The sequence below is a fragment of the Phyllobates terribilis genome, unplaced genomic scaffold (assembly GCF_046119375.1).
Source record: "Phyllobates terribilis strain yellow unplaced genomic scaffold, ASM4611937v1 Scaffold_15__1_contigs__length_34870131, whole genome shotgun sequence".
NCBI lineage: Eukaryota > Metazoa > Chordata > Amphibia > Anura > Dendrobatidae > Phyllobates > Phyllobates terribilis.
This window is the reverse complement of record NW_027362775.1, coordinates 4,559,017-4,703,195: the sequence shown is the minus strand read 5'-3', so window position 1 is coordinate 4,703,195 and position 144,179 is coordinate 4,559,017.

The window sequence follows — 144,179 nt, the reverse complement described above, 5'->3', positions numbered from 1 at the left end:
GAATGACATTCTGATTTATTCGCCTGATCTGGAGTCTCATTGGCGGAGCGTACGTGAGGTATTACAGTTATTAATGGACAATTCGCTTTTTGCTAAGCTGGAGAAATGTGAGTTCGCTGTACAGAGAATTAGTTTTTTGGGCTACATTATCTCCAGTGAAGGTTTTGAGATGGACCCAGTTAAAGTTCAAGCTGTGCAGGAATGGCCTAGGCCTATTGGTTTGAAATCGATACAGAGGTTTTTGGGTTTCGCCAATTATTACAGAAAATTCATAAAAAAAAATTCTATTATTGTCAAACCGCTGACCGATCTCACCAGGAAAGGTGCTAATGCGGTTCTGTGGACTTCTGAGGCCATTGAAGCTTTTGTGTTTCTAAAGGAGAGGTTCACCTCTGCTCCCATCCTTATGCAGCCTGATGTGACTAAGCCGTTTTTGGTTGAGGTTGATGCTTCTTCGGTGGCGGTCGGTGCGGTGTTGTCTCAGGAAAACAAGGATGGAGTACATCCCTGTGCCTTTTTTTCAAAAAAATTTTCTGAGACTGAACTTAATTACGATATTGGTAATCGGGAATTGCTGGCGATTAAACTCGCATTTGAACACTGGCGTCACCTCTTGGAAGGTGCTGAATTTCCCATTCAGGTTTTCACTGATCATAAAAATCTGATCTATCTTGATGCTGCCAAGCGCTTGAATGCCCGTCAGGCTAGGTGGGCACTTTTTTTCTCGCGGTTTAATTTTTCCGTTACTTACATCCCGGGTACCAAGAATGTTAAAGCGGATGCTTTGTCTCGCAGCTTTTCTCCCATGGTCGGTGTTGAGGAGGAAGAGGAGAGCATTTTACAAGAAGGTGTTGTGATTGCTGCTTTGGACTCCGTTTTGGAGGATGAGATTCTTAAAGCTCAGGAGAATGCCCCATCTAACACTCCCCATGGGAGGTTGTTTGTGCCTAGGACCTTTAGGAGAGATTTGTTTGTTGAGTGTCATGAGTCTCGGTTGGCAGGTCATCCAGGAATTTCTGAGACCAAGAGACTTGTGGATCGCAGTTTTTGGTGGCCTGGATGGCAGAAGGAAGTCATTAAGTGGGTGCGCCAATGTACTGTGTGTGCTAGATCCAAGTCTTCGCATGCTCCTGCTGCGGGGTTGCTTTGCCCTCTGGAGGTTCCTAGTGCACCTTGGACACATCTGGCTATGGACTTTATTACTGACCTTCCCCCCTCTGAAGGTTTCACGGTCATCTGGGTGGTCGTGGACCGTTTTAGCAAGATGTGTCACTTGGTTCCCTTCATCAAACTGCCTTGCGCTAAGACACTCGCTAAGGCCTTTGTCAAGGAAATTGTCAGACTACATGGTGTTCCCACTGACATTGTTTCTGATAGGGGACCTCAGTTCGTGGCTCGTTTTTGGCGTGCCTTTTGTGACAGGTTGGGAGTTCATTTGTCGTTTTCATCCGGATATCATCCTGAGTCTAATGGCCAGACAGAAAGGAAGAACCAGGATGTTGAGCAGTTCTTGCGTTGTTTTGTGGCAGACAATCAAGAGGGGTGGTCTGAGTTTCTGCCACTTGCTGAATTTGCTCTTAACAACCATACATCCTCTTCTGCTGGGTGTTCGCCTTTTTTTTGTTGTTCTGGGAGACATCCGTCTTTTGGGTCATTCTCCAAATTGGTTTCGGCTGTGCTTGAGGAGGAGAGTTTTTCCGGTGATTTGGAGAGAGTTTGGACGGATGTACGTGGTAATCTTCAGGAGGCTAACAAAAAATCTAAGAGGTACTTTGATAGGAAACGGCAAGAGGTTTTGTTTGCTGTTGGTGACATGGTTTGGTTGTCCTCTAAGAATCTGCGATTGAGGATTCCTTCTAAAAAATTGGGTCCTAAGTTCGTAGGGCCCTTTAAGGTGCTTCAGATAGTTAACCAATCTGCTGTTAGGTTGGAGGTTCCTACGTCTTGGAAGATTAACCCGGTGTTTCATGTTTCTCTGTTGAAAAAAGCTGATGTGTCGGATGGTGACGCCTCTGCCACTGTTCCTCCGGTGGTGGAGGACGGGGAATATGAAATTTCCCGCATCCTAAATTCTAGACGGTATAGAGGGAGTTTGCAGTATCTCGTCGCTTGGAAGGGTTTCGGACCTGAGGATAACTCATGGGTGAGGGCGGATGATGTTTCTGCTTCCAGACTTGTCAGAGCGTTTCACAGGAGGTTTCCTGGTAAGCCTGGGCCTAGGGGATCCGGAGGATCCTCTTAGAAGAGGGGGTACTGTTAGAACTCTCCTGTTAGGTTTTTTCTATCTTGCTGGTCTCATGCCTTTTTTTGCCTATTTAATCCGGCTCCGCTCTCCTGGCCTTGCTGGACTTCATTGTATTTACTACTCTTGAGCTAGCTTGGTGCTCTGTTGCCGTTCTCTGTTAGTTTTGCTAGGTCTTCTGACCTCTATGCTTTTTGTTGTGTGTTTGTCTTTGACTGCTACTATTTCTGCTAGGAGGTGTCCAACTTATCCCAGTCCCTAGTTCTTGTAGGGATCCCTCCCTCACATCTATAGGTCTTCGTACAGACTAGCCGAGGACTTTAGCGGGTCTGATCGCAGGATCAGGTTCCCCGTTACATCGTAGGGATCTAGTTTAGTTCTATTGTAGGGACAGATCTCCTGTCTTTCCTTAGTCCCTGTAGCAGATCATAACATAGGGGCTCTGTATATGGAATCTGCAAACTGTTGTAGGAAAATCTGCGCTCCAGGAGGCAAAAAGCTCTCTGTCCCTCTGGAGCCTCACCGTATAGCTAAGCAGTACTGCACAGCCACAGCAGAAATTGGAGAAAAAATTTTGGTGCCATTTTTACCCATTTCCCAGTATGAAAATGTAAAATCTGGGGCTAAAACTAAATTTTGGTGGTAAAAATGTAATTATTTTTTCTTCACTGCCCAATGGTATAAAAGTATAAAATTCTGTGACACACCCGTGGTGTCAATATGATCACCATGTCGCGCCCAGGGGATGGGGACGACTCAGTACCCGGGCCTTTGCCTGGTTTGGGGGTGTCGCGGTGGTCGGCTCCCGGGCCCGTACCCTGGGGTCACTCTTGAAAAAGGGGATTGGAACTTGGATAAAATAAACAGTTCGTGACGCCACCTGTGGTACCTGGTAATGATTACCAGCGCTGCTTCAGACCTCCGGGGGTGTTGGGACGGCAGCCAAGGTGTTTCTGCTCCCCACAGGCGGAGTGGTCCCCGGGGCAGGGTGGTGTGAAGGGATGCAGGAGAGAGGGGACCCAGCCGGTTCAGAGGAAGAACAGACACACACACCGGGGCTAGTTTCAGTACCTTTACTGTAGATGGTAGGCAGGTATGATCCGGGGTACTTGTAGGTGGTGTGCACTTCTAGACTTGCCCCTCAGTGAGCGGGTGTAAGGCCTCCTTTCTGTATCTTCCTGTCTCCCTCCCTGGAGCTTCTGACCTGCCTGGGACAGGGTCTATCTCCCTTGATGTTTCTCTCACCCGTCTTGCTTGGTGGCGAGGGCTTTCCCACTGGTTACCACGATCCCTGGACGCTGGGACCTTTGTGGTACCTAGTCCTCTGAATGTGCGGTATTCACGGGTGGACTGAGGGATCTGAAATCCTCCTCAGTATGCCGGATTCCCTACTGGGCATAGAGGTCCCAATAGGCTCGGGCCCGGTGCCCGGCTGGCATCAGGGGACAAACCCTCTGTGCTTCCTCTGTCCCTCATGGCTCTTCTCTTCTCCTTGCCTTCTAGCCCACTCTAGGCTCTCACTGGCCAGACTTGCCCGCAGCTTGGGCCTAGCCTGGCTTTCAGCCACACAGACTTCAGCTTGGCTGGTGCTGCAGCATCGTGTCACACTCACTGCTTCCCACTGACTGACTTCCTGAACTCCACCCCCAAGTATATATATACCTGACAGGGCTCCATCTAGTGGACTTGGGTGGAGGTGTCTGCATGAATGGAGGCCACTGGGGAGAATCCATCTGTGCAACACCCAGGAGTTCTGTGACAGCCTGCAGCCGCAGGGTGTTACAACTACACCCCTAGATGAATTCATTGAGAGGTGTAGTTTGTAAACTGGGATCACTTATGAAGGATTCGGTTGATCTGGCACCTTAGCCAATGTGACACAGCACCCTCAAAGCAGTCCAGCAAAATCTGAACTCCAATATGGCACTTCTTCCCTTCTGAGCTTTGCATTATGCCTCAAAAGTAGTTTTCGACCACATATGGGGTATCTGCGTACTCAGGATAAATTGCACAACAAATTTTGGTGTCTATTTTCTCCTGTTACCCTTGTGAAAATGCAAAATTTGGGGCTAAAGAACATTCTTACGGGAAAAATTTGATTTTTTTTTTTTTTCATTTTTTTATTTTCACGGCTCAATGTTATAAACGTATGTGAAGCACCTACATATGAGCGCACCACCCATCTAGATAAGTTCCCTGAGGGGTCTAGTTTCCAAAATGGTGTCACTTGTGGAAAAGTTTGGCATCCGCTAATTATTCCAGCAAATTTTACATTCTGGAATGGAGCTCCTTCCCTTTCGACCCCTGCCGTCCGCCTGAACAGTAGTTTTGCCCCATATATGGGTAGTGATTAGGGTTGAGCGAGTATGTTCTGTCCGAGTATGCTCGGGCCGAGCGAGTATTTACAGCTGCTCAGTAATATGGTTGAATCGATCCCGTGTGCATGATTTGCAACTGTTTGACAGTTTTACTACATGTGAGGAATGTGTAAAAAATAGACATTCCTCACTTGTAATAAAACTGTCAAACAGTTGCAAATCATGCACACGGGAGCGATTCAACCATATCACCGAGCAGCTGTAAATACTCGGAGCTTGGCCAGAGCATACTCGGCGAAAGGGTTAATAGAACATACTCGCTCAACACTAGTAGTGATGAGTGAGCATGCTCGTTTAACCCTTTAAAAGAGCACACTCGGTACTCGCATAGTAGTTTCGGCATGCTCGGCATTTCAGTAACAGCCCCCGCGGCTGTATGTGTCACATCTGTTAGACAGCTGTGACACATGCAGGGATAGCCTGTTAACTCATAAAGTGACACTGGTTAGAATTAAAAAACTTGGCCTGGTCAGGAAAGTGAAAACAGGTTTCAGGGTGAAGGGGTTAATGGTTGCATGAGGAATGTTCTGCCATAATGAATGCACTTGGGCACACAAATCATCAAGATCTGCTGACGGCAACTCCTTTTGCAATGCTCGACCAATGAAGTGCTTAATGGGAGTCAAATCCGGAGATGCTTCTGGCCATGGTATCATGTTTAAGTCAAGCATGCTGCTCACAGTAGCACCTGCAACATGTAGCTTAACATTTCCATGTTGAAAAATAGTTACTGAGGCACGTTTAAGAAATGTCCATATCACTGGTTCCACGACCAAATCAATGTAACACTGAGCAGTTAGTATACCTGGAATGAAGACTAGAGGGGTCCTGCTACCATATATTATTCCACAGCACACCATAATCCCGGGAGTACAATCGGTGTGACATTCTTTCTTGAATGCCAGTATTCTAATCTAGTCCAATTCCTCATATATGCCTACACACAGTATGATACCACTTTCATGGCCCCACAGTGGCTATCACACTCAATATGATGCCCCCACAGTCCTATTGCATACAGCATGATGTACAGTATGATGCCCCCTGACAATACATTTCCCCACACAGTACACTGAAAGAAGACACATCCATTGTGTTCTACCTATAACCTAACATGTTGATACAAAGGAAGGCAAAAGACCCATGAGGCAGATGCTAATTGCCCCATATTAACGAAAAAATCCTTCCCAACTCCACTAATGGCAATTAGACTAGTTCCCTGGATGAACGTCCTATCACAGAATCTAGTTCCATTAACCTGTAATATATTTTTCAACAAAAGCATCCGGGCCATACTTGAACTTGTTTAGTAAATCAACAATTACAATATGATGTTCCCGAAAGTCTGAATATTAAAAATGATGAACATTGGACATAATTTAAAAAAACATCACAGTAAAAGATAATGCCTTACCAACACCAGGTCAGATTACCAATGCACTGCAGGATGCAGCAAGCCTCCATGATAAAGGCGGGGGCAGCACATGTGCAAAATACTGATGCAGACAGCCACTCACTAACCTACCAATTCATGGAGGGGGTGGCTGTGTAGTATTATACATGCACACCGATGGAGTCTGCATAGGGCGCCAGTCACACAGATATGTGTGATACACAGTGTCTGGCTTGCAGCCTATTGATGTCTTGCTTGCAGCGTATTGATGACGCCCATAGTATTAGATCAGGCGGGTTGCCCAGAACTATATACATGCACCCCCACAGGACAGACGCCCCAATTCACCCAGCCAACACTAAAGAGGCCTGGCTGCATCCTGCAAAAAGATGTGCAAAAAAGATGAAAAATAGTATATAAGATAAGTACACCACATGACGTATTGGACGATATTTTGGCCAAAATACGCAAGCTCGCAACTCCATCGGTGTGCATGCATAATACTACACAGCCACCCCCTCCAAGAATTGGTAGGTTAGTGAGTGGCTGTCGGCATCAGTATTTTGCACATGTGCTGCCCCCGCCTTTATCATGGAGGCTTGCTGCATCCTGCAGTGCACTGGTAATCTGACCTGGTGTTGGTAAGGCATTATCTTTTACTGTGATGTTTATGTTCCCGAAAGTCCCGTAATTTCACTATTCTTAAAGTAAAGAATCGCCATCTATGATGACTGAGAAACCATCTTTCTTCTAGTAGGAGAGGGTGCCTCCTTGTCATCGTTGAAGGTCTATATGTAAAAAGTTCCTTAATAAGATCTCTATACTGTTTCTTCTTATATTTGTACATTGTAATAAGATCGCCCTTAAACCTTCATTATTCCAAACTGAATAACCCTAACTTTGATAACCTGTCTTGGAATTGCAGTGCACCAATTCCCTTAATAACCTTGGTTGCATTTGTCTGCATACGTCCTAGTTCAACTATGTCCGTCTTATACACCAAAGACCAAAATTATACACAGTATTCTAAATGTGGCTGAATTAGTGACTTGTATACAGACAAAACTATGTTCTTATCATAAGCATCTATGCCTCTTTTAATGCTTCCATGGTTCTATTTGCCTTGGCAGCAGCGGCCTAGCACTGGTTATTAAAGTTGAGTTTGCTGTGCACCCATACACCCAAGTCTTTTCCAGTGATGGTTTTCCCAGTGTTTAGTACATAATTGTACATTGTAATTTGTCCCAAGCAAGAACATTTATCTACATTAAACTTCAATTGCCATTTTTCAGCCCAAACCTCAAGCTTACATAAATCCCTCTGTAATATTACATTATCCTCCTATGTACTGATAACCTTGCAGAGTTTACGATCATCTGAAAATATTGAAATTTTACTCTGTATACCCCCCAAAAGGTCATTAATAAATGTATTAAATAGAAGTCCCAATACTGACTCCTGGGGTACACCACTTTTAAATGTGACCCAGTTAGTGTGTTCCGTTAATAACCATCATCTGTTTCTTATCACTGAGCTTTTTTTTGTTTCTTTCAAAATCATCTATATGGTTCCAGACATATGGACCTTTTTAAGTGCTAATGTTTATGGTATTTACCAAAGAAGCAGTCACCCAATGACACTCTTCCTTCAAAGAATCTTCTGGGCCATGGAAACTGGCATGACTTTGGGGTTTCTTGTAGTTTTGAATGATTCATTTTACTATTCAATGTACTAAAAATGGGGAAAAAAATCCATTTGTGGTGAAATTGGACCAAATACTGATAGTGGGACGGTAGCCTAAATCTCTGTCTCCTTTGAAGCTCAGCATATAGATGAGCTCCAGAGAAGCACCAAGACAGCGGACACAGGACCCTCACTGTCATAGTAACCCATCAGCCCCCCGAGATCATGTCACAGGGCACAGATGGGAGCTGGTAAATGGAAGCAATGGCACGGGTTACATATACGTGCTGCTGTCAGAGATTGACAGCACCATTTAAATGATTAACTTGTCGTAATTAATTGCTGTACTTTTATGTTAGAGGAGCAGAAAAGAAGGAAAAGCCGAGCTGTGGAGTTAGTATCAGAAGAACGTACCAACTCCAACTGCAGGTAGAAAAAAATGTAAATACTTATATATTGTTAATATTGTATATTATAAATTATTTTCATGCATAAATTGCTGAATATTTACTATTATTTGTTGCAGTATATTTGTTATTAGTAATTATTATAGTTGGAAATTTGACTTACTGACACCACAGCCCTTGTTAAAAGGGTTTTCCACAAGTGAATATATTTATATATATATACTAGATGGTGTCCCAATTCTAACGCATTGGGTATTCTAGAATATGTATGCGGCCGACTGGGCGCAATCAGCAGAGCGGTGTTTAAATTTGGCGCCAATCTCACTGATTGGTCGCGGTCGGCTGGCGGCCGCGACCAATCAGCAGAGCGTTGTTTAAATTTGGCGCCAGAGCGTTGTTTAAATTTGGCGCCAAAATCGCTGATTGGTTGCGGGCAGCGGCCGCGACCAATCAGCACAGCAGTGTTTAACTTTTGCGCCAAGATCACTGATTGGTCGCGGCCAGAGACCGCGACCAATCAGCGAATCGTATTGGTGAGGACCGGGGAGCAGAATCGTATTGGTGAGGACCGGGGAGCGCCGCTGCACTGTGCGGCTACTTCCGCTGCGAGAAGCCGGGAGATGAGCGGCTTCTCGCAGCAGAAGTATCCCGACCCGCAGCGCCGCTCCCCGGTCCTCCCTTGACACCCTAGCCGCATGGAGGTCAGCACCCCTGCGTGTGCGGCTACTTCCGCTGCGAGAAGCCGGGAGATGAGCGGCTGCTCGCCGGTCAGGGTCCTTCTGCTGCTAGCGGCCGGGAGATGAGAGCCTCGCGCCGGTCATCTCCCGGCTGCATCGCCGCTGAGCTCCGTCCCGCAGATGAGCCGCTAACGGCCGCCATCTTTTTTCTGAAATCCCACGTCGCTGATTGGCCGCTGCTGGACCAATCAGCGACGCGGGATTTCCCCAACAGACAGACGGGATAAGACTATTATATATAGATATACACGGTGTGCAGAATTATTAGGCAAATTGTATTTTAGAGGATTATTTTTATTGTTGATCAACAACTATGTTCTCAATCAACCCAAAAGACTCATAAATATCCAAGCTTAATATTTTTGGAAGTTGGAGTGTTTTTTTTAAGATTTGGCTATCTTAGGAGGATATTTGTTTGTGCAGGTAACTATTACTGTGCAGAATTATTAGACAACTTAATAAAAACCAAATATAATCCCATCTCACTTGTTTATTTTCACCAGGTAAACCAATATCAATGCACAAAATATAGAAATAAACATTTCTGACATGCAAAGACAAAACCCCAAAAAATTAGTGATCAATATAGCCACCTTTCTTTATGATGACACTCAACAGCCTTCCATCCATAGATTCTGTCAGTTGCTTGATCTGTTTTCGATCAACATTGCGTGCAGCAGCCACCACAGCCTCTCAGACACTGTTCCGAGAGGTGTACTGTTTTCCCTCCCTGTAGATCTCACATTTTATGATGGACCACAGGTTCTCTATGGGGTTCAGATCAGGTGATCAAGGGGCCCATGTCATTGTTTTTTCTTCTTTTAGACCTTTACTGGCCAGCCACGCTGTGGAGTAGTTGGATGCATGTGATGGAGAGTTGTCCTGCATGAAAATCATGTTTTTCTTGAACGATACCAACTTCTTCCTGTACCACTTCTTGAAGAAGTTGTCTTCCAGAAACTGGCAGTAGGTCTGGGAGTTGAGCTTCACTTCATCCTCAACCCGAAAAGGTCCCACAAGTTCATCTTTGATGATACCAGCCCATACCAGTACCCCACTTCCACCTTGCTGGCGTCTGAGTCGGAGTGGAGCTCTCTGCCGTTTACTGATCTAGCCTCTGGCCCATCCATCTGGCCCATCAAGAGTCACTCTCATTTCATCAGTCCATAAAACCTTTGAAAAATCAGTCTTAAGATATTTCTTGGCCCATTCTTGAAGTTTTATCTTATGCTTCTTGTTCACAGGTGGTGGTTTTTCAGCCTTCCTTACCTTGGCCATGTCCCTGAGTATCGCACACCTTGTGCTTTTTGATACTCCAGTAGCATTGCAGCTCTGAAATATGGAAAAACTGGTGGTGAATGGCATCTTGGCAGCTTCACGCTTGATTTTCCTCAATTCATGGGCAGTTATTTTGCGCCTTTTTTGGCCAACACGCTTCTTGCGACCCTGTTGACTATTTGCCATGAAACGCTTGATTGTTCGGTGATCACGCTTTAAAAGTTTGGAAATTTCAAGACTGCTGCATCCCTCTGCAAGACATCTCACAATTTTGCACTTTTCAGAGACCGTGAAATCTCTCTTCTGACCCATTTTGCCAAAGGAAAGGAAGTTGCCTAATAATTAAGCACACCTTATATAGGGTGTTGATGTCATTAGTCAACACCCCTCCTCATTACAGAGATGCACATCACCAGATTTACTTAATTGGTAGTTGGCTCTCAAGACTATGCAGCTTGGAGTAGGACAACATGTATAAAAAGTATCATGTGATCAAAATACTCATTTGCCTAATAATTCTGCACACAGTGTATATATATATATATATATATATATATATATATATATATATATATATATATATATATATATATATATATATCACACTATAATACAGTATGTCTTTTTTATTTGAACAATTGGGATGTGCCTGCTGGGACCCCCAGGATGCCCAGTACTGAATCCAACTGGTTCTTATACATAAAACTTAAGTAGAGCCACATGAAGGTAAAAGGATCAGAGTGGCTGAAAAATGTATGGATCAGAAGGTGTTTTTCCCTGGATTGACTGTCATTCGTAGATGTAACAGAATCACTGGTCTTCTCTTCCACTTTTGGCTGAGGATTAGAGGATTAACATGAAACATGGAAACGATATTCTCTCATCAGACATATATGATGTTTAGTACAGATATGCCATAAATGTCAGTAGTATTTCATTAAATGCAAAGGGACATTAATCAATTTGAAATGATTCTTTTTAGTTTTTTTTTATTAAGAATTACATGGAAGGATGAAGAGATGTTCTTGGAGGGCCTTCTTCTGCAGATGTTACTTGCTGGTCAGAAGGCCACAGGTAGATGGTACAAGTCCTTCCACACAGGTGCATCTTTAATAGTGGACATGCTGTACTAGGCACTAGACATGAAGGGTTTTTCACATTGAGATGTTTGTGTTGCTCCGATGACAGGGAGCAAATATGCAGCTTTGTCTGATGGAGCGAGCAACCCTGGATAATCCACGCCGGCAAGATGATATCAGCCGGCGGAAGGTGGAACCTGTGAGAGGAGACAAAGAGACATAACTAATGTAAGTAATGGGACTACATATTAGAGCAGGGATGTCACACTCAAACACACAGAGGGCCAAAATGAAAAACTTGGACCCCACATAATCCTACATACAGAATAATGGCCCCACGTAGTCCTCCGTACAGTATAATGGGCCCCACATTGTCCTCCATACAGAATAATGGCCCCAAATAGTGGTGGTGGTTCTGTTGTCGCGGGTCAAATATAACCACCCTGCGGGCCTGGTTTGGTCCACGGGCCAGAGTTTGACATGTATGTATTAGAGGATACTACTGTAGTGTCACTGTGACAGGATGATAGAGGAGTCGTATCCATACAGAGGTACGGGGTCATTGTCAGTAATCCTACAGATAATATCTGCTCCACATGACTCCTTCTCACTGACTGACATCATGCAACATGGAGCTTATTGTTACACTTACCTCTTCTACTTCTTCTCTCTTCTACCTTCTCTGTTTTTTGTCGATCTTTCGATGCAGATTTTCTTTTCCCCTGAACTGGTGATTCTGATAAAAAAAGACAAGAAAAAGATGTATATTATAAACTCCTAAAAGATTAGCTTTGTATCTTTATATAGAATTCTGTTATTCTTGTACCCTGTAGTCCCAGTAATTGATTATTGTACCATAATAGAGAGAATATCTCATATATACATAAAACCATCTGAGGGTCTGAGAATTAGATTGCCTTGTGAACTGATTAATATGAAACCTGTAGGTTTTCCGATATGTGGTGTCTAGCCAGGGAACTATGTCCCCTTATTAACATGATAACACTGCAGCATCCTGCAAGTAATATCTGAAAATAAGTTAGCTAAAACCTCAGTGCATTCTTAAGGTGATAAGGATCAGTATAGGCCTATATGGAGCCATGGGTGCAGTATTCAGAATCAGTTTGGCAGAAGACTGAATGGCTTCTTATGCATTAAAAATTATAACCTATAAGGCTATGTGCCCACGTAGCAGATTTGATGCAGAGTGTTTTTGCCTCTCTCTGGCAGAAAAAAACGTATGCAGATTTACATGCAGATTTACATGCGTTTTTTCTGCCAGAGAGAAGCGTTTTTTCAGCATTTTTACATGCGTTTTCGCATGCGTTTTTTCAAGAAGTTTTCCAAGCGATTTTGAGCATCACTTGGAAAAGTGCTTGACAAGTTGGTCACACTATATAAATCCATGCAACCGGCATGGATTTATATAGTGTGACCGAGTAATAGTTAAAAAAAAGAATAAGAATGGTAAAAAATAAAAAAACAGATTATACTCACCTTCCGGTGTCTTCCCGGTGTCATCTCTGCAATGCTCGCGGTGGTGTGAAGGACCTGCGGTGACGTCATTGAGTCATGTGATGGGTCACATGACTCAGTGACGTCATGGCAGGTCCTTCACAACAGCGCGAGCATTGCAGGCGACCGGACGACGTGGACAAAACACTGGGAGGACATCGGAAGGTGAGTATAAGCTTTATTTTTTATTTTAAATTCTTTTCTTTACAGATTCTATGGTACCCAGGTCTGGATGAGAGTCTCCTCTCCTCCAGACTTGGGTACCATCCGCACATTAGAAGGCGCCAATTACGCAAGTACAGATGCAGTCTTGCGGAATTGGCGCGTTGTAATGCAAGTCAATGGCGGCGATTACGCTGCGTGTCCGCAAAATGAATGGACATGCTGCGAATTTTTGAGCGCAGCATAAACGCTGCGGAAAAATACGCAGCATGGGCATTGAAAGTGCGGAATTGCATTGGAGACCATGGGGGAAGGTTTACCAAGCGTTTCCCAAGTGTTTACGCTGTAGAAATTCCGCAGCGTAAACGCTTGAAAAACGCATCGTGGGCACACAGCCTAAGAGTGAGGATTTTTATAAAATGAAATGTTGGGCTGTTTTCACATTACACTTTTTGACACAGGCTGCAATAGAATGACCTATAGAGCTATACATACCTGACAATATGGATGACTGTCTGCCTTCAGCAGTGAAACACTGCTTATCATCATCAGACTTAGAGGGGGGAGAATCTTTCTGCGTCTGGTTGTCATCATCAGACTTAGAGGGGGGAGAATCTTTCTGTTTCTGGTTGTCATCATCAGACTTAGAGGGGGAAGAATCTTTCTGCGTCTGGTTGTCATCCTCAGACTTAGAGGGGGGAGAATCTTTCTGTGTCTGGTTGTCATCATCAGACTTAGAGGGGGGAGAATCTTTCTGTGTCTGGTTGTCATCAGATTTAGAGGGGGGAGAATCTTTCTGCATCTGGTTGTCATCATCAGACTTAGAGGGGGGAGAATCTTTCTGCGTCTGGTTGTCATCAGACATAGAGGGGGGAGAATCTTTCTGCGTCTGGTTGTCATCAGATTTAGAGGGGGGAGAATCTTTCTGCGTCTGGTTGTCATCAGACTTAGAGGGGGGAGAATCTTTCTGCGTCTGGTTGTCATCAGACTTAGAGGGGGGAGAATCTTTCTGCGTCTGGTTGTCATCAGATTTAGAGGGGGGAGAATCTTTCTGCGTCTGGTTGTCATCAGACTTAGAGGGGGGAGAATCTTTCTGCGTCTGGTTGTCATCAGACTTAGAGGGGGGAGAATCTTTCTGTGTCTGGTTGTCATCAGATTTAGAGGGGGGAGAATCTTTCTGCGTCTGGTTGTCATCAGACTTAGAGGGGGGAGAATCTTTCTGCGTCTGGTTGTCATCAGACTTAGAGGGGGGAGAATATTTCTGTCTGTTTGGTAGAAGAAAAACATATAAATTACAAGTGAAAACAATAGATACGGATACAACACCTGTCTGCAAAGCCCATTAGGACATCTGAATAACATGAAGGGGATGCTGTGCTCAAGACCCTCTTCTACCAGCAAGAATGGAGAATCACTAGTAATATTTATTTTCCTGTAATGAACTGGAAATTAAAGCTGGTCATAGTTATCAACTTTCATCACCAGCGTTATCACAAGTCAGAAGCATGGTGATCAGCAATCATGTGGTCATCGATACTGGATTTAGTATCGACTTACACTCGTCTTGAATTTGGTGTTGTGAACACATATCAGAATTGGACCCCATAAAAATACTTTACTCACATGTCTGACTGTTTTGCACTTTCTGGTGAATACCCTGGAGGTGACTTGGGTTCTTCATTGTTCATCATCTTGGTATGGATGGAACAGAGATGTCCGTGTGCCGCATCAGGAGCACACGTACCGGCGTTTGGGAATCAGTGTACAGTTAGCGTTATTCCCAAAAGCCGGGTACTGAACGCTGCGCTCATCATTTTCCCCTGCCGGCACTGCGATCAGCACCAGCAGGAGTTAATAATGAGAGTTGTAGTCTGCTCCCGGTGTCTCCACCTGTAAAAATAAGAATAAAATAAAAAAAAAACCTTATACTCACCTACCTGTCCTAAGTATCTCCTGCTGTAATCCATGCGACTGCTCAGCAGAGGAGCTGGGGAGAATGACTCCTGCAGCGAGTGACGTCAGACCTGCGCTGAGCTCAGTGAGTGACAGGACACCGCTCGCTGAGCTCAGCGCAGCTTCGGGGCCGCTCGCTGCAGGAGTCATTCTCCCCGGCTCCTCTGCTGAGCGGTCTCATGGATTACAGTGGGGGACACTTAGGACAGGTGAGGGTATGTATTTTTTTTTTATTCTTATTTTTACAGGTAGAAATACACTGGGAGAAGACAACCCTCATCATTAACCCCTGCTGGTTATGATCGCAGCACCGGCAGGGGACAATGATGAGGGCAGCATTTAGCACCCGGCGCTAACTTTATCGCTAATTCCCAGGCGCCGACACATGTCACACGGATGGCATCCGTGTGCGGTATGTGTTTACACTGAACCATTGACTTGAATGGGTCTGTGTGATCCATCCTGCTGGCCAAAAACAGACATGTCTACGTGTGGATCACATGGACACACGGTCCGTGGAAACACTGACATGTGCGCACATGTGTCAGTGTCTCCAGTACGTGTGGTAAACTGTCACCTCACATACCAGAAATACTGACGCGTGAAAGAGGCCTAATGTAGAGCGTATAAAGCAGAGTGACCCAATATAAAAAGACAGAGCCGTGCCTCATCTACAAGCCTCTTATTCATTACTCTGTGAAATGCTCATCTATACAAACTGTTAGAATTGAGTCAAATCCTCCTTTTATCCTCAGTGGATATTTTTGCCATTCTCAGTGAGGACATTTACCAGAGACTTTCACAGAGATAATGATCTTGTCTCCCGAGATCTCAATCTGTGCATGCGCCACCTCCGGTGGAGATATTCCCGAGGTCCACCAGATTGAAAACCATGGAAGTGCGGGGACTTCAGTGCAGCATCGCCCCACTCCTGCTGCTGCCATCTTTCCGCTGCCTTTCCCCTAGAAAAGTTACCACAAAATTGGATTATAAGTTGCACCACCATTTTATTAAAAAATTGTTTTTCCTATTTTCCGCTCCAAAATTTCGCCTGCTTCTTATGGTCCGGTGCATCTTATAGTCTTCAAAATAAGGTATTTTTGAACAATTACATGATTGGGGATCTATGACCCTCATTTTGGAGTCGAGAAGACCACACAGGCATGAAGTAGAATTACATGATCCCTCTCCATTACAGGGAATGAAGAGTAAATCTACATATTCTCTGCCATTCTCTATAATATCTGGATATTTGAATGTAAAATATTAGATGATCGGCTTACCTTCAATCAGATCAGTTTTTAGCTCTAACTGACTAATATTAGGGTCAGGCATGTTCACGGTTTGCCCCTCTTCGGAGTCACCTTCGGATGTTTCCTGATGGTTATAATATGTACAATTAGTATAACATTTCACAAATACTAAATTATCATATACAATAGATAGGAAGGACTAAACATGGGATTTACTGGTAATTTCAGTATTGGACGGACTATACACAGCCACTCCCTCCAGTAAATCAACAATAATATATAAGGTACTTGTATATACAACTGATCTCTGTTATCAGAATTGCAGCATTTACAAGAAGGAAGATTGTGATGATCGAGCAAAACAGAGGCAGAAATACAAACTCCCACCGCTGAGTACAGACTGCCATCACAGATGATGGAGCCGCAGGGACAGGCGGTCATGAAATATCCTGTGCCTGCCTGGAGGGGACAAGGACATGTGATATAGAAGATGATGGCTCCTTACCAGGTGCTCCAGTGAGCGGGCCGGACTCTCCAGTATATTCAGGACATTTTGGGCCAGTTGTTTAAAAAAGGCCAATTTTCCACTTTGGGCTTTTTCTTCAGCCTATAAAGATGGAAATAAATACAAAAGGAAAATCATGAGAGAAAATGCAGAATGGAGGAGGCCATTTATGTCACCATTTTACTCCTGTCTATCTGCAGCTACAATTACTACACATTTGGTACATTTTATATATTATATTGGTGTCGATCTAAAGAACAATTTTCTGTAAATAAACTTGTATTCCATTATTATTATTTGATTTGTATTATTATTATTATTTTTTTTTTTATACAGCATAAAAACACTTGTATAATTAGTGGTGGTGAATTATGATGTCATAATAGCAGTGATGTCGTGATGGAATCTTGTGATGGAATCTTAACGGGGCATCTCACTGTAAAAGGAAGTTTCCTAGCAATAGTTAAGGTGGCAAAACCATAGTTTGTGCATCAGTACCAGATGCTTGAATGTAAGAAAGAACTGTGGGTACTTTACATTTCTAATCAGTGAGGCTAGTTCTATGGTCTGAGATAAATTATTAATATTTGTTATACACAATAAAAATCATAATTACATATTTATAAGAAATCCGGATTAAGGTGCTAAATGAAGTGTCTTTATTAAGGGACAAGGACTGGGCTAGGAATGAAATCTAGCCCTGACATTTGAATCACACAGGCTCATGCTGCACTTCTACACCCTCTTCCCAAAGTGGGGATCTCTATTACAAATATGACCCTGCCTGACACTGAAGAAAGTCTAAATTTTATTACTACCAATAATACCACTATACAGTAAGGGAGACCAACTAGACATAATAATAATAATAATAATTTGTGCAGATTGTCTGCTATTTACCTGTTGTACTAATGTCCTGATGTTCTGCTGTAAATGCTGAAGATATTCTGAGGTAATACGACCTTGGTAGTATTTGGTCAAGCAGTCCCGTACAAGCTCCATAACCAGCCGGTAAGTGAAGCTGAGGACGCCATCGGGTAGTGGTAGCACAAAGTTAGGGGAATAGGTAGTAAGAATCCCCTGGAGTAGTGCCAACTCCTGAAGTTTGTCTGGAGAAATTCCAGACATTTCAATGAAATGCGCAATCAGTATATCACTAGATAAGTAGCTAAACACTGACAACAATGACACCGGGGTATCAAAGTGACACTGAAGTGTAAAAGCTTGTATAAGTAGTGGTTGTGAATTATGATGTCATAATAGCAGTGATGTCATGATGGAATCTTGTGATGGAATCTTACAGGTACATCTCACCTTTTATGGAAGTTGCCTAGCAACAGCTAAGATGCCAACTCCATAGACTGAGCATCAGCATCAGATGCTTGAATGTAAGAAAGAGCTATGGGTACTTCACTTTTACTTTGATAGGCAGGTGAGTATAAGGATTTTTTAATTTTATTCTTATTTTTACACTAGGACACAGCGGGAGCAGACTACTACTCTCATCATTGTCCCTTGCTTGTGCTGATCGCAGCGCCAGCAGGGGACAATGATGAGGGCAGCATTCAGCACGCGGTGCTTGGGAACAGCGGTAACTGTACTGCTGATTCCCAGGTGACGGAACGTGCGCTCCTGATGCGGCACACGGTTGCCACAGAGGTGCACATGGACACGGATATCTCCCGTACCGGTTTTTCCGATACTGGAAATATCAGGACATGTGAAACCGGCCTTACTCTGGACTCTGTAAACCGAAAAAACTGACGGCACTTCCAATACGAGAAATAGGTGTGAATAGGTGCTTACTAGGAGAAACTACCTCCATATACAATTAACAAATAAAGCAGCAAACTGCAATGCTAAGTATGTAAACATGAAATATGGAATATGAATAGCATTACTGCTATAGAAAATAGAAATAAATGAGAAATCTTAGCACATAAATTGGCCAATTCATGTGTACCTGTCCCTTAGAGAGGTATTTGTGGCACCCAGCTGCGCTTGGTACCACAGATCCTAGAAGGGTGTATTGATGGAATCCTCCACAAGAAGCCCCCATAAACATTCACACATCTTCACCTTCCACCTCAGACCAGCAGAGGGAGCCCATCAGGGATATAAATAGGGAAGGTGGAGCCAGGCGGACAGTGATTCAGCAGTTCCTGCAGAGTGAGACACAGAGAGAGGTCAATCTGCAGTGGAGCTCAGTCTAGTTTAGAGAACTCAGTTGTAGCTCAGTTAGAGTTCAAGGTGTGCTGGCGCCATAAGATCGGTGAAGCTCGGTAAGCTGCCGTTAGTGTGAGTAGCCTAGTGAAGGCCCGAGCGTGGCCGTAGGCGAGTGGAAAGTGAGTAGCAGTGGGGGCAGAGGAGCTTACCCAGCTCACCCCGAAACATATACCGGACACCGGGTCCGAGCTTAGTTGGATCTCTACGACCCAGTAAGGCATAACCGGAATCCCTGGAGCACTACAGGTCCCAGGTTCACCAGAGAGCTGATACGTAACAGAACCAGGAGACACATAGGCCCCGTAAGCTGGGAGCGTGCACTCCAAGAGAAGGCCCTACCACAACGTCAGCCGGTGCAGGACAGAGATAAAGTTAGGCCTAGTTTCAGGCAGGTCAGAAACTTACTATGCAGAGGCAAGAAACAGGAGGCCCTACACCCGCTCATTGGGGAGGATCCTGATATGCACCCTTCACCCTACAGTGCTCCGGGATGTGCCTGAACTACCATCAGTAAAAGGTACTGAAGTGACTATCGTGTCTGTCCCTGTTCTTGCTCTGACCCGGCTGGGTCTCGCCTGTCCTGCATCCCCCTCTCCGTATGCTGCCCTGAGGCCTAGCTCCACCTGTTGGGAGCTATACCATCGAGCTGCCTTATCACCGGCCTCAGTGGACTGCCGCAGCGCTGGTGATTCTAACCAGAAACCACAGGTGGCGTCACGAACTTTCATAGAGTTAACCAATAATCCCCTTTTAAAAGCTGACCCCAGGGTACGGGCCCGGGAGCCGACCACCGCGACATCCCCAAGGCCAGGCAAAGGCCCGGGTACCGAGTCGTCCCCATCCCCCTGGGCTAGTCATCTTTCCTGGTTCCCCGAACAGGATCGCGTGCCCGCTGCAACGTTGGAGTGTTATGCCCGTTGCCACCGGGTACTGTGCGCCTTTAATTAAAAACTGTGTATGTTAAACTGTGGTGAAGATTGCTGCCATTGTTTGGCCACCGAGCGAGAAGAAGGGCGTAACCGCGGGAAACTAAGGGGCGTACCTGCAAAAGCGCGCGAAGCCCCGGACGTGCCCCACGCCTCGACGTCAAACCAGGAAGCGCCAGGTCCTGGAAGGAGCATCGCTGAACGCTCTGACGTAGGACACAAGCAACGCAAGGTCCTGAAAACGACCGTCACCTGCGGAGCTGCGGCCTACCGGAAAAAAAAAAGAAAAGAAGGTAGACCACGGTTCGCTAAGGGGGCGTCAGAATGTCCGAGGAACAGCACGACGCCGGAATACCGGTTAACGGCCCTGATGTTCAACCCGCGCCCGACGCCGGGCAGGCCGAGGCAGCCGCTCCACCAGCAGCGCCTGTAACTCCTGTCATCCCCATAACTCTACTGTACATTCCTTGAGCAAAGTGGTTCCCCCAGTACAACGGCAAACCAGATACCCTGTCTGGATTCAAATGGAAGATATGCAGTATCTTGGACATGTACTCTATGACAGGCAAGCAGAGGGCCGCTGTTGTATTAGAACAACTGACTGGTGCTGCGGAACGGGAAGTGGAAACATGGTCGGCCCCAGACCAGGAGTCAGTGTCCGCAATCTTTAAAAAGCTACAGACTGTTTTTGAGTATCATACTGAGGCGGACCTCCGGATGAGGTTCTACAACTGTTCCCAACAGCCGAAGGACAATGTTCGGGACTATGCCTGGCGTCTACAAGGGGCCCTGCGGGCTCTGAAACAGGTTAGTCAGACCAGCATCGAAAATGAAAACAAAATGCTGAAGGAACAGTTTGTCCGGGGACTGAGGTCTCCAGAGGAGAGCAGGACTGTGCATTGGTGGTCCTTAGATCATCCAGATGCCACCTTTGACCATCTTAAGGACATGGCTATAAAAGGACTGCAGCCCCTGGAAACAAATGCCATCCAATGTTACCAGGGTGGGGCTACCCCAGTGCCTGTGTAGCTCCCCGAGGGTTCGGTTGCTACAGGGGTATTGCACCTCAACCAGAGATGTGATATTCCACTCCCAGGTAAGGATGGAGTATGGAACAGGGCTCATTAGCTGCATACACACACTCACCCCTTTTCCGGGGGACAGCTCGACGGTGCTCCCATTTATTGCAGGCACAACTGACCATGTCCCTGGCTGGAGTGGGGAGGGGGGAGAGAACCCTGTGATGTAGGAGCAGAAGGGGACGGTTTCTGGAGCATAGGAAGGAGCTCATTGGGTGCAGGTCACCTGAGCTCAGACACAGAGAAGCAGATAAAAGGTGGGGGCCATCTTAGGAGGGGGTTCGTTCAGTACAGTGGAGAGGTGACAGGGAGCAGAGGCTCTGTAGGAGCTCTGCTCAGAAGGCAGGCCTAGAGAAGAGGCCGGGGCTGGAGAGGAGAAGTGAAGGAGGAGAAGGAAGGAAAGAGGAGAGACAGAGGAGTAGAAAGGCTCCAGAAACAAGAAGGCAGAAGGGACCCTAAGAACCCATGAGATATCGGGTGAAGGGTCAGGCAGAATAAGGGTACCGGATTCCCAAGTTGGTGGAGGTAAATCATCCCTCAGCCAAAGACCGGAGGTCGTGATCATCTATTGGTGCGACCCCCGCCAAACCTGCTAGGAAGGCACCATATAGGATAGCGGGAAACGGGGCCCACGTTTGCCCGCATAGATCCGCGGTAGCTGGACAGAAGTTTGGTCACTGGTGGGGCATGAGAGGCCAGAGAAAGGACAGAAGTGGGTCCTGTGCCATACTCCTGAATTGCCTGGGGGTTGACCGAGCCCCTCACCTGGTGGACGCAGCACGGCTTGGGCAGTCATTGCTGACAGAAGTGACATGGATAACAACTGTGAGTAAAAACCCTGGACTGCATCATTGGACTCTGTGTTATTTATGCTGCGCCTGCACCACGACCCCCAGCATCCTCTTACACTGCCCTGAGGCTATACTCTTCCCGTGGGGAGTTGTCCTATCCCTGTGCTGCACCCTAACACCAGCCTCAGCGGTCAGCCTTGCAGCGGCGGTCATCCTTGACCGCAATCCATGGGTGGCGTAGTCGGACATTTCATAGCTCTAAAAATAGACTGCCACAGCATTTGGTCTGACCACCCTGAGCCACGGGATCGGGTTGCCACTACTACCCCCATCATTGCACTGAAGCCCGGTTCCGGGTACCCCACGGCCCAGGGCACGAGTCACCTGCTACACCCACCTTTCCCCCAGTGGCTGCTGAAGCCAAGGTTCCAGCAACGTCCCCTAGAGAGCTGGACAGTCTGCGCTCTGAAGTGCGCCAGTTGAGCAAAACCCTGACCACTGTGCTGAGTGACCTGCAGCTGCGGACGGAGCCCGAGGAATGAGGGAAAATCCTGTTAGCCGATAGCCCTGAGGATGTCCCCTGGATGCGAAGGAGGAGGAGGAAAACACCACCCTCTACGAGGATCAGTGACCAGCGCCGTCCACAGAAGGACCCTACCTGCTACCGCTGCCGCAAGACCGGACACACCGCCCAGAATTGTCCTTTAAAAGAGAAAACCCTGGGGCCGAGGGCCGACACCCAGGAGTAACTCAGCCAGGCCCCTCAGACTGGTATAACAGGTTCGTCGGAAGAAGACCTTTCCTGTCCATTGTGCTGGACGGCATCCCGACGCACGCTCTGCTGGACACAGAATCTCAGGTAACCATAATGCCTGACGTCCTCTAAAAGAGGTGCTGGTCCATGGACGACCTACGTCCGCCAGCTCCAAATCTTTCTGTTTATGCCTTAAATGGACTCCCCCTTAACCTAATCGGGGTTAAGAATGTGACAGTAAAGATGGGGAGAGTGGAGCTGAAGGACCAGGGTCTAATTGTAGTAGAGACTAATCCTGATGATACCAATCCGTATATGGTACTAGGCACTAACATTGTTGGTAACTGTTTGGGAGAAGTTGTGTTCTTGCTCCAACAGATAGCTGACACTTCCAGACCAGGACAGAGGAGGGCGCTGCAGAAGGAGATCCGAGTCCTGATGTACCAACAGCAAGTAAGGTTAACAGATGGTGAAATCGGTAATGTGCGGGTGGCGGACCACATACCCATTGTGATCCCCTCAATGAGTGAAGTGCGAAATGGTGTAGAGCCGCCATAGGTCTTAGAGGACAGAGCTACCAGGCGGTAGTAGAACCCCTTTGCTCTGAGCACAGACCCACGCTCTTAACCGCCAGAGGAGTGGTAGATGTTCGCAATGGGAGGGTGCCCGTCCGTCTTCTCAACTGTGGGGAAGATGAGGTCAGATTGCCACGTTATGCCACTGTTGCCAAGTTACATGCTGTAAATAACAACTACATTTTCAAGGCGGAGTCATTAACCTCACCAGACGAAGAGGAGGATGATGACCCTGCAACCCAGGTGGAGGATTGGTGTCAACAGCTCCATGTTGGGACAGACACCACTCCTGCCCATCACAAACAGGGTGTACACCGGGTGGTTCAAGAATACGCGCAGGTGTTCAGTAAACATCCACTTGACTTCGGGAGGATTAAGGAGGTTCAACACCATATCCCCACAGGTGACCATCCACCCATCAAAGAACGTTACAGGCCTATACCACCAGCACACTACCAGAAGGCTAAGGAAATGTTGCACGACGTGAGAAAGGCAGGGGTAGTAAGGGATAGTTGTAGTCCCTGGGCAGCTCCCCTAGTGCTAGTTAGGAAAAAAGATGGGAGCATGAGAATGTGTGTAGATTACCAACAAGTAAATCGCATTACACATAAAGATGCATACCCTTTACCACGCCTAGAGGAGTCCCTAGCTGCCTTAAAGTCTGCAAATTACTTTTCCACCCTTGACCTCACTAGTGGGTACTGGCAAGTAGCTGTGGCTGAGGAGGATCGGGAGAAGACGGCCTTCACTACCCCGATGGGACTCTGTGAGTTCAACAGTATGCCGTTTGGACTCTGCAATGCCCCTGGAACGTTCCAGAGATTGATGGAGTGCTGCCTGGGACACCGCAACTTCGAGACTGTGTTACTATACCTGGATGACATGATAGTGTACTCCAAAACGTATGAGGACCATTTGAAGCACCTGGCAGAGGTCTTTGAGTCACTGTCCCGGTACGGGATGAAGTTGAAACCCTCAAAGTGCCACCTGCTCAAGAGAAAGGTACAGTACCTGGGGCACATTGTCAGTCCGGAAAGGGTAGCACCAGACCTAGAGACGGTCACTGCCATCCAGAAGTGGCCGGAGCCGAAGAACCTCAAAGAGGTGCGTCAGTTCTTGGGACTAGTAGGATACTACCGGAGGTTTGTAAAAGACTACACCAAGAAAGCAGCTCCTCTGCAAGACCTCCTGGTAGGGCAGTCCCCCAAAGGCAGAAATCCCCCATTCCACTGGGGTAAGGAGCAAGCTGAGTCGTTTCAGGAGATGAAGGAGATCCTGACAGGCGATGAGATCCTAGCCTACCCTGGCTACAACCAACCGTTCCTGATGTATACTGATGCCAGCAACGAAGGACTGGGAGCTGTCCTAAGTCAGAAGCAGAATGGCCAAGAGAAGGAGATCGCATACGCAAGCAGGAAGCTCCGCCCGACCGAGAGGAACCCAGAGAACTATAGCAGCTTTAAGTTGGAGTTCCTGGCCTTGGTCTGGGCCATCACTGAAAGGTTCAAGCACTATCTAGCCTCCAGTAAGTTCACTGCCTTCACTGATAACAACCCCTTGACCCATCTTGAAACAGCTAAGCTAGGGGCACTGGAACAACGATGGATGGCTCGGCTGTCAAATTATCAATTCATAATTAAATACCGGGCGGGCCGCAAGAATGCCAATGCCCTGTACAGGATGCCTCACCAGTCAAACACAGTAGAAGAAGTGGATGACCTGGAAGAGATCGAGCTACCTGCCTTTCACCGGAATGGGATGATCCACGAGCAACGAGCCTCCAGGAGGCAGCGTGGAAAGACGTTAAACCCCCTGCCTCACCACAGCTGGAAAGAGACCCAGGACAGTGACCCGGTTGTCAGCCGCATGAAGGAGCTGATAACCCAAGAAGGTTCCTCCCTGGAAAAAGAAGCATCTCTGCAAGCAAAGCAGCTGTGGAAATAGAGAAGCCGGCTGTTTATCTACCGTGAGAAGCTGTGCCGGAGGTACGTCAATCCAAAAACCCATGAGATGGTATGGCAGATAGTGGTCCCAAAGACAGACATCCAAATAGTGCTGGAGGCCTACCACGATCAGGCGGGGCACTTTGGCTGGAAAAAGCTAGAGACCCTGCTGAAGTCTCGATTCTACTGGGTAGTAATGCGCAGCTCCATTTAGCGGTGGTGCCGAGACTGTGGACCCTGTAGCCTCAGAAGAAAAGACTACAGCAGCCAGAAGGCACCCCTGCAACCCATCAAGACGTCTCGACCTCTGGAGATCGTGGCCCTGGACCATGTCAAGCTGTCACCCAGCAGGTCAGGGTACTCTTATGCTCTGACCATGGTGGATCACTACTCACGCTTCCTGGTGGACACTTTGCCTAATGACTTCCTTATTTATCTAAGAACTTTGTGGCTGAAGACTATGTGCAGCCCAAAAACTATTTTTTTGTATATAATTGCACTCCCTGGAGTGCCCCTTTAAGATGACCTCAGAAGAAAAACCTGTCTGGAGTGGCTCTACTGGAGGTCCAACTCGGGATCTTCATGCCCTGCAGCCACCCCAGGGCCTACGTTGAGGGTTTGGGACAGGTCCCTCAAACCACCAAGTACTCTACCCTGTGAGATGGACATCCTGTCTGGGAACCTCACCATAAGAGACTTGAATTCTGAGGACGCTTTGTACCTGTTTATGTTATTATGCAACGTTTAAGAAATGTGCCTCCCATAAATGGAAGAGTTATTACATTGTTAATGTTTACTATTGTTGTTTTAAAATGTACTTCAGCCCGGGAGTGCTGAGCTTTGCTAGGGGGAATGTGGCACAGATCCTAGAAGGGTGTATTGATAGAATCCTCCACAAGAGGCCCCCATAAACATTCACACATCTTCACCTTCCACCTCAGACCAGCAGAGGGAGCCCATCAGGGATATAAATAGGGAAGGTGGAGCCAGGCAGACAGTGATTCAGCAGTTCCTGCAGAGTGAGACACAGAGAGAGGTCAGTCTGCAGTGGAGCTCAGTCTAGTTTAGAGAACTCAGTTGTAGCTCAGTTAGAGTTCAAGGTGTGCTGGCGCCATAAGATCGGTGAAGCGCGGCAAGCTGCCGTTAGTGTGAGTAGCCTAGTGAAGGCCCGAGCGTGGCCATAGGCGAGTGGAAAGTGAGTAGCAGTGGGGGCAGAGGAGCTTACCCAGATCACCCCGAAACATATACCGGACACCGAGCTTACCGGGATCTCTACGACCAAGTAAGGAATAACCGGAATCCCTGGAGCACTACAGGTCCCAGGTTCACCAGAGAGCTGATGCGTAACAGAGCCAGGAGACACATAGGCCCCGTAAGCTGGGAGCGTGCACTGCAAGAGAAGGCCCTACCACAACGTCAGCCGGTGCAGGACAGAGATAAAGTTAGGCCTAGCTTCAGGCAGGTCAGAAACTTACTACGCAGAGGCAAGAAACAGGTGGCCCTACACCCGCTCATTGGGTAGGATCCTGATATGCACCCTTCACCCTACAGTGCTCCGGGATGTGCCTGAACTACCACCAGTAAAAGGTACTGAAGTGACTATCGTGTCTGTCCCTGTTCTTGCTCTGACCCGGCTGGGTCTCGCCTGTCCTGCATCCCCCTCTCCGTACGCTTCCCTGAGGTCTAGCTCCACCTGTGGGGAGCTATACAATCAAGCTGCCTTATCACCGGCCTCAGTGGACTGCCGCAGCGCTGATGATTCTCACCAGAAACCACAGGTGGCATCACGAACTTTCATAGAGTTAACCAATAATCTCCTTTTAAAAGCTGACCCCAGGGTACGGGCCCGGGAGCTGACCACCGCGACATCCCCAAGGCCAGGCAAAGGCCCGGGTACCGAGTCGTCCCCATCCCCCTGGGCTAGTCATATTCATATTGGTAGGGTCCTGGCACTGAGAAACGCCTTACCGCGGCTTCCAGGTACACATGAATTGGCCAATTTATGTGCTAAGATTTCTCATTTATTTCTATTTTCTACAGCAGTAATGCTATTCATATTCCATATTTCATGTTTACATACTTAGTGTTGCAGTGTGCTACTTTATTTGTTAATTACTCTGGACTCTGTGTGGCCTCTGTTCAGTGGTGTCCTTTTTTTCAGGGGCTCACAAAACTGTGCCCGACGGCACTTTTATTCACGCCTAATAAAAAGACGGACACCGTGGGATCACAGGCCAGACGGTGCCTCCATCTGCCTCATTACAGGGAATCTTATGCCAGAGGTTCCGTCTGGATCACGTATTTCAGAGATTTACATGGAATCCCCGGTGTAAGTGCTGAGCATAGAGCACAGGATAAATGTGGGCAGAGCCATATTGCGAACTCTGGGAGGCTGAATGAACAAATCAACAGCAGGTGAAGAATTGGTTTTATTTATTTTTTTACACCGTTCCTCGTACAGTTTAAGTGATTAGATGACTTTATTCTTCGGGTCGGTGCGATTACGGTGATACCAGATTCATATCAGGTTTTTACATTTGGCAGCTGTCACACACTAAACGTTTTTTTTTGCAAAGACTAGTTTTTGCATCGCCATATTTTGAGAGCTATAATTTTTCCATATTTAGGTCGACAGAGTTATGTGATAGCTTGTATTTTGTGGGACAAGTTGACGTTTTTATTGGTACCATTTTCGGGCATGTGACATTTTTTGATCGCTTTCTATTCTGATTTTTGGGAGGCAGAATAAACAAAAACCAACAATTCAGTAATTGTTTTTTTAGTTTTTTTTTATGCCGTTCTGCGAGTGGTAAAATTGATAAAGCGGCTTTATTCTTCGGGTCAGTACATTTACAGCGATACTGCATTTATGTATTTTTTTATGTTTTGGCGCTTTTACACAATAAAAACTATTTCATAGAAAAAAAATAACTTTTTTTTGCATCGCTTTATTCTAAGAGCTATAACTTTTTTATTTTTTGGCTGATGGAGCTGTATGGTGGCTTGCTTTTTGCGGGACAAGATGATGTTTTCAGTGGTATAATTTTTATTTATATTCGTCTTTTTGATCGCGTTTTATTCCACTTTTTGTTCATCGGAATGATAAAGCACCGTTTTTTGATTCTTTTTTTTTTTTACTGTGTTCACTAAAGGGGTTAACTAGTGTGAAAGTTTTATAGATCAGGTCGTTCCGGATGCGGCGATACTAAATATGTGTACTCTTATCGTTTTTTGTTTTTGTTTTTTTTTTCATAATAATATTTTATTTTTTTTATTATTTTTTTATTTTAAAAAAAATATTTTTACAACTTTTTTTTCACTTTTTTTACTTGGTCCCACTATGGGACTTTCACTTTCCGCATGCTGATCGCAGTTATAAGGTATAGAAGTGTAGGATCACTGCTATACGTTGGAAACTGTCAGTGCTGCAGACACAAGCTAGTTTGATCATGAACTGCGCATGGTCAAACTAACTTGCTGGTGCCTGGTGACACAGATGTCGTCATGACGACATCGTGTCACCATGGCAACGATCAGGACCCCGTGAGGACAGCGCAGGGTCTCCGATCCAAGAGCAGAGGTGCTTCTGTCCCTCCACTTGCTAAATGCTGCGATCGCAGCATTTAGGGGGTTAAAGTGCCGGGTGTCAGCTGTCAAAATCATAAGGCCCAGGGCACAAGGACGTATTATTATGCACAATGTCAGAAAGAGGTTAAAGGTTCCGGCCCAACTTCAGACACCGCTCAATATACAGTGATAGGCAGCTGTAACAACGCCCCGGCACTGAGTGACAGCTCAGCAGTACATCAGTACAGATCCGGCTGTCAGTCTGTACAGGGAGCGGTTACAGGGGCCGCTTAGCCGGCTGTCAGTCAGTGCCAGGGTGCGGTTATAGCTGCCGCTCACTATGTACTGAACAATGACTGAAGCCACGCCGGCCGCGCCTCTATGACTGAAAGCTGGAGGCTGCCATGGGGAATAAAGTGCATTTCCTCCCGGTAGCCGGCCTTTCAGTAAGACGCCCGGCAGCTTTATAAATGTTATGATCTGCTACAGGGACTAAGGAAAGACAGGAGATCTGTCCCTACAATAGAACTAAACTAGATCCCTACGATGTAACGGGGAACCTGATCCTGCGATCAGACCCGCTAAAGTCCTCGGCTAGTCTGTACGAAGACCTATAGAAGTGAGGGAGGGATCCCTACAAGAACTAGGGACTGGGATAAGTTGGACACCTCCTAGCAGAAATAGTGGCAGTCAAAGACAAACACACAACAGAAAGCATAGAGGTCAGAAGACCTAGCAAAACTAACAGAGGACGGCAACAGAGCACCAAGCTAGCTCAAGAGTAGTAAATACAATGAAGTCCAGCAAGGCCAGGAGGGCGGAGCCGGATTAAATAGGCAAAAATGGTCATGTGACCAGCAAACTAAAAAAAAACTAACAGGAGAGTTCTAACAGTACCCCCTCTTCTAAGAGGATCCTCCGGATCCCCTAGGCGCAGGCTTACCAGGAAACCTCCTGTGAAAAGCTCTGACAAGTCTGCAAGCAGAAACATCATCCGCCCTCACCCATGAGTTATCCTCAGGTCCGAAACCCTTCCAAGCGACGAGATACTGCAAACTCCCTCTATACCGTCTAGAATTTAGGATGCGGGAAATTTCATATTCCCCGTCCTCCACCACCGGAGGAACAGTGGCAGAGGCGTCACCATCCGACACATCAGCTTTTTTCAACAGAGAAACATGAAACACCGGGTTAATCTTCCAGGACGTAGGAACCTCCAATCTAACAGCAGATTGGTTAACTATCTGAAGCACCTTAAAGGGCCCTACGAACTTGGGACCCAATTTTTTAGAAGGAATCCTCAATCGCAGATTCTTAGAGGACAACCAAACCATGTCACCAACAGCAAACAAAACCTCTTGCCGTTTCCTATCAAAGTACCTCTTAGATTTTTTGTTAGCCTCCTGAAGATTACCACGCACATCCGTCCAAACTCTCTCCAAATCACCGGAAAAACTCTCCTCCTCAGGCACAGTCGAAACCAATTTGGAGAATGACCCAAAAGACGGATGTCTCCCAGAACAACAAAAAAAAGGCGAACACCCAGCAGAAGAGGATGTATGGTTGTTAAGAGCAAATTCAGCAAGTGGCAGAAACTCAGACCACCCCTCTTGTTTGTCTGCCACAAAACAACGCAAGAACTGCTCAACATCCTGGTTCTTCCTTTCTGTCTGGCCATTAGACTCAGGATGATATCCGGATGAAAACGACAAATGAACTCCCAACCTGTCACAAAAGGCACGCCAAAAACGAGCCACGAACTGAGGTCCCCTATCAGAAACAATGTCAGTAGGAACACCATGTAGTCTGACAATTTCCTTGACAAAGGCCTTAGCGAGTGTCTTAGCGCAAGGCAGTTTGATGAAGGGAACCAAGTGACACATCTTGCTAAAACGGTCCACGACCACCCAGATGACCGTGAAACCTTCAGGGGTTGGAAGGTCAGTAATAAAGTCCATAGCCAGATGTGTCCAAGGTGCACTAGGAACCTCCAGAGGGCAAAGCAACCCCGCAGCAGGAGCATGCGAAGACTTGGATCTAGCACACACAGTACATTGGCGCACCCACTTAATGACTTCCTTCTGCCATCCAGGCCACCAAAAACTGCGACCCACAAGTCTCTTGGTCTCAGAAATTCCTGGATGACCTGCCAACCGAGACTCATGACACTCAACAAACAAATCTCCCCAAAAGGTCCTAGGCACAAACAACCTCCCATGGGGAGTGTTAGATGGGGCATTCTCCTGAGCTTTAAGAATCTCATCCTCCAAAACGGAGTCAAAAAGCAGCAATCACAACACCTTCTTGTAAAATGCTCTCCTCTTCCTCCTCAACCCCGACCATGGGAGAAAAGCTGCGAGACAAAGCATCCGCTTTAACATTCTTGGTACCCGGGATGTAAGTAACGGAAAAATTAAACCGCGAGAAAAAAAGTGCCCACCTAGCCTGACGGGCATTCAAGCGCTTGGCAGCATCAAGATAGATCAGATTTTTATGATCAGTGAAAACCTGAATGGGAAATTCAGCACCTTCCAAGAGGTGACGCCAGTGTTCAAATGCGAGTTTAATCGCCAGCAATTCCCGATTACCAATATCGTAATTAAGTTCAGTCTCAGAAATTTTTTTTTTAAAAAAGGCACAGGGATGTACTCCATCCTTGTTTTCCTGAGACAACACCGCACCGACCCCCACCGAAGAAGCATCAACCTCAACCAAAAACGGCTTAGTCACATCAGGCTGCATAAGGATGGGAGCAGAGGTGAACCTCTCCTTTAGAAACACAAAAGCTTCAATGGCCTCAGAAGTCCACTGAACCGCATTAGCACCTTTCCTGGTGAGATCGGTCAGCGGTTTGACAATAATCGAAATTTTTTTTATGAATTTTCTGTAATAATTGGCGAAACCCAAAAACCTCTGTATCGATTTCAAACCAATAGGCCTAGGCCATTCCTGCACAGCTTGAACTTTAACCGGGTCCATCTCAAAACCTTCACTGGAGATAATGTAGCCCAAAAAACTAATTCTCTGTACAGCGAACTCACATTTCTCCAGCTTAGCAAAAAGCGAATTGTCCATTAATAACTGTAATACCTCACGTACACTCTGCCAATGAGACTCCAGATCAGGCGAATAAATCAGAATGTCATCCAAATACACAACCACATTTTTGCCGATTAAAGGTCTAAGGATGTCATTAATAAGATTCTGAAAAAATGCTGGAGCATTGGTAAGACCAAAAGGCATCACCAGATTCTCAAAATGACCCACAGGAGTGTTAAAAGCAGTCTTCCATTCATCACCCTCCTTCATGCGCAACAAATTGTATGCCCCCCGGAGATCAATTTTAGAGAACCACTTGGCCCCCACTAACTGGTTAAATAAATCAGGAATCAATGGCAGTGGGTAAGGATTGCGTACAGTAATTTTATTAATCTCACGAAAGTCCAGACAAGGACGTAAACCGCCATCTTTTTTTTTTTACAAAAAAAAAATCCAACAGCCACAGGAGACTTGGAAGGCCTAATGTGACCGGTGGCCAAGCTTGTCTGTATGTATTCCTCCAAAGCCTTTCTCTCAGGAATAGTAAGATTAAATAAACGACTTTTAGGAAGAGTCGCTCCAGGGACAAATTCAATGGTACAATCATAGTCTCTATGGGGAGGCAAAATTTGTGGCTCCTCCTCAGAAAAAACTCTCCAAAAATCTTGAATAGGTACAGGTAATTCCCCTTTTTCCACCGCAGCAATACGTCCGTTACAACACTTGTCATAACACTTAGGGCTCCAGGACTTAATTTCATTGGTAGACCAATCCAGTACAGGATTGTGCAATTTTAACCAGGGTAACCCCAATATTACTGGAGAAGGCAAATTATCCAATACCACCAAATCCAAATTCTCTTGATGAATACCATTAATAGTGAGGGGAAATTCACAGACCTTATGAGTAACACTCTTCAAGGGAGAGCCATCAACAGAAACCACAGCAATAGGGGATGACAAAGTTTTAGGTTCTAATCTAAGTTTTTCCAAGAATCCCCCATCAATCACATTCAGAGTAGAACCACAATCCACAAATACCCGAAATTCAATTAATTCATCCTGAGCAGCGGTAGTAGCAGATAGGAATACTCCCTTAGAATTTAAACAGGCAATACGTGCATGACTGACCATTTTTTTTTCTTTCTTCATACGAAGCACACAGTTCTTAATAAAATGACCAGAATTTCCGCAATAGAAGCACAAGCCTTCAGAAAGCCTGCGGTCTTTTTCCTGAGAGCGGGGTGCCATCGCCCCAATCTCCATCGGCTCTCCATTGTCAGCACAGACCCTCTCAGGACTCGGAGCTGACATAGCAGAGGATTTGCTCTCATTAACCCTTGCACGCAGTCTCCTGTCCACCCGTATAGCTAATTGCATTGCCTCCTGCAAGTTTCCAGGTGTGGGATAAGCAATCAGTAAATCCTTAACCCTTTCACCTAGCCCTGCAAGAAACAAGCTTTTCAAAGCTGAATCGTTCCACCCCACCTGGGCAGACCACCGACGGAAGTGAGAACAATATTTTTCCACATTACCTGATCCCTGCCTCAAACGTCTCAATTCAGACTCAGCAGATGAGACACGATCAGGATCATCGTACAACAAACCCAAAGCAGAAAAAAAACTATCCACTGATCTAAAGCATGGATCACTAGGTTGGAGAGAGAAGGCCCATCCCTGAGGATCTTTGCGCAAAAGTGACATTATGAACCCTATGCACTGTGATTCATCACCAGAGGATCCAGGTCTCAAACGAAAATACAATAAACAAGCATTTTTAAAAGAAAAAAAATCTTGTTGTTCACCAAAAAATAAATCAGGCAGACGTACCTTTGGTTCCACAAAATTTGCTCCAGAACAGCTACTCACGTGTTGTTGGAGCTTGGCCACCTCCAGAGAGAGTCCCTGCAAGCGTTGAGCCAAATCTTGAACCGAGACCATGATGGAAAACTGGAGGTTTTTCCTTAGAGAAATTTTTTTTTTTTTTCTTTTAGGGCTGGACTTACTGTTATGATCTGCTACAGGGACTAAGGAAAGACAGGAGATCTGTCCCTACAATAGAACTAAACTAGATCCCTACGATGTAACGGGGAACCTGATCCTGCGATCAGACCCGCTAAAGTCCTCAGCTAGTCTGTATGAAGACCTATAGAAGTGAGGGAGGGATCCCTACAAGAACTAGGGACTGGGATAAGTTGGACACCTCCTAGCAGAAATAGTAGCAGTCAAAGACAAACACACAACAAAAAGCATAGAGGTCAGAAGACCTAGCAAAACTAACAGAGAACGGCAACAGAGCACCAAGCTAGCTCAAGAGTAGTAAATACAATGAAGTCCAGCAAGGCCAGGAGGGCGGAGCCGGATTAAATAGGCAAAAATGGTCATGTGACCAGCAAACTAAAAAAAAACTAACAGGAGAGTTCTAACAATAAACCTGCAAATTAACCCCATATCTGCAGGTTAATAGCGTTTAGGGACATGACAGGTTCCCTTTAAAGTATAGAGTGGAAACCGCCGGTGGCAGAGCTTCACCAATGACAACTCACCGGAGTCTAAATGATGTGCACATACCCTTAGGCTACGTTCTCACAATGAGTTTTGGGTGAGCTTTTTATGCTGTATATTTTAGAAAAATGCAAGTAACCTATTTTACTTAATGGGGCAGAAAATCTGCTATATCTAAAACTCACTAGAAGCTCATCGTGGGGACGTAGCCTTATACCTCGAAAATCAGAGGGTCCGATTCATCATTTTGCTTGTTTTTTTAACAATTGATAGTGTCGTCACTGCTTTCTGGTTCTTCTATCCTCTAGTATACAGGCCCGGAGAGAATAAGACACAAGACAGGTAGTATGCGTCAAAAGACTCCAACTTTATTACAAAGCATAGGGTTTATATACACCCTGGAGGCAGAAACGGATTTACCATATATGGTCCGATCATACAATTTAGCTGTGCAAACAAAAACTGGTTTCTGTTCTCGTGATGCCTATGCTTGTGTTGAAACATTTAATCAGACTCATTCTGATGACTAGCAAGGACACATTAGTTTCTATTGATACAAAGAAGGAACATTTAGTTGTTGTTTTTGACCTAAGGTAACCGTCAGACTTATACAGCATAGATGGGGTCTTTGAACATGAGGGACCTCATCTTCTGCTATAACATTCCGTCCTTTTGTTCCTTCATTTATCAATATGAATCCCTATTATTATTATTATTATTTTTTTCTTTTCCTTTTAGTACAACGCTGAATACACATTACAAAAAGCTTAAAAACCAAATAAACCGCAAGACACATTAGCAAAACCTGAAAAATAGAATTATGGGCCAAAGTATCTGAGCAGTTCACCCAAAAGTTTATCTCTTCCCATGAGACTCGGACAGCGAGAAAGGGTATGCTAGTGGACGTCACAGGGGCATGTGTACATATTCAATAATTAGTAATAGTCTGGTTTTGCTCCTTTAGTCCATCGATTAGAGCAAGATGGTGTTTAATGAATCTATTGTCATCTCCATCTGTGGTGCCTAACGTAGTCCATGCACCTGTGGTCGCAAGGATGCAGGTAAGTATAAACAATGTCTTCATTCTTTGTCCGCTGGGTCTCCTAGTATCTTTTTGCAATGGGACGCGTGGATCCAGGCCTCTTTTCCCTCTAGCTTAACGGCTGTGCTTGTGGTCAGCAGAACTTGAAAGGGTCCGTCAAACCGTGGATCTAGGCTTTTCCTCACGTGTCTTTTTATAACCACCCAGTCTCCAGGTTGCAGCGTATGACTGCTAGAGTCTTGATCTGGATCTGGAAGAGAACTGAAAACATTATCATGTATTTGCTTGATCTTTTTGTGTAAAGCCCTCACGTAGGAACTTAGCACATGGTTGTTCATTTCTAATGCTTGCGGATAGAAACACCCTAGGCTGGGTACATTGCCAAACAATATCTCATATGGAGAGAGTCCAGTCTTTTTATTGTGCGTGTATCTTACTGAAAACAGAGCAAGCGGTAAACAATCCGGCCATGGTTTTCCTGTCTCAGCCATTGCTTTCTGAATTTTTAATTTCAATGTCCCATTCAGTCTTTCCACTTTACCACTACTTTGTTGGTGATATGGGGTATGGAATGCTTGTTGAATTCCTACAGCTAACATGACTTCATTCATTATTTCACCCGTGAATTGTGTACCACTGTCACTCTCAATTACCTCTGGTACCCCATACCTGCAGACCACCTCCGCAAGCAGTTTCGTTGCGGTTGCCGCAGCCGTGGCTTTGGCAATCGGGAAAGCCTCTGGCCATCCTGAGAACAAATCAATACAGACCAACACATATTCCCATGATCCTGACTTCGGCAGCTGAATATAATCAATTTGCAGTCTCTGGAATGGATAGAGGGGCCGGGGTGTGTGTTTGGGTGGTGTTTTAACTACTCTACCTTGATTATGTGTAGCACATATCATGCACCCTTTTATCAGTCGTTCAATACAGGTGGAGAATCTTACCTGGTCGGTGCGTCTGGTATGTGCTCTTACCTTTATGACAGCTACTTGTTTGGGTAATTGTAGCGCATCAATTAACTGCTGGACCGCATCAGCATTCTTTATGGGGTGTCCTGCTGCCGTCAGGAAACCTCTTGATTTCCATATTGGACCAAAATCATGCGCTATACCGAATGCGTACCTAGAATCCGTGTAAATGTTAACAACACTACCTTCTGCTAATTTACAGGCCTCGGTTAGGGCCCTAAGTTCGGCCTCTTGAGCCGATTGGTGTGGGAGTATTGGTTCTGCCTTGATTACTGCATTGAGGGAGACAACTGCATATCCAGTATGGAAAGTACCTGAATCGTCCTGATGACGGGATCCATCTACAAAAAATTCAAAATCTGCATTTTCTAATTCATGTTCAAACACAGTAGGTAAACCTGCCGTTTCTTGTGCCATCATTTGTACACAGTCATGAGGAACATCCTCTCTAGGATCTTCCTTAAAAAGCACAGTACCTGACCCCTCCTTCAGATCCGAGAGAGGTAACAAAGTTGCTGAGTTCAAAGTAGTACACCTCTGTAAAGAAACATTGGGAGGCATTAACAGTGCACTTTGTAACCTGAGATGACGTGCTGCTGAGAGGTGAGTGGGTTGCACTTGATTCAATATAGTATAGACATCATGAGGTGTTATCACGGTGAGTGGATGATCTAGAACAATGTCTGCAGATTTGTGGAGTAGCAGTCCAACAGCATGCAGAGCACGTACACAGGATGGTGCACCTCTGGCTACCGCATCCAATCTGCCACTAAAATAGGCAACAGGTCTCTGATTGTCACCATGTAATTGAGTTAAATCTCCTGCTGCATGTCCAGCTTGCTCGTGAAGGTACAGAGTAAATGGGAGCTCATAATTAGGTGTACCCAAAGCTAGAGCGGCCAAAATACGTTTTTTGAGAGAATAAAAACAGTCTATTGCCTCTGGTGTTAGTACAAAAGGTGTTGGGGTAAAACAGTCATAGAGGGGCTGCATTAAAACAGAGACGGCATGAATCCACTGTCTGCAATAGGAAACAAGTCCAAGAAAAGTTCTGAGGGCTGCAACATTAATGGGGACGGTGAATGCCTGTACTGCTAGTTTACGTGCATTTGTCAAATGGCGGGCTCCCTGTGTAATGCAATGTCCCAAAAAGGTGACTGAAGATTTACAAAACTGAAGCTTATCTTTCCACGCCTTGCAGCCAGCGCGATAGAGAAACAACATAAGCGATATAGTTGCATTATGACATTGTTTCCTGGAGGGGGCACAAATGAGCAGGTCATCGACATATTGCAGAACAACGATATGTGGTTCAGACCATCCATCCAGTATTTCCTGCAGACTTGCAGTGTACATTGTGGGTGAATTCTGGGCACCCTGTGGCAACACTGTCCATGTATATTGACTGCCCTGGAATGTGAAAGCAAACAGGTACTGGCAGTCAGGATGTAATGGTACACTGAAAAATGCATTTGCCCAATCGACCACTGAAAAACAAAGAGAGTTAGAAGGTATCTGTGACAGAAGAGTATGCGGGTTGGGCACAACTGGTGTTAGAAGTTCTGTGGCTTTGTTAACCAACCGGAGGTCATGGACCATTCTATATGCGGCTGGTTGTCCTGGCACGCTCTTTTTCTTTACTGGGAACAGGGGAGTGTTGCAAGGGGACTGGGTTTTGACTAGGACTCCCCTGTGTAGTAATTTTTGGACTTGCTGGGCTATAACATTCTCCTGAGCCGAGCTAAGGGGATACTGCTTCTGTTGAGGCAAGATGGCTCCTGGTTTTAGATTCACCATTACTGGTTGAACTCTTAACCTACCAACATCTGTGTTATCTGAGGCTCAAAAGTCGTAGGGTACAGCCTGCTCCAATATCAGGGGAAAATCGTTTGTCTCTTCTATGCTGGCAATATCTAGTGACATAATTTTGCAAAGGGTGCTTGGTTTTAAACCTGGGGTCATGGTGACAGTGCCATCAGGATGATATTCGATATGTGCTTGTAATTGAGACAATACATCATTTCCCAAAAGGTTTGATTGGCCTCGGGGCGATACCATGAGCTGGCTATGTACAGTAGCTCCTTGAATTTGCAGGGGAATTCTTTTAGTGACAGGGAGCAGGACAGACGGGGAATTGAAAGGGGTGGCAATGACATGATGTGAAAAATCAGTGTCAGTGTATAGCCAATCACGTCGCGTAATTACTGAATTGTCAGCCCCCGTATCTACGTGGAAATCGATTTCATGTCCCCCTGGTAGGTTCACCTGCACTATACAACTGGGAGTTGGGGGTAAGGAGATGAGGGGGTTCATGTGCAAGCTACCCTCTTCCTATGGGGGCGTTGTTTGGTTGGCTGGAGGACTAGTACTCTGAGCATCTGGATACGGGTTGGTCCTACAGTGCTTTCTAAAATGTCCTGGCTTTCTACATCCGTAACATAGTCTCTGTCCCCCTCCTGCAGTCCGTCCTCTGCCTCTGTTGTTTCTGGGGGTCGTCTCTACTATGTGTATTCTGGCAGCTCTTTTTGCCTGTATTATGTCATGCTGTGCCCCCTGAGCTATCCTGGCCAAATCCTCTGCCTTCACTGATCTCCACTCTGGTCTACTTGCTTTTACCTTTTCTGCAATCTCTTTCTTTAGTCCGTTCATGAAAGCACTTGCTAATACCCTCTCACTAGTCTTATTTTCAGGAATGAACCCCATTTCCGACCAAGTCTTCCTTAGAGCCCAAAAGTAATCTTTGTGGTCCTCTTCCTTACCCTGAACTCGGTATTCTAGTGTAACCTGCCTGTCTCCCTGCCTGTCTCTACATGCCTTTACCATGCTGTTGTGAACAGGACTCCGGCCGCTGCGTTATTGGGTTCTGCGTCTACGGGTCCGGTCCTATTGTCATACTGCTTGTACGTTTCGTCTATCAGCCTATCATAGCGGGCTTCATCTGCCAATTTTCCCTTAATTACCCCTTGTAAATCCAACCTAGTTGCATTATACGTATCCTGTATGGTTCTTATCATATTGGCAAAAACCCATCGGGGACTGGGACGGATCTGGCAACTGGGAAATCAACGCCAATTGTTCTGAGGGACTCCAATGTCTATACATTAACATTGTACGGGCTTCTTGACCTGGAACAACTGCGTCCCCTACTGCTGCTGCTGCTGCTGCACCCGGTGCTCCTGGCACAACTACCGTCCTCATTGGGAATAGTCTAGCTGGGTGGGGTCTTGGTCCTCCGCATGCCACACAGATATCTACAGTCAAGGGATTTTGCTGTCCACATCTGGGGCAAACCCAGCAATTGGGTTCCTGGGAATTCAGGTACTGGGGTGGGAGTGACGTCGGGGGCAGATAGGGAGGAAAATCTGTCATTCCGGTTTTTGTCAGTCTGTAACATCCGTTTCCTAATTCTTCAATTCTTCCTTCAAAATGAGCGCATGCATTCATCCATACATCCACTGTCTCCAACAGACCCTTATCTTTCAGCCATCCATGATAGGAGTTAAAGAAGGATTTCCATTTCTCTCCGTTTATCTCTCCATTTTCATTTATTCCCGCCTTACACAATATTTTGTCAATTCCAATCAGTGCCTGCTTCCCTTCTCTGCGTACTACTAAGTCTTTGGCTGTAACGCCTTCTTTGGCATTTTAGTTCCCCATTCTTTCGGTTCTCCTCACTCAGAGTAGACTCCTCAATCACTTAGACAATGGGCCACAAAGATTTCTGAACCACGCCACTACTTGCCCTCCAGGACTTATACGCCAACCAGAAAAAACAGACCAAAAACACCGATCCCGAGACACACCCACAACACAATCATCGGATCCATGCTGTCATTCTTAAGTTTTTCCAAAGGATAGAAGGCAGTACTGACAATTTATCTGAGGGGATTCTACTGGTTCAAAGGGACCTGAGCCAGACAACAATCTGTGAATTACCAGGGGTCGAGCACCCCTGGTCAGATTAACTCAGGTACCTGTTCGGGCGCCAGCTTGTCGTCACTGCTTTCTGGTTCTTCTATCCTCTAGTATACAGGCCCGGAGAGAATAAGACACAAGACAGGTAGTATGCGTCAAAAGACTCCAACTTTATTACAAAGCATAGGGTTTATATACACCCTGGAGGCAGAAACGGATTTACCATATATGGTCCGATCATACAATTTAGCTGTGCAAACAAAAACTGGTTTCTGTTCTCGTGATGCCTATGCTTGTGTTGAAACATTTAATCAGACACATTCTGATGACTAGCAAGGACACGTTAGTTTCTATTGATACAAGGAAGGAACATTTAGTTGTTGTTTTTGACCTAAGGTAACCGTCAGACTTAAACAGCATAGATGGGGTCTTTGAACGTGAGGGACCTCATCTTCTGCTATAACAATAGCATGTGAACCCCTCTTAGTAATCCTGCAAAACCTTTACTAAAGTCTGTGCTGTGCGGTCATAGGGCCCAATACAACATTGTATTTTTTCAAGTCCCTTTACTCTTTTATGTCTTTTGTATCATTTGATTTTTTTGTGCCAAATTCCTGAAAGTGGCGCACCTGGTTCATGGATTTTGCCCAAAATCAAAACTGTATATTTTTGTCTTTAAACCTTTTTGTGTCTTTGTATTGCAAAAAAGTGGCATGCTAAAATGTTGCAAAGTTTGTGCAAAAAAACCTCCCGGACTACAGAACACAAAATCACTTGAAATATATTTGAGTAAAAATGTGACAACTTTTTAAAAAGTCACAATTAGATAATTAGCCGGAAACCCCATAATGATCAATGAAAAAAAAGGGAATGCTGCAGACTTCAAAAAGGCGCAAATTAAAAGAAGAACAGGGCGCAAATGAAAAACACTAAAAAATAGAAAAAAAAGGTGCAAATACACTAATGAATTGTCCCATAGCTTTATAACAGTGCCATAATATGCAGCTTGTGTAGGAACACCCCCCATTATAAAGGGGAACGTGACATCTAGTAGTCAGGTGGTATTACATTTCCAGGAACAGCACAATATGGAGGTCACAGAAGATACATGAACTGTTCCTTCGTTGAGGATATTTTATAAAATGAACACGTGGTATCTATACGCTATGGGGGAGTCACTTACATGAGGGTCCGCTTGGTCCATAGAAATCTTGTGGAGGTCCAGGAGAGCCTGATTTACGCCCTTTTCAATTTTCAAGGCATTCTCCATAGCATTGGTGCCATTCCCCCATTCATCGGCCTCAGATTTGTGGAGCAAAAATGGACAAAACATTTCATTAATGGCGGATAAATAACGACTTCTATCTACGGATATCTACGCACCACCTGAAGTTACATTCCCTCCAGGTTTCATAATTTCACCTGATTTGTACCTTACAGTCCAAGTGTTTTCATCATCTAGGTAGATCCAGGTATGGGAGTAAGTTAGTAGCAGCGAGGGCTTCATGCTTCTTGGAGGACCAATACCGGCTTGGGATATTTTTATGGACGTTATTCCATAATGTCTACAAGTCTCAAAAACTCTATTTCTTCAGAGCAGATGTCCTTCCTGACAGACTATTGACCAACATCTGCTAATTGGCTGCAGAGGACATAACAAGTCATAGCAATGTCCGGAAAAAGAGGTGCTGAAGTCCTAAATGTAATAAGCTGGGGATGTGCAGTAGTGGACAACCCCTTTAATGAACTTGATTACTTAAAGGGGATGTCCACTAATCAGACAACCCCTTCTAAATCCCTATGTTTCTCCCCAGTAAAATAACACTTATATTCACCTTCGGTGTTGGTGTTGTACCAGCTGTCTCGGCACTGGCTCTCCCGGGGCTCATGTGACATAACAATGGCACTGGCATACCGCTAATAATGGCAGACCCCGCAGCTGCTTTGCAACCGTGAGACCGGTGGCGATGTCAGCACAGGCATCGGGCCCCCCGCATCCAGCATCACACTTTCAACTGTATCCGCATTCTGGATGCAGATACAATTGAAAGGAATGATGGAGGAGGGAACCGTCTGCTCCCTCCTCCATCATTCTCCTCTGTGCTTCTGATGCCTCAGCTCAGTGGACGTGATAACGTCCCAAAATCGCGTCCACTGTGCCGAGCTGAGCATAGTTTCAAACCACATGCTGCAAAGACCAGAACAGCAGGGGAATGGGGAGAGGTGAGTATTTCTTTTTTAAATCAATAAGTAGTTTGTGAGGGCCATCATATTATTTGGAGGGCAAACTGGAAGGCCATGATACTATTTGTAGGGCTACTTGGAGGCCATCATATTATTTGAAGGGTTATTTGGGGGGCATCATCATATTTGGGGTGCTAAAATACTATTTTTAGGGCTGTCTTGGGGACCATCATACTATTTGGAGAACTATGTGGGGGCCATCATTCTACTATTTGGAGGATTATGTGGGGAGCATCATACTATTTGTAGTGCTCTGTGGGGGCCATTATACTACTATTTGAATGGCTATGTGTCAGGCTATCATACTATTTGGAGGAATATGTGGGGACCGTTCTATTATTTGGAGAGCTGTATGGGGACTATTATATTATTTGGAGGCCTATGTGGGGTCCATTATATTATTTGGAGGGCTGGGTGGGGACTATTATATTGTTTAGAAGCTTATGTGAGGACTATTATTTTATTTGGAGCGTTGTGTTTGGGCCATTATACTATTTGGAGGGCTGTGTGGTGAGGGGCATTATACTGTATAAGTGGCTGATGGGGGTCATTATACTGCTTGGGTGGATAGTGGGGGCCATTATACTGTATGAGGACCATTATACAGTGTGGAGGGCTGTGCGGGGTCCATTATACTGTGTGGAGGGTTATGTGGGGGCCATCATACTGTGTAGAGGTCACTGGGGGTTTATCATACTTTGCGGGGGTACTGTAGAGTCATCATACTGTATGTGTGGAGGGTACAGTGGAGAAATTCACTGTGGGGGTATCTTACTGTGTTTGGGGGCACATTTTTGGCCATTAAAGGAGTATCTTAGTACGTGGGAACACTGGGGGGCTTCAATTGGGGCAAAATTACTATGAAAGGGTTGCAAAGTTGTGAGGTATGCTCTTCTGTGACCCTGCTGAATATTAATGTTTTTTGTGGGGGCTTAAATATTACTTCTGCTATGGGAACCCATGATTTCCATGTATGCTCAGGGAAGGTGATAAATCATAAATTAGCTGAATGGAGCTCAAAAGAATAAAAACAAGAGTAGTTACTTCTCCAGTCAGACCAAACTCACTGATGATATCCCAGTTAACTCATTCTGCAGCCAGCAATAGAAATCTTGATTTAATCTGTTCATATAATCTTATATTTGTGATTCTGCTATTACTATGATGTGGTGTTCTCATCGCAGGCGTTGATACCATGTAAAGGCCTCATACAGGGTCGGACTGGGGTGCCTAGGGCCCACCAGGAGAATTGACTCTAGGGGCCCACACTACAGCATCCATAAACGGTTGTATTACTCATTCATTTTTCGGCCTCTCCCACTAAAACGTGTGCCTTTTAGCAAACTATACAGTGTGTAAAAGAGAACTGTATTGTGTAGTGCACTATATCAAAGTGTTTCTTGTTAACCAACTTATTTATTGTAGTTAACAGAATCAGTAATTTACAATCAGTAGCGGTTTTTCTTACACATGGCGTTTCCTTGTCCTAGGTAAACCACCCAGTCCCTCAGCCAACTTAAACAATTTTCAAAGTGAAGAAAAAGTCATAATCACACAGCCTCACTGCGCATGCGCTTTAACGCGCTATGTTCCCAGCGCATGCGCAGTGAAGCTGGTAATCACAGAGCCTCACTGCGCCGGCGGCCGGACATCTACAAGTGCGCCTGCGTCCCACAATATCAGCACTGGCCGGGAACAGGATTCAAATACATGGACGGCGCCAGCAGTGAGTGAATGCTGCGCTCGCCCTTGACTGAATATGACAAGCACGCCCCTATGATTGAAAAGGCAGGTAGGATATAAGTATATTAAACGTTATAAATTCATTATAGCTGCAGCGATTTTCATGAAAACAGCTTGCTAGTGATGCACATTGCGTCACTACCAACGCTATGGGGGCAGTGTAGAGGGCAGGTAGGACGTGACAGGTTCTCTTTAAAGTGTGAATGACTTGATGCTGTGGGTTCAAATGCAATACCCGTCCCCGCATCATCCCTGCAGTAAAAACCTACAACTCCCAGCAGGCCCTGAAGGGTTAAATCTGACAGTGCATGCTGGGAGTGGTACATATCAGAGGGTAAACCACTCAAATTATTATTATTTTACATCTTATTTTACCAGTGCAGTGTGTATATACAGATACTGAGAATTACACCCAGTATACAGGACAGGAGAATTGCTTCTATCCAGTGTATATACTGTATATACAGAATTACGCCCAGTATAGAGGACAGAAGTGGTACTCTGCAATATATATATATATATATATATATATATATATACAGACACACACATTATACAGTATATACATATACACTGTGTTCAGGAATATAGAGCGGAGCAGTGTATATACTATATAATGTATAGATATGGCAGTGAATAGAATGTGGATTCCACACCATATACGCAGCAGCATACTATCTAACCATCTGTACACTATATACTGCATATAGTAGCATATATAGACCCTTGTAGCGTCTGTGTGCACACCCTCCATGCACTTAATAGCCCTCTGTGGCCATACACATACTGGCTGGTGACCGGTTCATGCAGCGTTATGTGCAGACCCTATTTAGTGTATAATGGTTGTATCGCACAATATCAGCACATTTTATCATTTACCTTTCGTGTCTCCCTATTTCTCCATAGATTGTAGCTTGCGAGCAGCAGGGCCCTCACTCCTCTTGGTATCTGAGTTATGTTTATTCTGTAATGTCTTTATTGTCTGTACAACTCCCCTCTGTAATGTAAAGTGCTTTTTCAATAAATTTGCAAAAAATTTCTACATTTCTGTTTTTTTTCAGTCAAGATGGGGTGCAGAATGTACTTTAATGAGAAAAATAATGAACTTTTTAGAATTTACCAAATGGCTGCAATGAAATATAGGAGGCCAAATGCATTGTATATGTCATATAGGAGGCAGAGAGTGCGGTCTGTTTGTCATATATGAGGTAGAAAGTGCGATCTATACATCATATAGGAGGTATGAAAAAGACAGCACTCACCAATGGATGCCAAAAAAAGATCCTTTTATTTCAGATCCAGCATACAGACGTTGCGGCTGGTTCAGGGGTGCGGGAGTGAACTATACTGGACCCGTGGTGGCGCTGCTTGTGCGCGAAACGGCCGTCGTCCTCTTTTCACCCCCGAACCCCTGAACCAGCCACAACGTCTGTATGCTGAATCGGAAATAAAAGGATCTTTTTTTGGGATCCATTGGTGAGTGCTGTCTTTTTCATACTTCCTTGGACATTTGATTAACACTGCTTATTTAGACATTGCACCTCCTGATGTGGATAGCCAAGGGCTAAAAAACCCGTCATAGAGGTATTTTTGACTAAACAGACAAGATTTGGGAACTGGTGCCGGCATACTTCACTTCTATGTGGTATACATCATATTGGCCCCACACATGACATATATCGCACTCTCGGCCTCCTATATGACGTACAGACTGCACATTCGGTCTCCTATAATATATACTTTATATATCAGGCTGAGTGTGTTGTATACGTCATATAGGCCCGCACTCTCAGCCTCCTATATGACATATACACTGTATAATTCATAAGAGTCCAAGAGTGTGATCTATGTTTCATATAGGAGGTAGAAAGTGTGATCTATTATGTCATATAGGCCCCATATATAACGTATACCGCACTCTTGCCCTCCTATGTGACATACAGACTCTCGGCCTCCTATATGGCATAGGGCTCTTTCACACATCCGGATATTTCCGGTACTGGAAAAAACAGTACCGGAAATATCCGTGTCTGTGTGGCATACGTGTGCTTCATCAGGATCACACATATCGTACCAGTGCCTGGGAATCAGCGGTACAGTTTGTGCTGTTCCCAAGCACCGGGTGCTGAAGGAATCGCTCATCACTGTCCCTTGCCGGCGCTGCAATCAGTATTAGCAAGGGACAATGAAGAGACAATGTTGAGAGTAGTATTCACCTCCAAATGTCTCCAAAACCTGTAAAAATAATACTAAAATTAAAAAAAACAATATATTCACCTGGCTTGAAGTGACCACACATGCTGAAGAGCGGAGGAGAATGACTTGCTGCAGTGAGCGGTCCCCCAACCTATGCTGAGCTCAGTGAGCGTAGGGGCCTGCTCGCTGCAGGGAGTCAATCTCCTCAGCGTGTGTGGTCGCCTCAAGCCAGGTGAATATGTTTTTTTTTTATTTTCTTATATTTACAGGTTTTGGCGACATCGGGAGGTGAACCTACTGCTCTCAACATTGTCCCTTGTTAGAGCTGATCACTGATTCCTTAAGCACCTGGGAACAGCATTAACTGTACCACTGATTCCCAGGCGCCGGTATGTGTCACACCGAAGACACACGCACGTCATCTGTGTGCACATGTGCGGGACATTTTTCGGCCCGTGCAGTATATAAAAAAAACTGACATGTCAGCGTGTTTTGCCCATGGACACACGGTCCGTGGAAACAGTATATACTTTATATAGGAGGCCGAGTGCGTTGTACATCATGTAGGCCCGCACTCTAGGCCTCATATAAAACGTATACCGCACTCTCAGCCTCCTATAGTCTATACTTTATATAGGAGGCCAAGTGCATTGTACATCATGTAGGCCCGCACTTGTTATAGCAGAAGATGAGATCCCTCAAGTCAAAGACCCCATCTATGCTATATAAGTCTGACGGTTACCTTAGGTCAAAAACAACTAAATGTTCCTTCCTTGTATCAATAGAAACTAACGTGTCCTTGCTAGTCATCAGAAGTGTCTGATTAAATGTGTCTGATTAAATATGTCTGATTAAATGTTTCAACTACAAACCTAGGCATCACGAGAATAGAAACCAGCTTTTGTTTGCATAGCTAAATTGTATGATCGGACGATATATGGTAAATCCGTTTCTGCCTCCAGGGTGTATATAAACCCTATGCTTTGTAATAAAGTTAGAGTCTGTTGACACATACTACCGGTCTTATGTCTTATTCTCTCCGGGCCTGTATACTAAAGGATAGAAGAACCAGAAAGCAGTGACGTCAACTGGCGCCCGAACAGGGACCTGAGTTAATCTGCCCAGGGGTGCTCGACCGGTCCAAGACGTGGGACGAGCAAGGCTCTCTGTTGGTGATATATACAGCGCTGAGGTAAGAATAACTGTTATATTCTACCTAAATTATATCACTACATAGAAGAGACTCCCTCACCCCCGAGCGATCGGCTCCCAGGTAATTCACAGATTGTTGTCTGGCTCAGGTCCCTTTGAACCAGTAGAATCCCCTCAGATAAATTGTCAGTCCTGCCTTCTATCCTTTGGAAAAACTTAAGAATGACAGCATGGATCCGATGATTGTGTTGTGGGTGTGTCTCGGGATCAGTATTTTTGGTCTGTTTTTCTGGTTGGCGTATGTAGCATCGGCGTCTCTGCCCCGTTCTAGGCAGAGACGCCGTCCCTCTCACCTCCCCGCTCCTGGCGCGGCGTCCTCCAGCGCTGCTCTCCCCGCTGCTTCCGGCACGCGCTCCTTCCCCGGCAGTGTGCTTAGGGCGCGCGTGCGGGCGCTCCCCCTCTCTTAAAGGGACCGCGAGCGCCGTCCTAAGGAGTCCCCGGCCAATTGCCGGAGGACCTCCCATATAATAGGCACCTCCTCCAAAATGGAGGTGCCCGAGCAATGTTGTAGCTCTGTTCACTACTCTGCTTCAGCCCTCAGGTCCCATTGCCAGTTACCTGCCAGTTACCTGCCAGATTCCTGCCAGTCTGCTGTCTAATTCCTGCCTGATATCCTGCTACCTGCCTGCTAGCCTGAGGTCCGACGGTCTGCCTTCCAACTCCTGTCAGTCTGTCTAAGGACCAGCTTGCCCGCTCACCTGGGAGCGCTCATCTGCTGCCTGTCTGCTAGCCTACCAGGAGGCTCTGCCGTCACGTGCTGTGACCACCCGCCTGTCCAGAGACTCCTGTCCGCTCACCTGGGAGCGCTCATCTGCTACCTGTCTGTTGGTCTTCCTGGAGGCTCCGCCGTCACATGCTGTGACCACCCGATTATCCAGAGACTCTCGCCTGCTCACCTGGGAGCTCACGTCTATCATCTGCCGCCACAGGTCGTACCAATCCTTTACCCAGAGACTGCCCCGGTCACTTGCCGTGACCTCCTGCCCGTTCATCCAGAGACTGCCCCGGTCACTTGCCGTGACCTCCTGCCCGTTCATCCAGAGACTGCCCCGGTCACTTGCCGTGACCTCCTGCCCGTTCATCCAGAGACTGCCCTGGTCACTTGCCGTGACCCCCTGCCCGTTCATCCAGAGACTGCCCCGGTCACTTGCCGTGACCTCCTGCCCGTTCATCCAGAGACTGCCCCGGTCACTTGCCGTGACCTCCTGTCCGTTCATTCAGAGACTGTCCCAGTCACCTGCTGTGACTGCCTGCCCGTCTACCCTGGTCGCCACCCGCTCCCTTACAAGGACCGCCCCCTTGTATAGTAGCTCAGAGGTTCCGCCTCCCAGACCCGTTACAGCGTATAAGTCCTGGAGGGCAAGTAGTGGCGTGGTTCAGAAATCTTTGTGGCCCATTGTCTAAGTGACTGAGGAGTCTACTCTGAGTGAGGAGAACCGAAAGAATGGGGAACCAAAATGCCAAAGAAGGCGTTACAGCCCAAGACTTAGTAGTACGCAGAGAAGGGAAACAGGCACTGATTGGAATTGACAAAATATTGTGTAAGGCGGGAATGAATGAAAATGGAGAGATGAACAGAGAGAAATGGAAATCCTTCTTTAACTCCTATCATGGTGGCTGAAAGATAAGGGTCTGTTGGAGACAGTAGATGTATGGATGTATGCATGTGCTCATTTTGAAGGAAGAATTGAAGAATTAGGAAACGGATGTTACAGACTGACAAAAACCGGAATGACAGATTTTCCTCCCTATCTGCCCCCGACGTCACCCCCACCCCAGTACCAGAATTCCCAGGAACCCAATTGCTGGGTTTGCCCCAGATGTGGACAGCAGAATCCCTTGACTGTAGATATCTGTGTGGCATGCGGAGGACCAAGACCCCACCCAGCTAGACTATTCCCAATGAGGACGGTAGTTGTGCCAGGAGCACCGGGTGCAGCAGCAGCAGCAGCAGTAGGGGACGCAGTTGTTCCAGGTCAAGAAGCCCGTACAATGTTAATGTAGAGACCATGGAGTTCCTCAGAACAATTGGCGTTAATTTCCCAGTTGCCAGATCCGTCCCAGTCCCCGATGGGTTTTGCCAGAATGATAAGAACCATACAGGATACGTACAATGCAACTAGGTTGGATTTACAAGGGGTAATTAAGGGAAAATTAGCAGATGAAGCCCGCTATGATAGGTTGACAGACGAAACGTACAAGCAGTATAACAATAGGACCGGACCCGAAGACGCAGAACCCAATAATGCAGCGGCCGGAGTCCTGTTCACAACAGCATTGGTAAAAGCATGTAAAGACAGGCAGGGAGAAAGGCAGGTTACACTAGAAGACCGAGTTCAGGGTAAGGAAGAGGACCCCAAAGACTACTTTTGGGCTCTAAGGAATACTTGGTCGGAAATGGGGTTCAGTCCTGAAAATAAGACTAGTGAGAGGGTATTAGCAAGTGCTTTCATGAACGGACTAAAGAAAGAGATTGCAGAAAAGGTAAAAAGCAAGTAGACCAGAGTGGAGATCAGTGAAGGCAGAGGATTTGGCCAGAATAGCTCAGGGGGCACAGCATGACATAATACAGGCAAAGAGAGCTGCCAGAATATATATAGTAGAGACGACCCCCAGAAACAACAGAGGCAGAGGACGGACTGCAGGAGGGGGACAGAAACTATGTTACGGATGTAAAAAGCCAGGGCATTTTAGAAAAGACTGTAGGACCAACCCGTATCCAGATGCTCAGAGTACGGGTCCTCCAGCCAACCAAACAACGCCCCCATAGGATGAGGGTAGCTTGCACATGAACCCCCCTCATCTCCTTACCCCCAACTCCCAGTTGTATAGTGCAGGTGAACCTACCAGGGGGACATGAAATCGATTTCCAAGTAGATACGGGGGCCGACAATTCAGTAATTACGCGAGGTGATTGGCCATACACTGACACTGATTTTTCACATCATGTCATTGCCACCCCTTTCAATTCCCTGTCTTTCCTGCTCCCTGTCACTAAAAAAATTCCCCTGCAAATTCAAGGAGCTACTGTACATAGCCAGCTCATGGTATCGCCCCGAGGCCAATGTAACCTTTTGGGAAATGATGTATTGTCTCAATTACAAGCACATATCGAATATCATCCTGATGGCACTGTCACCATGACCCCAGGTTTAAAACCAAGCACCCTTTGCAAAATTATGTCACTAGATATTGCCAGCATAGAAGAGACAAACGATTTTCCCCTGATATTGGAGCAGGCTGTACCCTACGACTTTTGAGCCTCAGATAACACAGATGTTGGTAGGTTAAGAGTTCAACCAGTAATGGTGAATCTAAAATCAGGAGCCATCTTGCCTCAACAGAAGCAGTATCCCCTTAGCTCGGCTCAGGAGAATGCTATAGCCCAGCAAGTCCAAAAATTACTACACAGGGGAGTCCTAGTCAAAACCCAGTCCCCTTGCAACACTCCCCTGTTCCCAGTAAAGAAAAAGAGCGTGCCAAGACAACCAGCCGCATATAGAATGGTCCATGACCTCCGGTTGGTTAACAAAGCCACAGAACTTCTAACATCAGTTGTGCCCAACCCGCATACTCTTCTGTCACAGATACCTTCTAACTCTCTTTGTTTTTCAGTGGTCGATTTGGCAAATGCATTTTTCAGTGTACCATTACATCCTGACTGCCAGTACCTGTTTGCTTTCACGTTCCAGGGCAGTCAATATACATGGACAGTGTTGCCACAGGGTGCCCAGAATTCACCCACAATGTACACTGCAAGTCTGCAGGAAATACTGGAGGGATGGTCTGAACCACATATCGTTGTTTTGCAATATGTCGATGACCTGCTCATTTGTGCCCCCTCCAGGAAACAATGTCATAACGCAACTATATCACTTATGTTGTTTCTCTATCCATTCTAGAGACTGCAAATTGATTATATTCAGCTGCCGAAGTCAGGATCATGGGAATATGTGTTGGTCTGTATTGATTTGTTCTCAGGATGGCCAAAGGCTTTCCCGATTGCCAAAGCCACGGCTGCGGCAACCGCAAAGAAACTGCTTGCGGAGGTGGTCTGCAGGTATGGGGTACCAGAGGTAATTGAGAGTGACAGAGGTACACACTTCACGGGTGAAATAATGAATGAAGTCATGTCAGCTCTAGGAATTCAACAAGCATTGCATACCCCATATCACCCTCAAAGTAGTGGTAAAGTGGAAAGACTGAATGGGACATTGAAATTAAAAATTCAGAAAGCCATGGCTGAGACAGGAAAACCATGGCCGGATTGTTTACCGCTTGCTCTGTTTTCAGTAAGATACACACCCAATAAAAAGACTGGACTCTCTCCATATGAGATACTGTTTGGCAACGTACCCAGCCTAGGGTGTTTCTATCCGCAAGCATTACAAATGAACAACCATGTGCTAAGTTCCTACGTAAGGGCTTTACACAAAAAGATCAAGCAAATACATGATAATGTTTTCAGTTCTCTTCCAGATCCAGATCAAGACTCTAGCAGCCATACGCTGCAACCTGGAGACTGGGTGGTTATAAAAAGACACGTGAGGAAATGCCTAGATCCACGGTTTGACGGACCCTTTCAAGTTTTGCTGACCACAAGCACAGCCATTAACCTAGAGGGAAAAGAGGCCTGGATCCACGCGTCCCATCGCAAAAAGATACTAGGAGACCCAGCGGACAAAGAATGAAGACATTGTTTATACTCACCTGCATGCTTGCGACCACAGGTGCATGGACTACGTTAGGCACCACAGATGGAGATGACAATAGATTCATTAAACACCATCTTGCTCTAATCGATGGACTAAAGGAGCAAAACCAGACTATTGCTAATTGTTGGATATGTACACATGCCCCTGTGACGTTCACTAGCATACCCTTTCTCGCTGTCCCAGTCTCATGGGAAGAGATAAACTTTTGGGTGAAGTGCTCAGATACTTTGGCCAATAATTCTATTTTTCAGGTTTTGCTAATGTGTCTTGCGGTTTATTTGGTTTTTAATCTTTTTCTAATGTTTATTCAGCGTTGTACTAAAAGAAAAAGAAATTATAGAAATTCATATTGATAAATGATGGAACAAAAGGACGGAATGTTATAGCAGAAGATGAGGTCTCTCAAGTCAAAGACCCCATCTATGCTATATAAGTCTGACGGTTACCTTAGGTCAAAAACAACTAAATGTTCCTTCCTTCTATCAATAGAAACTAACGTGTCCTTGCTAGTCATCAGAAGTGTCTGATTAAATGTGTATGATTAAATGTGTCTGATTAAATGTTTCAACTACAAAGCTAGGCGTCACGAGAACAGAAACCAGCTTTTGTTTGCATAGCTAAATTGTATGATCGGACCATATATGGTAAATCCGTTTCTGCCTCCAGGGTGTATATAAACCCTATGCTTTGTAATAAAGTTAGAGTCTGTTGACACATACTACTTGTCTTGTGTCTTATTCTCTCCGGGCCTGTATACTAAAGGATAGAAGAACCAGAAAGCAGTGACGTCACACTTTAGGCCTCATATAAAAAGTATACCGCACTCTCAGCCTCCTATAGTCCATACTTTATATAGGAGGCCGAGTGCGTTGTACATTATGTAGGCCCGCACTCTAGGCCTCATATAAAATGCATACCGCACTTTCAGCCTCCTATATGGCATATACACTGTCTGTATATATCATATAGGAGGCCAAGAGTATGATCTACATGTCATATAGGAGGCCTAGAGTGCAATGCATAATGTATAAAATAAATTATATTATTGCTGGCCAGTGCTGGGAACACTCACCCATAAAAACCTTATTGAATATTTGGCACGGTGCTCTTGACATGAAATTAAAGCAGTGAGAGCTGTAGGCCTGCAGCCTTGTTTCCAATTCCAGGCCAGGTTGGAGAGTTGAACTGTAGAGGACGGTCACTGTCCACATATCCAGCCCCGGAACCGGTATAAAAAAGCCCAGAGTCAGAGCAGGAGAGAAGGGGGCGGTGCGCCGGTGCTGGTGCCACCACCCGGTCCGGAACAGGTATTACTACAGGGGAGTAGGCCAGGGCAGGTAAGGAGCCGGGATGGGACCGAATCAGAAGACCGGGAGCAGGGAGAGCAGAGCGAGACGTCGGGTTCGTTGGCGCCGGCGTATCGTAGGAGGATGGCCCCGGAGCTGAGAGAGAGCACTGCAGAGCGTGGCCAGAAGAGAGCGGCGTCAGCGTCAGTGTCACCTGACACCACACCACAGTCTGCCAGCCAGCGGGAAAGCAGAGCGCGGTGCGTGTCACCACCCAGAAAGAGTCCATCCTCAGGGACTACTCACGTGGTAAGTATGCTGCATGCACGTCACTGCATGCCCGCTGTCACCAATGAATGTTCAGTGCGCGCGGCGCTACATTTCCTTCAGCCGCGCTTTTAAAGGGCCCACACTTTTAAAGGGCCCCCGCCACCAATTTTCTCACTCTCATATCGGGGCCCAACGGGAAATTTCCCGATTTCCCGCCAGGCCAGACCGACCCTGATGAGGAGCTCCTGGAATTAACTCCATTCTGGAGGTTTCAGTCATGAGCCGTCTAGATTGGATTTGATCCTATGAGGACAACGCTCCAGCAACTCCATTCTAGTCAGGTCAGCAATGAACTGTACAGAACAGAAGCTACAGGGAGATCATCTAAAAATCCACTCCGATCTAGATGGTTCAATGGTGAATCAGCTAGAATAGAGTTACTAAAATGAGGTCCTCAAAAAATCCAGTCCGATCTAGACTGCTCCCCACGTAAAACTTAACGATCAGCGCTGTGTGTGATTATTTATATTACAAAAAGCGATAATAAAATGCAAGTTTGATTAATCATGAAAAAAATAAAATTTTGCCCTTTGAAAATACGTAATAAATATAACAGTTTGAGCAAGTACTTAAAAAATAAAAACATGAAATCATTATAATTATAAAGCTGATATATATCTACAATGTGTGCACATTCCAATTCCACTACATTGCAGGCTATGAGGATCCGGGAATCTGCTCCATTCTGGACATTGGAGGTGATTTTTTGAGGAACATCACTGTAGAAACTGAACTGTCTAGAATGGAGAAGCTGCATCGAGATCATCAAAAGATCAACTCCGATCCAGTCACCTCACCAGTGAATCAGCTAGAGTGGAGATGCTGGAATGAGGACCACAAAATATCCCCCCGATCCAGTCACTTCAGTAGTGAATCAGCTAGAGTGGAGATGCTGGAATGAGATCCTCAAAATATCCCCCCGATCCAGTCACTTCAGTAGTGAGCCGTCTAGAGTGGAGATGCTGGAATGAGGACCACAAAATATCTCCCCGATCCAGTCACTTCAGTAGTGAATCAGCTAGAGTGGAGATGCTGGAATGAGATCCTCAAAATATCCCCCCGATCCAGTCACTTCAGTAGTGAGCCGTCTAGAGTGGAGATGCTGGAATGAGGACCACAAAATATCCCCCCGATCCAGTCACTTCAGTAGTGAATCAGCTAGAGTGGAGATGCTGGAATGAGATCCTCAAAATATCCCCCCGATCCAGTCACTTCAGTAGTGAGCCGTCTAGAGTGGAGATGCTGGAATGAGGACCACAAAATATCCCCCCGATCCAGTCACTTCAGTAGTGAATCAGCTAGAGTGGAGATGCTGGAATGAGATCCTCAAAATATCCCCCCGATCCAGTCACTTCAGTAGTGAGCCGTCTAGAGTGGAGATGCTGGAATGAGGACCACAAAATATCTCCCCGATCCAGTCACTTCAGTAGTGAATCAGCTAGAGTGGAGATGCTGGAATGAGATCCTCAAAATATCCCTCCGATCCAGTCACTTCACCAGTGAATCAGCTGATAAAATGAGATCCTCAAAAAATCAACTCCAAACTAGACGGCTCAATGGTGAATCAGCTAGAATGGAGTTGATTGTTTGAGGACCACAAATAATCACCTACAAACTAGATGCAACCCTACTCTGACTGCAATCACCCAGCTACAGCGTCACCACGCCTCAGCAACAGGCTGTGTCCGCGCATGCGCTCACTTCCGGGTCGGACACTCACTTCCGTTTGACCCTTTTCCTTCCCTCCCCTCACTATTTCTGACACACAGTACTTTACAGCACAACGCAGCAATTTACAGATATAAAAAAAAATACACTAACACCTATAGGGACCAGACGCGGTGAATGGAGGATTACAATCCTCTTAGTGTGTAATAATATGACCTTCTTCCAGCGGAAGTGACGTGCGTACTCTGCAGCGCCGCGGTGTTAGAGCTCCCCCTTGTGGTTGGCTGGGCTGACGGGCTGTCACTCATTGCTGAAAGTCATGGCCGCCTCTACGGGGACAGACTGACCGTCAGTGCGGGAGATCTTCACCCCCATGCAGTACGGCCCGGCTCCTGAGGCCGTCAGTGTCGCGCAGGTGAGGCGTCAGTGCGGGCTGCTCTGTGTTCTGGGGCTCCGGCATCACCTGTAAGAGCCGCAGGCTACAAATTGCAGGTGTGCACAAAACTGATGGGAAAAGTGTCGTGCGATGACACTTTTTTTTCTGTGCAGTGATTGTGCTCTTCTAATATTGCGACATTTTGCAAAAAAAATAATCTAAACTTGCCTGATTGTTTGTCTGCTGTAAGGGCCTGTTCACACAGTGCGTTTTTTTGGTAAAAAATAAATAAATTTAGTGATAAAAGATTGCATTAAAATTTAGCTTTAAATCTGCATTAAATAAAGGGTAAATTCAGCAATAATCAGAAAAAAAATGTATTTTGGCATAAAAAAACTGCAGCATGTGAACACGGAAAGATTTCTGCAACTTTGCATTTTTTTTTTGCAGCAAATGTCGCCTAAAATAAACGAACAACATTGCGGATATTGAACTCCACAACACAAGTTTTGGGAAAACCCGCTATTAAAAAAAAAAAATGCATGCGGATTTATATGCGTTTGTAATCTGCTGACTTTGTCAATTAAGTTTTATTAAAGGCGTATTCACATGTTGCAATTTTTCCATAGAAAAAAAAAATCGCTGCATTTTATAGGACCAGCAAAGTGAATGAGATTCCTGAAATCGTATTTTTCTTTCCATTTGCGCCTTTTTTAAAGTCTATTTCAGGCTGAGTTCACACGATGCGTTTTTAATGCGTTTCCGCGGTGTTTTTGCAGTTGCGTAAATGCCGCGGAAACGCATGAAAAACGCATGGTAGAAGGGCAGCAATGTTCCCCAATTGAAATCCGTATGTGCTGTGCCCATGATGCGGAATTTTCCGCAGCGTAAACGCTGCGCTCAAAAATCCGCAGCATGTCAATTAATTTTGCGGAAACGCTGCTCTTTTGCCGCCATTGACTTGCATTAGACCGCATGGAATCTGCATCACTGTATATGTTGATGCGCATTCCATGCGGTCTAATGTGCGGATGGTACCCGGGTGTGGATGAGAGGACTCTCATCCAGACCCAGGTACCATTAAAAAAAAAAAAGAATAAAATAAAAAATATATATATACTCACCTTCTGACGGCCCTCGCAGCGCTCCTGCTTGGTTCCCGGCACTTCGCGGTTGAATGAAGAAGGACCTTCGCTGACGTCAGAGTCATGTGACGGGTCACGTGACGCTGACGTCGGCAGGTCCTTCAGTCTTCACTGCCGGTAGCCGGGACCGAGCGAAGCAGGACACCGGGGGCCATCAGAGGGTAAAGTATATATTTATTTTTTGACATTCACACACTATATAAATCCATGACGGTTGCATGGATTTATATAGTGTGACGTTGACAAGCACTTTCCAAGTGATGCTAAAATCGCTTGGGAAGCGCTTGTCAACCCGCATGCGGAAATGAAAGTGAAGACCGCTTCATTTCCGCATGTCCCTGGCAGGAAACCGCATGTACAATCCGCATGTACAATCCGCATGCGTTTTTTCCTGCCAGGTAAATGCAGAAACGCTCAGGAAAAAATCCTGAGCATTTCTGCATCGTGTGCACATACCCTCATATGTCCATTTATTTATTTACTTTATTTATTTATTAATTGATTTATTTATTTCCCATTGTCGGCACAGGTTGGAGGTCTCAGATGTTTTTGCTTAAATGTTTCCATCTCCCACCCCAGAGGGATTTTTTTTTAATGTCCATCTGTAATTTTTCGCTGAAATGTTGCAACCTGTGGCTTTTTGCACTAAAAAATAGCGAAAAAAAAAAATAGAGCATTTTAAATTCTGGGCAAAAGTTCTGAACACGTGCGCAAAAGAAAAAAGGTGACCATAAGACAAAAAAATAAATAAGTGACTGAAAAATATACAAATGATGAAACTGGGACTTTAGTTTTTTTATTTTTTTTGTGATTTTTTTTATTTATTTATTTTTATAAATCATAATGGGACAAAAAGTCATTTTAATTTATTTGTTGTTTCGTTCATTTCCCATATTTGGTCCATGCAGACCCTCGGTCCACGAAAAAAGAGAATAGCCCCATAAAATGTGCGTCAGTCGGGATAATGCACAACAAGGTGACAAACACCAATGTGTGAATGCGGCTTAATGGTGTGAGAGAGTCTCCGGCAAATCGTCACCTTCTGTCTATATACAAAGCCCGTTTCCATTACCTGGATATTACCACCAGGTAATATTACATTGCACTCTGTATCAGACCGTACAACCATCTTGCTGGGTTGCAATACCATACACCGCCAACAGACAAGAGTGGCGCTGTTTCTAGAAAGAAAAGAAAAAAACACTTTTTTTTTTAATTTTGATCAAACATTTAAGCATCAGAAGTTAATTAACTTTTAGAAACTTTTTTTTTTAATGTTTGTGAAAGTTTTCATTAGTCAATAGCAAATAACTTCAGGCTCCAAGGGATTTTTTTTTTAACAGTAGATGAATCCTTCTCTATATATGTAACTCAAGGCTGTTGGGGAACTATAACACCCATCATGCCATGATGTGGCCATTTCTTGGAGTTGTAGACCTCCGATCCAGATGTTGATTGAGGTCAGATTGGAGGTTGTTGAGGACAGATTGCTGACTGTTTCCCTCATCAGATTCACGTGATGGCTTGGTAAGGTTTTGCTCTGTGTAATCCTCCAGTTCCTCTTCGTTGTTGCACATGACTTGTACACGACTTCCTGGAAGCGTCTTCTCTCCTTGAGAAAGATCAGAAAGGAGCCGTCGTGTTCTCCTGGAATCACCAAACCCAGACTCCTCCATCAGACGTTGATAGAGAAGTGTGATCCGTCACTGCACAGAACACGTCTCCTCCAGAGTCCAGTGGTGATGGCTTTACACCACTCCATCCGACACTCTGCATTGTGCTTGGTGATATACGGCTGCATGAAGCTTCCGGCAGGGGCGCAGTGTTTGTGCTCATATTAATACCAGAGGACGTCTGGACTCTTATTACAGGACTGCGCTGGTATCAGTGAGCTCTTTTCCTTCCTTAATTCCAAAAACAAAAAATGGCCAATCAAGATCATTGCATTTTGGAAGTTAAAAAAAAGATGGGGGGGACACTGAGCCCCTTTATTTTTTCAGGACAGGGGGTTTTTGTGGTGAAGGTGTGGACAACAGCAGCTGATGCACCGAGTCTTAAAGCGAGGCATTGCTCCCTGGGAATAAAAAAGGTATACACCAAAAGGCAAAAATACTGCCACTGGTTGGAGACGGGTGCACTGTGAGTGAATGTAGTATAAAGTACAGCTACAGCCTCCTCAAAAAAGATTGAAGCACCATTTATAGGCGGCTGCTTCAGTATTACTGGCATGTTTCTCTTCACAATCTAGTGGTGTCTGCAGTACCCCCTAAGATCCAAATTAAAGCCTTGCCCTGTACTGACGAGAACACCAAAACAGCTGACGGGTTTCTCTTCATTATGGAAGAGTTCTAGTTTTGGCTTATAGGTACTTTGTATCGCCACTCTTTTCTTAAAGGGTAATTTGTCAGTAGGTTTTGATATGTAATCTGAGAGCACTATGAGGGTGGAGAGACCCTCATTCCAGCGATGTGTCACTTACTAGGCTGTGTTTTGCCTTTCCATTAAAATCAGTGATTTATCAGCAGGAGATTATCACTACAGGACGAGGTGTCTCGTGCCTCCTGGTCCAACCATGCCTCCATCACTGATTGTCGGCGCTGCTGTTCTCTTTGATTGGCAGCAGCAGTTACATGGCACCACACTATCAATCAGTGGCCACTGACTGGCTGCAGCCTTTACTATTTTGTTCGATTTTACGCAATATTGATGCGCTGCAGCTGATCAGCAACGGCTCATTGGCTGCAGTGGTCACTTGACACTACTGGTAGCAGCAGCGCTGACAATGCTGGAGCGGTGCCGCTGCGGGAGGCGAGTGTATAATGATTTTACCTTCTATGGAGCCCTGAATTGATCAAGTTTTTCAAACTTTTGAAATCCGTCCACAAATAGTTAACGCTGTTGCTCCTGTATTGTATGGCAGTGCGTGACGGAGGCGACTTGAGAGCGTTCACCCCCCAGGTCTGCAGGGATTGGCTGGGAGCCGCGGCCTCCCCTGTGTACATGGCTTCCTATACATCACAATGACCGGGAACGGACAAAGGTTCCTTTCTTGTTAGTCAGTGCAGGCTACATTTTAACAGGATCCTCGTGCCTCCAGGAGCCCGGCGTCATCTTGTAACCCTTTGTCTGAAGTTGATCTGCAGCTTTAAAGCTAAAAAAAAATAAATCTTCAGTTCTTTAAGGCAAATATATTATGAATATGCTTGTCCCAGTGCAGCCACAATGAAGATTTTTTTTGTTAGATTACCCTTAAAGGGAATCTGTCAGCAGGTTTTACTATGTAATCTGAGGACTGCATCATATAGGAGCAGAGACCCTGATTCCGGTGATGTCACTTACTGAGCTGCTTGGTGCAGTTTTGATAGAATCCCTGTTTTCTCTGCTGTAGATCTCGGAATGCTGAGCGATGTATAACCACGCCCACTCCCCTGATTGGCTGCTTCCTGTGTACACTGTCAGCAAACTGCCAATCAGTGGTGGAGTTACAAATTAACTGGACTGCTGTGCAAGTGATAAAACAGATTGAATTGAAACTACAGCAAGCAGCCTAATAAGTGACACATCGCTGGAACCAGACTCTCTGCCCCTACATCATGCTGCTCTGATTCTCTTTAAAGAGTAATTTAAATATATATATATTTTTTTCATTTATTTTGTCCAGCATGGTTTATTTTATTTTTATTTTTTTTACAGGAATGAGGACAAATTCCCTAATAAAGTGATTTAAAAAGTATTATAACTTTTCCTACTAAAAAAATAAACTTTTTCTAACTCTGCATATATGCTGACTTTTACAGTGGTCACAATCTTGCTCCCTGGTCCATGTTTTTTCTCCCCGGTATCATTGATAAGTCCCCATGATCTGTACACGCTGTGTCTTCCTCCTCGGCCTTGTCCTCTCATTATATGGGGTCACTCCCCCGCAGTCCGGTGGGTCATCACCCCCAAGAACATCAGAATGAAGGAGTTGAAAATCTGTTTGTACTTCATGGTATTTCATCACTGACCTTCACAGTCTGGTGGATTTTCGGTGATTGCAGAGTGTAAGAGACCTAAAGATAAGACCGAGCAGCGCGTGTCCCCCATATCACTGGAGGCTGTAATCCACAATCTATCTGTCCCACATGATGGCTCCACGTATCTAGGAGCTGTAATACTGTCAAGTACATGGTGCGTCACTTGCTCAGCCTGTTCATTTTAAGAGCATTAAGCCTACTTACAGGCACAATTAGTATATACGGCACCTCCCTATAAACAACAACAACCTACAAATTTAATGGAAGCAAACAGCCAGTAGCATAGAAATAATAATCTTTATTAACAACAAAAAACTAACATATTTTTAAAAAGGGAAAATAACTAGCAGAATTTATTTTCCCAAAAAACTGGTCATATCAAACTATACCACTGGAGGGAGCCGATGTTCACTAGTAGTTATAGTTTATAGTGAAAATCAAGAGTCAGCTCCATATGTTAGAAGTGCATGCATAGGCCAGTATCCTAAGTACAGCTAGGTCCATATATATTTGGACAGAGACAACATTTTTCTAATTTTGGTTCTAGACATTACCCCAATGAATTTTAAACAAAACAATTCCGATGCAGTTGAAGTTCGGACTTTCAGCTTTCATTTGAGGGTATCCACATTAAAATTGAAAGAAAGGTTTAGGAGTTTCAGCTCCTTAACATGTGCCACCCTGTTTTTAAAGGGACCAAAAGTAATTGGACAGATTAAATAATTGTAAATAAAATGTTCATTTCTAGCACTTGGTTGAAAACTCTTTGTTGGCAATGACTGCCTGGCCTGAAGTCTTGAACTCATGGACATCACCAGACGCTGTGTTTCCTCCTTTTTGATGCTCTGCCAGGCCTTCACTGTGGTGGTTTTCAGTTGCTGTTTGTTTGTGGGCCTTTCTGTCTGAAGTTTAGTCTTTAACAAGTGAAATGCATGCTCAATTGGGTTGAGATCAGGTGACTGACTTGGCCATTCAAGAATATTCCACTTCTTTGCTTTAATAAACTCCTGGGTTGCTTTGACTTTATGTTTTGGGTCATTGTCCATCTGTAGTCTGAAACGACGACCAATCAGTTTGGCTGCATTTGGTTGGATCTGAGCACACAGTATGGCTCTGAATACATCAGAATTCATTCTGCTGCTTCTGTCCTGTGTCACATCATCAATAAACACTAGTGACCCAGTGCCACTGGCAGCCATGCATGCCCAAGCCATCATACTGCCTCCGCCGTGTTTTACAGATGATGTGGTATGCTTTGGATCATGAGCTGTACCACGCCTTCACCATACTTTTCTCTTTCCATCATTCTGGTAGAGGTTGATCTTGATTTCATCTGTCCAAAGAATGTTCTTCCAAAACTGTGCTGGCTTTTTTAGATGTTTTTTTTAGCAAAGTCCAGTCTAGCCTTTTTATTCTTGATGCTTATGAGTGGCTTGCACCGTGCAGTGAACCCTCTGTATTTACTTTCATGCAGTCTTCTCTTTATGGTAGATTTGGATATTGATACGCCTACCTCCTGGAGAGTGTTGTTCACTTGGTTGGCTGTTGTGAAGGGGTTTCTCTTCACCATGGAGATTATTCTGCGATCATCCACCACTGTTGTCTTCCGTGGGCGCCCAGGTCTTTTTGCATTGATGAGTTCACCAGTGCTTTCTTTCTTTCTCAGGATGTACCAAACTGTAGATTTTGCCACTCCTAATATTGTAGAAATTTCTCGGATGGTTTTTTTCTGTTTTTGCAGGTTAAGTATGGCTTGTTTCACCTGCATTGAGAGCTCCTTTGACCGCATGTTTACTTCACAGCAAAACCTTCCAAATGCAAGCACCACACCTCAAATCAACTCCAGGCCTTTTATCTGCTTAATTGAGAATGACATAATGAAGGGATTGCCCACACCTGTCCATGAAATAGCCTTGGAGTCAATTGTCCAATTACTTTTGGTCCCTTTAAAAACAGGGTGGCACATGTTAAGGAGCTGCAACTCCTAAACCCTTCACCCAATTTTAATGTGGATACCCTCAAATGAATGCTGAAAGTCTGAACTTCAACTGCATCTGAATTGTTTTGTTTAAAATTCATTGTGGTAATGTCTAGAACCAAAATTAGAAAAATGTTGTCTCTGTCCAAATATATATGGACCTAACTGTAATTCCAAATGGTATTAGCATCTATACATATAAAGCTAGCAAGTCCACAATAGCATCATTCAAAATAAATTGGAGGATACCCATCCCCCTGGAAGAGGCATCGTGTGAAACGCGCGTTGGGGCCATTATTTTCAAACTCAGGTCGTACCTGCTGCTCCCTATTTCACTATAAGCACTTTATATTCTTTGTGACTATATTGGATGTGTAATCCTGTGCACTATACCTTGTCTAATGTGATTGATTTAAATGCATTTGCACATAGCACTTTATATATTTATTTAGTACTTTGCACTTTGATGTACCTATCCCCCATTTATTTTGAATGATGCTATTGTGGACCTGCGAGCTTTATATGTATAGACGCTAATACCATTTGGAATTACTTAGGATACTGGTCTATGCATATGCTGCTAACATATGGAGCTTACTCTTGATTTTCACTATGAATTATAACTACTTGTGAACATGGGCTCCCTCCAGTGGTGCAGTTTGATATGACAAGTTTTTTGGGAAAAAAAATTCTGCTATTTTCCCTTTTTAAAAATGTTTTTTATTTTTGTTAATAAAGATTATTTTTATGCTACTGGTTCTTTGCTTCCATTAAATTTGTAGGTTATTGTTGATGTTTATAGCAACTGCAATTCTTCACTTTGCTTGTGGTGGCGCTGCAGGAAACGTGAACACTTGCCGTGGGGTTCACTTGTGGATTATTGATTTTTGAGACGACTTTTACAATACAAGGAGATTTTAAACCAAACAATCCCTCTCTGGTCATTTCTAAGCGTTTATAGTAAATGGCTCATTGTCTAAGTTACCGGATACCGCTGCAGTCTATCGTTGGTGACTGATCTCCTAGGCAAAGAGATCAGCGCTTACAAGCTCTTTCCTCCAGTATGGGGAAGAGCACAGCTGGAATCAGTGGCGTGACAACACCACTGGCCGTAAGTGCCTCTCGAGCGGTGAGTGCGCGCCGCCTCTCGAATGGTGAGTGCGCGCCGCCTCTCGAGCGAGGCCTGATTTCTCATTATCAGTCTTTTTTTCTTTTCCCTGAACTTATGATTTTATTTTTATCTTTTTATGCTCATGGTTTTATTTGTTTTTTTCCCTCTCTAGGCCTGGCTTGACAGTCACAAACGAAGCTTTTGTCATTGAATTGGTGGCAAATGGATAAAACCGGATGGAAGGCAGACGTACGCTACTAAGAATCCAGCAACGGGTGAGTGGTCACTTTCGGAATAATATAATCAAATCTACACGTAACCTGATCGTCCTCAACTGCAAAGTGTAAATGAGGCTTAAGTATATGATAATGGCAATACCGCCTTTGACCACTAGATGCTGCCATTATACATCTATAATCTTCAGCACATGTAATCTTTCAGTGGACATTGGATTTATCAGGTCCTGGGAAAGCTGGGTGACAGCTGATATGGTCACCTCAATGGCTTCTCTTCCAAATAGATTTAACCTAGAAACGGCCCATATTGTCATGGCACTTCCAAATAATTGCAAAAACCTATAAAGGAATGGAAACAAATGCCACCCAGAATCAACATACACAGTATTTTATTAATCAAAACCAAGATGTATAAAACATACTTAAAACAAGGGGAAACCAAGCAGAATTAATCACATCCACTGGCAGTACCAAACTGATCCACATGGAGGAGCCAAAGCACTATTTGTGTATAGTTATAGCAGCACAGATTAATTCATTTTCTATTAACAACTCCTATTAAAGTTTGCATGTATAAGCTGCCCTAAGACGTATTTCACGGAGAACAAGTCCAGTAAGAGTGGGGAAAATTCCTGCAAAGAAATGGTATGCAACCAATGATTCAATAATGAGCATAAATTACAATAATTAAATTTTTAGAACTACAAGTAGAAGGATAGAAAAGTGCTTAACATCGTGTGATAATTACACAGTGGAGTACCCAGACTGCACATATATTGAGGACATAGCAATGTACTTAAGCGGAAAACAATTCTGCTAGACACAAATAAGGTCTGAGCAATATATACTGTAAATTCATAAGAATAGGTCGCGAGACCAATAGCTTTAAGAAAAACGTGCTGAATATAGTGCAGAAAGGTACTGGGCAGGGTAGAAATTAAAACAGATTAATACATAGCTGCATAGTGCAGAGAGTAAGAGATACTACCTGAAGATGTGGTACAGGCCCTGACGCGCGTTTTGCAATTTAGCTTATTCCAGGGGGTTAAATATAGTGGCAGGGGGAGATGTGGTCTTTTTATAGTTGTGCAAGTTCAGTCGTGGCAGCGGTTTGAATGCGGCGGCATTCCCGCCGGCAAACCAGAAGTAGGGTCACGGCCGGTCAGCGTCACACTCACACATAGGTAACACAGGATCCACCATTCACAGTAGAGGATGTCACAGCTCACCTCCTCCTGTACAATGACTGATAACACCTCTATATACAGTAGATAACACAGGATCCACCATTCACAATAGGTGATGTCACAGCTCACCTTCTCCTCCTCCTCCTGTACAATGATTGCCAGAGTGAAAATTTGCAAGACTTTAATATAGATAATAATATGTAAAAAAAAAAAAAAACATAAAAACCTGGCACTTAATTAACAACAGGTCCCATTCCCATGAAGTCGTCTTTTCTCCATTGATTCTTGACCCTGGTAAGTCACGACGTCCATCCCGGGGCCGTGTGTCCAGTAATCAGCGACATTGTGAGTGGGGAGGGATTAGGGACGCTGCGGGTTTATTCCAAGGTTAATCTGTGAGCAGCTGTACTGGAGAAGATGTAGGACACTGTAGGACATTGCATCGAGGAGGGGAAATCCTGGCCTGGCACAGCGCCCCTTATACAACATACTGGGAATTATGCTCAGTGGGACATGTATTTCCGGTCCACGTACAGAACGTGATCATGTGATATTATTGGTGTATTGCATGGCCAATCTACAACACATGCAGAGTACATTGATGTTCTCCTTCAGCCCCATGTTAAAAGGTTGAGGAGTTACCTTCGTGACTCCAGCCACCTCATCAACCTTACTAAGGACATCCAATGGGAAGAATCATTTGTATTTTTAAGCCTTGATGTTACATCCCTTTACACCAATATTGATTGTGAAATTGGTTTATTAAGTGTTGAACATATGATCTCCAAAGACACCGGCCTGTCGTCCTCCCACAAATCATTTATTCTATCTGGGTTATCTTTCATCCTTAATAACAATTATTTCACTTTCCTCCAACACACTTACCATCAGATCAAAGGGACCGCGATGGGGTCAAAGGTCGCACCTACGTTCGCTAATATTTTCATGGGCATATTTGAACTGGTGTTCATCTATGGGGGTCCATTTTGGGAAGGCATTATATTTTACAAAAGATACATTGACGACTTAATTTTCATTCTTAATAAGGACATCGCAGAACCCTCAGCCCTTGCCAGTTTTCTAAATAACAACTGCTGGGGTATTTCCTTCAATTCCGATACAAATAACACCAGTATTCATGTTCTGGATCTGACCTTATTTATAGAGAACAATAGGATTTGCTCCAAGACTTATTTTAAACAAGTGGATGCGAATAGTTCCATCCACTACAGCAGTGGCCACTACCAGAAATGGCTGCGTAATATTCCTTTTAATCAATTTCAGAGGATCAGAAGGAATTGCACTTCTGAAAATGATTTTTCAGAGCAATCAGGTATGCTGAAACAGAAAGTTCTACAACAGGGCTATCCCAAAAATGTTGTTGGCGAATCATGTGAAAGGGTAAGGGATACCTGTAGCCAGAATTCACTTCTATTAAAATCTAATTCAGATAAAATGTCCTATGAGCGCTGTGTAAAATTCATCACTACATAGAATTTTCAGCATAAATCATTTAGAGATATCCTGCAGAAGAATTGGCATATTCTGTTAAATGATCCGATACTCAAGAAGATTATCCCAGAAAAACCCTCCATTGTGTATAGGAGAGCCCCCACTCTAAGGAACATTTGAGCCCCCCGTAGGATACACACCCTTTCTACTCTAGATTGTAGCAAGATCAATAATAAGAATAAAACCATCACCAGATGTGGCAAAAAGAACGGCATGTGCTGCATGAATATCACTCATGGAGCCGACACTTCTGCATCCACATCAAGCAATGAACGCTCCACAATAAATAGTAATATGTCCTGTGACACTGATTCTGTCATATATCTGATTGAAGGCACATGTCCCAAGCAATATGGCGGCAGAACTATGCAACCCTTTCATAAAAGACGAAATTCTCATAGGCATAATGTCGCTACAGGTTTTTTAAAACATGGTTTATCACGACATATGGCAATCCATCACAATAAAGACTTTGGGTGTCTTAAAATCCTGCCCATAGAGCATATTCCATGCACCACTCCCAATAGAATTCAGGGTCTCAATAGAAAGAGAGATACTGGATAGATCAACTAAATACTTGGAAACCTTGGGGTCTCAATGAAATATCAGAGGTTTTTATTTGAAAGCACTGACAAATATAATTGTCCTCTACATGGTCAGGAACATGTGTCTTGGCTTGTTCTTGATCCACTGTCCCGATCCAGGGTTTCACTGAGTTCAGTTTCCTTTCTTCTTATGATCATTGCGTTCTGTTCCCAGTAGTCTGCACCATTCCCTAGGACACTTTCAGTGCTCATCATACCACCTAGTGGACATTAATGCGCACGACTATTCTCTAGTACTACACCGATAATACGGACACACTCCTAAAGAAATGATTCATGTTGCCGATACGATCACATATTCTATTATAAGAAGAATTAAAATTATTTTGTTTAGTATGTAGGTATAAGTTAGATATATCGTCTAATATCCGTTTATTACTTCCTATCAGAACAAGATCAATCACAATATACATGAGCACCCGTGGCTTAGAGGGTTGTACTATGATTAAGATCTAAACATGATCCATTTGATCGCAATACAGCAGGTTCAGTTCCCGCTTCAGGAATTATACATATATATATATTTTTAATTATTTATTATATTTTTTTTGCATTGAACTATATCGGTTTTTAATTAATTTTTAATCATGCTAGCAATATTTTATTCCCGATGCATATATACATTGATGGATACGCAAATTTCTGCCTTTTTATTGATTGTATTTTTCTGCCTTAACGGCCACATTGTTTTGGCGCCAGTTTTTTTCCCATTTTTTGTATATATATGTCCACTCCTTGCTATACCGGACACAAGCTATGCACTGATGAAGTGGACAGGACGTCCAGGAAACGCCTCTTATTTTAGCTTCTAAATAAATGGCTTCTTAACCAACCACTGGGTATTGCATCACTTCGTGTGACCCGGAGGAGCGCGGAATCATGGGCACTTTCTTGCATCCACAACTTCTGGTACATTCCCTTTTCGGCATATGATTTTCTATATGTTCTCAGCCTGATATCCCTCCTAACTGATGTCTACTGCTTCCACAGCACGAAGACTTGCTGAGCCTTAGAAAGAAATGATTGCGCTCTTGGACCCAACCCCTGCAGTACTTGTCCATGGGGGCGCCAAATAACATGGAGAAAAAAGTGACAGAAGCTGAGGAGCACACCAGGATTCTTCAAGGAGGAATAGACAGGATCTCTGGAGAGTAAGCAGCATTATTATCACACACATCCTCTCTTCCTTCACGTAGGTCATGAATTTAGGCTATATGGTACGAGTATAAACCAAAGCGGAACTGACTGAGTAAACCGTAGAGTGGCTGAGAAGTGGCAATAAGTGCAACAATAAATTCTCTTTAAATGGAATCTGTCAACAGGTTTTTATGTAATCCGAGAGCAGCATGACGTAGGGGCAGAAATTCTGATTCCAGCGATATGTCACTTGTTGGTCTGCCTGCTGTCATTTTGATACGATCACTGTTGATTGTATTAGAGCAGGTTGACTAGGAAGCACAAGACCCCTAGTCCTGTAGTGATAATCTCCTTCTGATAAAACACTTATTGTATCGAAACAGCTAAACACAGACTAGTAAGTGACACATCGCTGGAATCAGGGTCTCAGCACCTACATCATATTGCTGACAGATTCCCTTTTAGAAAGCATGTCCATCCACAATATTTTTCCTTTTAGGAAGATATTGAGTTTGCTTGTGACTGGTGGTAATGCTGTAATAGGCACAACGTTTGGATAATTGTAGTGTTAGATTGTACCTTTACTCCAACCAAATTCTACACCCGCATTCACCCATTGTTTATTGCAGATGCTGACTGATCTAGAAGACGTTTACCCCCAGTGGTTTGGGCCAATCGATGTAACGGCGCCACAGGGCGATTCCTACATGTTCCCCGTCTACCACTTGCTTCACTGTTTCCGCAGAGATTCCCACCAGATTGACAGCTACTTGAAGATCCTGCGATGTCGCCTGATATACGCCAACTGCTAGGGACGGGAGCATTGTACATTATATGCCAGCATTTATCTCTGGTGCCTCAAAGTGGACATTTTAGATTGGTAGACAAATAAAAAAACAACTAATTGAGAGTTTGTGTTCCAACCTGTTTTTTTAGAAAATGAGAGCAACATTATTAATATTTCTCACATATTGTCATTTCATATACAGTATATAGGTAGCAGGTAAGGAATAGAGGATCACGGCAACTGCGAGGAGGACAACTCCGTATATAATATTATGGCATATTGCCAGGATATAATATTGTGATTGGTGATGGTCCGACCACCGATCCTTAGAATGAAGGAATGGGGAACCTATCAGCTTTTTTTTTCCTGCACAGCTGTGCTTCCAACCACCCACCCACAGTGCAAAAAAAACAAACCCTAAAAAACCACAATGGGTTCAACCGTACTCAAATTGTTAACTGGGAGCAACGATGAGTGTGAAGAATATAATATTTTGATTGGAGATGATCCACCCTCTGGTTCCACCACTGATCCTGAGAATGAAGGCATGGGGAACCTATCAGCTTTTTTTTTCTGCACCGCTGTGCTCCCAACCACCCACCCACAGTGCAAAAAAAAAACCCATAAAAAAACAATAGGTATAACCGTAATCAAATTGATAATTGGGAGCAACGATTAGTGAGAAGGATATAATATTGTGATTGGCGATGTTCCATCCACTGATTTTGAGAATGAAGGAATGGGGAACCTATTGGCTTTTTTTCCTGCACAGTTGTGCTCCCATCCATTGCGCAAAAATACCCTACAAAAAAAATACCCTAAAAAAATGCACGTACTCAAATTGTTAATTGGAAGCAATGATGAGTGTGAAGGGATATAATATCTTGATTAGCGATGGTCCGACCTCTGGTTCCGGCACTGATCCCAAGAATGAACGAATTGAGAACCTATAAGCTTTCTTTTTCCTGCACAGCTGTGCTCCAAACCACCCACCCATAGTGCAAAAAAACCCAATAGATCCAACTGTACTCAAATTGTTAAATTGGGAGCGTGAAAAAAATAATGCATCCACTTCTTTCTAAATTAGGCTGTCAGACCCCCAAGAATGACATCCTAGTAATATGCCATGACTTATGCCTCTTTAAATGTATGCAAAGAATAAACCTAGATATCCAGGTATACGTTCTATTGATTGATTTCTATAAGGGCCTATTTACACATGGAAATGTGTATCTGCTACGTACATGAATGATCGGCTGCAGCCCTTCCACTTGGCCAGTCAATGGATCCGCAAACCACAACAAGTAATTCAAGGAAATGGAAAAGTAAAAAAAAAATTCTAGTAACATTGCATAGCGTACCGGCGATTGCGCTATTTAACTTGCCATCAGTGATTGACGGCATATAAATGGTTAAACAGTGATTCACGCTCCGCTCTGGCCGCTGCTGTTACAGCAAGATGTTGGCTGTGTAGGATGGGGGCACTGCTCCTGAGCCCACCCGAAACAGCAATCCAATGGACGGTTTCACACACCACATTATCCAGTGGTGTTTAATTTGCTTTTCTATTTAGGAAACAAAACCGTTTTAATAAAGTTTTCCTTCTCTGGTATCTAGGAGCCATTTCAGCTATTTGTAAAGGGAATCTGTCAGCAGGTTTTTCTTGGCTAATCTGAGAGCAGCATGATGGGGTGAGCGCCACACTAGGAGTAGGACCACCGAGCCCAGAGCTATTGCAAGACGTGCAGACAATATATACCAGGTATGAATGAAGCCAATACAACATTATTGTTACTTGGGAATTAACCTACTTGGATATAATACATCCCTTGATATATGTATATACCAAAAGGTCATTATCTTGGGAATGCCTATATTGGCTTTTATTATTTAGGATTATATCCTTTTACTATGTGACCTAGGATATACTATCAGTATGCATTAGCACAATTGGAGCTACTACTATCCAGCCCTGATGTCTCTGCAATTCAAATATTTACATTATACCTCCTCACTATTATATGGTATTACTATATATATATATGTGTGTGTGCTCTTTTCTTTTGCCGCCATGTACCCAAATTGTTATAATAAAGGTCTTTTTTAACACATTGACCCCTTGTCAGATGTACTATATATTGGTTGTTGTTGAGAGCAGCATGATGTAGAGACAAAGACCCTGATTCTAGGGACGTCTCACTTACAGGGCTGCTTGTTGTAGTTTTGATAAAAATCACACTTTTATCAGCAGAAGATTATCACTAGAGGACTAGTAAACCTGCTGCCAGGTAGTCCAACCACGCCCCCCACCACTGATTGGCAGTTTATATACAGTGTACACAGAAAGCTGCCAATCAGTAGTGTGGGTGGGGTTATTATACAGAGCTCACCAGAACCCCAAAATGTCTGTTCGCTATCTCATCCTTCTTCTCTGCTAGATTTCTAAAACTTAACATGGATAAAACAGAATTCATCATCTTTCCCCCATATCACTCAGCCCCCCCATCTGACCTATCCATCAAAATCAATGGCTGTCTACTTTCCCCAGTCCCATAAGCTCGCTGCCTCAAAGTAACCCTGGACTCTAACCTCTCCTTCAAACCACATGTCAAAGCCCTTTCCTCTTCCTGCCGACTCCAACTCAAAAACATGGATCCGCATATTCCTCAACCATGAATCTGCAAAAACACTAGTGCACGCCCTCATCATCTCCCGCCTCGACTACTACAACCTCCTGCTCTGTGGCCTCCCCGCTAACACTCCCGTACTCCTCCAATCTATCCTAAACTCTGCTGCCCGACTAATCCACCTGCCTCCCGCCTACTCCCCGGCCTCTCCTCTCTGTCAAATGCTTCACTGACTCCCCATTGCCCAGAGACTCCAGTTCGAAGCCCTAACCGTGGCATACCAAGCCATCCACAACCTGTCTCCTCCATACATCTGTGACCTAGTCTCCCGGTACACACCTACACGCAACCTACGATCCTCACAAGATCTCCTTCTCTACTCCCCTCTTATCTTTTCTTCTCACAATCGCATACAAGATTTCTCCCGTGCATCCCTACTCTGGAACTCTCTACCCCAAAGCATCAGACTCTCGCCTACCGTGGAAACCTTCTAAAGGAACCTGAAAACCCACCTCTTCCGAAAAGCCTACAACCTGCAGTAATCATTGCTCCACCACACCGCTGCATGACCAGCTCTACCCTCACCTACTGTATCCTCACCCATCCCTTGAAGATTGTGAGACATCGCAGGTAGGGTCCTCTCTCCTCCAGTACCAGTTTGCCATTGTGTTTTTGTTCAAGATTTTTGCAATTGTGTTTGCTATGTATACCCCCTTTTTCACATGTAAAGCACCATGGAATAAATGGAGCTATAATGATAAATAATAATAATAATGTGCCACAGGCAGTGTCCTGGTATCTCCTCTATGCTCTGGAGACTGTGCTGAAAGACAGGGCAAACCTTCTTGCTATCCTGTAGGCACTGGACAACCTGTGCAACCTGAATGGGCTGAAGAATACCGCTTTATGATAGCAGTATTTACAAGAACTCATGCAAAATGCAAAACTAGATACTACAATACCATTCCCTTTTTGGGGGCTGTCTTGTTTTTGTCTCTCTGCTTCAAATTTCACAAAAAATTGGATTTTCCAGAACCCAAATTTTTGCAATTCAATGCTCATTAGGCATCAAGAGACATCATGACATCGCTGGGTGACGCTCAACAGGACGTCATTTAAGTCCTAGTGAGTACTGGAGGCTCTGAAGAGTGAAGTCAGATGGGAGAAAGGGAGTAAGCGAGCCAGCGGAGGACTGGGCAGAGACAGGAGAGGGGCAACATAAGTATATTGTTCTTCTTTTATAACCTGTCTGTTTATTGTGCCCTGCGTTCTGGAGAGACCTCAGAGAGAAATAGAAAGATTTTGTTACATGCACACCGCTAGGTTTAGATAGGGGCGAGACGGGTTTCATGAATTCTTTGGAATCTTGGGGAAACCGTTTACTCAGGGTGACCATAGACCATGTGCTGCAGCTTCTCTCAGTCATACAGGGGTACTTGCCCTCAGGCACAGACATGTAGCTGGATTTACTTGCTGACCAGACACATTTGACACGAGTCCTCATGAACAGTTGAACAGTTGCATTTAATGAAGCCGCATGTGACGCGCCCCCTGGGCCTTGGGGTACCTGGTGCCGGGCCGGTAGATGCTGGGGGATGTCACAGTGGCGGTGACCCAGTCCGTGACCCAGGGCGGTCAATAAAAGGGGTTTATTTATAGGGGATTTATAGTGTTTGTATAAAGTTTGTGACGCCACCTGTGGTGTGCGGCTACAGGGAGACGCCGCTGCGGAGCAGGACCTCTGGAGCTGATGTTAGTGCAGCAGGGATGGTGTGGCTCTCCACAGGTAGAGCTTAGCTCCAGGGCAGTGTGGATGTTATAGGTGGTGCTGGGAGTTGTAGTGCAGGGGTTGATGGTGCAGCAATAATCAGTCCACAACTTAATGGCGGTTTCCTCTTATCTTTACTGCTGATGAGTAGACAAGCCAGGACTAGGGTACAGGCTACTGGCTAGAAGTGGAAGTCCGGGCAGCCTGGAAGCAAGTAAAGAATCCTCCTTGCCAGGTGAAGTTGGAGGCCTTCCCTTTCCACTAAACTCTTTGGCCCTGCTGCTTGTAGCTGTGCGGTGGCCCTCGTCCCTGAGTGCAACAGTTCTGTGCTCACCCGTATGGCAGGCAGCTCGGGCCTTGCTGGTGCATCGCTCCCACGTGGCGGTGCTGGACCCTGCGGTGCTGCTGAGCCTCCGGGCATCTGATGGGGCCAGGAGACCTGCAATCTCCAGCCCTCCGGTTTCTGTTGCTGGGCCTTCAGTGCCCCACAGCCTCGGACTCAGGTGTCCGGTTCTTCTGTGCTGGTCCTTCTGGGGTGAGCTCCAGTTCCCACCTCCTCTCTCTTTGACGTCCTGACTTCAACTCCTCACACTAAGTCTCACTAACCCCGCCTCCAGATCCCAGTTGCCAAGGGAAGGGACTCCCCTTGCTGGTCTGGAGCCAGGAAAGTGTTGCATGCTTAGCAAAACCTGATTAGGGGACCCCTGCTTGCTTCCAGGCATGGCATCACCTCTTGTGAGGGAGGCAATGCCACTGTGGCAACAGGACCCCTGGGTTGCCACATTCCCCCCTAGTTAACTTTAGTACTCCTGGACTGAGGATACCTTTAAAATTAACAATTAACAATTCAAACAGGTTACAAAACTCAAAAATTACAAAAACCCAACAAAATTTGAAAGCAGTCACTGTGGCGCTTAGTCTTTATGCCACAATCCTGGTAACTGTAACTTGGCTGATGGGAACCGCATCAACCCACTTTGTGTGTCGTCCCTGGGCGTAGCTTCAGGGCACTCTTTCGTTGGGCCTGGTCTTCAGCCACGCCTGCGGTTTATTTTCTAGGCCTGTTAATAACTATATCCAGCATTGTCCTGACCACACCGAGTCCTGTGGTCCAATTGTCCATAAATTTAACAAATATACTTTTCCAAGATTAGTTAACGGGTACAACTATATACAACATACACTTTTATTCTCTTACACTTTAGTTTCTCCAGCGGGCAGGGAGCTGACCTTTTGTACTTCTGGTCGATCTACTTAGTACGTTAGTTGTCACTACTCTACCCTGGTCCCTAGTGTCTACCCCTGGTGTGGTGGGTTCAGTGTGAACTACACTATGGGTAGTTTGAGGTAACACCGGTAAGCTGGGTAATCTCCTACGAATTCTTTGGCTCACCCTGGGTATGACAGGTTCACTGCTAGCAGAGGGTAGATTCTCCTGGTCTGCTGATGATGAAACTTCTGTCTCTGGGGCCGACTGGTCTTCCAGCTGTTCTGGAACTTCTGCAGCTTCCGGTGAGGCCGCTCGGAGAAAGGTAAGGACCGGTTCTACAATTGCACCGTTCACCTGCGTCCAATACCGGGGAAATTCTCCGAGTACTGTTTGGACCACTTCCTCCACTCCTTCTGTGGGCTGAGGGTTGTCTTGATCTTCTTCTGTGTGTTTCAACTGTTCAGGACATATCTTCAAGTGATCTCTTGAGACTGCCGCTGAAGTTTCCCCTCCATCCTTACTGATGAGGCACACTTTGGTGTTATCGTAATTCGAGGGTAGGATGGTGTATAGCTCTACCTGCCACTGGTCATCTAATTTGTGGAGTCGTCTCTTTCTCTTAAGTACCTGTTCTCCAGGTGACAAGGGAACGGCAGGTGCGTGCTGATTATATGTTTTCTCTTGCTTCTGTCTCGCCTGGGTCAAACTTCTCTCAACATACTCTTGCACCTTGCGGTATTGCTCTGCCACTCGGTATCCCAATCCGCATCTGGTGATGTCGTCTCTGGTGTTAAGACTTCCATGTCTAAGTTGATGGGTAGCTTACCAGGTCTTGCTCTCATTAGGTAAGCGGGTGTACAGTTGGTGGAGTTCACAGGGATGTGATTATATAGGTCTACCAAATCTGGTAACTTCTCTGGCCACAGGCTACGTTCTTCAAGGGGCAACGTCTTCAACAGGTCTATCACCACCTGGTTCATCTTTTTACATAACCCGTTAGTCTGGGCATGATACGGCGTCGTCCTGATTTTCTTGCAGCCGTACAAGTTACAGAATTCCTGGAACACCTGTGCTTCAAAGGCTGGACCTTGGTCGGTAAGTACCCATTCAGGGTAACCGTGTGGGTGACAAAAGTTCTGTTGGAACGCTTTGGCTGCCATCTGAGCTGTCTGGTCTTTCACTGGCATTACTACCAAGAACCGGGAGTAATGGTCTACTATGGTGAGAGCGTACACCTGCCAGACCAGTTCATGTTTCCGGGAGTTGATGCTTCTTCAACATAGCTTTCCTTCATAGATGAACAGTTTGCACTTCTCCTTCCACAACTGTTGGGTCTCCTGTGGAGCATCTGGATCAAGGTGCGAGTCAGCTTGCGTCAGCAACTCCTTGACTAGGCGGACAGCCGGGTTGCTATCCTGCGTCTCTGCCCATCCATGGTGGGGAAATGGGTTGAACGTGGCCTCTCTGTTGGCGAGACGCTTGTCTCCTGGTTCTCCTCCTACCTCTCTGACTGCTCCTTCACTGTATCTTTTGCCGGCTCCTCTTCCTCTCCTTGTCCCCTTACTATTGGGGTTCCGCAGGGCTCAGTCCTAGGCCCCCTCTTCCTCTCTCTATACACTGCCCGTATTGGACAAACAATCAGCAGATTTGGGTTCCAGTATCATCTCTATGCTGACGACACCCAATTATACACTTCTTCCCATTACATCACCTCTACCCTAATACAAAATACCAAAGATTGTCTGGCTGCTGTCTCTAACATCATGTCCTTCCTCTATCTTAAACTGAATCTCTCCAAAACTGAACTTCTTGTGTTTCTCCCCTCTACTAACCCAACTGTACCTAACACTGAAATTACCTTGCATGGTTCTGTGGCGCCCCTGCAGGTCCAGTTGCCACAGAGGTAGTGCATCTCACCCAGAGGTGTGTTACCCCACTCTCAGGTAAGGACGGAGTACTACCCGGGACCCACACATGCACATCCAATACAATCCACTTCAGTAGGGAAGGGTGAGATTGCTTCTAAGGGAGAGCACAGTCCCTGGTCCCTAGCTTGAGGGTGGAACTAGGTAGAGGAGGTGGATGGAGGAAGTAGTTCAGGGGAGCACAGACAGAAAGAGTATAAGAAGAGGGGGAACCATCTAGAAACAGACAGTTCAGAGGAGAGACAGTCAGGAGTGGGAGCTCAGGAGCAGCTCCGCTCAGGAGAGAGAGGAGTCGGACCTAGTAAGAGAGGCCTAGGAGGAGAGTGAGAGAGGACAGGAGCAGAGGGAAAGGCTCCAGAGACAGAGGGCATCCCAGAGGCACGGTGAGTGCAGGAAGCCACCCGTGCGCCCGAATTCACGCTGACGTGGAGGGATCAGGCCGCAGAAGGGGACCGGCCCCAGACTAGTGGAGAACAAACAGGCTCAGCTAGCCAACCGGAGGCTGCAGAATTTTTAAGGTGTTGCAGCCAAAACCCACAATTATATTGCTGAAAAGGTGGCCACATAGAGTCCAGGGGACTGCAAGTCGCCCCACAAGGCCTGAGGTCACTGGCTTGGGACACTGATTGTGAGGCGCAGGGCAGGAGGGTGAGAGCCAGTGCAGTGAGATGACCAGGAACGGTACATAGAACGGGGTCCCGTCCAAGTGCTCCTGAAATACCTGAGAGTTTGCTGGATCACTACCCCGGAGGACACAGGACGACGTGAGCAGCTGCACACCGGTGACTGTGACGCGCCCCCTGGGCCGTGGGGGTACTCGGCAGCCGGGCCTATGAACGCTGGTGGGGGATATCATGGTGGCTGGCCCGCTCCGTGACCCAGGGCGGTCAACAAAAAGGGGTTTTCTATTTATTGGGGATTTATGAAGTTCGTGACGCCACCTGTGGAATGCGGCCAAAGGGAGCCGCCGCTGCGGAGCAGTCCTCTGAAGCTGATGTTACTGCAGCAGGGATGGTGTGGCTCTCCACAGGAAGAGCTAGCTCCAGGGCAGTGTGGACGATGCAGGTTGCGCTGGGTGTTGTAGTGCAGGGGGAAAGATGGCGCAGCTAAAATAATGGACGGAGGCAGTGCGGTGCAGTCATCCGAGACTTTACTCACAGTTCTCGTGTACGTTCCACTGATACACTGCGCGGGTGCCAGCCTCCCACGTCGAGCTGCGTTCACCAGATCGGGGGTTCAGCTCTTTCTCAGGTTGGTTAGGAGCACCTGACGGAACCCCGCTTTCTTATGTTCCACTCTAGACCGACTTCACGCTGGGTCTTCTCCCTCCTGCCCTGCGCTTCCCCACTCATAGTCCCGTTCGGGTGCCCTGAAGTCCCTCGGGGTAACTTGGAGTTCCCGGACCTGCTTGACTCACACTGTGACTAGATTGAGGCTTTGGCAACTGAACTATAAAAGCCAGAAGCCTCTGATTTTTCCAGCCGAGACCTGGAGTAACACGGCTGGTCCAGGGGCCGGTCCCCTTCTTGCGGCCTGATCCCTCTGTCCTCTGACAGATTCGGGGTGTATGGGTGCCATCCTGCACTCACTGTACCCCCTGGGATCCCTTCAATAGAACGGAGCCTTCCTCCTCTGCTCCCCTCCTGGGCCTCTATCACTAGGCCCCAACTTGTGGAGCAGAGCTCCTAAAGAGACTCTGCTCCCAGACTGACTGTCTTGCCTTACTGGCCTACCACCCTAAGATGGCTTCCCTTTATATATCTCCTATGATGGTGCTCTCCTACTCTACTTCCTCCACCCACAACCACTACTGGTTCCCCCAACCTTTGGTTCCCCCCACTCCAGCCAGGGACAGGGCTCAGCAGGAAACACATTGCATCTTGCCCTTCCAGCCGGCCTGGAGCAGTGTAGTGTTGAATGTGGGTGTTGGGGTTCCGGGCAGCACACCCTCCTTACCTGAGAGAAGGAGATACCACACCTCTGGGTGAGGTGCAGTAACTCTGTGGAGACTGAAACCTCAGGGGCGCCACAACTGTAACTTGGAGAACTTAAGAACTGTGAGTAAAACCTGAAGATTGCACCCCACTGTGTCTGTGAATAATTGCTGCGCCATCGCCTGCATTACACCTCACCAACAACATCAACTTCCACAATTCTCCATCTACTGCCCTGGAGCTTAGCTCTGCCTGTGGAGAGCTGAACCAACTGTGCTGCGTCACCATCAGCTCCAGTGGATCTGCACCGCAGCGGCAGCCCCATATAGCCGCATACCACAGGTGGCGTCTCGAACATTATCTCTATAAAAACTTTATTCCCCTTTTCTTTTCCTTTAATTGGCCGCCGTGGGTCACGGACCGGGTCACTGCTACCGTGACTACCCCAGAAAAGGACTAGCCCGGCTATCGAGTACCCCACGGCCACAGGGGGCGCGTCAGTTCAACCATAACTCTAAAGCAGCACACTCGCTGCCTTGGGGTCATATTCAACACTAATCTTTCCTTTACTCCCTATATCCAATCACTCACCCGCTGTTGTCACCTGCATCTTAAAAACACCTCCAGAAACCGAACTTTTCTCACCTTTGAAAATGCTAAAACTCTTACTGTCGCTCTTATTCACTCTCGTCTGGACTACTGCAACTCTCTTCTCCCTCTTACTAATCGTTCTCCAATCCAATCAGTCCTGAATGCGGCAACCAGGGTCGTATTTCTGTCCAGCCGCTTCACCAATGCCTCCATCTTGTGACAGTCATTACACTGGTTACCCATTTGCTACAGAATACAATATAAACTCATTGCTCTCACCCACAAAGCTCTCCACAGTTCTGCACCGCCTTATATCTCCCCTCTCATCTCTGTCTATGGCTCCACACGTTCCCTCCATTCTACAAATGACCAAAGACTAACATCCCCCATAATCCGAACCTCGCACCTCCATCTCCAAGACTTCTCTCGTGCTGCGCCAGTTCTCTGGAATGCTCTACCCCAGACGATCTTACTGATGTCTAGTCCCCACTTCTTAAAGCGTGCCTTAAAAACCTATCTCTTTAAACAAGCCTACCACCTCAACTCAGTAAACTAACTTTCCCCTGTTCCCTCCTTCTAAATATTATTCAGAATCTGTTCCCTACTATTCATCTGTCTCCACACCCTCCAAGCACACGATAACTGCACTAGATACTTGATTATTGCACTTAAACATACGGGCTGATGACCGAATCATGCAGCCTTATATGAAAATCCCTATTATAACTGCTAGACCTGAAATAACAAGCACTTTTCACCTACTGTGTCCCCCCATTTCCTTGTAGATTGTAAGCTTGTGAGCAGGGACCTAACTCCTAACTCTTTAAACTGTCTTACCTTGTATTGAATTTATTGTCTGTATATGTCACTGCTTAATTGTAAAGTGCTGCGGAATATGTTGGCGCTATATAAATAAACATTATTATTATTATTATAAGATTTCCAAAGGATTTTGGGTCGCAATGTAGTGCCCAGTGTCATAAAGCTGGATTTGCATCCTAGGTCATGGGTTTTCCAGCAGGACAACGACCCCAATCATACATCAAGAAGCCCCCAGAAATCTTTGTTTTTTATCATCATTAAATTGATAAAGAAATTGCAAGATCTTTGAGTGCCAAGTTTTCTTCTACCTATTATATGGTTTTGGACGCTATTTGTGCACCAACCCCACAGGAAATGCGGTCATTTTCTACTTGATTTTGCACCCAGTCAAGGCACCCAGTGCCAGAGGCAAAAAAACAACCTCTCGTAAATATCTTTGAACCTCTAACATATTTCACTGTAAGTACTGTGTTATTTTATTTGTAGGTCTCATTCCATTTACCATAAACAGTTGAATGATGTGCTTTACCAAAAAGCTCTATCTTGGTCACAAAAATAGTGGAGGCTGCCTGCTTGCATTGAATAAATTGTGAGGGCCGCCTGCTGGACATCCAAGTTTCAAACTTTACAAAATATATACGAGAAAGAAAATTTAAGCAGCTCAGATGGATACGTTATATTGCAGTAGCAATATATGGCCATGCAAAGAATAGCATACTGCTGGCCCTCTAACAATAGTAAGAGCCACCTGATGGCCATCTACAAATAGTGAGGGCCGCCTGATGGCCCTGTAAAAATAGGCTTTGTGACTTTCAGAGTCCCTCCTTCATAAATGAAACAGGATGTGTCTGATCATGTCTAACACACAACATGACCAGACAAGGTAAAATGTTAAAATTAGATTTACTGGTGAATGTATTTTTCACCCTTGAAAGCAATGTGAACGTGCAAAAACACAACATGTGAACATAGCCCAAGGAGTGGAAGAGCATTTTTTTCTGTTATTTATTTTGCCTTATATATAAGTCATTATCCTGGAAAAAAAATTTCTTAACATTTTTTTTCAATGAAAATCCATTTTATCATCGTTTTTGTATGTTTTATTGTCAGTCTATAAAAGTGGTGTAAACTCTGACAACATTGTTCACAACAGTGACCTGGGATTCAAAGATACTTCCAGGAGTCTTCCCCATGCTGTTCCCATGCCATTTCAGCGCTGTTTCCATCAATTTGAGCAATTTTTAGACCCCCTGCAGACCTTCAGGCGGGGGTGCCGTAAAAATGCTTGAGTTTCCTATTGACTTACATTATACTCATTACTCGGGTCGAGCACCTGAGCATTATGATTTGCTCGACCCGAGTAACGACTACCGAGCATTTTAGTGCTCTCTCATCAATAGTCATAAGTCAAAGATCAACCAGGGAACTGCGAAAGCAGATGATCTCTGCAATTAGTAAATGCTGGAGCCACATGGATTGGTATTGAGAAGAATTAGGAATACAGTATAACCAGAGTCGACGTTAGCGGCAGGCAAGTTTGGCATTTGCTTAGGGCTCCCACTCCCCCAGGGGCCCCAAGCCAGTGGCATGCTGCTAATAGCCGCACACCACATTGCCCATGAGTCAGGGAGGCCCAGTGCCAGCGCCGGCTCTGTCACCTCCCTCTACCCAGCATGCTGATACAGTTCAAAGCAATGATGGAGGAGAGAGCGTCAGGTGACGCTCCCTCTTCCATCATTCCCCCTCTGGGTCTAATGCAGCGGGTGTGATGATGTCACTTAATCGTGCGCCACACTGTGCCAGGCAGTGGAGCTGCTGCTGCCAAGGAGACGTGCTGCACGGAACGGAGCAGTGGGGAACGGGGAGAGGTGAGTATTGTATTTATGCATTTTTTTACTTCATTGAGAACATGGTGGTCACAATACTGGAGGACTGTGCTGTTGCATTATAGTATATGTACTCTATGGGGGCTGCATTATACTCTATGGGGCCTGCATTGTACTATATTGAGGACTATGGGGAGTGCATTGTACTATATGGGGGCTGCATTACACAGTATTGAGGACTATGGAGAGTGCATTATACTGTATGGAGGACGGTGAGGCACATTATACTATGTGTTGGACTATGAGGCACATTATACTATATGGAGGACTATGGGGTGCATTATACTTAATGAGCAAAATGCTGCCTATTCATCGAGTGATTGGATTGTTTATGCCAAAACAAAGCTCATTGTTCTCAGCAGCACATTGTCTGGTGTAATCTGCAGATATACTGCTGATAACATGATGTGTATGGGGACAGATTGATCTATTAGTCATTGTTCTGTCCCCATCATTCTTCCTCAGCCATTGTAAAGAAGCCGGGAAACAAGCACCTAAGGACTTCAATGTTGTCGATCGCGCTCGTTTAGTGGCCTGAACTCAGCGCATGTAAATACAACCAAAATATTACTGTGTAATGGTGCAATATGTGAGCATTTGGGGCCCCACTTAAAACTTTTACCCGGGGTCCCACTATGTCTAAAACTGGCTCTGAGTAAAACCAAACCTAGTCCATATGACTCACCCCCTGGGCCGTGGGGCACTCGGATCCGGGCAGTGGGGGAACGATGGGAGTAGTAGTGGCAACCCGGTTCCGTGGCTCAGGGTGGTCAGGCCAGTGGTAGTCCGTTATGTGCTGATGGTTATGTCCGACTACGCCACCCGTGGATTGCGGTTATTAGGAACCGCCGCTGCATGCAGACCGCTGGGGCTGATGAGGTGTGCAGCTAGGGTAGTATGACTCCCCACGGGAAGAGTGCGGCCCCAGGGCAGTATAATGGATGGTGGGAGTGATGGTAGTGAGAGTCCCAGTGCTGATAGTGCTGGAGGAGCAAGGAGCACACAGACAACAGGTTGCAGTCCAGGGTCTTTACTAGAACAGGTAAACTGACCCACAAACAGTCCCAGCTAGGAGGGGACCTGGATGTCTGAGAGCAACGGGGAAATTGGCCCTGGTCAGGGTGAGGGTGTAGGCCTACCGTGCTTTCTGCGCTCCTTCTGGCAATCTCCTCGTTATAGGGTAACAGCCCACGTTTCCGAGCTTTCCGTGTATTCTCGCCTGTATGGCCTGCGACGTGGGTTCCTTTCTGCTCCCAGCCTTGTATGGCTTTACTGGTCCCTTTGGTTGTGGCAGGGCCTCCAGGCTTCTTAGGCCAAGGAATATACAGTCCCTTGCGGACTGGTTCTCTGCTGGGGGATGTAGAATCCTCCCAGCCTCAGACACCAAAGTCTGGTAAAGTAAGTCTTTTATCTGCCAAGACAGGCTTGCTTCGCCTCTTGTCTCTGGCTTGTGGCTCTCCTCCTGCCACACTTCCTCTTAGGTGCAATACAACTTTCTGTCCCTGCTCTGCTCTGGGACAAGTCTCAGTCCTGAGACAGGCCTTCAAGTTCTCCCAAACCCTGCCCCCAGTACCAGCTTTTATAGGGGCAGCCTGCTCCCCCTACTGGCCTGAGACAGGAGGCATTGCATGCTAATGTTCCCCTGACTAGAGAACCTCCCCCTTGCTCTCAGACACAGCTTTAATTACACTTGTGGCATCCAGGCCAGGGTGACACATTCCCCCCTAGTGAAATTTAGAACTCCGGGACTACACAGTAAACAAAGACAATATGCATAACCATAAAACAATAACAGACAGACGACGCACAGATTGAGTTCTTAAGGTCACAGTGTGGCCTGTGACCGGGTGTCCATATCACCAGCACAACGGGGAGCCTTAACCAGGTGGGGGTCTGTCCTACCCCAAGTCCTTTACAGTCTTAGTTCCTTCCTTGGTTAGGCTCCGAACGCAGTCCATACAAGGTCCCGGTTATAAAAAGTCCATAACCTGTGAGTCCTTATGGTAACTGCAAGAAACTGAAACACAGAATTACCAAACATGCAAGTAACTTTGCAAACAATTCAACATTTGGCAACAGGGTTATTTACAATTTAGTGCACTCTATATTTTCCAGCGAGCGAGTATCTGCCCCTTTGTGCTCCTGGTTGATCTACGTAGCCCAATGTCTGGTGGTGGACCAACCTGGCTTTCCCCACTAGCGTTAGGGGTACAGCTACCAGCTGGGTGTACAGGTAGGGCAGGCAGCTGTCTGCGGGTCCTTTGGCTTACCGCAGGCATGGCAGGCTCACTGTCAGCAGAGGGTTGACTCTCCTGGGCTGCTGGTACAGGCTCTTCTGCCTCTGGAACCGCTTGCTCCTCTTCACCTTCCGGCTCTGGTGTTGGTTGTTGCTGTGCCGGTTGCAGGAAATGCAGGACGGGTACCACTATGGCATCATTTATGCGAGTCCATGACTGAGGGAACTCTCCGAGAATGGTGCTGATCATTTCTTCCTTGTCCTCTGCGGGTTCAAGGTCACTCTGATCCTCTTCTGCACTACGGAGTTGCTCGGGGCATCTTTTGAGGTGGTCCCTGGAGACGGTACTAGTGGTTTCTCCTCCGTCCTTGGTGATTACGTACACCTTTGGGTTGTCGTGGTCAGACTGCAGTACGGTGTAGGGTTCCCTTTCCCACTGGTCGTCCAACTTATGTAGCCTTCTTTTTCGCTTTAGGACTTGCTCATCAGGTTCTAGGGGACCAGCAGGGGCGTGTTGATTGAAGAGTTTTTCTTGCCTCTCTCTCACCTGGGCCAGGCTCTTCTCCACACTCTCCTGTACCTTCTTGTACTGCAGTTGCCTTTCCGTATCCCAGTCCGCATCCGGGGAGGTGTCCTCAGGTATTAGGATTCCCATCTCCAGGTCTACGGGCAGCTTACCTGGTCTAGCTCGCATCAGGTAAGCCGGGGTGCAGTTTGTAGCATTCACCGGGATATGATTGTATAAGTCTATGAGATCTGGCAGTTTTTCTGGCCACAGGCTGCGTTCCTCCAGGGGCAACGTCTTCAGGAGATCAATGACTATGTTGTTCATTTTCTCACACATCCCGTTGGTTTGTGGGTGGTAAGGCGTTGTCCGAATCTTCTTACAGCCATAGAGGTTGCAGAACTCCTGGAAGATTTCAGCCTCGAACGCTGGACTCTGGTCTGTCAGGACCTGTTCCGGATACCCGTGTGGACGGCAGAAGTATTGCTGGAAGGCTCTGGCCGCTGTTTGGGCTGTCAAGTCCTTTACCGGGACCACCACGAGAAAACGGGAATAGTGGTCCACGATTGTCAGGGCGTAGATGTACCCTGACCGGCTTAGAGCCAACTTGACGTGGTCTAGAGCCACCAGCTCAAGAGGCTGCGTGGTGACGATGGGCCTCAAGGGTGTCTTCTGGCTGGTGCGGTCCTTCCTCCTTAGGTGACAAGGGCCACAGTCTCTGCACCATTTTTCTACAGCTCCTCTCATGCCGACCCAAAAGAACCTTCCTCTTAGCAGGAACTCCAGTTTCTTCCAACCAAAGTGTCCCGCTCTGTCATGGTAAGCCCCCAGGACCATAGCTGCATCCCGCCTTGGGACCACGACTTGCCAGGTCAGCTCGTGCGTCCAGTGGTTGACAATCCTTCTGCACAACTTGCCTTCGTAGAGGAACAGCTTGCTCTACTCCTTCCACAGCTGCTTGGCTTCCTCTGGAGCATCCGGATCCATACGGGCGTCTTCCTGGGTCAGCAGATCTTTCACCAGGCGGATGGCAGGGTCACTATCTTGGGTCTCAGCCCAGCTGTGGTGAGGTAGGGGATTGATCATCACGGTTGTTAGATCCTCCTCCTTCACGCGGTGGGAGTATTGAGTGGCTCCATACCGGTGAAACGCTGGGAGTTCTACCTCCTCCAGCTCTTCTGGGTCTTCGTCACCTTTAGGTAAGTGAGGCATCCTCGATAGGGTGTCAGCGTTGGCATTGGTTTTGCCGGCCCGGTACTTGATCACGAAGTCATAATTGGAGAGACGGGCCATCCACCGCTGTTCCAGGGCACCAAGTCTTGCATTGTCTAGGTGTGTTAACGGGTTGTTTTCCGTGTACACCGTGAACTTTGCGGAGGCCAGGTAATGCTTGAAGCGTTCCATCACGGCACACACCACCGCCAAGAATTCCAGCTTGAAGGAGCTGTAATTCTCCGGGTTCCTCTCGGTGGGCCTCAGCTTCCGGCTGGCGTATGTGTAGCACCCTGAGGATTCGGCTGCTACAGGAGTATTGCACCTCAGCCAGAGGTGTGATATTCCACTCCCGGGTAAGGATGGAGTGTGGGACTGAGCTCGGTAGGCTGCATGCACTACACACATCCCATTTCCGAGGAGCAGGCCGACGGTACTCCCACTTAGAAATGTGCAGGTACGACCGAGCCTGTTCCTGGCTGGAGTGGGAGGGGGGTGGAACATCCCAAGTAGTGTAGGGGCAGATAGGGGGAGCAGCCTGGGTAAAGTTAGGAGCTCATTGGGTGCTGGTCACCTGAGCTCACACATAGAGGGTTATATAAGGTGGGGACCAACTAAGATCAGGGTCAGTTGCAGAGGACAAGTCAGCAAGCAGAGAGGAGGAGCAGAGGAGACAAGCGGCCCAGAGTGAGAGAGGAGCAGAGAAAGAAGGACCCAGAGGGGGAAACAGAAGGGACTCTGAGACCCCAAATTCAAGCCCCGGGTGAAGAGTCGGCACAGGGTACCGGATCCCAAACTGGTGGGGGCAAAAGCACACCCTAGCCAGAGACCGGAGGCCGTGGGCAGCGTCTGCCACGGCCACCTACCACATCCACCCCGAAGGCACACCACATGAAGGGTCAGGGAACCCAAGGCCAAGGGTCTCCCAACAGAAGGCCCGAGGGAGCTGGACCTAGGTGGATCCCTGGTGGGGACGGCCAGAGGAAAGGACAGAAGGAGAGCTCAGGGCCACGCTCCGGACTTGCTTGGGGGTTGGCCGGATCCAGGACCTGGTGGACGCAGCACGGCTCGGGTGGTCACTTGAAGCTGGAGTGACCGGAACATCTGCAGTAAGTAAACACCCTAAACTGCACAACCCGACTCTGTCTCTGATTGCCGTTTGCACTGCACCACCACAACCCCCATCCTCTGCACCTGTCCCCCTGAGGCTATACCCCTCCCGTTGGGGGTTATCCTATCAAGCTGCACTAACACCATCAGCCTCAGCGGACCCTGCTGCAGCGGCGGCCACAGTGACCGCAACACAACGGGTGGCGTAGTCGACACAAAAGAACTTTTAATAACATCTGTAGGACTGCCACATACAACTGAGTTTGACACCCTGGGCACGGACCGGGTCACAGCCGCTCGGAAGACTACAACTCCCATCTGATCCGGCTCCGGATATTCCCCCTAAAGAATATGGCCCAGGGGGCGCGTCAACTTTGGCGTAGTCGGCAGGATTACGTGCCCGCAACACCCGGGTACTGCGTGCCTGAAGAAAAGTGCAAGTTTACCTCAGAAAGAAGTCTCCTGCCGGTTCCGGAGGGTCCCCGCCATCGGACCCCATCAACAGTCGATTCCCGCCGGTTGTCCGCCATTAACAACTTTTTCCCGCCATCTGCCGAGTTTCCCGCCACTGGGAGACGATTCCCGCCATTTCCGAAGGTTTCCCGCCATGTCAGCGCGGACGCCATTATGGGCGTACCAGGGGACGGCAAGAGGCCACCTCCCATCGTGGGCCAGGACCGAAAATGGCGCCAAAAGTGGAAACCGCCCCCACCAACAGAGACTGTGATGCTCGAGGTGTCGGTCAGCGTGAAAGAACTGCCCCTGGAGCTGACAATCACCGAGTTACCCCGGGACCGCCCTCGAAGTGGGAGGAGACGAAAGAAAAGAGCGAAGATGGGTGCCGCCTGGAGCAGTCTAGAGCGAGCGCACCCGGAGAAGAGCAGTCTAGAGCGAGCGCACCCGGAGAAGAGGAGTCTAGAGCGAGCTTACCCGGAGATGGAGGAAGAGCAGAGCAGCACCGGCCCGCTGGCCAGGAGCCTGCTGGAAGAAGAGCAGAGCAGCACCGACCCGTTGGTCAGGAGCCTGCTGGAAACCACGACCCCACTAGGCTTAGTGGAGGTCCTCGCACAGCTCCCCCGAGACCGGGAGTGTGCACAGACTGCCCTGGAGGGCCTCGCACGGAGGATGGCCCGGGTACAGCGAGAGACATTGGCGGAGTGGAGCCGCGAGATGGCCCAGCAAACCAAGACCCGGAGCACGCCAACCAAGACGAGGAGACAGACAGCCTCTGAGGATGGCGCGGGAGGACCCAAGGCCGGAGACGGCGCCGAGAAGGGAGCCGAACGCATGGAGGCAGGTAAAGGGGACGTCTATACCCCAAACCGGGAAACCGCTTACCTGCCCCAGCTCCCCGTCGCAGAGCCCGAAAGTCCCCCTGCCGTGCCCGAAACCGCCACGTCACCGCCATGGACTGGGCCCCAACCGGAAGCCACCGCCGCGACCCCTGTGACGCCATGCGCAACGACCCCGAGCGTGGCCAAGCAGGAAGTAACACCAGCCTGGTCGCAAGGCCTAGTACCCCCGGGCGCCGTATCACCAACAGCGCCCCCTACCTCCGCGGAGCCCCCGGCCTGGTCGCAAGGCCAGGTAGCCCAGGGCGCCGCCGTCCTAACGGTGCCCTTCACCTTCCAGGTGCCCCAGGCCTGGCCGCAAGGCCTGGGCAACCCGGGCGCTACCACCACCGCGCCCGTAAAACCTAGAGTGCCGCATCTGGGAGAGGACTTGTTTAACCAGCTCACGTGGCCGGACGGGCAGCCTTTCATCTGGCCCCAAGAATATTATGAGCTGGAGCGCCAGAGGAAGGCTGGGGCCATGTGTGCACCCCTGATCCCGGCTCCGAAGCCCGTGGCAAGGATCTCGCCCCCGCTGGAAGAGGCCCAATTTGAGTGGGACCCCACCGGAGAAGATCTCATGGGGTTTACTCAAGAGACCCGGGCAGCTGCAGCAGAGCGCGCTGAGTGCTGCCGCCAGCAGCTCGAGGAGTTCGAGAAGGAGCGGAGAGAGAGGCGGGTCCGGGAACAACAAGCTCAAATAAGGAGCGCCGAGCAGAAGAGCCGGACCAGGAGGGACCCCCGTGCAGCGCACAGTCCCCGCACCATCGGGACTGTAATCAAATTCAATCTGCAGCATGGGTGGGGCTTCATTCGAGACCGTAATACCCTCGGCGACGTCTTCGTCACGCGCAGAGACGTTGAGTCCCATCTGCCGGAGGGGCACAGAGGTCGTGACCTTTACATCGGGGACGAGGTCACCTTTACCCGGCACAAGTGTGCCAAAGGACCCTATGCCCTCCACGTACATCGCCTGACGGAGGAGGAGTTGCGGTGTGAGGAGGAGGAGCAGGAGGACCCGGACGGGTCTGAAGCTACAACCAGCTACAAGGAAAGAGCAGGAGGAAGACGTCGTTAAGTACGGCAGAGTAGAAGATGTACATAGTTATCCGACCGGATACCAAAGAACTGTTACTGCAAATATAGTCCCCGTTGGGACCAGCAAGGTGTGACCTGTTAACCCGTGTGTCCCTTATCCATACCAGGCTGAGGACTGTGAGCAGCCATCCCTTCCCTTATACCTGGCCGAGGACTGAGAGCGGCCAACTACCCCCTGTATATAGTTGCGCGTCCTAAAGCGCCCCCTACTGGTTTTATAGGAAAGCCACTAGTTCCAAAGACTGTCGCGTTTTACCCGGTCACACGTTGCACAGTGACCGGAGGAGGAGCCAGAAGCGACGAGAAAGTTATTTATATGAAAAGTTTTATGATGATGATGTTTTATATGTTATGTTGTTTATATAAAAAAAAAATGTATGTTTTGGTGTTTTGTCTTTACAGCCCGAGGACGTGCTGTGGTTTACCAGGGGGGAATGTAGCACCCTGAGGATTCGGCTGCTACAGGAGTATTGCACCTCAGCCAGAGGTGTGATATTCCACTCCCGGGTAAGGATGGAGTGTGGGACTGAGCTCGGTAGGCTGCATGCACTACACACATCCCATTTCCGAGGAGCAGGCCGACGGTACTCCCACTTAGAAATGTGCAGGTACGACCGAGCCTGTTCCTGGCTGGAGTGGGAGGGGGGTGGAACATCCCAAGTAGTGTAGGGGCAGATAGGGGGAGCAGCCTGGGTAAAGTTAGGAGCTCATTGGGTGCTGGTCACCTGAGCTCACACATAGAGGGTTATATAAGGTGGGGACCAACTAAGATCAGGGTCAGTTGCAGAGGACAAGTCAGCAAGCAGAGAGGAGGAGCAGAGGAGACAAGCGGCCCAGAGTGAGAGAGGAGCAGAGAAAGAAGGACCCAGAGGGGGAAACAGAAGGGACTCTGAGACCCCAAATTCAAGCCCCGGGTGAAGAGTCGGCACAGGGTACCGGATCCCAAACTGGTGGGGGCAAAAGCACACCCTAGCCAGAGACCGGAGGCCGTGGGCAGCGTCTGCCACGGCCACCTACCACATCCACCCCGAAGGCACACCACATGAAGGGTCAGGGAACCCAAGGCCAAGGGTCTCCCAACAGAAGGCCCGAGGGAGCTGGACCTAGGTGGATCCCTGGTGGGGACGGCCAGAGGAAAGGACAGAAGGAGAGCTCAGGGCCACGCTCCGGACTTGCTTGGGGGTTGGCCGGATCCAGGACCTGGTGGACGCAGCACGGCTCGGGTGGTCACTTGAAGCTGGAGTGACCGGAACATCTGCAGTAAGTAAACACCCTAAACTGCACAACCCGACTCTGTCTCTGATTGCCGTTTGCACTGCACCACCACAACCCCCATCCTCTGCACCTGTCCCCCTGAGGCTATACCCCTCCCGTTGGGGGTTATCCTATCAAGCTGCACTAACACCATCAGCCTCAGCGGACCCTGCTGCAGCGGCGGCCACAGTGACCGCAACACAACGGGTGGCGTAGTCGACACAAAAGAACTTTTAATAACATCTGTAGGACTGCCACATACAACTGAGTTTGACACCCTGGGCACGGACCGGGTCACAGCCGCTCGGAAGACTACAACTCCCATCTGATCCGGCTCCGGATATTCCCCCTAAAGAATATGGCCCAGGGGGCGCGTCATATGCGATCACCCGTTCTCTGCCCTGTTGGTTTTGGGACAGTACGGCTCCCAGTCCCACATTACTGGCGTCTGTGTGGAGAATGAAAGGCTGGCCGTAATCAGGGTAGGCCAGGATATCATCCCCCGTGAGGGCCATCTTTAGCTGGCGGAAGGACTCCTCTTCCGGTTTATCCCACTTGAAGGGTGGCTTTTGACTTCTGGACTTAGACTGTCCGATCAGGAGGTCCTGCATAGGAGCTGCCATCTTAATGAACCCGGGGATGAACCTTCGGTAGTAGCCTACCAACCCAAGAAACTGTCTCACCTCTTTGATGTTCGAGGGGCTTGGCCAGCTCTTGATTGCCGTGACCTTGTCAGGGTCGGGGGCCACTCCTTCCGCGCTTACCACGTGCCCTAGGTACTGGACCCTTGGTTTCAGCAGGTGACACTTCGATGGTTTCACCTTCAGGCCGTAGCCTGCCAGGGCTTCGAACACCTCGGCCAGGTGCTTTAGATGGTCCTCGTAGGTCTTTGAATAGACGATCACGTCGTCCAGGTAAAGGAGGACCGTCTCGAAGTTTCGGTGCCCTAGACAGCATTCCATCAGCCGCTGGAAGGTCCCTGGTGCGTTGCAGAGCCCGAAAGGCATACAGTTGAATTCGCTCAGTCCCATCGGGGTGGTGAAGGCGGTCTTCTCCTTGTCAGCCTCTGCCACAGGAACCTGCCAGTACCCGCTAGTAAGGTCCAAAGTAGAAAAGAAGTTAGCTGATTTTAGTGCGGCTAAAGACTCCTCTATTCTAGGCAGCGGATATGCGTCTTTGTGGGTGATACGGTTGATTTGTCTATAGTCCACGCACATTCTCATGGTGCCGTCTTTCTTTTTCACCAGAACCAAGGGGGCTGCCCAGGGGCTACAGCTATCTCTAATGACCCCAGCTTCTTTCATTTCCCGCAGCATACCCTTGGCGTTCTGATAATGTGCAGGGGGTACAGGTCGGTGTCTTTCTTTTATCGGTGGGTGGCTCCCTGTGGGGATGTGGTGTTCTATCCCTTTTACTCTGCCGAAGTCTAGCGGGTGCTTACTACAGACTCTCTCGTACTCCTGTACCACCCGGTAGACTCCTTGTTTTTGGTGCAGGGGAGTGGAGTCAGCACCCACATGGAGTTTCTGGCACCAGTCCTCCTTTTGTTTCTGGGAGCCATTACCCTCCGCCTGAGGAGATGGAGGCAAGTGTTCCACGGCCCTGATAGCTTTGTGTTCGACAACAAACAGTTTGGCGAGTGTAGCGTACCTGGGTAAGTGTACTTCCCTCTCCCCAATGTTGAGGATGCGGACGGGCACCCTCCCATGACGGACATCAACCACCCCCCCGGGCGGTCAAAATGGTGGGCCTGCTGTCTGAGTACACGGGTTCTACCATGGCTTGGTAGTCCCTACCTCTCAACCTGATTGCAGTCCGACACCAGATCATTATTTCACTTTTGGGAGGCATGGAAATGGGGAATGGATCACTCAGTCTTACGCTACCGATCTCACCATCAGACAGTTCTACCTGCTGCCGTCTCGTCAGGGCTTTTATCTCCTTGTTGAGGACTCTCTGTTGGCTGGAACTAGCATTCACCGCCACCTGTTGTAGAATTACAATTACCTCTGAAAGACAATTTTCAATTACATTAGTACCCACAGTTATTTTAGGGTGACTTTCACGACAGTCAATGTCCACAATAATTACTCCCTGTGCCGGCAGTTCAACTTTACCAATTTTAATGGTCATCTCCTTGAACCCCATCTGCGGCACGGGCAAGCCATTACTGGCGATGATGCTCAAGTTACTGTCTGGATACCGTGTGATATCAGCATCAGTCCAATACTGCTTAAAAAGTACATAAGGGATAGTGGTTACTTGCGACCCAGTATCCAGCAAGGCGCTCATGGGGATACCGTCCAGCACTACGGGTAAAACCGGGCGGCCCCCAACGTACTTATCACGCCAATTATAAGGGCCTGGTGATCTTATGCCTGGGGGTTGGCCCTCTGCCCCAGGTTGGACCCGTTTAAATTACAGTACCTGGAAATGTGTCCGGGCTGGTTGCATCGACGGCAAATGGGCTGTCCATCCTCTGCGTAGCGGTCTGTGGGCCTCCCTCGGACCGACGGGATCCTCCTCTGTCGACGCCACGGGACATACTCCGGACTTGAAGCCAGCTCGATGGGTCTTGACGGGTCCACTTGCAACGCCTGGACGGTCCTGGTCAACGCCGCGATGCTCCTGGTCAGCTCCTGGACTTGGTGGTGCAGGTCTTTCGACGGGGCTTGGTTCAGGGCCTGTGCATCAGCCCCCACGGGGTCCATAGAGGAGGGCGCCGCCTCCTGGTGGTAGGTGAGAGCAGGGAGCCGGGGGTTTATAGCGCCTCTGGTTGCAGATTCACGGAGCACCCTTATGGCCCTGTCCTTAAATTGGGCAAAGGTCAGGTCGGGGTTCTGAAAGAACATGAGGCGCAGTTGGGCCCTGTGGGCGCTGGACAGCAGACCTTCTATGAATTGTTCGGTTAGTAATTTATCCGTTTCCTGCACACTGCCAGGGTCAGTTTGTTGGATGGCCCTTAGGGCTTCCTGCAAATTTAGGGCATAGTCTCTGATGCTGTCCTGTGCCCGCTGCTTACATCCATAGAACCTCATTTTAATTTCAGCGGAGGTACGTGTGTCAAAGGTACCCCGCAGCCGGGCCAGAATACCCTTCACAGTTCTTTTCTCCTCAGTGGGCCATGATTTTACATCCCTCTGGGCTGCGCCAGTTAACTGCCCTGTTAATATGCTGACCTTCTGTTCCTCTGTCAGGGGGTAAACGTGGAACAAACTGTATAGCCTTTCCTTGAAGTCAGTTAGGGCATGGGGCTCCCCTGAGTATTTGGGCAGCCAGGCCGCTCCAGGGATGTAGGGCAGGGAAAAGGGCATCACCGCTGCTGTAGCTGCGTTGGTGGTAGTGGGCGCCTCTGTGTCCGACATCTTCCTCCCCCCTAGTCAAGCGTGGCCTACCTTCCGACGATCCTCTTCTGTAGGCCGCGGCTCCGCTGCTGCTGCTCTGGACGAGGACCTTGCGTCGCGTCCTGATGACGTCAGCGTCGCTCTCTCTCCCTTCCAGGACCTTGCGCAGCGTCGGTGCGTGGGGCGGAGCTTCGGGTCTCGCGCGCTTTCGGCATCCACGCCCCTCTTCTTCCTGCTCGGCGTCCTGAAGATGGCGTCCGATGGCGGGAAGCAGCTGCGGATGGCGGGAAGACGACAGAAGACGGCGGGAAACGGTCCAAGATGGCGTCTGATGGCGGGCATCGGCTCCGGATGGCGGGAAACGACTCCGGACGGCGGGAAACTTCGCCACAGGTAAGTTACAAAAGTCTTTTTCAGGCACGCAGTACCCGGTGGTTGCGGGCACGAAATCCTGCCGACTACGCCAAAGCTGACTTGCCCCCTGGCCTGTGGGGCACTCGGATCCGGGCAGTGGGGGAACGATGGGAGTAGTAGTGGCAACCCGGTTCCATGGCTCAGGGTGGTCAGGCCAGTGGTAGTCCGTTATGTGCTGATGGTTATGTCCGACTACGCCACCCGTGGATTGTGGTTATTAGGAACTGCCGCTGCATGCAGACCGCTGGGGCTGATGAACTGTGCAGCTAGGGTAGTATAACTCCCCACGGGAAGAGTGCGGCCCCAGGGCAGTATAATGGATGGTGGGAGTGATGGTAATGAGAGTCCCAGTGCTGATAGTGCTGGAGGAGCAAGGAGCACACAGACAACAGGTTGCAGTCCAGGGTCTTTACTAGAACAGGTAAACTGACCCACAAACAGTCCCAGCTAGGAGGGGACCTGGATGTCTGAGAGCAACGGGGAAATTGGCCCTGGTCAGGGTGAGGGTGTAGGCCTACCGTGCTTTCTACGCTCCTTCTGGCTATCTCCTCGTTATAGGGTAACAGCCCACGTTTCCGAGCTTTCCGTGTATTCTCGCCTGTATGGCCTGCGACGTGGGTTCCTTTCTGCTCCCAGCCTTGTACGGCTTTACTGGTCCCTTCGGTTGTGGCAGGGCCTCCAGGCTTCTTAGGCCAAGGAATATACAGTCCCTTGCGGACTGGTTCTCTGCTGGGGGATGTAGAATCCTCCCAGCCTCAGACACCAAAGTCTGGTAAAGTAAGTCTTTTATCTGCCAAGACAGGCTTGCTTCGCCTCTTGTCTCTGGCTTGTGGCTCTCCTCCTGCCACACTTCCTCTTAGGTGCAATACAGACAAGTCTCAGTCCTGAGACAGGCCTTCAAGTTCTCTCTAACCCTGCCCCCAGTACCAGCTTTTATAGGGGCAGCCTGCTCCCCCTACTGGCCTGAGACAGGAGGCATTGCATGCTAATGTTCCCCTGACTAGAGAACCTCCCCCTTGCTCTCAGACACAGCTTTAATTACACTTGTGGCATCCAGGCCAGGGTGACACACATACATAGTCCATACAAAAGGTATGAAAATATATGTATATAAAGGCATATAGGCCTAGTAATGCTAACTGTAGAGTACCATGCTACAATAATTATAGTCCCGAGAGAACATGATGCATTAATGACACTAATTACAATCACATAGTACAAAGGAGAAAGCCGAGTACCAGACTATACATCCAAAAAGCAAAAACATAAAAAATGCTAATAAATGTACAGAGAAAGTAATGGATGATACATCAAGCTCATGTGTAGAAATGAAGCCTACCTAGTGATGTCCGGAGCCTCTCCGTAGACTTCAATAGGCAGCTTCTAATGTATTCTCCACTGAGTTATCAGTCTGTCTTGTCTTTAGCTTGATGGATTTTACCTATTCTTAAGAGGACGCTACATTCACAAATCCTTGTCTATTTCTATATCCTTGTAAAACAGAACCTTTTTCTCCCATGTGTCTCCGCATTGTCTCCATTTTATATCCGTGTTGTATAGATATATTTTTTCCTCATACATTTGTAAAAACTGAAGCAGGTAGACAGTCTGAACTTTTATTTATCCATTGACTATTAATGGATCGATTAAAAATGGATGAAACACTGATGGAGCACTAAAGGAAAAGAAAAGTCTTCAGTGCTTCATGTGTTGTACATGGATTTCCATCGACTGTAATGGCTGAGTCTGATCTACAAAATGAATGAGAATAGAACCTGCTCTGAGTCTCACGGATTAGACACCGAACTGTTACTAAAAAACAGACGGCACATGGACTAGTGCAATAAATGTCATGCCACGTTCACACATTCAGTATTTGGTCAGTATTTTACATCAGTATTTGTAAGGCAAAACCAGGAGTGGGTGATAAATGCAGAAGTGGTGACATGTTTCTATTATACTTTTCCTCTGATTGTTCCTCACCTGGTTTGGGCTTAGAAATACTGAGTGAAAATACTGATCAAATACTGAACGTGTGAACGTGGCCTGAAAGTGGTGGTCTGATATTTCATTAAATTAACCTGCTGTCTATAGCTCTGACTAGTGATGTAGAGGTGAATGAATCTCACTTTGCATTCCTATGAGAGTCACATCAAGGCTCATTATATAGAGAAATTGTCTTACAAACCGCGTATAAGATCCTGTAGGATTCTGAGAGTCAGAAGTAACGTGGGACGATCGAAAGACCAGAATGGAGTGGACAGCTCCCCAACAAAGCGATTGATAAAATTGATTTCCCCTATGGGCAAAGGAGCATTGCTTTAATCACAGCTATGGTTGAAAAAACCCAGTAAACAGTCTTCATTTTTCTCTTCTTCGCAAAAAAAGCTTTGAAATTTGACAACTCAATGATTTCCATTGTACCGACTGCAATAGTGTATGGCACTATCCTGCAAGAGGATCCAAACTGAACCACCAGTGCAGGGCCGGGACAAGGGGTAGGCACCCGCCTAGGGCGCTACCACTCTGAGGGGGGAGCAGTTTAAGAAAAAAAATTGACATTATTGAACGTCTGCAGTCAACTGGCACCTTCCTCCTGCCGCAAACATTCAGCATACTGACAGCCAGTACACAGGAACAAAGGTGAGCGGAGTCAGTGGGTCACTAACACCGCTCAACGCCTGCGACCCGGTTCTCATTCCCTATCTGCATTGAAAGGCATTTGCGTCTTTAAGACAATGTGAACGCTGCTCCCAGGACAGGAGCAGAGGAGCTGTAATCAGGTCGATGTTCTGGGGTAATCCCCGCAATACGTAGGCTATGGACAGTCTGCCCCCTGTTAGAGGATGGCGCCACACAGGAATACAGCAGTACAACAACCATCGGTTTTGTTACAAGCTCCATCTATTGTATCTCATTAATTGAAACCAAACGGCCCCCCATTATAGTTAAGCAATATTAGTTTCCATGACTATTCTTGGGTCTGACATTTTACATATAGGATGTCAGGGATGAATGTCGCTATTTGTCCCTCATATTGAGTAAATGATCCACAAACAACGGCTGATTCCATATCTTTGAAATTGCGCTTCCTGTAAAGCCTCATCACTAAAGTATACCACAATTTTTCACTGTTGCTGGTATTTTTGGTGAAAAAGGTAATAATTGTAAAGGAAGTGGTCATCAGAGCTTGTTACCTGACGGATCAGAAGGGGGAGTTAGAGGTCCAGTTATCATAGTTTCTCACCTATTCCTTTTCTTGGGTGGCGAGCCATTTCCTTCATCTGCCTAAGGCAGCAAAATACCTTGTCCCGGCCCTTATCATGTTATTAATAAAAATACCAAAAAGCATGTCTGCATATGAGAAGAATCTAACCATAAGCAACATAAATGTTTTATATATTTATTTTTATGCATAAAAGTTGTTAATATTATGCAAATATATAAAAAGAAAGTGTGTAGATACGGTCACTTTCTGTAGAAAGGAGCAGATGATGATGATTCTGCTCCTCAGGCCTCAGCTTACACTTTTGCCATTTTTGGCATCCAGGTCTGGATCACACATGAGAGAGGAGAAGAGCAGGAATGTGTGACTTGTGATCTGTGTAGTTGGAGTTTTCCTGGATTCCTACAGCATCGCGATCAGCCATTTGGCCTTTTGTCTGACCATGGTCAGGAAGGTGAAGGAGCAGCCGCTTCCTTCTGTCTGACCATGGCCTGGTAGATGAAGGAGCAGCCGCTTCCTTCTTTCTTTACAAGACCAAGTAGGAGAAGGAGAAGCCGCTTCCTCCTGTCTGTACATGGCCAAGTAGTAGAAGGAGCAGCCGCTTCCTCCTGTCTGTACATGGCCAAGTAGTAGAAGGAGCAGCCGCTTCCTCCTGTCTGTACATGGCCAAGTAGTAGAAGGAGCAGCCGCTTCCTCCTGTCTGTACATGGCCAAGTAGTAGAAGGAGCAGCCGCTTCCTTTGTCTGTACATGGCCAAGTAGTAGAAGGAGCATCCGCTTCCTTCTTTATGTCCATATCTTGTAGTCATCTCCTTACCACCACATTGTAGATGAGTCGTCCAGATGTTAACATAACAAGTATGGCTGAAAGAAGTCCTTCAATTTCAGCCTTTAATTACTTGTTATGTTGATCCAGAGGAAGGCGAAAAATAACCCTGAGGACTCGTTGTTGGATCATCCTCATATCAAGGGAAAAAAATTCCTTCCTGACCCCAAATATGGCGATCTGAATAAATCCCTGGATGTTTGGTGCTCAAATCTACGTGGATGTTATGTGGTGGAAGCTCGGTAGGTTTGTCACAGTCCGGTAAATAAGAAAGTCCAGTGTAATTGTCTCATCTGATTAATGTAAATCTTCATCCCTGGATGTTATTGGAATGGGGCTGATTTTTATCAGCCTAATACTCCTGCTGGAAGAAGAGAAATATACACGTCTGAGAATCAGCTCCTCACATACACTATAGTATATACAGTGTACTGGGGGGATATAATGATAAGGTGTATAGGGGGTAAGTGTGTTACTGGGTAGTGATAACACTATGGATGTCTGTATGTGTTGTACTTACATAGCAATATGGGAATGGTGGGTCAGCTCTGCCGGACTCCACATCGCTCCAGTCTATAGAATAGAAGAACGGATGCGATCTGATGGACGATGTAATGGGAAGTCGGGCAGATGGAGTTTTGCAGAGAAGCTAGAAAATGAAAGAGACCATTAGTCATTATATTATGTATTATTACTGATACATTATTACACAATGTCTATGGACTGTCCACATCTTATCTTCTATATCTTCTTGTAATCCCCCTTTATCATTGTCCATCTGATCTTACTCACCCGTTTTATGATATCAGTGGTATGACAGCAGATCCCAGGTGGAAAATAAGGGATGTCGTCATACAGAGACTGGTGGTATTCATCCATTGTGCCTCTGGTATAGAATGGCCAGTCACCTACAGTCATCATATATAAGATGACGCCAAAGGAAAAGGAGTCTGCCAGATGGTTGTATCCTTCACCGTCCATTACCTATGGGAACATGAGATTGGAAAGAATCTGAATATACCGGGAAGGGGATTTATACACAGAGATTATGAGGACCGGTCTGTGATTAGATATCAGCAGAATACATTGGGATCAGAATATCCCTCAATCCTACTATCGGCATCAATCACACAGAGATGTTCCTTACCTCGGGCACTTAGTGCCAGTAGTATATTCCACTATGTCACCCTCAAACACATTCGTGGCTGCTACACCAAAGTCTGAGATTTTGATGTGTCCGGTGTCTTGGAGGAGGATGTTCTCTGGCTTCAGGTCACTGTAGGGAGAAGGATCAGAAACTGATTGTGAGGACAATTCATGGAAAGAACTTTCTATAATAGATATGTAAGGAGACAACAGAGAGTCACAGATGACAGATTCATGAAGATGAAATGATTACCTATGTATGACGCCGCGTTCATGCAGGAACTGGAGTCCGCACACCATCTCTGCCGCAAAGAGTTTGTGGAGTAGAAAGGATGGATCAGTGGTTACATACACAAATATACAGAGAACATGAGGAGATCATACACGTGTCCTTTTCACATCATTATTTTCTCCTGTTGTCGTTGTCCATTGCTCTAGGACTACAATGTGCCGGCAGCGGATGATTAACATTCAGTACAAGACATTTACCTTATTGTCTTTGTGTTAAATATCATTGAATCTTTCATGTGGCCAAACAGGTCTCCTCCGGCCATATAGTCCATGGTTATTTCATACTCCATAGGTGTTTCCCTAAACGCCCGCATAGTCATTAGGTAGGGGCATCCGACAGCCATTCTCAGGACTTCTAGCTCTGTAGACATTAGGTCCTCACAAGAACTTTTGTCCATGATTTTGATGGCCAGCAGTCCTTCACTGACTAGATCTGATGCCAAGACGACCTGGAGAAAAATCACAACAGATCAGACCAAACTCTCATCTATTACTGTGTAGTAGTTCACTAGTTTATCCCAATTATCATTACATATGAGCATCCTGTAATGAATATGTACATCCCTCCTGTGTATCTGGTGCAGGATACATTGGGGAACACGGACAAATATACTGTAAATTGACGCTTACTTTTCCATAGTTTCCTTTTCCAAGATCTTTCCAGAACTCGAGATTGGAAAAGTCTATAGGTTGGTCTGTGTGGACCAGTTCTCTTGGGTCAGAAATCTGTAAACTGGCATCATCAAGGCCTTGTGCAGGTATGTCCGTTGTGTCGTAGGGTGTCTTATCGATTCCATCTGCTGAGATGATATAATAAATTTGAACACATTGTTGGAAATGTCTACCTGAGCCTGCTGAAAGCCCCTGTCTTTTCCTCCTCCTGTTAAGACCAGCCTGGCTTAATTTCATATGAGAATGTTAATTTAGCTATATACAGTTCTATCACAGTATCTAGTAGAAGCGATCAGAATATCGCAGGTTCAAGTCCCCAAAGGAGACTAAAGAAAAGAAGTAACAAAAAAAAAGTAAAAAAAATTAAATAAAATGTAAAAAAAATACTTCCCCATTAATAATAATAATAATAATAATAATAATAATAGTAATAATTTGAATATCTAGTATAACCACATCCGGAACATTAATTAACCCAAACAGTAAACACTGAAATGAGAAAAAACATTTAAACACCAGAATAGTGTTTCTGTGAGGGCACAGTATCCATCTAATAAATTGCAATAAAAGATATCACAATGTCTTGTCTACCCGAGAAAGTTATCTATAAAAGCTACAACTTGTCACGCAAAAAAAACCAAATCAAGTCCTCACACAGCTCCATCCAGCTATCAAAATCCAAAAGATATAATGTCTCAGAATATAGGGACACAAACCAATTTATTTTTTATAAAATTCCTAATTTTCTTTCACCATTTAAGTAAAAAGAAATAAACCCCTATGCACAGGGGTGGATTAAGAGTAGCAAGGGCCACGGGCAGTTTAGAAGGCGCGCCCCGACCCCCACATCTGATTTATCACGTGACATGTCTCATGATCCCCTGTGATAGATCATGTGATAGTTCACGTGAAAATAATTTGCCACAATATTAATTATAATATTTTTTTTTAGGCTGTATGCCCACTATGCGTTTTTTAAGCGTTTCCACAGCTGCAATTCCGCTGCAGAAATGCTTAAAAAACGCTTGGTAGAAGGTCTGCCATGTTCCCCAATGATAATCCGCATGTGCTGTGTACATGCTGCGGAAATTTCCGCTGCGGATTATCATTGCGGAAAAATCCGCAGCATTACCAATTATTTTGCAGAAGCGCGGCGTTTTCACCGCCATTGACTTGTATTAGAATGCATGGAATCCGCATCTCTTCATCTTTAGTTGCGGAATCCATGCGTTTCAATGTGCGGATGGTACCCGGGTGTGGAGGACAGGAGACTCTCCTCTGGACCCGGGTACCATAGAACCTGTAAAAAAAGAATAAAATAAAAAATAAATATTATACTTACCTTCTGATGGCCCCCGGTGTCTTTATCCGATGCGTCAGCTCGCGATGGTCTGAAAAGGACCTGCCGTGTTCGTCATTTAGTCATGTGCCGGGTCACGCGACCGCTGACGTTGGCAGGCCACAAGAAGGTAAGTATATATTTTTTATTTTTTACCATTCTTTTACGGCTGGTTGCATGGATTTATATAGTGTAACCAAGTTGTCAAGCACTTTTCAAGTGATGCTAAAATTGCTTGGAAAGCGCTTGTCAACCCGCATGCGGAAATGCAAGTGAAGAACGTTTCACATCTGCATGTCCCTGGCAGGAAAACGCATGTGACGCGCCCCCTGGGCCATGTTGTGTAGCGTTGCGCACGTGGGGAATACCCGGAGCCGGATCTGTTGGGGGTAGTAGTCCTCGTGGCGGTGACCCGGGCCGTGCTCAGGGTGTCAAACTAAGTGGCAGTGTTTAGCAGTAGATATTAGAATGTTCGACTACGCCACCCGTTGATTGCGGCTATGAAGCCGCCGCTGCAGGGCAGACCGCTGAGGCCGGTGGTACGGTGGTGCAGCGTAGATGGTATAACCCCCAACGGGAGGGGTATGGCCTCAGGGCAGCAGACGTGGATGATGGTGGTAGTGATGGTGCGACAAGGAAGCTCAGAGACGTGTATTGCAGTTTTCACAGCTTTACTCACAGTTGGTGTTCAGATCACTTCGGCCAGGAGTGACCACCCGAGCCGTGCTGCGTCCACCAGGTGCGGGACTCGGCCAACTCCCAGGCAGTTCCAGAGCGTGGTCCTGAGCTCCCCTCTCTTCCTTCCTACTGGCCGTCCCCACCAGGGACCCACCTTTGTCCGGCTCCCTCGGGCCTTTTGGTGGCGAAACCTTTCCCGGCTTCCCTGACTCTATACGTGGTATGCCTTCCTGGTGGATATGGTGAGGGGTCACGCCAAAACTTGTCCACGACCTCCGGTTCCTGGCTAAGGATGATTAGCCTCTACCAGTTTGGGATCCGGTACCCTGTTCTGCCAACCCTTCACCCGTTAACTTGTGGGATCTCAGGGTTCCCTCTATGCTTGCGTCTCTGGGCCTTTCCTGGTGTTTCTCTTCGGTCTCCTTCTCTCTCTCTCTGATTCAGGCCTGGCTCTGGAGCTGGGCCCAGCCGGAGCCGCAGCTCCCTGTCAGCCCTCTCTGGCTGAGCTCCTCTCTGAACAGAACCCTGTCTAAAGATGGTGCCCACCTTTTATACTCCCTCTGACACCCGAGCCCAGGTGACCAGCACCCAATGGGCTCCTACCTATGCCCAGAGTCCCTCCCCTCTCTGCTCCTACACCACTGGGATGTTCCTCCCCCCCCCCACTCCAGCCAGGGACAGACGCTGTCGTACCTGCACATCTATCTGGTGGGAGTACCGTTGATCTGTCCCCCGGAAATGGGGTGAGTGTGGTGCATGCAGCTAACTGAGCCCAGGTCCACACTCCATCCTTACCCAGGAGTGGAATACCACACCTCTGGTTCGAGGTGCAATACCCCTGTAGCAGCCGAGCCCTCGGGGTGCTACGCATGTAAAATCCGCATGTAAAATCCGCATGTACAATCCGCATGTAAAATCCGCATGCGTTTTTTCTGCCAGGGGGATGCAGAAACGCTCAAAAAAATCTGGAACATTTCTGTATCGTGGGCACATAGCCTTACATTAATTGTATGACTCAATATTGAGCACACGTAGCCATCTATACACAGCGGAAGGCTGCACGGAGCCATCTATACACAGCGGGAGGCCGCACGTAGCCATCTATACACAGCGGGAGGCCGCACGTAGCCATCTATACACAACGGGAGGCCACACGTAGCCAGCTATACACAGCAGGAGGCCGCACGTAGCAATCTATACACAACGGGAGGCCGCACGGCGCCATCTATACTCAGCAGGAGGCTGCACGCGCCATCTATACTCAGCAGGAGGCCGCACGGCGCCATCTATACTCAGCAGGAGGCCGCTCGGCGCATCTATACACAACGGGAGGCCGCACGGCGCCATCTATACACAGCAGGAGGCTGCACGGCGCCATCTATACTCAGCAGGAGGCCGCACAGCGCCATCTATACTCAGCAGGAGGCCGCTCGGCGCATCTATACACAACGGGAGGCCGCACGGCGCCATCTATACACAGCAGGAGGCTGCACGGCGTCATCTATACACAGCAGGGAGCTGCACGGCGCCATCTATACATAGTGGGAGGCCGCACGGCGCCCCCCCAGAGACAGCAGGAGGCCGCACGGCTCCAACTATACTCAGCAGGAGGCTGCACGCAGTCACGCATGCAGTCATGCACACACACAAACATATACAGACATATACATACACGCATAAACACATTTGAAACACAAAAATATATATAAACAGACATCACACAATGATATCTGCCTGCTCACACACACACACATATATATATATACACACACACACATATATATACACACACACACACATATATATACACACACACACACACACACACACATATATACACATACACACACATACACATACACACACATGCACACTCACCATCCCCCAGCTCCATTCCTCCTGCCTGCTCTGACTTCTCCGTTGCAGCAGTGCAGGCCGGGCGCGCACTGCGTGACGTCACAGCTAGGAGACACGGCCGCGCACAGGGCCGTGTCTCCTAGCAGTGATGCGGCCGGGCCAGCACAGGGAAGTTAACTGCTGCAGTGCTGGCCCGGCCGATGAAGAAGTAGCAGCGGCCCCTGCTGGGGGAGCGGTCTGGGGCCCCCCCTCCCGCCACTGCTACCGGTATGTGCCGCGGCGGCCCGCACATATAATGAGGGCAATCCGGCATTAGACACCCCGTCCGGAGCCGCGGGCCCTCTGCAGGCTCGGGGCCCCGGGCAGTAGCCCGGATTGCCCTCATTATAATCCGCCTATGCCTATGCATGTTCAGCATTATCATAGTTGTAACTGACATGGAGAATCATTTTGTCAGGTCATTTTTACCACTCAATGAACACACTAAAAAAAAAACAATTGTGGAAACACTTTTTTTCCACAATTTTACCACACTTTGAATCTTTTTCCCCATTTTCCAGAACATTGAATAGTAAAATAAATAATGTTCAAAACTACAGCTCGTCCACTAAAAAATCAAGTCCACATACAGCTACATTGGGAGACAAATTAAAAAATAAATAGTTATGGGTTTTCGAAGGAGGAAGGAAAAAACAACGAAAGGTTACCCGGTCAAGAAGGGGTTAACAAATATAGCTAGAAGAAAATATTATAATTTTAAATAGAATTATGTAAATGAGCAGGAAATGTCTAATATTTGGGCTCTCATTTATCAAAACTGTACAATAATAAAAATGTCCCTGTTGTCCATAGCAACAAATCACAGCATAGATTCCATCTCTTAACATTCTATGGAACAATGAAAGCTGCATTGTGATTGGTTGCTATGGGCAACAAGGACAGTTTTTCTGCACTTTTGATAATTGAGGCCAGAACATAATATTAGGAGTATAATCCCCGTCACCCCCAGTCTTATTACACTGAACAGTTTCCATCTTACCTGGTCCATCTGTATCCAGTGATGTGTTTGGTGGAGAAACACTCAGCTGTTTGTTCTCTGAGATGGAGATGTTTTCAGCTGATGACCTCGACCTCCGTAATGCACCATTCCCATTTATAATGGCTTTAGCGTAGATGAGACGTCTTCTACATTGGACAACCCAGTCTCTGCTGTTCCTGATCCTCTTCTGGGCTGTCGCTCTTTGTAGTTTCGGAACCTCCAGGCTTTCAGATCTGGAGGTTGTGACTTGTCTCGGTGTCTCTTGGAGAACATCTTCCAGCTCTAACTCTGCGTTGATGTTTCTCCTCTTATTGAGGATGGCATCTTTGTTCCTCCTCCGTATTTCAGGGACCAGATCTCCGAGTTTTTTCAAGGAGATAAGAATGGCCCTCTGAATCTCAGCGGAGGCTGCAGAGTGAGACTCCGTGAGGGTTTCCATTTTCCTTCTCTCTGTAAGGATCTCATGTCTTTTGGTCTTTCTCATTTTGTCTAGAATTTGACGTTTGGACGCCATGTTTGAGGCGTCAGTGTCAATGTCCGTTAGTATAAAGTCTTTTTGCCCTAAAGCGAACAATAGCACCTGCTCTTCATTTATTCCTCTCTTCTCTCTGAGAACCCGATCTCTTTGGGCTCTTCTGTAATTATCCATTTTAAAATCAATTTTTTGCTCACCCTTGGGAGTCTGTAAGGCAGTGGTTTCCCTTAGGACGGAACACTGGGATATAGAATGGAATGATGACATCACATCACTTGTGACATCAATTTTATTCTAATGTCACAATGATAGATAGATAGATAGATAGATAGATAGATAGATAGATAGATAGATATCTAATTTGAAGGATGGGGAACCAAACTTTTGCAGATGTATATGACGCGCCCCCTGGGCCTGTGTTGTGCAGGGAATACCCGGAGCCGGATCGCTGGGGGTTGTAGTCTCTGTGGCGTTGACCCGGTCCGTGCCCAGGGTGGTCAATTCAGTGGCAGTCTTATTAGTGTGATAATAGTCTGACTACGCCACCCGTGGATTGCGGTCAGTGGGGACCGCCGCTGCAAGGCAGACCGCTGAGGCCGGTGTTATGTGTGTGTGACACCCCAGGGGTCTGGTTGCCACAGTGATAGAGATGTTATGTCTGAGAGCAGGTGGGAGGTCCTTTGGTCAGGGATCCTGTGCATGCCACACCTCCTGCCCAGTCTTGGGAGGGGAAGAACTTCCCCTATATAAACCCGGGGCTGAAGCAGGGTTAGTCAGTCAAGGAGAGTAGAGACAAGAAACAGCAGAAGTAATACTACTACGAGTCAGAGGCTGGCAGCTGCAGAGCTCGCCCTGACTGAGAAGCTTTCTTACCGGACCCAGCGTCCGAGGCTGTGGGGACTAACTCTTACCCAGCAGCAGAAGCCGACCGGCAGGGGATTTCAGGTCCTCAGGCCCAGAAACCCGAAGGCACGGTCACACGCGTGGGACCAGCACCGCCATCGTGGAGCGGAAGCCATTAGAAGGCCCCAAGTCACCGGCCATACGGGTGAGCACCACACGGTACACTCAGGGACGTGGGCTACTTATATCCGCTTCTAGCAAGGTAGCCAGAAGAGTACAGTCAGTTTGGGAGGCCTACAACTCCGCCTGGCCAGGGGAGATCCCATCTGCTCAAAGACTGACCAGGCCCCGTTCACTAGCAAGTACTCCGGGAGGGTCTATTGTTGTTACCAGTAAAGACCCTGAATAACACCGCACCGTCTCTGAGTGGTTCCTGCTACCCCCATCATCCACATCTGCTGCCCTGAGGCCATACCCCTCCCGTTGGGGGTTATACCATCTACGCTGCACCATCCATCCACCGGCCTCAGCGGACTGTCCTGCAGCGGCAGCTCCATAGCTGCATTCAACGGGTGGCGTAGTCGTCCTACATCTACCGCTGTTACATCGCCGCTCAGTTTGACTCCCTGGGCACGGACCGGGTCACCGCCACGAGACTACAACCCTCAAGAGATCCGGCTCCGGGTAAGCTCCCGCGTGCGCAACGCAGCGCGACACAGGCCCAGGGGCGCGTCATGTGCAGCTAAGAATGGGATGACTCCCCAAGGGAGAAGTATAGCCTCAGGGCAGTCAGTGCAGATGATGGTAGTGATGCTGCATGAGCACTGGTAGTGCTGGTGCGGCGAAGAAGCACAGAGACGTGTGGTTGCAGTTTCCAATGCTTTACTCACAGTTCTTTACTGGTCCTAGTCACCTCGGTACTGGCAGTGACTGCCCAAGCTGTGCTGCGTCCACCAGGCAAGGGGCTCGACCAACTCCCAGGCAGTTCCAGAGCGTGGCACAAGGCTCCCTTCTCTTCCCTTCTCTGGCCGTGCCCCACCAGTGACTCTACGTTTGTCCGGCTGCCTCGGGCCTTCTCTTGGTACGCTGATTTCTGCGTCCCTGACCCTATGTGGTGTGCCTTCCTGGTAGGTGTAGTGAGGGGTCGCACCGAGATATAGTCACGACCGCCGGTCTTTGGCTGAGGATTAGTCGCCTCCACCAATTTGGGATCCGGTACCCTGTTCTGCCAACCCGTCACCCGAAATCTCCTGGGCCTATGGGGTTCCTTCTTCTCTCGTGTCTCTGGGCCTCACTTTATGTTCTGTTCCTTGTTTCCTTTCTCTTCTGTTCCTGTCCTCTCTGCTGTTTCTGGCCTCCACTCCAGGCCTGCCTCATGGAGCTGGGCCCAGACTGAGCCACAGCTCCCTGTCAGCCCTCTCTGGCTGAATTCCTCTCTGAACAGACCCTGAACTAAGATGGTGCCCACCTTATATACCTCCCTCTATGTGTGAGCCCAGGTGTCTAGCAACCAATGGGCTCCTACCTATGCCCAGAGACCCACCCCTATCTGCTCCTACACCACTGGGTTTTCCTCCCCCTCCCCAGTCCAGCCAGGGACAGATGCTGTCGTGCCTGCACTTCTGTCTAGTGGGAGCACCGTTGAGCTGTCCCTCGGAAATGGGGTGTGTGTGGTGCATGCAGCCTACCGAGTCCTGGTCCACGCTCCATCCTTACCCGGGAGTGGAATATCACACCTCTGGTTTGAGGTGCAATACCCTTGTAGCAGCCGAGCCCTCGGGGTGCTACATATACATACAGTATACAGATATACACGGGGTGCACAATTTGTATTTTTAATGATTAATTTTATTATTGAACAACTACAGTGCTGCTGGTTAATCATAAAGGTTAAAAAAATCCGAAACCTGAATATTTACAAAAATAAAAGTGAGGTTTTGCCTTTCTTAGGCCACATTCAAACATTCAGTATTTGGTCAGTATTTTACATCAGTATTTGTAAGCCAAAACCAGGAGTGGAAGAATCAGAGGAAAAATATAATAGATATACGTCACCACTTCTGCATTTTTCACCCACTCCTGGTTTTAACTTACAAATACTGATGCAAAATACTGACCAAATACTGAATGTGTGAATGTGGCCTTATGGGAATATCTCGGTGTGCAGAACTGTTAATCAAAGAAATCAAAATGTTAAAAAATGCATTTCTGACATTTAAAGAAATATATCTGTGATCATGATGGTGTATGGCCCAAATCGTTCTCCTGAAACCATCCCTCATATTAATTATTTTCTTTCTCCCCAAGCAGTGTCTCATACCACTTAACTTATAATAAATGATACACAGGAGACTTTCTTTTTTGGATATAATTTGCCATATCGGCCATTTATTAACAAACAACAATAACCAATGAAAGAATTGGCGGAGGTCCTTGGGGCTACAAGATCCGGCACATGTAGAACAAAGCATTTTTCCATAGAATTATTTTACCCTCAGCCGTAACCCCAAGCTCGAGGGCACCACACCACAATCAGTGGTAAAGGAAACACCACCACTGGCTCCCAGGGTACATCCCTGTCCAGAGCCCCACTAAGTGCCAGATCAGCCAATCAGTAATTCCATACTGAAGGGAACCATCTCTGTAAATTCCCACCCATAAAAAATTCCACCAACCCCAAAGACCCCCCCCCCCACTGCCCCAGCCACTGTGACTCACAGTAACAATTTATAACCTACAAGATAAGCCCGAGCAATAAAACATAACAATATATGTATTTCCATTAGACATCTCTAAATTCCCTGAAAAAAGAGGGTGTGCAGGTCAGACTTTTCCCATTGCTTTCCCCACAGGAATGGCCCCTTTTCCCACACTTTTCCTTTTATACCCCCTTTTACTATCCCCTCCCACTCCCTATTGATCCAATCCCATAGACCCCATTCAAACTTTATTTTCCTCTCCTGGCCCAATCACCGTCATGTGGGCCTCTGCTTACAAGTACGGCTCTGGCCCCTTTAATATAGCCATCCTTCTATTCACTACCAGTCTTAAGCTGCCCATCCATGGAGTCTGTTGCAATCATCCTTTTCGGTAACACCAACCACAGCCTCCCAGACCCCGGCATTGGATGCATTGATACATAATGATTTAAAGATTCACAATTGGATTCAGGTCTGGGCAGGAGTGGACACAGACAATTCCACCTGTTCTGGAAGTGGTAGTGGCCCCTCTTACCTTTTGGACCCCTGTGTAGCTACACAAGTTGTACCAGGTTTGCACCTGGGTCTGGGGAAAATTAACTCATCAATGCTTTCATCATCCAGGAGCAGCCTTCCCAGTATGGCACATGAGGAAGGGTATTGTCCTGCACTAGGAGGAACCAAGGGTCCACTGCATCACGGTAAGGTCTGACATTGGCTCTAAGTATTTCATCCTTGTACCTAACAGCAGTCAGGTTGCCGTTGGCTATCACATGGTGCCCATCATGCTGGGTGATGGTGCAGACTGAATAACGTTCACCACGGTGTCTCCAGACTTTCACATCTATCACTTGCTCAATGTGAACCTGCTGTCATCTATACAGAGAACGTAGGACCTGACAATTCTGGTGTTCTCAGGTGTACGCCAATTGAGTTGCAAGGTGCTGGGCTGTGAGTAAGGTCCTATTACAGGACATCGGGCCCTCATACCGCCCTCATGGAGTCTGTTTCTGACAATTTTGGGTGTAACGTGCTTCTGGTTATGTTGTAGGGCCTTTGCAGTCCTCCTGTTCATCCTTACACAAAGGAGCAGATATTGGTCCTGATGTTCAGTTGATGCTCTTCTACAGTTCTGCTCCATAAATTTAGAAGCTGCTTAAGGGGTGCATGTGTGTGGGGTGCATGTGTGGTGCCCCTGAGGGTTCGGTCACCACAGAGGTACTGCATCTCACCCAGAAGTGTGGTATCTCACCCTCAGGTAAGGAAGGAGTAGAGCTCAGGACCATAACACCTGCATTCATTACACCACACTTCAGAGGGCAGGGCGAGATTGCTCCTAGGGGAGAGCACAGTCCCTGGACCATGGCTAGAGTGGGGGGACCTAGTAAGGGGGAACCATGTAGTGGGTGTGGGTGGAGAACGTAGTTAAGGGGAGCACATAGAAGAAAGATATAAAATAGAGAAGCCATCTTAGAAAGTCAGTTCAGTCAGAGGAGGAGAGTGGAAGGAGCAGGGGCTCTATAGGAGCTCTGCTCCAGAGACGGGCCTAATCAGTGAGGCCCAAGGTTGAAGAGAAGGAGCGAAGAGAGTAGAGGGAGCAGAAAGGCTCCAGGAACAGAAGAGAGGACCCCAGAGGTACGGGCAGTGCGAGAAGCCACCCGTACGCCCGAATCTATCGGGAGGTGGAGGGGTGAGGCTGCACACAGGGAACCGGTCCCTCAACTAGTAGAAGATTGCACGTCTCAGCTAGAAACCGGAGGCTGCAGAACGTTATGTCCTGTAGCCAACATTCCATACCAGTCTCACCAGGAAGGTAGCTATATAGGACCCAGGGGACGGAACAGACGTCGCCCGCCAAGGCCCGCAGGTACTAGACTGGAACACTTGGTATGAGGTTCAGGAAGACAGTCAGAGAGAAGACACAGAAGGGGGTCCTGCTGTGTACTCCGGAGCTATCTGAGGGTGGACTGAGCCCCTCACTGAGTAAGCGCAGCACGACGAGGGAGATTGCTTTGGCGCCTGTAATCTGGACTGCAACAACTGTGAGTAAAGACCCTGGGACTGCACTATCTTGTCTCTGTATTTCTTGCTGCGCCATCAACCCCTGCACTACAACGCCCAGCACAACCTGCAACATCATCTACACTGCCCTGGAGATAGCTCTTCCTGTGGAGAGCCACACCATCCCTGCTGCAGTAACATCAGCTTCAGAGGACTGCTCCGCAGCGGCGGCTCCCGTTAGCCACATTCCACAGGTGGCATCACGAACTCTATAAAAACTCTATAAATCCCCTATACATAACCCCTTTTATTGACCGCTCTGGGTCACGGACCGGGTCACCGCCACTGTGAAATTCCCCCAGCATCTACCGGCCCGGCACCGGGTACCCCACGGCCCAGGGGGCGCGTCACATGCACGTGTCTTGCGCTGAGTGTCATCGGCGCCAAGTGTGGGCAGTTATTTCATTTGGCAGTTAGTCATTGCAGGAGTCAGGTAACCACACTTTATATCCTCTTTAACTATGCACCGAAAGATAGTACACATTCACAATAAGCAATGTTTCTATGTGTTTTCACTCTCTCCCCTATAGTCCTCTACTTTCTACTAACTCCCCTAATACCTACACCTCGTAATGAACTGTTTATCTCTCCCCCCATCCTACCCCTTCAATTCACCTCCTCTTCAGAATTCTTCTTTAATATTCAATCCTCTGTCTCCAAACACAGACAGCCACTTCATGCTCTCTCCTGCTCCCACCTACTAACATTTTCTCTTCTCCTCTTCACTGCTGGCGATATCTCTCCAAATCCTGGCCTTCCTCACCACATCCCCACAGTCACTTCTACCTCCTACCCACAACCTACCACAAATTTCCGTAACCTCTCTAAACTTATACCCATCCGCCCAGCGCCCGCTTCCCCAGTCCCACTAACAGGAGCTCTCTGGATGCTTCCTCTGTCTGCTACAAACTTTCCTACATCCATGATCTTTTCATTACTAACAAACTCTCCTTCCTCGGCATCACAGAAACCTAGCTCACCCCCTCTGACACAGCTTCTCCAGCTGCACCTTCCTATGGTGGATCGCATCTTTCCCACTCCAGCGGCAAGCATGGCGGAGGAGTTGGTATCCTCCTGTCAGATAACTGCTCCTTCTCCCCAATTCCACTGTCGCCCCCTGTTACTTTCCCCTCTTTCGAGGCGCACTGTTTACACATCTACTCCCCCTCCAACCTCCAACTGGCTGTCATTTCCAGGGCCAGCCACCAATTTCTTCGACCACTTCACCACCTGGCTGCTTCACTTCCTTTCCGCTGACATCCCCACTATCATCATGGGTGATTTCAACATCCCCATTGACACTTCCCACTCATCTGTCTCTAAGCTTCTATCCCTCACTTCCTCCTTCCTCCTCAATGGTCTTCCGCAGCCACCCACAAAGATGGCCACGCACTGAACCTCATCTTCACCCGCCTCTGTTCCTTATCTAACCTCTCCAACTCACCTCTCCCTCTATCTGACCACAACCACAACCTACTAACATTCTCTTCCCTCTCCTCTCCAGGTGCACAATCCCCACTTGACAAACTTACATACCCTTGCAGAAATCTCAAACACGTTGACCTACACTCACTCTCTTAATCCCTTCTCCCTCTTACAGACATAAGTTCCTTACACAATACAGATGCTGCTGCTGCTTTATATAGCACCACAACAGCTACAGCTCTCAATTCGGTCGCCCCCCTTACATATAACAAAGCTCGCACAATCAACAGGCAACCCTGGCACACCATCCTGAAAAGAACTGAGACTGACCTCCAGGATTGCTGAGCAGAAATGGAAAAGTCCCACTCCAACGAGCACTGCATCGCATTCCAACAGTCCCTCACTACTTTCAAGTCCACACTCACTGCAGCAAAACAAACCTACTTCTCATCTCTCATATCCTCCCTGTCACACAACCCTAAACAGCTATTCAACACTTTTAATTCTCTCCTCTGCCCCCCAGTGCCTCCTCCCTCTCTTTTCATCTTAGCCGAGGACTTTGCCTCATTCTTCAAGCAGAAGATTGATACCATCAGACAAAGCTTTTTCCTAAAGTCCCCATAGCCCCTCCTCATATCTACTCAATCCTCCTCCTCCAAAACCAGCTTCGGAAGATCAACTTTCCTCCTTACTCTCTAAGTCACACTTCACCACCTGTGAACTTGACCCTATCCCATTCCACCTCATCCCTAACCTTACTACAGTCTTCATCCCAACTCTAACCCACCTCTTCAACCTGTCACTAACAACTGGTGTCTTCCCCTCATGCTTCAAACATGCCTCGATTACACCCATCCTCAAAAAACCCTCCCTTGACCCATCCTCTCTGACTAGCTATCGCCCCATATCACTTCTCCCCTATGCCTCAAAACTACTCGAACAACACGTCCATTTGGAACTGTCCTCCCACCTCTCCTCCTGCTCCCTCTTTGACCGCTTACAATCTGGCTTCCAACCGCACCATTCTACTGAAACTACCCTGACTAAAGTCACCAACGACCTACTAACCGCCAAATCCAAGCGACACTATTCTGTCCTTCTCCTCCTGGAACTGTCATCTGCCCTTGTCACAGTGGACCATTCCCTATTACTACAGACTCTCTCATCTCTTGGTATCAAAGACTTGGCCTTATCTTGGATCTACTCATACTTAACAGACAGAACCTTCAGTGTTTCTCACTCACACACCACCTCCTCATCTCGCACCCTATCTGTCGGTGTTCCCCAAGGTTCAGTCATAGGACCCCTGCTCTTCTCCATCTACACCTTCGGCCTGGGACAGCTCATAGAGTCCCACGGCTTTCAGTATCATCTCTATGCTAACGACACACAGATGTACCTCTCTGGACCTGGTATCACCTCCTTAATAACCAGAACCCCACAATGTCTGTTCGCTATCTCATCCTTCTTCTCTGCTAGATTTCTAAAACTTAACATGGATAAAACAGAATTTATCATCTTTCTCCCATTTCAATCAGTCCCCCCATCTGACCTATCTGTGGCGCCCTGCTGCGCATTGGTGCCACAGACCCATATGGGTGCATGGATGGACTTCTCCACAAGAGGCCCTCACTACATTCACACACCTCCACCTTCCACCTCGTACCAGCAGAGGGAGCACTGATAGGGACATATAAAGGGAAGGTGGAGCCAGGCAGCTCAGTTGGTTAGTCAGAGTTAGTTAGTCAGAGTCAGTCTGAGTTTAGTCAGTGCTCAGAGCAGAACAGAGCAGTCAGACAGAGAGAGTCTGAGAGCGTGCTGACGCTCAGAGAGCGGTGAAGACGCAGCACGTCAGCTGCCGAGTAGTGAGGGCCCCCAAGTGTGGCCAACCGTGAGGAAGAAAGGAGAGTGGAACCAAGGGGGCAGAGGAGCATAGTAAGCTCACCCCGTTATACATACCGGACACCGGGTCGGTGCCTACAGGGACCCTTTACACCCAGTAGGGTCAACCGGAATCCCAGGAGGACTACAAGTCCCTGGTAAAACCTGAAAGCTAGACACACACAGGACCAGGAACCATGAAGGCCCCGACGTCCACGGAAAGTGGTTACCAACCGGAGGTCCTACTTCTGAGCATCAGGTGAAGTAACAGCAGGACACATAATCTAGGCCCAGTTGCAGGCTGGCCAGGAGCATACACAGAGGCAAACGCGGATCAGGAGGCCTTATACCCGCTCACTGGGGCGAAGTCCTGAAGTGCACCTATCCTATGGAGCACCCTGGACCGTACCTAACAATTTCACCAGTAAAGGTAACAAAGCAAATTCCCTGTCTCTGTCCGTTACTCCTGCTGCGCCATCGTTCCCCCTGCACCACAACGCCCAGTGCAACCTGCATCGTTTACACTGCCCTGAGGCCTGCTCCACCTGTGGGGAGTCGTTCCATCTCTAGCTGCCCTAACATCTGCCTCAGAGGACTGTTGCAGCACTGGTGATCCTCACCAGGTACCACAGGTGGCATTGTGGCGCCCCTGAGGGTTCGATCGCCACAGAGATACTGCACCTCACCCAGAGGTGTGGTGTCTCCCTTCTCTCAGGTAAGATAGGTGTGCTGCACAGAACCCCAAACACCCACATCCAACACTACACCACTCCAGGCCAGCAGGAGGAGCAAGACGCAATGTAGTTACTGCTGAGCCCCGACCCTGGCTGGAGTAGGGGGGAACCCAAAGGTAGGGGGAACCAGTAGTGGGTGTGGGTGGAGGAAGAAGATACAGGAAGCACTTATACAGTATGTATATAATAGGAAGCCATATTTGAAGTTGAGGCCAGTTAGTTTAGACTGTCTGGGAGCAGAGGCTCAGTCAGTGCCCTGCTCTGCAAGTTAGGGCCCAGGATAGAGGCCCCGGAGGGGAGCAGGGAGTAGGCACCGTTCCACAAAAAGGATCCCAGGGGGTATGGCGCGTGCAGGACGGCACCCATATGCCCCGCTCCTGCCAGGTGTCAGGAGGGATCGGTTTGCTTCATTCTAATCCCCAGGGGGTCAGGTTGGTCCCGGATCCGACGTACAGGAAGGACTTCAGCATACCACAGCGGGATTGAGAGTGGGCAGCGTAGGGCAGCGGTGAGAAGGACCAAGTGTAAAGATGGTCAAAGTAGGAACACGAGAAAGTGGGGTTCTGCCAGGCACTCCTAAGCTGCTTGAGGAAGGACTGAACCCCTGCCCGGTGAATGCAGCGCGACGCGGGAGACCTTCACCTGTAAAGTGCACTTGTGAATTGCCTAAGAACTGTAACTAAAACCTTGGACGACTGCATCGAACAGCCTCTGTCTGTTTCTTCACCGGCGCCATTTTCCCTCACCGCACTACAACGCTCAGCATTCATCTATTCACACTGCCCTGAGGCCCGCTCCGCCTGTGGGGAGCTGTACCATCTTTAGCTGCCTTGACATCTGCCTCAGAGGCCTGTTGTAGCGCTGGTGACCTTCACCAGACACCACAGGTGGCGTCACAAACTCCAACTAATAATTGATACCCCTTTGTGCACTGACCGCCCTGGGCCAGCCACCGTGATAACCCCAGCGATCAGCCACAGGCCCCCAGGGGCGAGTCAGCGTCACAAACTGCCCCTTACAATTATATCCCCTTTTTGCACTGATCCCCCTGGGTCACGAACCGGGCCAGCCACCGTGATATCCCCCCTGCAAGCAGCCATAAGACCCGGCTGCCGAGTACCCTACGGCCCTGGGGCGAATCATAGTCATCAAAATCAATGGCTGTCCACTTTCCCCAGTCCCATAAGCTCGCTGCCTCAGGGTAACCCTGGACTCTAACCTCTCCTTCAAACAACATATCAAAGCCCTTTCCTCTTGCTGCCGACTCCATATTCCTCAACCATGAATCTGCAAAAACACTAGTGCACGCCCTCATCATCTCCCGCCTCGACTACTACAACCTCCTGCTCTGTGGCCTCCCCGCTAACACTCCCGTACCCCTCCAATCTATCCTAAACTCTGCTGCCCGACTAATCCACCTGCCTCCCGCCTACTCCCCGGACTCTCCTCTCTGTCAAATGCTTCACTGACTCCCCATTGCCCAGAGACTCCAGTTCAAAACCCTAACCGTGGCATATCAAGCCATCCACAACCTGTCTCCTCCATATATCTGTGACCTAGTCTCCCGGTACACACCTACACGCAACCTACGATCCTCACAAGATCTCCTTCTCTACTCCCCTCCTATCTTTTCTTTTCACAATCGCATACAAGATTTCTCCCGTGCATCCCCCCTACTCTGGAACTCTCTACCCCAAAGCATCAGACTCTTGCCTACCGTGGAAACCTTCTAAAGGAACCTGAAAACCCACCTCTTCCGAAAAGCCTACAACCTGCAGTAATCATTGCTCCTCCACACCGCTGCATGACCAGCTCTACCCTCACCTACTGTATCCTCACCCATCCCTTGAAGATTGTGAGACATCACAGGTAGGGTCCTCTCTCCTCCAGTACCAGTTTGCCATTGCGTTTTTGTTCAAGATTTTTGCAATTGTGTTTGCTATGTATACCCCCTTTTTCACATGAAAAGCACCAAATAATAATAATAATGTGCCACAGACAGTGTCCTGGGATCTCCTCCATGCTCTGGAGACTGTGCTGAAAGACATGGCAAACCTTCCTGTCATCCTGTAGGCACTGGACAACCTGTGCAACCTGAATGGGCTGCTGATACTGCCATATGATAGCAGTATTTACAAGAACTCATGCAAAATGCAAAACTAGATACTATAATACCATTCCCTTTTTGGGGGCTATCTTGCTTTTGTCTCTCTGCTTCAAATTTCACAAAAAATTGGATTTTCCAGAACCCAAATTTTTGCAATTCAATGCTCATTAGGCATCAAGAGACATCATGACATCGCTGGGTGATGCTCAACAGGAAGTCATTTAAGTCCTAGTGAGTACTGGAGGCTCTGAAGAGTGAAGTCAGATGGGAGAAATGGAGTAAGCGAGCCAGCGGAGGACTGGGCAGAGACAGGAGAGGGGCAACATAAGTATATTGTTCTTCTTTTATAACCTGTCTGTTTATTGTGCCCTGCGTTCTGGAGAGACCTCAGAGAGACATAGAAAGATTTTGTTACATGCACACCGCTAGGTGTAGATAGGGGTGAGACAGGTTTCATGAATTCTTTGGAATCCTGGGGGAACTGTTTACTCTGGGCGACCATAGACCATGTGCTGCAGCTTCTCTCAGCCATACAGGGGTACTTGCCCTCAGGCACAGACACATAGCTGGATTCACTTGCTGACCAGACACATTTGACACCAGTCCTCATGAACAATTGAACAGTTGCATTTAATGAAGCCGCACTGCCAGTGCAATTTAAGTCTCTTGAGCAACAGGCTCCAGTAACAAATAGTTTCTTCTTAAAAGCACATTAATAAACACTATTTCTTACTAGTACAGTACAGCACAGATCAAGTCTTTTTAGCAGCACACTTCTATACTCCCACAACAGCAATACTCCCACAACAGCAATGCTCCCACCAGCAGTCCCCGGTCCACAGTGTCACAGGCTTTACCTTCTAGTGCTGTGAGGTACGATGGGGCGATTAGAATGGAAGGATGAGTCCAGTCCTCAGATGTGGTGTTCAATCCTTGCTTTTGCTAAACAACAGTTAACTCCTTTCTCTACTACTTTCTCCTATAGATACCACTAGCAACTAAATGGCAGTCACAGTGGGAGAGTCCCGGAATCCTCATCAGCCTGATGAAGAGGTCTGCATCCTTAAGGATATGTGCCCACGATGCCCAGCTCGCGGAATACTACACTGAAGGACCTGCCGTCACATGACCTTGACGTCAGCGCAGGTCCTTCAGTTCACCGCGATCTGCCGGCAAGTGAAGACGAGCGCACCGGGGGCCATCAGAAGGTAAGCATAATATTTATTTTATTCTTTTTTTACAGGTTCTATGGTACCTGGGTCTGGAGGATAGTCTCCTGTCCTCCAGACCCTGGTACCATCCTCACATTGAAACGTTTGGATTCCGCATCTACAGATGCAGTGATGCGGATTCCATGTGTTCCAATGAAAGTCAGTGGCGGCAAAAACCCTGTGCTTCCGCAAAATAATTGGTAGTGCTGCGTTTTTTCCCGCAATGATAACCCGCAGCGGAAATTTCCGCAGCATGTGCACAGCACATGCGGATTATCATTGGGGAACATGGCAGGCCTTCTGCCATGCGTTTTTGCAGCGTTTTTGCTGCTGCGGAAAAGCTTAAAAAATGCATCGTGGGCACACAGCCTTAAGCTCGCTCTCCAGCTCAGAACTGACACTACCCAGTCTCACTGGGGCAGGTCTGACCACTCACCTTAGCTGCACCCTGTTAACCCCCGTAGTTGCTGGATGCTTAACAACATCTTATGTAATATCTACCCATCACAAGTTTACCAGTAATTCAATTTGCGTTGAATATGTGGCACCCCAGGGGGTCTGGTTGCCACAGTGGTAGAAATACCATGTCTGAGAGCGAGCATGGGTTTTCCTGGCCAGGAGCACTATTGCATGCAATGCCTCCTGCCCCAGTCCAGGGAGGGGAGGAACCTGCCTTTTATAAACTGGATCTGGGGCGGGGTTAGTGAGTTAGTTCCAGAGGAAGGGACAGAGCAGCAAGCAAGGAGCTCTGTAGGAGACAGGAGCTGAAGGCCAGGGATTGGAGCTGATAGAGCTCATCCTGGCAGAAGACGCAGAGAGTCTGAGGCTGTGAGGATATCCACATCCAGCAGCAGAAACCACCTGGCAGGGGATTTCAGGTCCTCTGGCCATAGAAAGCCCGGAGGCTCAGTCACACGCAAGGGACCGGCAAAGCCATCGAGGAGCGAAAGGTACCAAAGGCCCCAAGTCACCAGCCATACGGGTGAGCACCACACGGTACACTCAGGGACGTGGGCTACTACACGACTACAGCAGGGTAGCCAGGAAGAGTGCAGTCAGATGGGAATGCCTACACCTCCACCTGGCCAGGAGGACTCTTGTTCGCTCACAGACTGACCAGGCCTCTAATATTAGCCAGTACTCCCGGCAGGGCCTTCTTCATTACCAACAGTAAAGACCCTGAACTGCACTGCACGGACTCTGAGTCATTTCTGCTGCGCTCATGCACCACAACCCACACCATCTACGCACGCTGCCCTGAGGCTATACTCCTCCCATGGGGAGTTATACTACCCTCTGCTGCGCACACAACATCAGCCTCAGCGGTCTGCCCCGCAGCGGCGGTTCTCAGCGACCACAATCCACGGGTGGCGTAGTCGGACATTTCAACATTAAAAACCAAGTAAACAGATCCGCCACTGGTTTGACCACCCTGAGCCACGGGACCGGGTCGCTGCCACTGAGACTACAACCCCTAGGATTAATCAGAGACCCGGCTCCGGGTATTCCCCCACACACGGCCCAGAGGGCGCGTCAACTTTGGCGTAGTCAGCAGGATTTCGTGCCCGCAACCACGGGGTACTGCGTGCCTGAAGAGAGACTGTGATACTTACCGTGGTGAAGTTTCCCGCCATCCGCAGCCGTTTTCCCGCCATCCGCAGCCGTTTTCACGCCATCCGCAGCCATTTTCCCGCCATTGGGCGCCATGTTTGGGACGCCGCGCGGGAAGAAGAGGGGCGTGGACGCCAAAAGCGCACGAGAGCTGAAGCCCCGCCTTACGTACTGACGCTGCGCAAGGTCCTGGAAGGAGCCCAGCGGACGTCAACGTCACCAGCGTGCGACGAAAGGTCCTCGACCCCGACGATCGCCTGCGGAGCCGCAGCCTGCGGAGAAGAAGCAACGGAAGGTAGGCCACGGTTAACTAGGGGGGAGGAAGACACCAGGAATGGAGGGAGCTCCCACCACCAGCGCGGCTGCTGCCGCAGTGATGCCGTTCACGATGCCGTATATCCCTGGAGCGGCATGGTTACCCCAGTACTCAGGGGAGTCGCATACCCTGAGCGACTTTAAAGAAAGACTATATAGCCTATTCAAAGTATACCCCCTGTCCGAGGAACAAAAAGTGAGCATCCTGATAGGCCAGTTAATCGGAGCAGCCCAAAGAGAAGTGAAGTCCTGGTCAGCCAGGGAAAAGGGGACTGTAAAGGAAATACTGGCCCGTCTGAAGGACACTTTTGATACCCGCACCTCAGCAGAGATCAAGCTAAAATTTTATGGATGCAAACAGTGGGCACAAGACAGTATACGGGACTATGCTTTGAATTTGCAGAAGGCCCTGAGAGCCATTAAGGAGGCAGACCCTGAAAGCGTGCGGAATGAGGATAAGCTGTTGCCTGAACAGTTCATTGAGGGTCTACAGTCCAGCGCCCACCGAACCCAGTTGCGTGTAATGGCCTTGCAGAACCCTGATTTGGACTTTGCGCAGTTTAAAGACAGGGCCATTCGGGTGCTCCGAGAACCGGCACCAGGTGGCGCTGTAACCCACAGGCGCCCAGCTATCACCTATCACCAGGAGGCGGCGCCCTTGTTTGCAGAGCCTGTGGGAGCTGATCCACAGGCTTTGGACAAAGCCCCGGTTGCAGACCTGCACCATCAGGTCCAAGAGCTGATCAAAAGCGTTGCCGCGCTAACCAGAACTGTGCAGTCTTTACAGGTGTCCCCTCCAGGAAAGATCCAGCTGGCTTCCAGTCCGGAGGATGTCCCTTGGCGCCGACAGAGGAGGATCCCATCGTCCAGAGGAAGGCCCAGCGACCGCTACGACCAGGACGGGCAACCCATCTGCCGCCGCTGCAACCAACCAGGACATATGGCAAGGTGCTATCATTTAAACGGGCCCAACCTGGGGCAGAGGGCCGACCCCCAGGCATAAGACCATCAGTCCCATCGAGCTGGCGGGATAAGTACGTAGGGGGACGACCGGTCTTGCCTGTGGTGCTGGATGGCATTCCTATGAGTGCACTACTGGACACCGGGTCACAGGTAACCACCATCCCCTATGTGCTCTTTAAGCGGTACTGGAATGACTCAGATATTACCCGCTACCCAGATGATGCCGGACTGCAATCGGGTTAAGAGGAAGGTACTACCAAGCCATGGTAGAACCCGTCTACTCAGACAGTAGGCCCACCATTTTGACAGCACGGGGGGTGATCGATGTACACCATGGGAGGGTACCCGTCCGCATCCTAAACATTGGGGAAAGAGAAGTATACTTGCCCCAGTATGCCACTCTAGCCAAATTGTTCACCGTTAACCAAAACTCTGTAAAGGACGTGGAACCCTTGCCTCCATCTCAACCAGAGGAGGGTAACGGCTCCGAGAAACAAATGGAGGACTGGTGTCAGAAGCTGCATGTGGGCACCGACTCCACTCCCTCACACCAAAAACAGGGAGTCTACCGGGTGGTGCAGGAGTACGAAAGAGTCTTTAGCAAACACCCACTAGACTTTGGGCAAGTAAAGGGGGTAGAACACCACATACCCACAGGAGACCATCCACCCATAAAAGAAAGATACCGACCTGTACCCCCTGCACACTATCAGAATGCCAAGGGAATGTTGCGAGACATGAAGGAGGCTGGGGTAATCAGGGACAGCAGTAGCCCCTGGGCAGCTCCGCTAGTTCTTGTGAAAAAGAAAGATGGCACTATGAGAATGTGTGTAGATTACAGAAAGGTCAACCGTATCACACACAAAGATGCGTACCCATTACCTAGGATAGAGGAATCTTTAGCTGCATTAAAGTCTGCTAACTTCTTCTCCACTTTGGATCTTACTAGCGGGTACTGGCAGGTTCCTGTAGCAGAGGCAGACAAGGAGAAGACCGCGTTCACCACCCCGATGGGTCTCAGCGAATTCAACTGTATGCCGTTCGGGCTCTGCAACGCACCAGGAACCTTCCAGAGGTTGATGGAGTGCTGCCTGGGGCACAGAAATTTTGAGACGGTCCTGCTATACCTGGACGATATCATCGTGTATTCCAAAACATATGAGGACCATCTGAAACACCTGGCAGAGGTGTTTGACGCCCTGGCAGGCTACGGCCTAAAGGTGAAACCCTCCAAGTGTCATCTACTGAAACCAAAGGTACAGTACCTGGGACACGTGGTGAGTGCTGATGGAGTAGCTCCTGACCCTGATAAGATCACAGTGATTAAGGACTGGCCAAGACCCTCCAGCATAAAGGAAGTGCGGCAGTTCCTCGGGTTGGTAGGCTACTACCGAAGATTCATTCCCGGGTTCACCAAAATGGCAGCCCCTATGCAAGACCTCCTGTTAGGTCAGTCAAAGACCAAGAATCAGAAGCCGCCCTTCAGGTGTGACAAGCTGGCCAGGGGGACTCTTGTTTGCTCACAGACTGACCAGGCCTCTAATACTAGCCAGTACTCCCGGCAGGGCCTTCTTCATTACCAACAGTAAAGACCCTGAACTGCACTGCAGGGACTCTGAGTCATTTCTGCTGCGCCCATGCACCACAACCGACACCATCTACGCACCTATATACTACCATATACTACCCTCTGCTGCGCACATAACATCAGCCTCAGCGGTCTGCCCTGCAGTGGCAGTTCTCAGCGACCGCAATCCACGGGTGGCGTAGTCGGACATTTCAACATTAAAAACCAAGTAAATAGATCCGCCACTGGTTTGACCACCCTGAGCCACGGAACCGGGTCGCCGCCACGGAGACTACAACCCCTAGCATTACACAGAGACCCGGCTCCGGGTATTCCCCCACACACGGCCCAGGGGGCGCGTCAAATACATTTGCCGCAAATCACATTTTCTGGCCGAATTCAAGTGAATTTGTCTCATTGAATTTTAGCAGTTTGACGCATCTCTAGTAGAGAGATAAATAGACACTCAGACATGAAGTACAGATGTGGCACCCCAGGGGTCTGGTTTCCACAGTAATGCAATATTATGTCTGAGAGCAGGTGGGAGGTCTCTTGGTCAGGAATCCTATGCATGCCACACCTCCTGCCCAGTCCTGGGAGGGGAAGAAGTTCCCCTATATAAACCTGGGGCTGAGGCAGGGTTAGTGAGTAGAGAAGAAGTAGAGACAGAGAAGCAGCTATAGGAAAAGCACATCAGGAGCTCTGTGGGAGCAGTGTTACAAGGAGTCAGGGGCTGGCAGCTGCAGAGCTCGCCCTGACTGAGAAGTTATCACCGGACCCGGAGTCCGAGGCTGTGGGGACTAACTCCTAACCAGCAGCAGAAACCGACCGGCAGGGGATTGCAGGTCCTCTGGCCCAGAAACCCGAAGGCACGGTCACACGCGTGGGACCAGCACCGCCGTCGTGGAGCGGAAGCTACTAGAAGGCCCCGAGTCACCGGCCATACGGGTGAGCACCGCACGGTACACTCAGGGACGTGGGCTACTTATACCCGCCTCTAGCAAGGTAGCCAGAAGAGTATCGTTAGTTTGGGAGGCCTACAACTCCGCCTGGCCAAGGGAGATCCCATCTGCTCAAGGACTGACCAGGCCCCAATCGCTAGCCAGTACTCCGGGAGGGTCTATCTTTGTTACCAGTAAAGACCCTAAACTACACCGTACCGTCTCCGAGTGGTTCCTGCTACCCCCATCATCCACGTCGGCTGCCCTGAGGCCATACCCCTCCCGTTGGGGGTTATACTACCACGCTGCACAATCCTACCACCGGCCTCAGCGGTCTGCCCTGCAGCAGCAGCTCTAAAGCTGCATTCAACGGGTGGCGTAGTCATCTAACATCTACTGCCATAGACTGCCACTTAGTTTGACACCCTGGGCACGGACCGGGTCACCGCCACAAGGACTACTACCCCTATCCAGATCCGGCTCCGGGTATCCCCTGAACACGGCCCAGGGGGCGCGTCACAGACAGATAGATGATAATAGATAGATGGATAGATGGATATTTTCTTTGTTTTTGCAACTACCGTTTAATAGTTTCCTACAACTCTACCGTAGTTCTAATACAGTATAATATCCTCAAAGCCCCCAATACTCAGTATAATGCTCTCTACACCAGGATGTCCACATAGCTCCCATATATACACTATAATGGCCCACATCTCCTGTGTACACAGTATAATGCTCCTCACACTGTATGATAGCCAACTATACTAGTACTAACACTATATACTGCCCACAAAGCCCCCAATTCTCAGTGTAATGTCCTCCTGTACACAGTATGATGTCTCCATAGCTCCCCTATGTACACTACCATGGTCCCACAGCTCCTCTGTACACAGATAATGCCCCCCACACTGTATGATGGCCCCCACAGTATTCTTTAAACACTATGATGTACCCAACATTGAATGATAGAGTTGTAATGGGTGGCGCTGATGTGGCCAGTAAATCCTTTGATGTGAAATTTTAGCACGTGGCAGTGAAGGAGTGAGGCGCAGCACCAATCAAATGTGAGGTGTAATGGGTTAAACTGTGGAGAAGTATGCCATAAAATGTTTGTTGGTGCGCTGCCAATAGGAATGGTGAAGATGTGATAATTACAATAAGAACCTTTTATTACGGATTTTTCAAAATCACAAATCGGTTTTCGGCTCAGGAGTGGAGCCTTCATCAGGCCACTTCACTCTGAGATTTTCTTACTTTCGGTCACGTTACAACTAGCAGGTTCTCTTCCTGCATCTCTGTTTTTCTCTGAACATTGAGAGAATTAGGGAGAGAAGCTCATCAGCACGTGACTAAGGCTGGGTGCCCACGTAGCGTTTTTCAAGCGTTTATGCTGCGGAATTTCCGCAGCGGAAACGCTTGTGAAACGCTAGGTAATCCGCATCCCATGGTCCCCAAGGGGATTCCGCATGTTCTATGCACATGCAGCAGATTTTTCCGCAGCGTTTATGCTGCGTACAAAAATCCGCAGCATGTCATTTAATTTTGCGGAAGCGCAGCGGAACTCCCGCCATTGACTTGCATTGAGACGCATAGAAACCGCGACTGTACATTTGTACAAGCGGCTTCTATGCGTCTCTATGTGCGGATGGTACCCAGTTCTGTAGGAGAGAAGACTCTCATCCAGACCTGGGTTCCATTGTACCTGTAAAAAAAGAATAAAATAACAAATAAAGTTTATACTCACCTTTCCGAAGGCTTCTCTCTGAATGCCGGCATCGCTTGAGGACCTGCGGTGACGTCACAGTCATGTGACCGCAGGCCCTTCACCGCTCTGTCTCGCGATATGCCGGCATCCAGGAACCAGACAGGAACGAGCGCTGCAGCCACGCCGGGCATCGGGGGTGAGTATAGCTTTATTTGTTTTCATTTTTACGGTTCACACTATATAAATCCATGCTGTTTGCATGGATTTATACAGTGTGACCTAGTTGTCAAGCACTTTCCAAGTGATGCTATTGCCTGGAAAGCGCTTGTCAATCTGCATGCGGAAACGCATGTGAATCCGCATGTGGATCCGCATTTATTCTGCAGGAAAAACGCATGCACAATCTGCACGCGTTTTTTCTGCCAGGGAGATGCAGAAATGCTGCAGAAATTTTCTGCTTCATTTCTGCATCGTGGGCACATAGCCTAAGTGTGCAAATCGCATTTGTGCTTTGGGGGTGCCAAACTAAATTCTTGCCCCGGGTGCCAGAAAACCAAAATACACCTCTGGTCAGAGGGGTGAGACAAATGTGGGCAAGATTCCAGGAACACGTGTACCTTCTACAGAGACCGTTGGATGTCTTAGGCGAAGGCTGCCAGCAGCATGAAAGAGCTAATTAAGCACCTGGTGCAGAGTATGCAGCAGCAGCACCGTGACCAGCTACAGCAGCAACAAGAGACCACTAAGCTGCTGATACAACAGGTTCAGCTCCAGAAACAGCAGCAACAGGATCAGCATTGCCAACAGTAACAGCAGATCGAGTTACTTGCAGAGGCGATCCGTGGCAAGACAACGGCTCCGACAAGTCCAGGTGATGATGCATACGTCAGGAAGACGTTAAGGAGAGCGTTACAGATGACCCTGGGGCATGATGTTGAGATGTTCCTGACTGTTTTTGAGAGGGTGGCGGAACGGGAGAAATTGCCGCTGCAGCAGTGGGCAAAGGTTCTGGTGCCATATTTAACTGGGGAGCCGCAGCAGGCTTATTACGATCTGACTTTAGAGGACGTAAAGGAATACGCCAAATTAAAAACCAAAATATTGGCACGCTCAGGAGTGACTGTGTCTGTCAGAGCACAAAGGGTCCACCACTAGGCGTATGCTGGCGACAGACCTCCACGCTCATAGATGTTCGACTTGTTACATCTTGTACAAAAATGGCTGCAGCCAGTGTCTTCCTCTCCTGCCCAGATGGTTGAGCGTGTGGTGATGGACAGGTTCATCCATTCCCTAACCAGGCCGATGCAGACCTGGTTTGCCCAAGGCGACCCTCGGAACGCAGACAATCTCGTAGGTCTGGTAGAAAGATACCAAGTGGTCGAAAAATCGCTGGGGAAACCAGACACAGCCACCTACCCTTACTGGAGTGCCCAAAAGGGGATGGGTTCACCATGGAAGGGATTCAGAGCCACAACTGATGGTATACCACTTCCACTGAAGAGACTGCAAGGTCTGTTGTGAAGGATGTGATTTGTTGGCGATGTCGCAGTCCGGGACACGTAGCCGCCCAGTGTCATACATCTGCTGAGCCTATGCAGATGATGTTCATACTATGCTTACCCAGCATGCAGTGTGGACTGTCGACATGTCGAGGGGCCGCAGGTGTGTGCCATGTCCGTTAATGGAGTGATGGGTTGTTGGACTCCGGGAGTCTGGTGACCTTGATCAGGAATCGTGTTCTGGTTCTCATTTCCACTGTCGAAAGTAAGTTCCTGGCCAAGTGGCAGGGCCCATAGGAGGTGGTGGAGAAACTCAGTTAAGTGAACTCCGAATCCACCAACCTGGCCGAAGAAAGCCGCACCAAGTATACCATGTGAACGTGCTCAAGCTGTGGCGGAACCGAGAGCCTGTGGAAACTCCTTGCCTGGGAGCCGCTCCCGAAGGCAAGGTGGAAGAGGTCACTATTTCTGAGACTCTACTGCCAGCCCAGAAGCAACAGTGTCGAGAGCTACTACAGTGGAATCGGGAGCTGTTCTCAGAGTTGCCGGAGCATACTCAGGTGGTAGAGCATGACGAGTTAACAGAACCACATGTAAGAGTGAATCTGAAGCTGTATCGGATTCCGGAAGCACGCCGGGAAGTGATCTCGGCCGAGGTGAAAAGGATGTTAGACCTCGATGTGATAGAGGAGTCAAAGAGTGGGTGGTCGAGCCCAATCGTCCTCGTGCCAAAACCCAACGGAGAGTGGAGGTTTTGTAATGACTACCGCCGGCTGAATGAGGTGTCCAAGTGTGATGTGTACCCGATGCCCCGCGTTGACGAACTCATCGAAAGGCTTGGACCGACGAGATACATCACCACTCTCGACCTGACGAAGGGCTATCGGCAGATCCCCATGTCCCAGGCGGCCAAGGAGAAGACGGCTTTCTCTACACCCAGATGGGTGCTTTCAATACACTCAGATGCCATTCAGGTTACAGGGGGCCTCAGCCACCTTCCAGAGGGCTATGGATCGGATCATAGCCCCACATAAGAAGTATGCCGCAGCCTACCTTGACGACATTGTAGTTTTTAGCCCAGATCTAAACTACAGCCCATTCTGGATGCTCTAAGGAAGGTGGGATTTACAATAAATCTGAAAAAATGCACCTTTGGAAAAAAGGAAGCCAATTACTTGGGCTATGTCGTCGGGAGAGGCGAAATAAAGCCGCAAGTTAATAAAGTGGAGGCAATCCAGACCTGCCTGCAACTGCTCTCCAAGAAGCAAGTGAGAGCATTCCTGGGAATGGTGGGATATTACCAACAGTTTAACCCAAATTTTGCCATGATGGCTGCACCACTGACGGATGTCCTAAAAGGCACCAGGTCAACCATGTGGAAGTGGACGGAGAAAACAGAGACCGCGTTCCAACTGTTGAAGTCAGCACTGTGTGAACAACCGGTCCTGGTCGCACCAGACTTTAACCCCTTAACAACATTTGACGTACTAATACGCGTCTGTGCCCTGGGACTTAAGAGCCAGACTCGTATTAGTACGTCATGGCGATCGCGCGCGCACACAGGCTGTGCGGGCGCGATCGCCGCCGGGTGTCAGCTGATTGTCACAGCTGACACCCGATACTATGTGCAGGGAGCGGTCCTGCACCGCTCCCAGCACATTAACCCCCGCGATGTTGCGATCGAAGTCGATCGAAGTCGATCGCAGCATTGCGGGGGCAAGGGGAGGTGATCGCAGATACTCACCTCCTCTTCCGGCTTCCAGCTTTGTCTGCAAAGGCTTCCCGGGTGTTGCCATGACGACCCGATGTCGTTATGACAACATCCGGGTCACCAGACAGCAGGAAGATTGTTTGGACATGCGCAGTGCATCTCCAAACAATCTTCTCCCTGTCCAGCGCTGACAGCCTGCATAGCACAGGGATGGTGCTGCATTCCTGTGCCATGCAGGCGATCAGAGAAAAAAAAGTGAAAGTCCCAGAGTGGGACAAAGTAATAAAGTATATAAACTTTCAGAAAGTGAAAAAAAAAAAAAAAAAAAAAAAAAATTTGCAAAAAAAAAAAAAAAAAAAAAAAAAAATAATCCACCAAAAATAAAAATATAATGTACCCATCAATAAATATTATTATAAAAAAAAAAAACAATAAAAGTACACATATTTGGTATCGCCGCGTCCGGAACAACCTGACCTATAAAACTGTCCCACTAGTTAACCCCTTCAGTGAACATGGTAAAAAAAAAAAAAAAAAACAACAAGCAAAAAACAATGCTTTATCACCATACCGCCAAACAAAAAATAGAATAACACGCGATCAAAAAGATAAATATAAAAAACAAGCCGCCATACAGCTCCATCAGCCAAAAAATAAAAAAGTTATAGCTCTCAGAATAAAGCTATGCTAAAAAATAATTTTTTCTATAAAATTGCTTTTATTATGTAAAAGTGCAAAACATAGAAAAACTATATAAATGTGGTACCGCTGTAAACGTACTGACCTGAAGAATAAAGCTACCGTATCAATTTTACCACACGCGGAACAGAACAAAAAAAAATAAAAAAAAAATTTCTGAATTGTTGGTTTTTTTTTATTCTGCCTCCCAAAAATCGGAATAGAAAGCGATCAAAAAATGTCACGTGCCTGAAAATGGCACCAATAACAACGTCAACTCATCCCGCAAAAAACGAGCCGTCACATGACTGTCTGCCAAAATCTGGAAAAATTATAGCTCTCAAAATATGGCGATGCAAAAACTAGATTTTACAAAAAATGCGTCTTTTAGTGTGTGACAGCTGTCAGTCATAAAAACCCCATATGATTCTGGTATTGCTGTAATCACACCGACCCGAAGAATAAAGTCGTCTAATCACTTATACCGCACGAGGAACGGCGTCAAAAATAAACTCTTGGGTTAGGATTGGGCTAGGGTTAGGGCTGGGTTTGGGGTTAGGGTTGTGCTAGGGTTAGGGTTGTGCTAGGGTTAGGGTTGTGCTAGGGTTAGGGTTGTGCTACGGTTAGGGTTGTGCTAGGGTTAGGGCTGGGGTTGGGGTTAGGGTTGTGATGGGGTTGGGATTTTTTTCAAAAGTAAGAAAAAAAGATGACGATATGGCGACTAGTGTTGAGCGCAAGTGCTCGCTACTTGAGTTTGCATCGGGTGCTCTGGTATGCATTGAGTATCGTGGGTATTTGAGTGACATGCTCGAGTCTCTGCCCCATATGCTTCGCGGCCAAAAAAACTTTACGGGGATTGCCTGCCATGCACGAGCGATCCCCGCATGTTTTTTTTTGGGTGTCTAATTACCGTGAAACATGCGGAGCAGGGACTCGAGCATGTCACTCGAGCACACGCTGTACATGGTGCATACCTGAGTACCCGATGCAAACTCAAGTAGTGAGCACTTGCGCTCAAGACTAATGACAACTTATTCAATATGATGACCTAATGTATACAAATTCTGTGTCGTACCTCTGGGTTCAAAATGTTCACTATACACATTAATAAAATCCTTGAGGGGTATAGTTTCCAAAATGGGGTCACTTGTGGGGGAGCTCCACTGTTTAGACACATCACGGGCTCTCCAAACGCGACATGGTGTCCGCTAACAAATTGAATGGAAAATTGGCTCAAATTGTTAGCGGACGCCGTGTTGCGTTTGGAGAGCCCCTGCGTGCCCAAACATTGGAGCTCCCCCACAAGTGACCACATTTTGGAAACTAGACCCCCCAAGGCACCTATCTAGATGCATAGTGAGCACTTGGAACCCCCAGATGCTTCACAAATTGATTAAAAAAAATGAAAAAGTGTTTTTTTTTTCACTTTTTCATTTCTATGAATCAATTTGTGAAGCACCTGGGGGTTCCAAGTGCTCACTATGCAACTAGATAGGTGCCTTGGGGGGTCTGGTTTCCAAAATGGGGTCACTTGTGGGGGAGCTCCAATGTTTGGGCACACAGGGGCTCTCCAAACGCAACATGGTGTCCGCTAACAATTTGAGCCGACAATTTGTTAGCGGACACCATGTTGCATTTGAAGAGTCCCTGTGTGCCCAAACATTGGAGCTCCCCCACAAGTGACCCCATTTTGGAAACTAGACCCCATAAGGCACCTATCTAGATGCACAGTGAGCACTTGGAACCCCGAGGTGCTTCACAAATTGATTCATAAAAATGAAAAAGTGTTTTTTTTTTCACTTTTTCATTTTTACGAATCAATTTGTGAAGCACCTGGGGGTTCCAAGTGCTCACTATAAGCGGGATAGCCAAAGAGTATAGTCATCAACGGCAGGCCTACAACTTCACCTGGCCAGGAGGACTCTAGGATTGTTCTCAGACTGATCAGGCCCTCATCACTAGCTGGTACTCCCGTTGGGGCCCATATAAATGCCAACAGTAAAGACCCTGGGACTGCACTGCAAAGACTCCGTGTTGTCATTACTGATACCTTGAACTACCACCACCATCATCCATACACGCTGCCCTGAAGCTCCACTATTCCTGTGGGGAGTTACATCACCTTGCTGCACATACCACCAGCTTCAGCGGACTGCTCCGCAGCGGCGGTTCCCAATAACCGCATTCCACAGGTGGCGTAGTCGGACTATACATAACAGACACACATAGACTACCCTGGTTTGACCGCCCTGGGTCACGGACCGGGTCACCACCACGGTGACTACAACCCCCAGCATCTACAGGCCCGGCTCCGGGTACCCCATGGCCCAGGGGGCGCGTCAACTTTGGCGTAGTCGGCAGGATTGCGTGCCCACTACCACTGGGTACTGCACGCCTTCTCAGACTGTGTCGCATACCGTGGTGAAGATTTCCCGCCATTTGTCGCCGTTTTCCCGCCATTGTCCGCCATTTTCGAGTCGCCGCGCGGGAAGAAGAGGGGCGTGATCGCTGGAAATGCGCGAAGTCCAAAGCCCCGCCCGACGCACGGATGCAGCGCCAGGTCCTGGAAGGAGCCACATCGAACGCTGATGTCAGACGCGTGCGACGCCAGGTCCTCGACAGAGACCATCGCCTTCGGAACTGCGGCCTACGGAAGAAAGGAGAAGGAAGGTAGGCCACGGTTCACTAGGGGGGAGGAAGACGCCCGATATGGAGGGAGCTTCAACCACCGGCGCGGCCGCTGCCGCTGTAATGCCATTCTCCATGCCATATATACCGGGGGCGGCGTTGTTGCCCCAGTACTCAGGAGAGTCACACACCCTGAGTGACTTCAAGGAGAGACTAAGCAGTTTATTTAAAATATACCCCCTGTCCGAGGAGCAGAAAGTGAGCATCCTCGTAGGCCAGTTGATTGGTGCAGCCCAGAGAGAAGTAAAATCCTGGTCAGCCAGAGAAAAAGGGACTGTAAAAGAGATACTGGCCCGCCTAAAGGACACTTTTGACACCTGTACTACAGCAGAGATAAAGATGAAGTTTTATGGGTGCAAACAACGGGCACAGGACAGTGTACGAGATTATGCTTTAAACCTGCAGGAGGCGCTGAGGGCCATCAAACAGGTAGACCCTGACAGTGTGCATTATGAAAACAGACTGTTATTGAGGGTTTACTGTCCAGCGTCCACCAAACCCAGCTGCGCATAATGGCTCTGCAAAACCCTGACTTGGAATTTGCTCAATTTAAGGACAGGGCCATCCGGGTGCTAAGGGAACCAGCACCAGGTGGTGCTACAGCTCACCGGCGCCCCGCTATCACCTACAACCAGGAGGTGACACCCTTTTCCCCGGAGCCTGTAGGAGCTGATGCACAGACTCTGGACAATGCCCCGTCTACAGACCTGCACCATCAGGTCCAAGAGTTAACTAAAAGTGTAGCTGCGCTAAACAAAACTGTGCAGTCCTTGCAGGTGTATCCCAAAGGAAAGATCCAGCTGGCTTCCAGTCCGGAGGACGTTCCTGTGGCGCCGACAGAAGAGGATTCCACCATCCAGAGGAACAGCGACCGCTATGACCAGGACGGACAACCCATCTGCCGCCGCTGCAACCAGCCAGGACATTATGCAAGGTACTGTAATTTAAACGAGCAAAACCTGGGGCAGAGGGCCAACCCCGAGGCGTAAGACCACCAGGCCCATCAAGCTGGCGAGACAAATATGTGGGAGGACGACCAGTCCTACCTATCGTGCTGGACGGCTTTCCAATGAGCGCGTTGCTGGACACTGGGTCCCAGGTGACCACCATCCCCTACATTTTTTTCAAATGGTACTGGACTGATTCGTACATTACCCGCCGTCCAGACGAACATTTGAGTATTTATGCTAGTTATGGTCAACCTGTACCTCAGGTGGGGTACAAAGAAGTGACCATAAAGGTTGGCAAAGTCGAACTGCCAGCACAAGGACTGATTATTATCGACATTGATCGCCGAGAAAGTCATCCCATGATAACCTTAGGCGCTAATGTCATTGAAAATTGTCTTGCAGAAATAATTGTCTTGTTACAGCAGGTTGCGGAGACCGCCAGTGCCAGCCAGCAGCGGGTTCTACAAAGAGAGATCAGAGCCCTGATGAAAAGACAACATGTAGAACTGTCTGGTGGTGAGATTGGCAGTGTTAGGATGAGTGACCCATTCCCTATTGCCATGCTCCCAAGAAGTGAAATGCTGATATGGTGCCGGGCAGCAATCGGTCTCCGGGGTAGAGATTACCAGGCCCTGGTAGAGCCCGTCTACTCTGACAGTAGGGCCACCATTTTGACAACCAGGGGGGTGGTTGATGTCCGCCATGGGAGAGTGCCAGTCCGCATCCTGAACGTTGGGGAAAAAGAAGTCCATTTGCCCCAGTATGCCACCCTAGCCAAGCTATTTACCGTCAATTAAAATGCTATAAAAACAGTGGAACCCTTACCTCCATCCAACCAGTCGGAGGGTAATGGCTCCGAGGGACAGATGGAGGACTGGTGTCAGAAGCTGCATGTGGACACTGACTGCACCCCTCAACACCAAAAACAAGGAGTATACCGGGTGGTCTAAGAGTATGAAAGGGTCTTCAGTAAACACCCACTCAGCTTTGGGCAGGTAAAGGGGGTTCAACACCATATCCCCACGGGAGACCATCCACCCATTAAAGAAAGGTACCGGCCTGTACCGCCAGCACACTACCAAAATGCCAAAGGGATGTTGCGAGAGATGAAGGAGGCTGGGGTAATAAGAGACAGTTGTAGCCCCTGGGCAGCTCCATTAGGTCTTGTAAAGAAAAAGGATGGCACAATGAGAATGTGTGTAGACTACAGGCAAATTAATCGCATAACACATAAAGATGCGTACCCGCTACCCAGGATAGAGGAGTCACTAGCTGCGTTAAAATCTGCTAATTATTTCTCTACTTTGGATCTTACTAGTGGGTATTGGCAGGTTCCTGTAGCAGAGGCGGATAAGGAAAAGACCGCATTCACCACCCCGATGGGCCTCAGCGAGTTCAACTGCATGCCATTCGGGCTCTGCAACGCCCCAGGAACCTTCCAGCGGTTGATGGAGTGCTTTCTAGGGCATAAGAACTTCGAAGACAGTCCTGCTGTACCTGGATGACGTCATAGTATACTCCAAGACATATAAGGATCATCTGAAGTACCTGGTGGAAGTGTTTGAAGCTGACTTTGGCCTGAAGGTGAAGCCGTCTAAGTGCCACCTGCTGAAGCCAAAAGTACAGTACTTAGGACATGTGGTAAGCACTGACGGTGTAGCACCAGACCCCGATAAGATCACCGTAATCAAGGACTGGCCAAGACCTTCCACCATCAAAGAACTGCGGCAGTTCCTCGGGTTGGTAGGCTACTACTGAAGGTTTATACCAGGCTTCACCAAGATGGCGGCACCCATGCAGGACCTCCTGATAGGCCAGTCCAGGAAGGTCAAGAACCAGAAACCACCATTCAAATGGGACAAGCTGGAAGATGAGTCCTTCACCAGGTTGAAGATGACCCTAACAGGAGACGAGGTCCTGGCCTACCCTGATTATGGCCAACCCCTCATCCTTCACACGGATGCGAGCAACGTGGTACTAGGAGCGGTGCTGTCCCAGATCCAGCAAGGCAGAGAAAGGGTGATAGCCTATGCCAGCAGGAAGCTCCGGCCCACCGAAAGAAACCCAGAAAACTACAGCTCCTTGAAGTTGGAGTTCCTTGCCATCGTCTGGGCTGTGACTGAGCGCTTCAAACATTATCTCGCCTCTTCCAAATTCACTGTGTACACGGATAATAACCCGCTGACACACCTGGACACTGCAAAACTTGGTGCCCTGGAACAAAGATGGATGGCCCGACTGTCTAACTATGAATTCACCATCAAGTACCGGGCTGGGCACAAGAATGCAAACGCAGATGCGCTGTCCAGAATGCCTAACTTGCCAGACGGGGGAGAAGACCCAGAGGAGCTGGTAGAGATAGAAATCCCCGCGTTCCACCGCCATGGGATAAAGCAGTGCTCCCATTGTGTGAAGAACAGGTGGTCGGCCAACAGAGAAGCCACGTTCAATCCATTGCCCCACCATGGATGGGCAGAAACACAAGACAGTGACCCGGCTGTTCGCCTAGTCAAAGAGTTGCTGACACAAGCTGACTCATACCCTGATTCAGATGCTCCAGAAGAGACCAAACAGCTGTGGAAAGAAAAGAGCAAGCTGTTCATCTATGAAGGGAAGCTGTGTCGAAGAACTGTCAACTCCCGGACACATGAGCTGGTCTGGCAGGTGGTAGTCCCGAGGCGAGATGCGTCTATGGTCAGCACAGTACTCGGAGAATTTCCCCGGTCATGGACGCAAGTAAATAATTCCATTGTTGTGCCAGTCCTTACATTTCTCCAACCAGCTCCTCAGGGAGCTGTAGAAGTTCCAGTAGAGTTGGAAGAACCATTGGCCCCGGAGATTCCTCATCAGCAGACCATGAGGAGAATCTACTCTCTGCTAGTAGCGAGCCTGTCATACCCACGGTAAGCCAAAGGATCCATAGGAAGCTGCCCAACCTACCAGAGACACCTCCAAACACCTGTAGTGTGGTGAACATTGAACCGACCACACCAGGGGTAGACACAAGGGACCAGGGTAGAGCAATGACAGATAGTGTATTCCGTAGATCCACCAGAAGTACAAGAGGTCAGCCCCCTGCCCGTTGGAGAATTTAAAAATGTAAAGTTTAAAGTAAATGTATGCTGTATATAGTTACCCGTAAGGGTATGCCAGAGACAATGCTATTTTGAAATGTTTTATATGAGTGCATTTAACCTGTTTATCCCGTTACCTGGAAAGGGTCCAAAGACTTTTAGGTTATGGACAGTGAATAACCAAGAACTTTCCCTTATAAATAGTTGCACCTATAAAGAGCCCCCTTTTGTGCCAGACCACTGAACAAAAACCCGTTGGAGGTGGCCGAAGACGTGGTCCAACACCTGGATCATCTATGCCCTGCAGCCACCCCAGGGCCTCCGTGGAGGATTTGGGAAGGGTCCCTCAAGAAGTGCACCTTGTTGGGTGAAATGGACACCTGGTTACGTATGATACCGAGACCTAAAAAGACAGTAATGCTTGTAAATATGTTCATGTATTGTTATTGCTATTATTTATTGTTGTCTGTTATATTTTTGCAAAATATGCTCAGTCCCGGAGTACTGAAATTTACTAGGGGGAATGTGGCACCCCAGAGGGTCTGGTTGCCACAGTGGTAGTAATACCATGTCTGGGAGCAAAACAGGAGTTTCCTGGTCAGGAACACATTACAAGCAACACCTCCTGCCCCAGACCAGAAAGGGGAGGATCCTGCCCTATATAACTGGATCTGGAGGCGGGATTAGTCAGTCTAGTGTATGGAGTCAAGTAGGACATGAAGGAGTAAAGAGCCAGGGACTGGAGCTGGAGCTAGCTCGTCCTGGATAGTATCCACAGAGGACCGGACACCGGAGTCCGAGGCTGTGGGGATTGCAAACCCAGCAGCAGATACCGCAGGGCAGGGGATTGCAGGTCTCCTGGCCCAACAGAAGCTCGGAGGCTCAGCCACACGAAAGGACCCGTATCGCCACAGAGGAGGAATACACAAGGTCCAAGTCGCCAGCCATACGGGTGAGCGCAGCACGTTACACTCAGGGACGTGGGCTACAGCACGACTATAAGCGGGATAGCCAAAGAGTATAGTCATCAACGGCAGGCCTACAACTTCACCTGGCCAGGAGGACTCTAGGATTGTTCTCAGACTGATCAGGCCCTCATCACTAGCCGGTACTCCCGTTGGGGCCCATATAATTGCCAACAGTAAAGACCCTGGGACTGCACTGCAAAGACTCTGTGTTGTCATTACTGATACCTTGCACTACCACCACCATCATCCATACACGCTGCCCTGAAGCTCCACTCTTCCTGTGGGGAGTTACATCACCTGCTGCACATACCACCAGCTTCAGCGGACTGCTCCGCAGCAGCGGTTCCCAATAACCGCATTCCACAGGTGGCGTAGTCGGACTATACATAACAGACACACATAGACTACCCTGGTTTGACCGCCCTGGATCACGGACCGCTTCACCGCCACGGTGACTACAACCCCCAGCATCTACAGGCCCGGCTCCGGGTACCCCACGGCCCAGGGGGCGCATCATATATATATATATATATATATATACGGGGCTGCTGATGTTCTCGGCTGTCCCCATCAGTCCCATAGACACTGAATGGAGTGTGGCAGTGCGCATGCCTGGCAACGGCTCCATACTATTTCCTCCATAAGAGAGGATAGGGATCCCCACTCTAGTGATTGGTGGGGTTCCCAGTAACTATCATCACCGATCCTGCAGATCCTTTCTCATGTCAATAGGTTTTTTATGTTTTACATGGTCCAATAGAGAAATCAGAGGTGCGATATAGTGAACTAACACATGCAAAGCCTAAATTATATAAAATGTGAAACCACCAGACTGTGACCGTAGCCAAACATCTTCTAACCTTCCTTACAACTCCTAAAATTGTTGACCAATGTTTTTCTTTAAAGTGGTTCTCCAACCATAGACACTTATGACATATATACTTCAAAAACTCTTACCAACACTTATCAATCATTTGCAGTCCAAAAAGACCCACAGTGGCCAAGAAAGTAAGGAGAAAGTTTGGCCAGTTTTAATGGCCTGTCTCCAATAGGTGGATGTCCCCAGGTAAATATCATTACTGGCAGATAAACCCTTTTACCACTTTGAAAATCTAACACTCAGAGCAGCGATTCATCCGCAAAACAATTTTATATTACATCCATTTATAATCTACATAATAAATTGAGAAACTTTGTTACTAGATAGAATTACTTGTCTTGCACTGGCCCTGAGTTATACCTTATTCTCTTCCATATCTACATCGATCATTCTTAATTTTACTGCATAGCCTGCTTGTTCAGTGTCTGGACAGCAATTATGCTCTTTACTTTATTTGTATTCTTGGCATCATACAGTCATCTGATGTGTTAGAAGGGGCAGCATTAAGTCAGTTATTAGGGAAAAAAATTCAATGCTGGATCCCTGTGGATCCATTGCCATATGGCACCCCTGGATCCCATTGACGCAAGCCGCTGAGTGGTCTTCGAGGTCTGCATTGTTTGGATGGTAAGGAATAGCGCTGCATGCTGCACCTTTTTTGCCATGAAAAGCAAATGAATGCATAATGGACCTACAGACGGAGGGCCGGAGCACAGAACAGGACCCTACAAAAAGCAGTACAGCAGAACTAAGCTGTAGCTAATCATGTGTCACCCCACACCTTTACATTCAGTAGTAATTCAGTGTGAATGCAGCTTTGAGCTATGATACAAATACAGAATCATTTTTTACAAACTTATGCTACATTTGAAGACGTTCTGAAGATTGATGATCTGGGTAAACTGGTGAAATGGTGTATAAAGGTGAACCTATGCGTTACATGGATCAACAACTGCAACTCAATAACCAGCATCTATCTCTAGGCGGACATCTTCAGTGTCACATTGGACTTCCACACTACACTGGGCCTTACTATAATAGCTTTGTAGCTGACATCATTACTGATGACTGCACTTTTACTGTATCGTGTCATAAACAGACTCCCACTGGAGCGAACATGGTCTGCACATAACACAGCTGGCCATGGGAGGAAGCAAAAGAGTATACAGACAGGACACCACAGGATGGCAGCTGATTCTGTGAGGTAAAACATTTCCCTGCTTGTTTATAAACTTGTTTTACCTCACATAAAGAATCGGCTGTGATCCCCGGCTGTAATGTCAGTATACTCTTTTGCATCCTCCCTGTCCAGGAGATGTGGTATGTTCAGACCATGTTCCTGTATGGTCAGACATTACACTGTACACAGCAGGGGCACATTTATAAGATTATCTCAGCACAGGAGCATTTTATTTAAACACATCCAATTGTGGAACTTATTATTATTCCAAGATCTATTGATTAAAATGAATTTTATTTGTGGGAAAATCCCTTTAAATAATTGAAAGAGGGTTACAATTGCTCCTTTGAAACTTGATGCAGGTAATCTTATATGAGACTAATGGCGTATTCACACATCTGTGTGTCATAGATCGTGATGCACAAGCTGTTTGCGAGTCTCCTGTCCTGAACTTTGACAGCCTCATATACGTCTATTAGGCCACATTGGCAGAAATGGAAGCTGGCACGTTTAGGTGGGCTGCACTGTGGGAATGAAGAGCGTTGGGATTCCCAAACGTTTTTTATTAATATCAATGCGTTTCTGCAATGGACCAGGGCCTTTCTCAAGGTATAAAAAAAAAACAAGCTCTTCACTCCCGCAGCACAGCCCACCTAAATGTGCCAGCTTCCATTTTTGCCATTCCACCTCTTGAAGAACCTTTCCTCCAGCCACAGGGCAGCAGCGGCTTTCTACACCATTATAGCTGTGGTGACTGCACACAACACCTCTAGGTGAGCGCTACCATCAATTATCCCTACCCCTTATCAGACGCTATTGCCCTATTTTGTGTGCGCTTCTGTCCTTCTCCACAGCGTCTCTATTAGGCCACCTTCACACGTTCAGTAAGTTTCATCAGTGACGTGTTTCTATTATACTTTTCCTCTAATTGTTCCACTCCTGGTTTTGGCTTCCTAATACTGAAGTAAAATACTGACCAAATTACTGAATGTATGAACATGGCCTTAAGCTCTTAAGTTCGGGTCAAGAGGCCAGCAACTAATCTTAGAATCATTTTGTGCTCAGACCATGACACGCCTTAATGTGTAGAGTCACTTTCATCTTACAACTAAATAAAAACTACGTATTGTTTTAAAGGGGTATGCTACCACTTATCAATTAGGAGAAGGCATCAATATAAGTCAGTAGTATCAGATTGATAGGTGTCCAAATCCTAACACCACCAATCAGCTGTTACCAGCTCCAGCATGGAATCAATGGGGTGGCAGAGTATTGGAACTCTACCAATCTGATCTTGGTGGTCCAACCTAAGTATAAGTGATCAATAGCATAACAGTGAATGACCCTTTTAACTTTTTTTTTGCAAATACTTGCTTCTCTCATCCTGAAATGCAGCATGTTTTTGGATCAAATCACATGTGGCATTTTTGTTGCATACATTATTTTGACTAAAATTCAATTCTTACATTTAAAAGGGTTGTCTTATCCTAAAGAGGACCTGTCACCAAATGTTTCATGTTTTTTTTTTCTATTTTATCTTTCATTTGCGGAGATATTAGCAATGAAAGTATTTGGCGCCTAATGAGTTAAAAAAATTAAGTTCAAGTAGATGTTATCAGAGTTTTCACTGAGGGTGCGAAATTCTTCTCCCTGCATGATGCTGACCAATTATAAGCAGATGATAACGCTGAAAAGAGAGATGATCACATCCCCACCATAGCTTAGAGCAGATTTCTCAGTGTCTGAGATGTAAGGATACAGACCCGATCTCCTGGGCTAACCTCCTGCATGATTATGTGTCACCCTACCTGGATGCCACAAGTGTAATTAAAGCTGTGTCTGAGAGCAAGGGGGAGGTTCTCTGGTCAGGGGAACATTAGCATGCAATGCCTCCTGTCTCAGGCCAGTAGGGGGAGCTGGCTGCCCCTATAAAAGCTGGTGCTGAGGGCAGGGTTAGGGAGAACTGGATTGCCTGTCTCAGCTCTGAGACGTGTCCCAGAGTGGAGCAGGGACAGAAAGTTGATTGCACCTAAGAGGAAGTGTGGCAGGAGGAGAGCCACAAGCCAGAGACAAGAGGCGAAGAGAGCCTGTCTTGGCAGAGAAAAGACTTAACTTTACCAGACTTTGGTGTCTGAGGCTGGAAGGATTCCACATCCCCCAGCAGAGAACCAGTCCGCAAGGGACTGTACATTCCTTGGCCTAAGAAGCCTGGAGGCCCTGCCACAACCGAAGGGACCAGTAAAGCCGTACAAGGCTGGGAGCAGAAAGGAACCCACGTCGCAGGCCATACAGGCGAGAATACACGGAAAGCTCGGAAACGTGGGTTGTTACCCTATCAGGAGGAGATATCCAGAAGGAGCGCAGAAAGCACGGTAGGCCTACACCCTCACCCTGACCAGGGCCAATTTCCCCGTTGCTCTCAGACATCCAGGTCCCCTCCTAGCTGGGACTGTTTATGGGTCAGTTTACCTGTTTCAGTAAAGACCCTGGACTGCAACCTGTTGTCTGTGTGCTCCTTGCTCCTCCAGCACTATCAGCACTGGGACTCTCACTAACATCACTCCCACCATCCACTACACTGCCCTGGGGCCGCACTCTTCCCGTGGGGAGTCACACTACCCTAGCTGCACACCTCTTCAGCCCCAGCGGTCTGCATGCAGCGGCGGTTCCTAATAACCGCAATCCACGGGTGGCGTAGTCGGACATTATCAATAACACATAACGGACTACCACTGGCCTGACCACCCTGAGCCACGGAACCGGGTTGCCACTACTACTCCCATCGTTTCCCTAATTGCCCGGATCCGAGTGCCCCACGGCCCAGGGGGCGAGTCAATTATAGCACATAACTGACTAATGCCTTTCAGTTAAGGTCTCTGTGGTTGAAGGGGCAGCACAAGGGAGTTTAGTTGTGCAACATTACAAACCTTTCTAACAGCTCTCCTCCTCTTATGGCACTCTCACCTCTGCTGTACTGCGCCTATCCCATACTGCCTGTCCAGAAATGAGAGCACAGTGTCAGTATCAGACTTAGATGCGTTGTGCTCAACATGTACTCATTCTGCAGTGAGATTAGAGCAGACTGTCCTGCTCCTGCTCACACTGCTCCTGTGTGAGGTGTAATAACAGCCTAATATCACTGCAGAGAGAATACAAGTGAGCACAGAAGACATAAGTGTGATACTGGCACACTCCATAATCAGGAGAGTCAATAAAAGGGTTTGTAATGTGACACAGAGAAACTCAGCTGTGCGGCTCCTTCCTTGTCTAAGAGCTGTTACCTCTGCTTTCTAATCATGCAGAAGGTTAGACCAGGAGATCAGAACTCTCCATCATTATACATCTTAGGCTAGGTTCCCACGATGAACTTTTGGTGAGTTTTTGATGTTGCAGAATTTCTGCACCCATTAAGATAGGTTACTTGCATTATTTCTAAAATATGCAGCGTAAAAACTCACTAAAAACTCATTGTGAGAACGTAGCTTTATATCCTAAGAATCCTGCTTTGAGCTATGGTGGGGGCGTGTTCTTCTTTTCTTTGAGTGTTGCTGCTTGCTTATGATTGGTCAGCATCATACAGGAGAAATCTGCAGCATACTTAAGGATTTCTCACAAGCCTCATTCGGGTAAATGCAAAAAGGTAAATAAAATTACCAAAATTTCCACAAAAAAGTGTAGATATACCTACAGCGTATTCACACCCAGACTATAAGATTATGGCCTGTCTCTGGGTAGTTGTTTTTTTACACAGTAGTCAGAACCTACAAAATTGTGGTGCCGTGCATTACATGAGCTATACTAAGGGAGTGCCTGTCACCATAGAGCTAATATGTAGTGTTGAGCCACCCCCGTAGTGTTCGAGTTCGGTTCGGTTCGTCGAACACCCGTGTGTTCGCCGAACTGTTCGTCGAACTGTTCGTCGAACACCTTCGAACACCGTTAAAACCAATGGCAGGCAAACAAAAACACATAGAAACACATAGAAAACACCTTCAAAGGTGTCCAAAAGCTGACAAACGGCTCAGAAGACATAACTAACACATGGAAAAGTGACAAGTACATATAGTCATGCGAAAAGAAAAGAGGTGGAGGAGTAAAAGGAGGGGGAGACACAGATATAGGCATGTCATGCCCTTCTAAAATCCAAAAAGTGAGAAGCCGACACGGCCAGTCCGCTCCTGCCCGTGCCACCTCCGTGTCGCCGGGTTTGTGCCAGAGCCGCGGTGAACCCTGATGGCCAGCCCCCCTCTCCCAATACTGGTGCCT